Below are 135,529 nucleotides of genomic sequence, written 5' to 3' on the forward strand. Positions count from 1 at the left end.
CCTCAAAGCACCATGATACACAGTATCCAACATATGAAGACAGTGAGCTGAGGCATTCATGTACAACACATCACCATAATCAAGAACAGGCAGAAATGTTGCTTCTACCAATCTCTGTCTGACATGAAGTGAAAAACACGATTTGTTCCTAAAATAAAAACCTAACTTTAATTTAAATTTTTTCATCATATGCTGTATATGATGCTTAAAAGAAAGGTGGTCATCAATTAAAAAACCTAGATATTTGTAGGTGGAGACTGCCTCAATTTGTTGACCTTGAATAGTAGCAATACTCAGATTTGACTATCTTCTTAGGCCATGTCCACACGGAGACGAGTTTAGGTGTATCCGCTAAAGTTTTTTGTCATATAGACGTTTCGTCCAGATGGAACCGCGTTCTGGGACTATACGTTCTGGGAGTATACGCTAATTTTTCAAAACGGGTCCCAGAGTGATTAAATCTGAAGACGCCACCCTTGCATTTCCGTGTTTACAACCCATACGCATCTTTCCTGAAACGATGACGCCATAGCCCCACCTCTCTCCACCAGCAACAATAACAATCATGGCAGTAGCGTTCGTGCTACAGCAGTGGGGATCTTGCAGCAAAATATAATGCTCCTCTATTACCACCGTCAGCAACAAGTGGACACGGAGAACAGCGTGTAGCCTACAACATCCTCAGGGCTCCACACAGCTGACTCTTCCCATCCACCCCTCCCCTCCCTTCATCGGATATTTCCCAGAAGGCTTAGCGGCGGCTACATTTTTACAATAACACAAACAAAATCAGGCTTAACGTGTTAGATAGAAATTATATTTATTTTTAATACAACATGCAATTCTGGAATATTTTAATATTGGACAAAATTAAATGAAATGAAATGTAAACCCTGAGTGTAACTGTAACACACTTGGATAAAGTGATGTCCAGGCGTGGATATAGTTTGAACATTTATTTCTTTCAGCGGCGTTCTTTACAGACATTTATATTTCACTGCTTCTCTCTGCACATGCAGCACGGCCGCTCTCTCTAACTCAACTGCGCAGGTCCGTTTTCACATCTTCTCAGGACCTCTCCAAAAAGCCCCCGGGCTGCCCCGTGTGCCTGCATGCATTTTAACTGTTTTCCACAGACCTTCTAAGTGAGTATGATACCATTTCCTGCTGTTAGCCTACATATGGTATACAATTTACTAATCACTTATAGAAATACAAAAGTAAAATATCTTTGAACTATAACATTGAACTTGGTGGATGGGGGGTGTCCAAACTTATGCCTCAATATTACTATGAGCCCCACACTCTCCCCTCCAAAAATTAATGTCGTCCCGACATTACATATGTCCCAGTATGTCCCAGTGTCCGTCTCCAACAGGTGAGCTATGGCAGCAGGGATGGAAGTCAGTCTCTGTTTCCGGGTACTTTTCTGTTCATCAACAGTCTTTAACATGGCACGCATCTTCCCGCTTCATACCATGTCTGAGTAACAGGCATCACTGGCCAGGTGACATCTGAAGCTACAACTCCACTTTGCAGAGAATGCACCCCCGACTGAAAGGTTATGACCCTAATTCCTACCCCATGACCCACTATGCAGACCCCCCAACATATTAGTACTCCCTTTATCAGTACCCCTCTATGTGGCAATGGTCCAGCTTCTGGTTTTTCTACTTCTGGACATAAAGTCAGTATAACAAAAACATAAGTCTCCAGTACTCTTAACTTGTTGCCCAATAACACATGTTCATTACCCAATTTAGTCCCCTTAGCATTACTTGTGTCTATACGTAACTGATGGATGACCCAAAGTAGGATATGTGAGTGTCTTGGATGGGTTTCTGATTCTTAAAGGATATTTTCTCCCAGGGGGCGGTTGCAGCTCAGGGTCTCTTTCGTCTGCTTCATCAGATAATGGCACTCGCTCATCCACCGCATCAGATGACGCTGCTGGCTCATCTGCTTCATCAGATGATGATGCTTGCCCGTCTGCCTCATCAGATGACGATGCTGGCTTGTCTGCTGCCTCCCTGGCCTCCCTCCGTGGCTCCTCTGTGGCTGTCTCCTCACACCTCTGTTGTAGCTCCATCCTGCAGTCACCATCGTTCTCCCTTGGCCATTCTGCAATCTCTTTAGAGGCTAGTTGCTTGAGAGCTGACTGTGGCTGGAATTCTGCTGCTTCTGCCCTCAGGTGTCCTCTGGTACCGATAGGAGATTTATTTGAAGCTGTGATGAGTCTCCACTCGTTTTCATCTTCAGAACTACTTGCAGTCATCCTCTCATTTTGTTCTCGTTGTTTCCTCTTCCTTTTCATTTTCTTTTCAGTTTTCTTTTTCTCAGGTTTGATTTCCTCTTGCACCGGCAGAAAGTCACAGGGCAGCAACAGATTCCTATGGAGGACTCGCGTCTTTCCTGGGCCCTGCTCAGGCCGCACTGTATAGACTGGGCTGTCCTGATACTTTCTCTCAACCACCACATGAACCCGTCCCTCCCAATAGGACCGGAGCTTCCCTGGGCCGCCTCTCTCTGAAAGGTTGCGTACCAGCACTCTACTTCCGGGTTGTAGATCCACTCCATATATTTTCTTATCATAGTGTCTCTTTGTTCTGCCTTGCTCCTTCTGAGCCGTTTTTGATGCCAATTTGTAGGCCTCTTCCATCCGCCTTCTCCATTTGTCGGCATATTCACTGTGAGACCGACTCTCATCACTGGGTGTCAGGCTGAACATGATGTCAATAGGGAGGCGTGGGTTCCTACCATAGAGCAGATAGTAGGGGGCAAATCCGGTTGCTTCACTACGCGTACAGTTATACGCATGCACCACTTTAGCTAAGGAGCTCTTCCAATCCGACTTCGCCTCTTCTGTCAGATTTTTCATCATGGAAATTAATGTTCGGTTGAATCTTTCAACTTGGCCGTTGCCAGCTGGGTGATATGGTGTTGTATGTGACCCTTGGATGCCGCAATATTCTTCCAGCTTTGCAAAGAGTTTATTCTCAAACTCCCTGCCTTGGTCATGATGGAGCTTGGCTGGAAATCCAAATTTGAGCACAAAGTCATTAAAGATCTTTTCAGCAGCTGTCTTAGCCGATTTGTTGGTACATGCATATGCCTGTGCGAATCTTGTGAAGTGATCCATAATGACTAATATGTACTCGTATCCTCCTTTACAGCTCTCCAGATGCAAGAAATCTATGGACACCATTTCAAAGGGATATGTGGTTACCACATTGATCAGCGGTGCTCTTGTTGGTCTGTTAGGACGTTTCCGTTTCAGGCAGCTGCACACCTTTGTCACATAGTGATCCACATCATTCTGCATATGAGGCCAATAGAATCTATCACGGATCAGGTTGAGTGTCCGCTCCACTCCCAAATGTCCCATTTCCTCATGTAGCTCTTTATAGATCAGCTGATGGAATGTTTTAGGCAACACCAGTTGAGATCGTGTAGCTGTCTTTCTGTGTAGGATGCCATCTTTGTCGACATACAACCTATTCCTCTCGCCTATCAGGACTGTGAGATCATCACGGCGGTCTCTGTGTTTCAGCTGGGGCCACTGTTTGTTCAAGACATACTCTCTTACTTTTCCCAGTATGGGGTCTTTTTCCTGTGCTTTTCTCAAGTCTTCCCTGGATAGCTCTGCCACTGGTGATGTTACTCGCTCAGTCTCTACTTCAGCACAGGCAGTAGCGATAATGACAGGGCACATCCAGGGCTCATGCTTTTGAAATTCCAGATGAAGCGCTTGGGTTACAGTGGCTATCACTTCTGGCTCTACTTCCTCTGAGCATGTGCGCATGTACTGCTCCATGTCTAGGGGCATCCGTGATAAGCCATCAGCATCTCCATTAGCTTTCCCTGGCCGATACTTAATACAGAACTCAAAATCTGCAAGCTCTGCGACCCATCTGTGTGTTGTAGCGTTGAGCTTGGCTGTCGTCAAGACATAAGTCAAGGGATTGTTATCGGTATAAACAATAAATGATGGGGCATAATAAAGATATTCTCTAAACCTTTCACAGATTGCCCATTTCATGGCTAAAAATTCTAATTTGCCAGAATGGAGATGGTAATTCTTTTCTGGGGCTGTTAGTGTTCTGGATCCATAACCGATAACAACTAGCTTGCCTTTCTGTCTCTGATACAATACTGCACCAAGACCTTCTTGAGATGCATCACAATGCAGCACAAATGGCTTCTCAAAGTCTGGGTAGCCTAAGATTGGTGGATGCAGCAGGTACTCTATAAGCTGACACAGGACTTCCTGATGTTGCTCTGTCCAAGTGACGGCTTGACTTGATGGTAGCTGGTTTGTTTTGTTTTGTTTGCCCTTTACGTTCACCTTCCCTTTTACTTGGCTGCCAGTCCTTGGATTTCCTTCAGCTGATGTTAGGCGATATAATGGCTTGGCTATCCGTGAGAAGTTGGGTATGTATGGGCGGTAGTAGGATATAAATCCTAGCATTTTCCTCAAGTCTCCGACATTAGCTGGTTTGCGTTCTTTCAGTGCTTGTACTGGCGCTAACTCAGTCGGATCCATTGTGTAGCCCTCTTTGGATACAATCTTTCCCAGGAATTTGACTTTGTCTCTGAACACTTCACACTTCTTGGCTGTTAGCTTTACACCGTGTTTTTGGTAGCGGCGTAAAACCTCTCTCAAGTCACTCAGATGATCTTCAAATGTCTTACTATGCACGAGATTGTCATCCAAATATGGCTGGCATGTGTCATCCCTCAGCCCAGTAAGACACTCCTCCATACTACGCTGGAACTCTGCGGGGGCCGAGGACAGTCCAAAGGGGATCCTAATCCACTCATAAAGACCCCAAGGTGTTATGAAGGCCGTGAGCGATCTACTATTTTCATCTAGGAACCCCTGATGGTATGCCTTCCCCTGATCAAGAACAGAGAACCATGCGCTCCCATTCAGACTATTGAGCATGTCTTGTACGCGGGGTATGGGGTGGCGGTCGGGAATGGATTTCTGATTTAACTCGCGATAATCCACACACAGACGTAAAGTCCCATCTTTCTTTCGTACACAGACTATCGGTGAGGAATATGGTGAGCGCGATTTCTGTATCCATCCCCTGTTCAAGAGGTCCTCCAGATATTCCTTGACCTCTTTGTGTAGTGGTTTGGGTACCGAGGTGTAGGTGCGTCTCACTGGTGTTGAGTCTTTGAGTCTGATTTTCAGCTCCAATGAGGGGATGCATCCCACATCATACTCATCCTTAGAGAACGCACCACACTCGGCACGTAGCACCTCTCGCACCTTGATCTGCTGCTCTGGTGTCAGATGGTCAGTAGACACTGGAGGGTCCCACCATTCCTCATCTTTGTGCTGTTTGTCTGCTACATCGTTATTTTTGTCTTTGTCAGTTGGCTCAGTCTTTTCCTTAACTTTCACCTTCTCATTTGCTGTCTGGTCAGTAGTAACGGGTCTGGCATCTGCTGGATATATAGCCTTAACCTGCTGTACCTGACCTAGCATTGTGCGTGGGGTGAGAATTATGTTGTGGTTAGAGTCATTGGTAATAGGGATGGCGATTCTTGACCAACCTCCTCTCTGCAGGCAGACTACTGCTTCAGTAATATTTAGCCCCTCTGGCTGCATGGATATATCACCTGGTTCAAATAGAACCTCCTGCTTTGTGGCAAGGGGACCTATCCTTACACTGCATTTTACATCTTGTGTCTGACCTGCTGGGATCACTGTCTTTTGCCGCCCCACTCTCACCACTCCTTCCTCATCATCCTGGTCACTGCACCTCACCAACTGGATTAATACTTCTGCTTTTTTACAGTCAATGGAGAAAGCTGCACTTACCACACCTGACGTAGCATCAGGGTGCTGCTCCATTCCACTCATTATCAACTTCTCAATTACATTATAACCAATTATTGGTGGCTCGGCTACTCCTGGCTCATTTGAGATAAGGACGGGGACTAATAGTTCAGGTTGTGGGCCTTTGTTTGAGCTCAGCTTAAACTTCACTTCCACCCACCCGGCAAAGGGGATGGATGTTTGGTTTGCCGCTTTACCCACTAGTGACTCGTTTTCATCCAGGAGTTCCTCCAGGCAATGGACCTCCATGTGAGGAAGGTTGATTTCCCTCCAGTTCTCATTGATGATGGTTACCTGTGAACCTGTGTCCCATAACGCTTGTGTGGCGACTCCTTCAAAGGTGCAATCCACCATGCACTTCTTTCCAATCAGTGCCTGGAGCTTAGCTTGGCGACGCAGGTGGAGGTGACTAGCATATGTAACACTCGAGGTCTGCTGTGTTTTGCCCTTTTTCTCCAAATCCGCTTCCAGTTGCTTGATTCTTTCACATAAGAGTTCATGCACTTTGTCATTTGGTTCATGCTGGATTGAGGGTAGTGAGGACGGTGGTGCCACCTGGTGGACTTTAATATTTACGTCAGGTGTGCTGGACTGCTTCCCCAGCCCTCTGCATCCTCTTGAAAAATGTCCTGATTGTCCACACTTAAAACAATGTGCACACTGGTCGCCGATTCCATTGTCTTGGCAGGCTTTACATCCTCTCTTAGAATTCCATCTTTGGGTGGTGGAGGATCTTTGGTTGCTGCCCAAACTCCTTTTTAGTTCAGCCATTTCTTCTCGCAATAGTTGGACTGTTTCATACAGCTCAGTGTCTCTGGGAGCATCTACGGCGGGTGTTTTGCGATTCTTTGGCTTCACAACTTCCGCTGGCTGTCCCTGGGCCCCTCCCATCGCATCTGACACGCCCCTATTTTGAGTCAGGAGATGGGTCTCTGCCTGCAGTTCATTAACTTTTGTAATTTTACTGCCTATGTTTTTCCGTTGTTTTGACTGCCGTTCTGACTCCACACTAGCTGCTTCATTCATCTGGTCTATGAGTGTCTCATCTGACACAGTCTGATCCTCAAGGTAAGATTTTAATTGGAACTTGATATGATCACTTGTCAGTCCTGTACTGACTGACCTCAAAAACTTTCTCTGTATTATCCCTGGGCTGTACTGTTCACCAGACCCTGCTTCTCTCGAAGCCAGTAACAACCTTTCCTTTATCTCTATCGCTCTAAACAGGAAGTTTTGAGGCGACTCACGACTGTCTTGAGTTATATTCACTAGCCTGTGATATAAGTCAATAGAACTGTCTTCCTTGAAATGTCCCTTTAATATGGTCTTTAATTGGGAGAGGGTTAGGTCACTTTTAATCTCCAGCATATCACGTAAATTCAGACCTGGACTGATCGCTTTGACTACAGCTTCCACTACTTCATCTTCACTGTGTCCTTTACTCAGCCCTCTGTCAATCTGATGCATGAGGTTTGTGAATGAGAGTTTATCTTTTTGGCCCCTCTCTCCAATCTGACCACTGATCCTGAATTCTCTTCTGATTGTCACTTCTGGAAGTCTGTTTCCTTGCAAAACATTTTGTTGGGCTGATGCTTGACTTGAAGCAGTTCGACTCATTTTCTCATTCAGCCTTCTCACTTCATCTTGCAGAGCTTGGTTATTTATTTGGAGCTCTGAGAACTTTTGTTGCAAATTTTCCTCTTCAGGTTCATTTTGACTGGTCTGTATATCATGACCATTCTCCTCCTCAACAGACACAACTTTCTCCCCTTCACTTGACTGCTGAGCTAGTTTTAGCAATGTCTGAAGATAATGCAGGGCGACTTCCTCACCTTCATCATTCATGGCGCTGTCCATTGAATCCGTTATTAACTTGATTAACACTCGCCTTGTGTTGACATTTCCAAACGGGATTTTTGCATGTCCACACACCTCCTTCAGCTGATCCAGTTGCAGAAGCCATAGTCCCTCTGACACTTTCTCTGCCAACTCCTCTTGATCCATTGCTTCCGTGTGCAGCTGTGCCTCGCGTATTTCCGCGTCAATTAACTCCCTCGTCTGGCGATATCACAAGCTCCGTCCGTCCATCGCGTGTCAATCAATCAATTGACTCCCGTCTGGCGATGTCACGAGCTCCGTTGTTGCGGTGTCAATCATCTGCAGCGGTGCCTCCAATTTTGTAACACACTTGGATAAAGTGATGTCCAGGCGTGGATATAGTTTGAACATTTATTTCTTTCAGCGGCGTTCTTTACAGACATTTATATTTCACTGCTTCTCTCTGCACATGCAGCACGGCCGCTCTCTCTAACTCAACTGCGCAGGTCCGTTTTCACATCTTCTCAGGACCTCTCCAAAAAGCCCCCGGGCTGCCCCGTGTGCCTGCATGCATTTTAACTGTTTTCCACAGACCTTCTAAGTGAGTATGATACCATTTCCTGCTGTTAGCCTACATATGGTATACAATTTACTAATCACTTATAGAAATACAAAAGTAAAATATCTTTGAACTATAACATTGAACTTGGTGGATGGGGGGTGTCCAAACTTATGCCTCAATATTACTATGAGCCCCACATAACCAACATACTCTCTTGCCCTATATATAGCCCTCGTAAATACAACGTGAATAGGGAAGTGAGAGGTTTGAGGAACACACAGGTTGCACTGTGATGTCTGTGATATCCGCTCGTGTCCACTCCAACAAGACTTTAGCTTACTTGACGCGACTTTTTCCAATAAAAACACATTTGCCATGAGTTTATATAATGTATATTTATGTTGCATCATTTAGCCTGTGCTGTGATGTGCAGGAGCGGCCAATACGCTGGGATGTGTTTGCAACATGTCTAAAGATCATGGAAGTGGATGATATCAGGAACGTCACCGATAGTTAACGTTCTATATTGTAGGCTACAGGGAGACCATCAGCCCTGCTGAACAGCTCTGCATTTGCCTGTATACTGTAGGTTTCATCATTTTATTCATGACATGGCAAACCTCCCCGCAAAGCCAAGGGTTTAAGCTGCTGCTACAGTGAGATACACATTATAGACTGTGCGCCCCCTAGAGGTTGTATGCCATTATTGACGAGATTGTCTTTCTCTGTTATTCTACAGCGGTTTCAGTGGTTTCATGTGGATACACACATTTCTTGAAACGTTTCCATGTATATGGAAAACTTTTCTGAAACGAAAAAAAAAAAGATAGCTTCCGTCTCCGTGTGGACATGGCCTTAGAGTTAGAAAATCAATCAATCAATCAATTTTTATTTAAAGTGCAAAATCACCATGAAGCATGGTCCCAGTACACTTTACACTTAAAAAAGAGCATAGGACAAGGTATAACAAACAATGCTCTAAAAATTTATGTTAAAAGGATGTTTACAAACAAAACAAACACAAGTGAGGGCCACATTAAAAAACAACAGGTTAAAATGGGTGTTCGAATACAAATAAAATAAATAAATGAATAAAACACATTAAAAAACATCCCAAATAAAAGGGGTGTTTTAAAATGTGACAAACTCAACCGTAGTTCTAGGGAAGGCCGTAGTGCAGAGAAAAAAGGTGTGTTTTCAGTTGATTTAAAAATGTCAACTGAACTAGATTCCCTAACATATAGTGGAAGTTTGTTCCACAGATAGGGGGCGCGGTAAGCAAAAGCTCTCGAACCAACCGTTTTCTTAACCACGGGAATGGCTAGAAGACCAGCATGGAGAGAGCGAAGGGGGCGTGCCGGTACATAAGGTGTAAGGAGTTCTAATAGATACGGTGGTGCAAAGCCATGCAAGGCCTTATATGTTAAAAGAAGAACCTTAAAATCAGCTCTAGCATATACTGGTAACCAGTGAAGCGAGGCCAGAATGGGAGTGATATGATTAAATTTTCTAGTCTTAGTCAATATTCTAGCTGCAGTATTTTGTACCAGCTGAAGACTTCTCGTAGCACAACTAGGGAGGCCAGAGAGAAGGACATTACAGTAATCAAGTCTAGAGGAAACTAATGCATGAATTACAGTTTCGGCGTCGCGCAGAGATAAAATAGATCGGATTTTGGTGAAGATGAAAAAATGATGTCTTGGTAATACCTGCTATATGAGACTGGAACGATAACTTAGAATCAAAAATCACTCTGAGGTTTTTAACAAGGACCACAATGGAAACAAGCCCTTGGGCTTTATTGTGTTTTATTCCTTTTGATCATATATTTTTTTGTTGTATTGTCTTGTACAATTCTGCTATTATTGTATCAATAAAGTTATCAATCAATCAATCAATCAATCAATAACAGAAGGACTTTCAGGGACAATACAGCCATCAATATTTACACACAAATTCTGGAACAATTTCTCATGTTTAGTAGATCTAATAATTAATAACTCTGTTTTAGAAGCATTTAATAACAAAAAATGTGAACCCATCCAGTTTTTTATATCTAACAAACATGCTTCTAAATTTCTGAGTTGGGAGAGATCATCAAAAGACCATCAATTTGTTTTTTTCAGCATTCAAGACCAGCTTCAATTCACTTTGTTGTATTACCCTTTATAGAATTACGTGAGAACTAAGTTGTGCAATAAGCTCATTTGTTGTGACATATTTCTGATGATATGTTTGAAAAGCATGACTAATGAATCCTTTTATTTTGAAGTCTAACTGAGATATTGCATACTGAAATTTGTTGTTTGTGATGTAATTTGAGAGTGAATTGTAGATGTCCACATGTATTCAATGTTTTCAGCTCAAGATTTTCAAGATTTCTACCTTTGTACCTTTTGTTTGGCGGACAGTGTATCCCAGGTGGAAAGGTTTGTCCTATCTGGCTGCTCCCCTCCCCTCTCTCTCTCCTGTCTCTACGATGTCTCCATCTCTGCTATCAGTTAATGAAGCCCAGTCAGTCTGCAGCGGCGAGCAGCACTGAACCCACGAGGACACAAATGAGGAGTGGAGGGGATTTGTGGCCAAGGAACAAACACTCATCCAGCTAGCTTGGAGGCATCAGCATCCTTCTCAAAGTAGGGTCCGCGGACCCCCGGGGTCTTTGATGGGGTTCCAGGCAGTCCCCAGCAAAAGGGGGAATACTTTATTTTCACTATAATTCCATCCAATAGTAACAAAATGACATAATGTATGATCATGTTGGTCGTGGGTTTCATACACTTTCTCTAATAAAACATCTAAAAGCAAAAATCTTGGGGGCCCCTGGGACAAGATCTTATCAAATGGGGGTCCGTGGTCTAATTTGTGTCAGTTTAGTGGTCCATGATGTGAAAAAGTTTGAGAACCACTGCTCTAAATGAAACAAGTGAGAAAATAACATTGAAGATGGGCGGGGGGCGGGGGCAGTATTATTCCCCTGAGGTGCCTTCGCCCGCGCCAATAAGGAAGAGGCCGAGCCCTGTGGGTTGAAGGTGCAGTCACGTTCATTGAATTTCACACAGGCAGCCTGTCGGTGGGCAAGATGACTCCTCCAGAGAGAGAGACTGGATCCCCCGTGCTCGCTCCACGGTCTGCGGGCGGCTAGGCTCTTTTTCTCTCTGGGGGTAAATTGTAGCGCAGTATTATAGCGAGACATCAATTCTTACTGACATGTCGTGAAAATGGGAACATTTAAAGGCCTTTGTTTGTCATCATTTTTCCTCTTGAGACATCCAAGCTGGCCTTGAGACATCTGAGTTGGAATTATTGTATATCTTTTTCACGCTGGGTGAAAAAGGGGGCTTGGCTTGGCTATCACTGGTAAATGGCTGGACTTCAGTAGCCTAAATACACATGTATTTGTATGAATTGTGTCAAAAAGAGAAGGTACTTAATGCATATTTTACGAATGTCCCACCTATTAAACTTGTTGACAGCTATTTTGCACTGCATTGTTATGCACATAGAATATGACACAGCACTCGGTGTTCCTGATAATTATGTTGCTTAGTTAGCACAGGACAAATCGGTATATTGTCCATAAAGGTGGGAAGAACTTTTCACATGCAAAATTGGCGAACATTGACAAATATCATTAAGTGCAAATATCGCTTAGTGCAAATTACTCATACCACAAGAATCTATTACTGTACATAACTAATTAACAGCCCCGACAGCATTGGCTGGTATTGTCTTCACATTGTGTGTGTGTGTGTGTGTGTGTGTGTGTGTGTGTGTGTGTGTGTGTGTGTGTGTGTGTGTGTGTGTGTGTGTGTGTGTGTGTGTGTGTGTGTGTGTGAGCGCACGTGTGTGTGCGCTCGCGCCGCACGTCTGTGGTCCTGGAAACACCTATCATAGCAGGAACTACAACAGAAGCGGTTTTGAGTACTTTTCCAGGTGTTTATGTCTGTCTATGTGCAATTCCAATTTGCCTATAGCATCTTAACTTAGCTGCCTTGACATGATAAGCGATCTTCTCTTCTCTCACCGCAAGGTAGGCTAGAGCGGAGAAAGCTCAGCGGTAAGTAGGTCAAAGTTGAAACAATTTGAACTTTGACCTCAGCGCATGGTGACAAATTCGAGCGCTGCGCGCCACCAAGGGAAACACTTCCACATAGTTGGGAGGCAGCGCTCTCCCCATAGGAAAACAACGGCACAGCGGGCACAGAGCTGGTTTACCACGGATCATGTGTGGAGGGATTAACAGAAGGCAACGGAGTTGGGATTGAATACACGGTGTAGGCTAATTATCTTCCGTGTCAATTTGACTTGGTTTCTCAAACATCGTGCATGAGTAATTTACTCCATCTGTCTGAACTGATCTCATCACCATCCCATCTAATCCTCCTCCTTACACATCAGACTATTCTCCTCCTCCAAGTGAAATGACATTCTGGCTCTCAGCAGGGGAATCAAACCTCGCAGTGCCTTGAACAGCTCGCTTCCAAGGTGACATTTTCAGCTGAATCCTCACCTCGCACTGGATTTCTCTCCCCCGCCACTATCCTGATTCCTGCTTTGTTAACAGCAGCTGTGCACAAATCCAGCCTCATGAGATGCAATCTATTCCTGACGCGTGCACACATGTGCGAGCAGACACGTACACAAAGGTGCATGCATACACACACTGTAAATATTATGCAGGCAGAAATATGGAAACATACTGTACAGGCACACCGCTTAATTAACACTGAGAGAAACGCACGCGTGTGCACATACACACACACACACACACACACACACACACACACACACACACACACACACATGCACACGCACGCACACACACACACACACACACACACACACACACACACACACACACACACACACACACACACACACACACACACACACACACACACACAACCCTGTATAGCTATCTTAGTGAGGACATTCTTAGAGCACTGCAGGAATGAGTCCGGAAGTAGCATGCTGGAGCTTACGGGGAAAAGTCAATGGGGTTTTAGAATGGGGATTTCACTTAAATGCATAAGGTCTGTGGTTAACAAAAGTTTATGGGAGTGGTAATTTGTGTTCAGCAGGATAATCTTCACAAATGTGAATCACTTTTATGACTTTTGAAACATAAATGTGTGTGTGTTTTTAAATGCGATTTTCAGAAAATGCTTTAAAAAAAACCAATTTCTAAAACCCCATTCACTTTTCCCCTGAAGCTCCAACATGTCCGGGACTTCCACCTTCCGCCTACAAAAATACGTCATCCCTGCGGCACTCTATTGACATAATGCATTTCTCCCATTCCTCCTAATTGTACTTGTACTAATTCCCCCTGCATTGCTCCACCCCTTCTGCCGATATGGGGAGAGGCGTAGACTAGCACGCTTCCTCTGATACATGTGCAGTCAGTCACCAGCCGCTTCTTTTCACCTGATAGCCTAGAGTTTCACCGGCAGGATGTAATGCATTAGAGGATCACGCTATCCCCCTCCCAGTTCCCCTCCCCCAGAACAGGTGCCCCAACAGCCCAGAGGAGGCATTAGTGCAGCAACCAGGACTCATAACCCACCGGCTTCCCACCTGCAGACACGGCCAATTGTGTCTGTAGGAACGTCTGACCCAGCCAGGCGAGTGCTTTTCTCTACACTACCCAGATGCCCCAACCCAATTCTAACCTCAACACCAAGTCTTAACCTTCATACAGCCCTTTGAAGGTGTGTGAGAAAGTGTCCTCACTTTCCTAAAATGTCCTCACTTCCCAGGTAATAAAACTCAAATTGGTTCTCACTAAGATATCTGTACAATACACACACACACACACACACACACACACACACACACACACACACACACACACACACACACACACACACACACTGTCTCTCTCTCTCTCTCTCTCTCTCTCTCTTTCTGTGTCCATACCCTCCGTAGAGAGCCAATAACTGTAAGGAGTAGAGGAGGCTCACAAGGGGAGTAATCTAGCACCAGGGAAAATGCCAAGTGTCTTATTAGTGGCTTAGTAGAGATGGCTGCGAATCGATGAGTGACCCCCCTGGTCACAACATAGCACTCCCAGAGACACACATCATGGCGCTCAGTCTGCACTATCCATCATAAAAACCACTTCCTCCTCAACTAAAGCAAGAAGCCTTCTCTCCTTCTTATCCCCCCTTCTGTTCTGTGCTTTGGGAGAGACGTGCGAGCGCTGCTAAGTGAAGGGACAGGCACATAAGGAAGTCCCTTATTCTCTGCTTTGGTCCTTGGAGATGGTCCCCGCCTCCATACTGCACACAAGTTTTCTGAAAAGAAGTTTTCTTTTTTATGTTGTTCTAGAAACACTTTTGATCAAGCAAAACTTTTAATGCCTTGAGAAAAGGTTGATCAAGGAAACTGTGTGCCCCGTCTATGTAGCCTACTGATGCGTATCCAATTAGTAATGTGGTGGAGCTCACAAGCTAGTGATGCTAGCAGTACAAAGTCGGTTAGAACTACAAAGTTAGCAATTAATGTTAGTTTAAAGTCTGTGTTGCAGTCTGTATTTTACAGCAGCGACAGCAAAAGAAATCTCAATCCATCAGGGTGTGACTTTGGCTGGATAGATAAAGGTAACATATCAGTGAATCAATCAATGTCTGGAGCAACATAGCTTTTGTGTAAACTTGGCTAAACTTAGCATCAGTTATTAGAACCCCTCATAAAAAAAGTCACATGTGAAAACCCACTTCAAAGCACGTGTTTTTTGGACATGTTCGTTTTCCCATGAGAATTTTTTTTCTCATGTTGTATTCTGACATCCATTATGTCTTTAGACTTTGATGTTGACTTTTTCCCTTCCTCCAACATTTCTTTTCACATTTTCACCTGTCATTATATGATGTGACAATATTTCACATGTGAAAACTACTGAATTTCACAGGCAAATAGACAGATACAAATGTCATTTTGATGAGGGAACTTTCACATTACCATATGAAAACGAGCCAGCCAGCCCCATCTCCACACTTTACATGTTCACAACACGTTTTAGCGCTGTGGCAGCAGTGGAGAACCCATAAATCATTCGGGGGCGGGGACGCTCTGTCTTGTTTGTATTTCTTTGAACCAATCATGCTTCAGTGAGAATCTTCTAAATAAAATCTGCAACACTAGAAGCTATTCACTGAAAGAACCAAGCGGGCCTGCCCTATTGCCATTTTCAGCATGTAGGTTGCTCGCTCGGAGGTTGTTGTTGTTGTTACTAGCGCCGGGGACTTTGAAAACTGTATTGTAGATAGTGAAAAGGGAGGCCCCTCTCAGTGGCGCCATCTGAAATGGACAGCGCCAATGGCAGGAGGCAGGCTTATACCCACAGCCTACTTCTGTTGGGTCAGACTATATGAAAACCAATGTGTGTCCTAAAAGAGTGTTTTGTTTTTGCTTTTTTGGCGCAGCTAGTAATCCCCAATTGTTTGAAAGGAAAGAAGGGAGCTTGGTGATACAAATGGTCGATGCTAGAATGGATCGGCAGGAGGGACATGAGTGATGATGATTGGTTGGGTTTATAGATCAACAACCCTATGAACCCCTCTGCAGATACATTCAGGTCATTTGGTGCTATGGGGCAGGATAGACCTACTGACTGCCTCTTAGAGTCAGCGAATGTGAGGGAATGGTCATGGAAACATCACCTAATCCCGCTGAGCTGCTCTGAGCCTCAATGAAAAAGGTGTGCTGAGCAAGGTTCTTCCTCATGATAGGTGTGCAGACAGCAGAGTACAGGAAGAGAAGAAGAACTGGACCGACAAACCCGTCTTTATTTGTCACACAACCACACACACACACACACACACACACACACACACACACACACACACACTTGACAGTGACTGGTGAAATTAAATCTCCACATTTCTCTCATCCTGGCTCGTCCAGGCCAGGAGCGGTGGGCAGCTTTTTCCTCTCAGCGCCCGGGGACCAACTTCTATTGAGCCATCACTGGTCAGGTGACAATCTTCTGCATGTTTTTCATGGGGGGTTCTTAGATGGGGAAAACCCAGGGAAGCATGGAGAGAACATACAAACTGCACACAGAAAGCCCCTTTCACAAGATAGCCCACCTGGGGAGTAGTCACTGAAGACACACCCTGAGCGCCTGCAACGTCCCAGGCAGGAATCGAACCCAGGACCTTCTTGCTGTGAGGCGACAGCGCTAGCACTGCACCACCGTGCCCCCTAGATGTAGAGCGTGAGAGGATCACGCTATCCCCTAGTTCCTCCCCGAACAGGCGCCCTGACCAACCAGAGGAGGCACTAGTGCAGTGACCAGGACAGGACACATAATCCTTAATCCGGCTTCCCACCCACAGACACAGCTAATTGTGCCTATGGACGCCCGACCAAGCCGGAGGTAATACGGGGGCTCAAACCCGCGACCCGCATGTTGGTAGGCAGGGAATCTACTGCTGCACTACACGGACGCCCCTATTTCCTTGATGAAACGTTGAAAGCTTGGTCAAGTTTTCCTAGAATCTCTTCCTGCCTATATCTACTTCCATACATTGATGGACAGATATCAGACAAGGTTAAACCTCATTGCTTTCTTTCATGACTGCTTCCAAGGCCTGTGTAAAGTGGACTGTGACCTTTCTGTGTGAAATGCAATGAAACGTTGCTTTGATTTGATGTTTGCTTTGATGTCTGCTGGGTTTCTGCGTGGTCACTACCACTGACAGCTAATCACTCCCTAGCATGCCTTTTTTTGTGTTGTTGGTAATATTCCTATGACATACCTTTATAATACAAGTCCATTATCCACTCATGACAAGTCAACTAGTTTTAGCGGCACACCCTCAGACATGCACTGATATCCAACATGGGCAGGACCACAGGCTTTCCTTTTGAGATGCTGTAAGACGCATTGGAAGATTACCAGAACACAGGAGTGAATTTGTGTAAGAAGAGGCCCTTTGCAGCATATTGATTAAACAGTGGAATTAAGTTGGATTTATGGCAGGATTTAGCTCTGCATCCATGCCTTGTACTGGCACACGCACTGCCCCCTAAGACCTGGGAAGCCTTGTACTGGCACACGCACTGCCCCCTAAGACCTGGGAAGCCTTGTACTGGCACACGCACTGCCCCCTAAGACCTGGGAAGCCTTGTACTGGCACACGCACTGCCCCCTAAGACCTGGGAAGCCTTGTACTGGCACACGCACTGCCCCTTAAGGCCTGGAAAGTGGCTTTGGCTGCTGGCAAACAAACATCCATGAGATGGAGGAGGAGATCGATGGTAACCCCAAGAGTGACCATAGGTCTGTGACTGGCCGCAGAAATGAAAGAAAATACTAGAACCCGAATGAATTGCCTCACAAAGTGCGTTGAGACACAAGCCCCCGCTCTTTGTTCAGCAAGAAGCTGCTATTCTCCTGTTGAGCGCATTTGCTCGCTCTCTGTCCAAGGATTAACTGTGACAGATGGATTCCTGATAGGAAATGGTATAAAGAATAGCACATTGTCAGCTTGGCAGGGCGAGTGCAGTGACACAATATTCTCATTACGGGACATATCGCTTACAGTCTAACAGAATGCATGGCACAGAGGAGGAAATTGATGGCTCTTTGTTAATCATTTCCTCAGGTGGTTCCTAAGCAAGGATCATGACTTGATGGAGGAGATGTAGAGCCCTGCAACGCTGCCATGCAGTGTTCCTAAAGCCCTATTCGCACAGGACTGCTGTTATGAGGGGAACTCGGCTAATTAATGAGTTACCCAGCAACCTCTGTGTTCCCTGAAATGCATTTGCACTGGATAATGAACTTAGCTGAAATCACCGGTGCCCTAGATAAATAAATATGAATTTTAAGATTTAATAATTTGTCATTTTCTGGCGTAGCAAAGCTTAATTTGAGGAGGAGGAGGAGGAGGAGGAAGAGGAAGAGGAAGAGGAAGAGGAGGAAGAAGAAGAAGAAGAAGAAGAAGAAGAAGAAGAAGAAGAAGAAGAAGAAGAAGAAGAAGAAGAAAAAGCGGGGGGTGTCCAGGTAAATAACTGTTTGTGGATTATCTTGAGTAACTGGGTCATTCTGGAAACAGACATTGCTGTTGAGTTTTGCATTATTTGGTGCTTTGAGCACCACAAGCTGAGTGCCATCCAGTTCCATTGTATTTGAGAGAAGGCAGACATATGGCCGATATCTCCAAAATTCTGCAACTCACACCAAAACAATAGCACCACAGGTAAGAGGGAAAATATGTATTTTTGATTTTGGGCTGAACTGTCCCTTTAAACCCCCCCCCCCCCCCCCAAAAAAAACAAAACAAACAAACATGGTAAATAATATTGTCATTAGGAGCAGATACAGACGTGATGTATGCATATACCACGGGAAGCAAAAATGTGGCACAAGGAAGCTCACCAGGCCAAAAGTGAATCAGAAAAGACAAAAAAGGAGCTTCTTGGATACTTAAAGACAGATTTTAATTTACGAAGTAAAGTATTTTTTTATTTGATTGAGGAGCCTTTATTTAAACAGGTAAATCACATTGAGACCGAGGTCTCATTCACAACTGCGACCTATAGAATAGACAGTGCCCCTGTCTATTCTTGAAGATTCTTGTTTGTTTAACTATTTGCAGTAGACATGTACTTCACTTCGTAATTAAAATCTGTCTCTAAGTATCCAAGAAGCTCCTTTTTTCTCTTTTCTGCATATACCACGGAGCAGAATGGCAGGTAGGAGGCCCGGCTTTGAGATGTTGCCGTGCCTTTCCTTTTCCTTCTTTTCTCTCCTGAAGGACACCATTGCCCATGGCTGGGTTTGATTGGCAGCGAGCAGGATACCAGAGAGGCCTTCCTCAGCAGTCTGCTATCACGGCTGCATCTTCCACTTCATGCGAATCCTTGACTCTTTCATACAATATGGCAGCACAATGCAGCCGATGCGAGTTATGACAGAAAAGATAAATCACTTTGGACATTACAATACAAACCGGAGCAGAAGGTTGCCCATTCTTTGATCAAAGTCCTGTGAGACCTGGACGGATGGCTCTTTTGCGGAGTTCATCCGATCTGAATAGCTATTGGATATCTTAGTTATGCATGGTCTGTCGTTACATAATTGTCGCCTAATTTTCCAGTCTGAATGCACGCGGTATGGAAATATCGTGCTTTCTTTCAGTCCACCCTTATACCTGAGGGAGATTGCTGCATACAGTAGGTGTGCAAAAGGCCACCCGGCAGCAAAGCACATGGAAAAAACGGGAAAGTCTGCTGATTAGCATGGAGATCGAAAGAGGCCAAAGCTCGGCTATTCCCACAGGCCCCGCCGGCTCGGTCACCACCTGAAATCGGTCACGTGGAGGGGGTGGATCAGAACAACACCAATTTAAGCATTTCATAAATATAAGCACATAAAATATGGATGATACACCTACTCTACATAACGTGTCTCTTCTCAAGGTCATTCATTGCTATAAACTCTGGAAGTAGCCTGCAGTGTAACTTTCTATCTGCGACAAATAACATCAGGAGAAGAGACACAATATCAGCTATTCAGAGGAAGTGTTTGACGGACAGGAGATGGCCAAGTTCAGTGTCAAAATTTCACAATATTACAAATTCATATTCAGCTTTGGGAACTAGAACTGAATCTGAAAACCATGCAGGAGGCACTTATGTACGACTACGGACGTCTTCTCGACTTCCATTCCGCTGCTCTATTTACACCGACTTTCAACGTCGGCCCTGGGCCATCATCAACATCTATTCAATGTCAAACTGTTTCCCACATAGAGACGAGTGACATTTGTCATTTGTGCTTTGGTGAAACGTTTGTCGTCTCCATGGCAGTGACCCAGCCCCTCGCGCCCCCTCCTCCCAGCTACAGTGACTCTTCCCACGGCACTCCGAGGAGCCGGTGTCCCCTGGCTGTTGGTTTCATTCATTTGTGCCTTCATCTGAGCCCCAACCACTATACAAACATCTAGCCTGAGTCCTAAAGGCAAAAGAATAACCACAGGGCCTTTATCTTTATCTCCCCACCACGGTTTTGACAGACCACGGCACTCTCCTCTTCTCTGAGACTCACTCCGCTCCTCCACTCCGCCTGCACCGAGCCCTGTTGCTTTTCCCAGCTGGGGGAGGTAGCTGCTGGCCAGGGCAGGCTGGCTGTCAGACACGCTACACTGACGGAACTCTCACATGTCACTACATACTTTTTTCCCTAGGTTTTTCTCCCCAATTGTACTTTGCCAATGCTGTTGGCTGCTGTCCCAGTCCCAGTCTACCCCCTCTGCCGATCTTGGGAGAGCCATAGAAGAACACATGCTCCCTCCGATACATGTGCACTTCGCCAGCCGCTTCTTTTCACCTGACAGCAAAGAGTTTCACCGGCAGGACGTAGCACGTGGGAGGATCACGCTATTCCCCCATTTCCCCTCTCCTCCGACCAGGCGCCTGACCGACAGAGGCACTAGCGCTGTGACCAGGACTCATACCCCACCGGCTTCCCACCCGCAGACACAGGCGATGGTGTCTGTAGGAACGTCTGAGCAAGCTGGAAGTACTGCTGCCGGGAATTGAACCCAGGTCTCCGCTGTGGTAAGTGTTATGGTCACATATGCATTGTGTGTAGTACAAAAAAGAAATCCAGATTTTCTCCCCAATTGTACTTGCCCCGGTCGTTGCACCACCCCCTCTGCTGATCTGGGGAGAGCCGTAGACACACACATGCTTCCTCCGATACAGCTGCTTCTTTTCACCTGTCCGTGGGGAGCCTCACCGGCAGGACGTAGCACATGGGAGGATCACACTATTCCCACCAGTTCCCTTCCACCCCGAACAGGTGCCCCGACCGACCAGAGGAGGCGCTAGTGCAGCGACCAGGACACATACCCTTATTCCGGCTTCCCACCCGCAGGCACAACCAATCGTGCCTGTATGACCAAACCGGAGGTGACAAGGGGGAGCAAACCTGCGACCCTCGTGTTGGTAGGCAGAGAATATACTACTATACTACCCGGACGCCCGTGTCTACTACTATTAATTTGGCAACACCGTCTAGGGGCTTGACACAGAGATGCTCCCAATCATTTTTGCAAGTCTAAGTCAAGTCTCAAGTACTTGAGGGGCAAGTACAAGTCAAGTCTCAAGTCTATGGATGAGCATTCTATCATCTGCTGCATGCCATCAGGTCTGCATAGAACACTGCATAGCTAAAACTAAGGAATTCAAAGCATGTGGGCTACTGTATTATCCTCAGTTCCTCACTCCTTATATTAGCATACAGTATCAGCATTGATTAGCTGACATTAGTAATGCACCCAAAAAACTTAAAAATAAAGATTGCTCACAAGTCCCAAACCTCAGGTCCAAGTCAAGTCTCAAGTCTTTGAGGACGAGTCTCAAGTCACTGTGTGTGCAACTTAAGTGTAACTCAAGTCTAAGTCCACACATCTCATGCGCCACCGCAACATTCAGTTGAAACACACACTTAGTTTGTGCTGAGCAATCAAAGTGACCTGGCTTAGAAATGAAGGCGATCATTACCTGGATGGCCCACTACGTTGTCAGCTTTCTTGGTTGTTGGCCAGCTCTGCCATTTGGCCTAGTATCCAGGTGTCAGGGGGTGTTGATCTGGAACTCAACATGAACAGGGGATGCTCGGATCCAAACAAACAAAACACAAACTACTCCTGACCTCCCGAAAAGGGGAGGACAGATCCTTTAGTCTTTGTATTCCAACAGATTCCATATGGAAATTCACCATGCCTATCTTCAAACAGTCCTCTCTCACCGACACACCTAGCATCAATGAGCTCCCTCTCATCTCAATCAGCTGCCACACCCCCAGGCTTCGGGGTGTGACCAGACGTCCCCGATTTCCGATGACAGTCCCCGTTTTTTGTGATCTGTCCCCGTCTGGAACTGTCCCCGATTTTCTACTCCTCATCCACGGCCGACATTACTGTCTTTCAGAGACTCTAGCTGACTCAGTTTTAAAGCGAATTGACTAATTTTTGTAGTGACGATACTTATATCATATGAAACTAGAAGACCTACGGCATCCATTGGTCCTAACCATGTCATGCTACAGATGTTACTCATTTAGTGCAATGATCTCCAAATGTCAAAAGTTTTTTATATCAAATCACAGCATGCATTTTTCTATGGTGTTCCTCAAGGTCTTGGTATCTTAATGTGGTATTTTGGAGGGATATCAGTCGGCCTGCACCATATTATTACAGTACAAAATACATGAAACCGGAATTGTCCCCCTTTTTTATTTCCTAGATAATGACACTGGATATTTTAATGATATGGCTGCAGAACTGCAATGTCCCCGATTTTCCTTTCAGAAATCTGGTCACCTTACCTAATGATGATTGACAGCTCGTCTGGGCCGCCTCCCAGGTCTCAGCCAATCACCGGTAAATCACAGCCCAAAACAGTCTTTCCATCCGTCTAACCTCGCGTCACCAGGCTCTCTCGAGACTCGAGCCTGGTATGCGTTACTACAGGCAGGAAGACAGAAGAAGACACGCCCCGTCTTCCGGTGGCCTGTGCTGCAGTGTTTTCGTTCCCCCACAGAAATGCAACAGTAGGCAGTCGCTACGAGTTAGAGAAAAAAAAGAAGCATGGACATACCAAACGAAGTGTTTGTTTTTAGCTAACAAACAAGTTACTCGCGTCGCCCCCGTGTTTTCTAAACGGAACGCGAGAATTGAGCGGAATTGAGCTGAATCTTTTTCCTGGAGCACAGCACTTTGATTCCGGGTCTTCCGCTCATAGCCGGAGGACTCGGGGCAGGTTTTTCCATCCAGGCTAACATCCGCCCACAAGCTTCCATCCAATCACTACTCGCAAACGTGGCAATTTGATTCAGGTCACTAACATGCGCAAAGGCTTCTCCAATCCCTCTAAATGGGAGGTGGGAGTTAGGATTCACTCTAAACCAATGACTAATGCTGCGTTCAATTGGGCTCGTGTTTAACATGAATACAACATAAATCCACTTGAACGGCCCCCTCATAGAGACTGTCGGCATGTGTGGGAAAGCCCACAAAATGTTATACGGCTGGCGCATGAGTGGGGTAAAAACGCTCATATATCTCAATAGGCTGACTCACCAAAGGAAGGTGCTGTGGCTCTAACTACAGTTTTGGGGATTCTAGAGCAGAACACAAGACGTCTATTAAGATGTGCGTGTACTGCGGTGGTTAAATCCCCGATCGTGTCTGCCTGGGCTGGGCTATCAGCTAAATTCTAACTTTGCTGACTGGATGGAACGGGGGATTTACCCCACCCTGACCACGCCCCCAGCCAGGCTGAGCCAGCTAACCCAGCATCTATGACGAGACATCGCCTCAACCTATGCGTGTTCACGACTTGGTATGTGGAATCTTTCTGAAAGCTTTGAGTTCACGACTTGTGACGTGCCTGTGACCTTTCACAAAATTGCGGCCGGCCGGACGCATTGAACAATTAAATATATTGACATTTTAGCTGTATAGAGATTTTCATAGTCATTTTATAATGTCTGAGGAACATGTTGATATTCTCAACAGTCTCATCTTGTTTTCTTCTGTCATTGTGCCTTTGCATTTCCTGCATTAACCTCACTAGCTAGTGGTTGCTACATTGTTAGCCTCAGTGGCTTCTAGTCAACTGCGCATGTTCACGACGTGACCACTTGAATGCCAAGCATATCGTGTACACATCTTCCGGTCTCGTATTCACGGTAAACACAAGCCCAATTGAATGAAGCATAAGCCTGAACGCCATCACAGCTGACACTTATTTACACTGGATAATTCCTAAATAAAGTGACATAGCAATGACCATCACAGTAGGAGTGACTTTACCTCTACACTACCCAGACGCCCCATGTCACTACATAGCCACTTATAGTGACTAGCCAATCACATTGTACCACAAAATATCACAGTGTCCGCAAAATAACAAAATTCTTGAAAGAAAAGTATCCAGAGACACTTTTTTCTGTCAAAAATACGTCATTTCTGCTGAGCGACAGGTATCAACAGTGTCAAGCGCACTACCATAAATCAACCTTTAACTCAATTCATTCCTTTTCATGGTGCATGCACAAACGACGAGTTCCTGATGCAATCATTGCACACGCCTCGTGCAGATCGCTGTACCCCGCTGCAAAATGACTCCTGCATTCAACCGACAGTTATGAAGATGCCCCAGTACGCACGCACACACGCGCGCACACACACCACCACCGTCATCACCGCATGCCACTGACGTCTTCTTATAAATAGCCGCTAATGAGTCGTAAGTACCGAGCCCACCCATTCACCTTTGACATGAGTTATGTGTTGTGTTGGTTATGAGAGCCTGCTGCCAATTATCATTAGCGGGGATAATTATTGCCTTAATTCTCTTAGCGATCACCACTCGGTTCAATCTGGCCCGGACATGGCCCTAAACACAGCACTGCTGAGGGTAGGCTACAGCACTGCTGAGCAGTGTTGGGGGTAACTCATTACAAAAGTAATGTATTACATGTAATATATTAGCCTACTTTTAGCAGTAACTCAGTAATAGGCCTATAACTTATTACTTATAGGATTTCAATAATATTATACCAGTTACTTTCTCAATTAACTCAAGTTACAAATTGAGTTAAACATTTTTAAATCAAAGCCGACATTTAAATAAAGATACAATCATTTCCTAATCAAACTGTGTTTTTATGCAAATAACCACCATAGATGACAATAACAAAGGAAAAGGATAACATTTAGAATTTTGGATTGTTTACACTGACTTAAGTCGGTTGACATTATTAAGTAATGAGTTACTCTACACAGACAGTAATATTGTAAAGTAACTTATTACTTTCAAATGAAAGTAACTAGTAATATGTAGTATATTACATTTTGAAAGTAACTTGCCCAACACAGCTGCTGAGGGTAGGCCTACGTAGTTTTTTTTGGAGCCGGACAAGTCTTCTCCTTCCCTCTGCCCATCACTTCATTGCTGTTTTGAGTAGTAGTAGGGTTCATCTGGTCATTCAAATGTCTCCTTTTGGGCCTCCCATTGCTTGATAAGATATTCATTATCACGACCTGCTTAAAGTGATGTACTTTGGGAGTATCTTGGGTTGTGTAGCTTCCTGGTCATGATAAAATGCAACAATTCTCTGTTATCTGTTGCTCCAGTAGAAGATATCGGAGAATGGCTTTTTCTCTCTCTCCATTCATTGTCATTGTATAGAGTAAGAGCCTGAAAATCACACTTCTAGCACATGAACAAATTAGAACAAAACAGATTCTGACAAAAAAAATAGCATGCTGCTGAACTGCAGCTAAGTGAATCGCTTTCTGTTTGTTAAAGCTTTGAATTGCAACAATAACACCAAAATACAGTCTTAGGAAACTTACAGTATGCTGACTGGACTGTTTTGCGGACTAAAAAACCACCCGTCGTTGGTGGCCATGATTGAAGGAAGGCCTGTTGGATCGGCATGGCACCCGTCGTTGGATCGGCATGGGGGTGAGTAGATAATGACTGAATTTTCATTTTTGGGTGAACTTATCTTTTAAGTTATTGTGTTCACATCGTCCTTGTAGCCTATTGTTCTTGTAATAGGCTATCTCGTTGAAATAGATTAAAAAGAAAACTCTTGATTTTGAATGTTGTTGTGCACAAAACAAGAGAAACAATAGACCATGGCATATGCATGCACTAACTCCTGTTCAAACTTAAAATCATGATGTCATTTTTTTCTGATGCCCCCCCCCCCCCTTTTTTTCTCCCCTCCCCAATAGAGAGCCAAAGTGAACGTCACTTCCTGCCTTTCTCTGTGTCCCAGCATCTGAAAAAATATGAATGGTGGTGAACGGAGACAGATGTTACTTTTTTTTATACCGTTTGAATTGTGCCATGGGGTACACATGTCAATTCTGTCAATTTAAAACTAAAATATAATGCATTTCAAGAAAATCGCTGTTTGTCCTGAAACGGAAGCGTAAGGTTTAGTTTTGTCAATCGACTAGTGCCACAGTTTTACCACAAATTGCGACTTTCTTGACTTGCAATGTTAGTTTTACATTGACAAACATGATAATGTGTACCCCGTGGCACAATTCAAACTGGATCACACACAAAAAAGTAACGTCTGTCTCTGTTCACCACCATTCATATTTTTCAGATGCTGCATGGTACACAGAGAAAGTGACATTCACTTTGGCTCTATTGTAGGCTACTTGGCCAATTCCACCTGTTCAGTTGACAGTAAATGTGCACTCGGCCGTTTGATTAAAACTAAATGGAAGGCCGATGATTGGTGTTACTGCCTTTGTTTGGCGGTGTCTATTCTTGTAAAAATGTTTCCCGGGAGGGACACGATTTCTCTTTTTATTGTTCATTGCTTTTGCTTGGTGTCATTTCATAATTTAAGTTGCTCTTGTTTAGAACTTGTATCGCTCGACTTGTCTGGCTGAACTGCTCTTATGTGAGGTTGGAATGAGGAGAATCAATTGCTTTTGTGTTCGTGCTGAAGGGTTTTATTGCAAAGCTCTCTTGATGTGCTATTCCTGATGCGGTGGCTCATAGCTGACTGGGCTCTGAATTGCAGTGTGAACGCCAGCTAATTGTTAAAGCTGACACATGATACTTGTTCAGTGCTTGACTTGTATAGATGGGTTTTCTTGTGTGTAATAATGTAGTCAGTGGCTCCTGCACTTCATTACTGGCTTTCCTTGGGAAGCTAAGCAGGTCTGGCCTAGGATACTCCTGGGATGGGGGACTGGTGCTGGAAGTGGTGTTGGAGGACCAGTAGGAGGTGCTCTTCCCCTCTCGTCCGAATGGTCTGATGAATAATCTGATCTGATGAATAATCTCCACAATGCTGCAGGGCAGAGACAACGACTCTGTCCTAGAGTGAGCACCATCCTTCGGATGAGACGTTAAACCAAGGTCCTGACTTTCTGGGGTCATTAAAGATCCCATCGGCACTCTTCCCAAGAGTAGGGGTGTAACCCCGGTGCCCTGGTTAAATTCCCAAACAGGCCTTCCTTCAATCATGGCCTCCCTCATTACTTAATTGGCACATTCAGTCATCAACTCTCCACTGTGATAGCTGATGTGTGGTGAGCTTTCTGGCGCAAACTGGCTGCTGCAACAAAACAGATTCTGACAAAAAAAACTAGCATGCTGCTGAACTGCAGCTAAGTGAATCGCTTTCTGTTTGTTAAAGCTTTGAATTGCAACAATAACACCAAAATACAGTCTTAGGAAACTTACAGTATGCTGACTGGACTGTTTTGCGGACTAAAAAACCACCCGTCGTTGGTGGCCATGATTGAAGGAAGGCCTGTTGGATCGGCATGGCACCCGTCGTTGGATCGGCATGGGGGTGAGTAGATAATGACTGAATTTTCATTTTTGGGTGAACTTATCTTTTAAGTTATTGTGTTCACATCGTCCTTGTAGCCTATTGTTCTTGTAATAGGCTATCTCGTTGAAATAGATTAAAAAGAAAACTCTTGATTTTGAATGTTGTTGTGCACAAAACAAGAGAAACAATAGACCATGGCATATGCATGCACTAACTCCTGTTCAAACTTAAAATCATGATGTCATTTTTTTCTGATGCCCCCCCCCCCCTTTTCTTTCCCCTCCCCAATAGAGAGCCAAAGTGAACGTCACTTCCTGCCTTTCTCTGTGTCCCAGCATCTGAAAAAATATGAATGGTGGTGAACGGAGACAGATGTTACTTTTTTTTATACCGTTTGAATTGTGCCATGGGGTACACATGTCAATTCTGTCAATTTAAAACTAAAATATAATGCATTTCAAGAAAATCGCTGTTTGTCCTGAAACGGAAGCGTAAGGTTTAGTTTTGTCAATCGACTAGTGCCACAGTTTTACCACAAATTGCGACTTTCTTGACTTGCAATGTTAGTTTTACATTGACAAACATGATAATGTGTACCCCGTGGCACAATTCAAACTGGATCACACACAAAAAAGTAACGTCTGTCTCTGTTCACCACCATTCATATTTTTCAGATGCTGCATGGTACACAGAGAAAGTGACATTCACTTTGGCTCTATTGTAGGCTACTTGGCCAATTCCACCTGTTCAGTTGACAGTAAATGTGCACTCGGCCGTTTGATTAAAACTAAATGGAAGGCCGATGATTGGTGTTACTGCCTTTGTTTGGCGGTGTCTATTCTTGTAAAAATGTTTCCCGGGAGGGACACGATTTCTCTTTTTATTGTTCATTGCTTTTGCTTGGTGTCATTTCATAATTTAAGTTGCTCTTGTTTAGAACTTGTATCGCTCGACTTGTCTGGCTGAACTGCTCTTATGTGAGGTTGGAATGAGGAGAATCAATTGCTTTTGTGTTCGTGCTGAAGGGTTTTATTGCAAAGCTCTCTTGATGTGCTATTCCTGATGCGGTGGCTCATAGCTGACTGGGCTCTGAATTGCAGTGTGAACGCCAGCTAATTGTTAAAGCTGACACATGATACTTGTTCAGTGCTTGACTTGTATAGATGGGTTTTCTTGTGTGTAATAATGTAGTCAGTGGCTCCTGCACTTCATTACTGGCTTTCCTTGGGAAGCTAAGCAGGTCTGGCCTAGGATACTCCTGGGATGGGGGACTGGTGCTGGAAGTGGTGTTGGAGGACCAGTAGGAGGTGCTCTTCCCCTCTCGTCCGAATGGTCTGATGAATAATCTGATCTGATGAATAATCTCCACAATGCTGCAGGGCAGAGACAACGACTCTGTCCTAGAGTGAGCACCATCCTTCGGATGAGACGTTAAACCAAGGTCCTGACTTTCTGGGGTCATTAAAGATCCCATCGGCACTCTTCCCAAGAGTAGGGGTGTAACCCCGGTGCCCTGGTTAAATTCCCAAACAGGCCTTCCTTCAATCATGGCCTCCCTCATTACTTAATTGGCACATTCAGTCATCAACTCTCCACTGTGATAGCTGATGTGTGGTGAGCTTTCTGGCGCAAACTGGCTGCTGCAACAAAACAGATTCTGACAAAAAAAACTAGCATGCTGCTGAACTGCAGCTAAGTGAATCGCTTTCTGTTTGTTAAAGCTTTGAATTGCAACAATAACACCAAAATACGGTCTTAGGAAACTTATGTCGACTGGACTGTTTTGTGGACTAAAAAACCATGGTGGCCATGATTGAAGGAAGGCCTGTTTGGGAATTTAGCCAAGGCACCGGAGTTACACCCCTACTCTTGCGAAGAGTGCTGATGGGATCTGACCACAGAGAGTCAACCGTAACTCGTAGAGACTCAGAGATGGCAGGATTGGATTCAGGGTGGAAAAATACATAGTCCTTTGTAGGCATCGCGATTGGACCTTCCGTTTCCAAGAAAATGTAAACTTTTCTCTGATTGGATAGTTTGAGGTCGGCACCAATTTTGATCAAATCAGAGAAAAGTTGACATTTTCTGAGAAAGGGAAGGTCCAATCGCTCCAATCTAGGATAATTTTCCTTTGCTATATATGGAACAACTTGCAGCAATTGTGTGATGTCTAAAGTCACATAATTTGTTCCAAGGCTTATTCCAAGTGCATCGATCTGCCCACTCTACACAGCAAGCGTTTTCTTCTGTGCCTCATGGATCTTTGTGCGCAACGGCCAAGGCAACTGTCCCCGACATGCTGTGAATCAATCAACACATGACATAGGGTGACCAGTTCTCTCACTTTGTGTGGGACTGCAGCATTTTCCCACCTCCCACATAATGACGATGTATCACCTTTTGATTTTCTCTAGATTTCAAATGTCAAACCACTGCAGGACACACAGAGCGATTGGTTCAACTATAAAAGTTTATAATTATTAATAACTTTAATATTATGGTGTTTTGAAGGCAGAATAATTTAAATTTGGACATAGGCCTAGCCTATCAAAATTTTAGAGTACCTCTCAGCCTTAGAGCTAAATCGATTCATCGAAAATTTGCCCTGGTTGTGGTGGCTATATTGTCAGGATTGTTTCAGGGAGAGCATCATGCAAGCCTGTTTCAGTAGGATGAATATTAGTTTTATTTGAAAGAAAATGTTACATAAATAACAGGCCCACGACCGAAGAGGAGGCGCTAGTGCAGCGACCAGAACTCATACCCCACCGGCTTCCCACCTGCAGACACAGCCAATTGTGTCTGTAGGAACGTCTGACCAAGCCAGAAGTACTGCTATCGATATTTGAACCCAGGCCTCTGCGGTGGTACTCGAGTGTTTTTACCTCTACACTACCCAGACACCCCGGCATCATTTCTTTGTCATGTAAATTCATGAAAAGTGAATATGGGACCTTTTTTGTTTTTCCAGAAGGTTGAGGTGTCTCATTAACCCTTGGCCTCAGTGTACAGTAAGTATGATTAGGTCTGCTGCAGATGCTGTGGGTTTAATTCAACAGCTGTAATGTTCATGTAATACATTAAATTATGCCCATTCACAGCCTTACCTTTAACATCCAAGCTGTGTTACTAGCCTACACGGTTGCTTTCTTTCATTTTAAACCACAATGGATAGTTACATTAGCTTTGATTTGTGTCTTTACTGTTGATGCTAATTTTAAGGATGTATATGAATTATTCCTATGCAGTGATTCTCATCATTTTTCACATCAAGGACCCTTAGATCATTTGATGAGATTTTGTCTCTCGGACTCAAATCTGAGAATATTCTTATTTATTGTTAGATATGATTTTGTTCAGAATTCCATGACTATCTAACATTAAGCTATGATCAAAATAATCATTATTCTTCATTCTCTAATTGTGTTAAATTCTTGTAAATTAAGTAATAGTGAAGTTTCATTATTCATTCATTCATGAGACATAAACCTGTGATGTAATCATGGTTTAAAGCCTGAAGACTACTGGAAAAGTAAGTGGGAATACAGATTTGTTTACTGCTTCAAATTTGATAATAGGCTAGGCCTATACTCCGAGCTGTGTAGTTGGTGAAAATACAATCTGTACAGTATACCCATAAAAGTGCTTGTTTATGGAGTATAGCTCCAGATTTGACATTTTGACAACATCACTGGCTCACATCTCACTTTTCTATTTCTGGCTTTGACACATCCACAAATATTGATTTAAGTGTCACCCGACCAGGAAGAGCCACCTATATATGAATCCTTATATTAAATAGTGTTTCTATTTTACCTATATCTGCTGAAAGAAATAGACCTACGCCATTTTAACATATTTGTAACAATTTCACAGGTAAAGTATTCCAGCTCTCCTGTCTCATTCAATGGACTGAATCACTCAATAGTAGCCTAGTAGAAGAAAACATGCTCAGAGCACTGCTGAGCCTGGGAGGCTGCAGGGGTAAGGGGGGGAAGGGCGGGGGGGGGGGGGACTGTAGGCTACAGAATGGCGTGACTGCCATCCCATGGCCGAGGTGCGAACATATTTCCCCCCTCCGAGACACACGCACAGCACGGCATGCAGACAGCAAGATGGGGCTCGCTAAAATAGGAGTTATTCTCTGTCCATTGCATTTATCTTATAGGTCGGGAGCAATTCCACCGAGTATGTTTCTCTTTCTGTATAATGAAGGACTGTGATGGTGCTTTATCACTTCAACATCCTCATCCCCAACATTAGCTCACATATAATGAGGGTTACTCAGAGGACGAGGCCCTCTCTGCCGAATGATGAAAGAGCGGGGAGTGCGCTGGTGACACCGCATCGGTCATTAGCTTGGCTCACTTTGCCCTTTCATATATTTCTAAATAAGTGCCTTGCTGCGGGCCTAACGGACCACCTAATCTGCCTACTTAGAGAGTGCAGAGCAAGTGAGGCAATCCTGGAGCTGCTGGGTGTCAGGCAGGTAGAGGTGTCTCTGGCTGCTAATCAGTGCAGTGACATCTCTGCTGGTAATGCTGCCACAGGCTATGATATTAGACCCAGAGTGTTGCAATAATATTCACCTAAAATGGGAGGGATTAAGCTGTTCACAGGTTTAAATTAGGGATGGACGATATATCGGCATCGGCCGATGTTAGTATTATTATTATTATTATTATTATTATTTAATATATATATAGCCTATATATATATATATAGGCTATATATATATATATATATCGGTATCGGTCCATGAGCATAATAACAGCGGTAATAATATAGGTTATCGGTATATTGGCCAAAATTTGCACAGGGCCTGGGCTCTTCCAAATGTTTTGGAAATAAATAATTCACTGTTTAAATGCGTTTTTCAGTACATACAAAATTTGTTTATCATGGAAACTTGCTTTTATACAGATCATATCGACATGTAAAGATTGGATGTTAATATCGGTATCTGCCAAAATGTTCATATTGGTGCAGTTTAACATCTGCACCCTCTATCTGTCCTCTATCTCTTTCAAAGTTGAACACGGCTGAATTAGAGAACTGTCTGAGTGTAGGCCGGGCGGGCTGATCAATATGTGTAAATGTACAATTCCCTCCAAAAGACAGATAGAGGAACAAGGCTCTAATCTGTGATGTCATCAAGGTGCTCAGCCCGGAAGGAGCTGCTCCACTGAAAACAAAATGGCCAACTGATTTGTAGACCCATGTGGTTGCTTAGTGCTGAAGGTGCTTAGTGCTAAAATAGTGTTATCTGTTCTGAACAAGATGCACCTTCCATTCCCTGAAGATCACCCTGCTCTATACAAATGTCACAGCAAATCCACAGTCCCTATAGAAGCATTATAGGAGATAAAAATACCATAAAGCAGAATAAGGTCACTATAAACTCACTATTGAGTACCACATACGCTATTTGTCCCCATAACATTATAGTGATGATACCATGGAAGATAAAAAAAAAGAAGCAGAATAAGGTCACTAAACTCTACTGAGTGCCACAGATACACTAGAAGTCCCTCAGGCTAACTCTACTGAGTGCCACAGATACACTAGAAGTCCCTCAGGCTAACTCTACTGAGTGCCACAGATACACTAGAAGTCCCTCAGGCTAACTCTATTGAGTGCCACAGATACACTAGAAGTCCCTCAGGCTAACTCTACTGAGTGCCACAGATACACTAGAAGTCCCTCAGGCTAACTCTACTGAGTGCCACAGATACACTAGAAGTCCCTCAGGCTAACTCTATTGAGTGCCACAGATACACTAGAAGTCCCTCAGGCTAACTCTACTGAGTGCCACAGATACACTAGAAGTCCCTCAGGCTAACTCTACTGAGTGCCACAGATACACTAGAAGTCCCTCAGGCTAACTCTACTGATGCCACAGATACACTAGAAGTCCCTCAGGCTAACTCTACTGATGCCACAGATACACTAGAAGTCCCTCAGGCTAACTCTACTGATGCCACAGATACACTAGAAGTCCCTCAGGCTAACTCTACTGAGTGCCACAGATACACTAGAAGTCCCTCAGGCTAACTCTACTGATGCCACAGATACACTAGAAGTCCCTCAGGCTAACTCTACTGATGCCACAGATACACTAGAAGTCCCTCAGGCTAACTCTACTGAGTGCCACAGATACACTAGAAGTCCTTCAGGCTAACTCTACTGATGCCACAGATACACTAGAAGTCCCTCAGGCTAACTCTACTGAGTGCCACAGATACACTAGAAGTCCCTCAGGCTAACTCTACTGATGCCACATATACACTAGAAGTCCCTCAGGCTAACTCTACTGATGCCACAGATACACTAGAAGTCCCTCAGGCTAACTCTACTGATGCCACAGATACACTAGAAGTCCCTCAGGCTAACTCTACTGAGTGCCACAGATACACTAGAAGTCCCTCAGGCTAACTCTACTGAGTGCCACAAAGACACTAGAAGTCCCTCAGGCTAACTCTACTGATGCCACAGATACACTAGAAGTCCCTCAGGCTAACTCTACTGAGTGCCACAGATACACTAGAAGTCCCTCAGGCTAACTCTACTGAGTGCCACAGATACACTAGAAGTCCCTCAGGCTAACTCTACTGAGTGCCACAGATACACTAGAAGTCCCTCAGGCTAACTCTACTGATGCCACAGATACACTAGAAGTCCCTCAGGCTAACTCTACTGATGCCACAGATACACTAGAAGTCCCTCAGGCTAACTCTACTGAGTGCCACAGATACACTAGAAGTCCCTCAGGCTAACTCTACTGAGTGCCACAGATACACTAGAAGTCCCTCAGGCTAACTCTACTGATGCCACAGATACACTAGAAGTCCCTCAGGCTAACTCTACTGATGCCACAGATACACTAGAAGTCCCTCAGGCTAACTCTACTGATGCCACAGATACACTAGAAGTCCCTCAGGCTTTCCCAACCCTGGGGTCGCGACCCCAAGTGGGGTCACATGGAATTCAAATGGGGTCACATTTCAGGTAATTGATTAATACAAATAATAATGATCATACAATTTAAAACAACGGAACATATTCTATGTTTTCACAAAAGCATCAGCTAAATGACAAAATGTAAATGTAGTAAATATACATAATTGTCATGGATAGAGCGACATGATACCCCACCTTATTTATAGAAAAGTCTTCAGTAGGGAGGTGGCCTATGCTGCAGGAACTGAGCTGTAGGCCTATGGGGTCTGTCTGTGTTAACCAGATATAGCCCATATTTGTAGCCCCCCCCCCCCCCCCCCCATTTTGATTATTTGATTTGAGTCATTGTTTGTTCAGCATATTTGCCAAATAAATACAAGCCCACCTGTACATATCCTGGGAAACGAAAATCTTCACATAGTGCATTAATCTGTGGCTCGACCTGGCTATTCTGCCTCTGGCTGCTGTCGACAATAGTATGCAGGAAATAGCTTAATTGGGGTCTAAAATGAACATTTACTTGTAACATGGTATTACAAACCATTACATGATCGAAAACAAATTGATTTGAGCAAAAAGAAGAAAAAAAGGAGTGTGTATTGAATATGTAGGGTCACTAGAGTTGTGTGACTTCAAAGCAGGGTCACAAGCCAAAAAGCGTTGGGAACCATAGGAATATTGTAACTTTTTGCTGGCCAACTGTCAGGGATTTTTATCTTTCCCATTTGAATCTCAAAGGATAGCCCAACATACCATTCTAAAAGTCGGTGGCATTACATAACACCAAGAGAAGTCATAGGGGTGAACTCCTCACCCCATACCCCAGCCCCATATCATATATCATATACTGTAGATAAGGATGTAGCCCGATAACTATAAAAAATATTGAAAGACACTTGTAGTATGTCTCTGTCAAATTAAAGAAAAAGGGCCGTTGGCACTTATAGCTGTTGGGTTAACTAAACTGGGCCACGAATGGTCTCAAAGGGTTAATAGTAGGCTACAATAGTTCATTACCAGCACCAGCCAGCAGAGGGCACTGTACATCATCTATGGGTAGGGCCAATTCACTTCCCATTTAATTTGTCAACCATTTATAGAGTACAGACCTAATGTAAATCATCTGTTGCTGTACAAAGGTTCTTAGATCAAATCATATAATAAATGTTCCATCATTAGGGAGTGAGCTGCTATTTCAGTTTACATTTTGAATTGATTGAATTTTAAGGATCAAGTTAATTAACTCCAACTGGTTTCTCAGATATAAATCAAGCCCGAACCCAATCTGGAGATTCAACATTTTTAAATTGCGGTGCTTGATGAGAAAGTGTTTAATGCGGGGTGAGATTTCATCAATTTGCAGCATCTGTTGTGGGAACAGGAACACGAGAGACAAATTATCCTCCAATCCTGACAAATGATTCAATCAAGTCCGGTATTTACAAAGAAAAAAACATTTATTTGGCAACATATTTTGAAGTCTTCTTTCAAATCGGATTTCCCCCCTCTCTCGCTGCAGAGAGAGAGAGCAAAGTAAATCCTACTCACAGTCGACTAGAAGTAAAAAGAAAGAGGGAGGAGACGTTAGATAGAGGATGATTTGGGCAGTGGTAACATCTCGTTCACTGTAGCATTTGATTAAACAACGGTTATTAAGAAGTTGGCGTCCTCGTCAAAGCTTCACTCATACAGACAGAAATAAAAAGAAAGACATTTTCAGGTCAATGCACATACACTCATGTTAACATACATATATCCACACAGAGAAACTAGTTTGACATGTTATTTGTGATTTTGTTGGCACGTACTGCTTTAAAAAATCTCCTTTGACAAGACCATCTTTAAGGTATTGGCAATGTAGTGCATGTTCTACAAAAGTTATAACAAAAGTGTAAAGATTCACAATAAGCTGTTAAGATGCGCGCTGTGTCCGATTATGACATCATGGACCAGAGACGGCCTCCTGGATTGTCATGACCCTTCTCACGGTGCAGAGTCAGCAAAACTACTTTTGTCATTCTGGAAGCAATGTGAGACCGAACAACCTTGACACAGCAGCCCGCCATCTAAATCAACCTATTCTCTGCCCTTAGTCACCTACATCAAACTACTACTCCCCACTTGACCCCTACAGCCTTTCCTGCAGCATCGCAATATCTACTAAATGCAGAGAATATCTGCTAAGGAGCTAATTTGCAGAAGAGACAATCGCTCTCTCCAGAATCACCAAAAAGACTTCACTCTGCAGCAGTCCTGAAAGAAATGGCAAGGCAACTCATGTTTGATTTGTGGTAAACAAATGCCAGCACTGTTGAGAACTGGATACTCTCCATGATTAGCGTCCGCTCCTCTGATCGGGACGGTTTGATTGCTGCCACTGCAATCAGAAAAATCACACCTTCCTGGATTAATCATGTTCCTTCCTGTCAGCACGGCAGCAGCGCTGTCACGACTGAAAAACAATTCAACGTCCCTTCCAATCGCGTGTGCTTTGCAGTCGCCAGGATGTGAGTTTTGACGAATGACTTTAAGTGTCATCATAAATGATCAGGAATATAAGGGACAGCAGCATTAAGTTTCCCTGTCAATTGAAATTGAACCTATAGGCTCACTGGATCTACACTAAAATAAACTCAGAATGATGCTAAAAGCCGTTCAAGACAAATAAAACCAATCAAAAGGACTGTTTGCTGGACTAAAACACAAACTGTAGTCCAAGGCAGTATACCCAGTGGAGAATGGCTCAAGCGAATCTAGGGTTAGTGTCAGTTTGGTCATCGGCTTATTATGAGCCATCAAGCACTGCAGTCCAAGTCACAGTCACAGAATAGTGGCAACATTATGTTAAAACAAGAATTCAGATTTAAATCTTTAGTTTGACATGGGAAAAGTGGTTGAGATTGATCTCTAGACATTAAATCATGGACAAAAAAAGAAATTAGACAAATTTCATTTGACATGACAATAGGGATTGCTCTGCTTTTGAACATGTTCCCATTGTAGCAATTGTGGTGTGGGTCGTTAAGGTCCATAAAGAGTTCAAAGTAAGCAGCATCTCTCTTTGAAGCTCTTCTTGTTCTTCTTGTTCTTGCCTTTTCCGTTTTTGTCTTTGTTTTCCGACATCTTCTTGCCTCGCACTTCGCGCATCAGGTCAAAGAATACCTTGAGAGAGAGAAAGAGAAATCGTTTCAGCTCCAAACGAACCAATGAACTTTGCTGACTGACGGCAGATGCCTTTGTGGCGCTACAGTTTCAGAATTTTCACATTATGCAAATAACATTCATTTAATCAGGAAGGGGGGAATCACTTTTTGAAAATACACCAATTTCAGGGGGCCCTTATGGTAGTAAGTTATTGCATTTTCAAAGTTTCAGACTAACTCCAGGAATTGCATCATAGCTAGATTTGGTCCTGATTGGCTTCCTCCTCATTAAATAGCGCCTTGGTACTGTTGTGCCAATAATGACAGTAAAGCACACCCTCTGGCGTCATATTGCCACGCAACAATGACTGAAATCCTTCCTATCAGAGGCCAGTTTGCATCATTTGAACTGGAAAGCATCCAATCAGCACGTTTATTTAATTTAAATTAGAGGAGCTGGTGTTGCTGGTCAATCAGGATCCAATATTGATATCCAATAAATACCCTTTTAACTAAACTACATTGACATGCAAAACATTCTGAAGAACATTATTCTTATGTACCTCTGTCCTTGTTTGTCTTAACCTGTGCATACCTGGCTGTTTTGTGTGAGTACATTGTGAGCAACGTAAACCAGAGTCAAATTCCTTGTATGTGTACATACTTGGCCAATGAAGCTGATTCTGATACAGGTACTTAAGTACGATGTGTGTGTGTGTGTGTGTGTGTGTGCGTGCGTGCGTGCGTGCGTGCGTGTGTGTGCGTGTGCGTGCGTGTGCGTGTACCTTGTCGACGTTGGCTCTGGTTTTGGCTGATGTCTCTACGTACTGGACGGCCCACTCCTCAGCTTTGCCCCGGGCCTCGTCCACAGACACCTGCCGGCGCTCCTCCAGGTCCGACTTGTTCCCGACCAGGAGCAGAGGGATCTTATCCTCCTCCGCCTTCACCCGCAAGATCTGCTCCCTGCCATGCACACACACATACACATAGTATGACTTTTTTTAAGCACATTTTTCCCACCCGTTTTTGTGTAGTTGGCCAATTCCCTGCTAGGGTGCCCCGGTTGTTGCTCCACCCCCTCTGCTGATCTGTGGAGAGTTGTAGACTAGCACATTATTCCTCCGATACATCGCCAGCTACTTCTCTTCACCTGACAGCGAGGAATTTCACCGGCAGGATGTAGCGTGCGGGAGGATCACGCTATTCCCCCCAGTTCTCATTCCCTCCAAACAGGCAGCCCGGCCGACTAGAGGAGGCACTAGTGCAGCCACCAGGAGACATACCCTTAATCCAGCTTCCCACCCGCAAACACGGCCAATTGTGCCTGTATGGCTGCTCGACCAACAGAGGTAACACGGGGGCTCGAACCTGCGACCCTCGTGTTGATGCGCACTGGGCAGGGAATCTACCATTGTACTACCCAGACCCCCTGACATCTTTTTTTTTAAGCTGCCTGTACCCATCCTCTTTAGCTCTTTTTGCCTACCGGTATTTTCAATTCAAGTATTCTGTGTTTGAAGTTGAGTGAGTTTAAATCACTTGAATAATGCACAGCAGAGATGATAAGCAGAGGCGTTTTCCCTCACGTATCAACTCTGCAGTGCTTTATTAAACAAGTGAGTTAAACTCACCCGTGAGTGCTGACAACTTCATCTGATTTTTATGCCTCTTTGGTCGGCACAAACTCTGAGACTGTGAGTTGAGCACACCAGTTATTTTGTTTAAGAGACTGGGCTGATATATCTTTTTAAGAAAAGCTCAATAAGGATAGCAGTCTATCCCCATGAATCTAGACATGATTTGAAACATGTAACATGTACTGGGCTGCAAGTAACGATTATTTCCATTGTCGATTCATCTGTCGATTCTTTTTGTGATTAATCAATTAGTTGTTTGGTCTATAAAATGTCAGAAAATGGTGAAAAGTTTCAATCAGTTTTTCCCAAAGCCCAAGATGACATCCACCAATGTGTTGTTTTGTCCACAGCCCAAATATATTCAGTTTACTGTCATAGAGGAGTAAAGCAGAAAAGAAAATATTCACATTTAAGAAGCTGGAATCAGATAATTTTGACAATTTTTTCTCAAAAAATTACTCAAACCGATTAATCAACTCTCAAAATAGTTAGCGATTAATTTAGTAGTTGACCAGTAATGGGTCTTGTACCTGAACTCGGCGGTGGCGGTGAAGGCCTCGTGCTCTGTGATGGAGAACACCAGCAGGAAGCCCTCTCCGCTCCTGAAGTAGTTGTCCCTGATGGCAGCGTAGTCCTCCTGACCCGCCGTGTCCAGGATGTCGATCTGCACTTCCTCCCCGTCCAGAACCACCTTCTTCCTGTAGCTGTCCGCCTTGGTGGGCTCGTAGTCCTCCACAAACTAGGGATGAGAAGGCAGGCTTTTAACACGTTCACTGCCATTGACGTATTAATACGTCAAAAATAATCCAACGGTTGACTGCCAATGACGTATTAATACGTCAAAAAAATGATTTTTTTTTTTTTGACCGTGGGATGTGCATCTAACCCTTTTACATCTCTTATATAATTATTGGAGCCACCGAACGTTTACAACCCATTCCACCGAGCCACTAAGTGGCGACAGTGCCCTCCTGACTAGAGGAAGGCAAGCAAAAAGCAGCCATTCTCATGAAAATGGATGGGGGAAAACGCTTTCGTTTTCGCGCTGATTGCTGGCGATGCGGGATTGCAAATTTGCATAATAGATTACAGGTGGAACACACTTTGAAACACGCAGCATAAATATGACCAGAATCGCAAAAGCTTCTCTCAACCAAAACTCCAAGAAGCGAGCGAGTCCATCCAGACTTCCTCAAACAGCGGCCGCGCAGACAGGCACAGGACAGCAGCAAAGCAGTGAGACTGGTGACAAGCTTGTGACGGCCGCTGCAGCCAAGAAGAACGCCCACGGAGGGAGGAGTTGGAAGCAACTCTCCCTCTCGCTCTCTCCCTCTCTCTCTCTCTCTCTCTCTCTCTCGCTCTCTCTCTCTCCCTCCCTCCCTCCCTCTCTCTCTCTCTCTCTCTCTCTCTCCCTCTCCCCCTCTCACTAGGATTAAACCTAGTGCGTCTCCGGGAGAGAGAGAGAGGGAGGGAGAGCGAGAGGGAGGGAGGGAGAGAGAGAGAGAGAGAGAGAGAGGGAGGGAGAGCGAGAGGGAGGGAGAGAGAGAGAGAGAGAGAGCGAGAGGGGGAGGGAGAGAGAGAGAGAGAGAGAGAGAGCCAAAAATGAATGGTTAAAGTGACTGTTCTATCGAATTTCACAAAAAGCCGTTTATCTCTGAATAATTTTTCTGACGCTGAAACCATGCTGTATTCAACTGCTAATGCTTACATAACTACTAACTCTACAAACTAACTCTTTTAGACAGAGAAAGCACACATTCTATTAGTTCTTTTGAGATATTGTGTGTTCACAAAATCTTAGCAGAAAAGAATCCTCGGGTCTTGAAAGATGAGCCAGAATCCTCAAAAAACCCCTCTGGCAGAAGCTAACTACAGTAAAAAAAAAACGTCTGGCAGTGAATGTGTTAAAGCTGCCGGGTGAAACTTTGTTCACATTAAAATAACAAATAATGATAGCTGTGACGGCAGCCGGGAACAGAATAGCCGGTTAGTCTCAAGGGGAAAAAGGGATATAAAGGAGGAGGAAATGAATTATGTTCGGCTTAAATGCATTTAAGCCTTATTTAAGCCTTACAGGGACTTCACCTAAACCAGCCAGCATAATAAATACAGTAGCTGTATTAGTGTCACATTATGGTCGAAGCATCCAGGACTCAATCTCACAACCTGTCGCCATAGGCAGATCATGACTTTGTTTAATGTTCCACATTACATTTTGGACAGTTGCTATAATGCCAACATCAGGAAGACTGGCCTCATATTACAGTATGCATGGTTTTGGACCAGACTCCAGACTGGTGTATCATGGGAAGGCAGTTTTTGGTCACAAGGAAGGAATTAAGTGGAGAACACAGCAGACTGGCATCTAAATCTTGTCAGTGGGCGAACATCTCAAAGCAAGGGAACAGAAAAAGGTAACAACTTTTACTTTCAGCAAAGTGAGGGGAAGCCTAATCTAGTTCTCTTCCCCTTTTTATTTCACTTTTTTTTTAAACTTCAGTTAATGTTCTATGATAGCGCATGAGCACAGCACATGACAGTACTTCCTCTTCTTATCGTCTGAGTGGGCAGCCTTTGGACAGACAGTTGCCAGTAGCCTGGTCCTCGGTCTTATTTTAGGACGCAATTGCTGGCTGATGATCTTCTTCAATCCTTGGTGACATACTGTACATGGGCTCAATAGGACCGCCTCATGGTGGATTTTTGTTATAAAGAGATAAGCCGAGTTACTGGGAGATGGAGGAAGTTTTAGAGTGACCTATTGTATTAAAAGCACATGACCATACAGATTCCACTTCTGAAAACTCTGAAAACATGCAAAAAGCAAAACTTGATGTGTGAGCCCTATTCATATACACAACCTTTGTTTTCGTATCTGATGAAGGTCCATTTGGACTGAAATAAACTTTTTTCTACTGAGGATGTTGCACTTTGTGAAAAAGTGCTACATGTAATGTTTGAATGGTGTCTCATAGGGATGTCAATTTTCGGTTAATTTCACTTTCGATTAACCAACGCTAATAATCGATTAACCTATCGGTTAATTCATAATTTTTTAATATAAAAAAAAAAAAAAAAAAAAATGTTTTTTTTTTTTGTCTATTTACTCAATGAACTCATGCCCAAACAAGGCGTGTCTATTTAGATGCTGAAATGTTAATGCTTTTTGTGTTAGAATTTCTAACACAAAAAGCATTAACAAGCATTAACAAAAAGCATCAACATTTCAACACAAATTCTTTTTGTGTTAGAATTTCTAACACAAAAAGCATTAACATTTCAGCATCTAAATAGACACGCCTTGTTTGGGCATGAGCTCATTGAGTAAATAGACCAAAAAAAAAAAAAAAACATTTTTTTTTTTTTTTTTTTTTTTTTTAATATTAACTGATAGACCGACAGCAATAACCGAACAACGACGTTAGCGACGGTTAATCGATTAACGGTTAACCGTTGACATCCCTAGTGTCTCATAGGGGTGGTCCGATCCGGCTAAGCCACGATCCGATCCGATTCCAATTCCTGGGGTCACGATCCGATTCCAGAATCGATTCTCGATTCCAACGATTCTCGATTCCAGAATCTAGAATCGATTCTCAATTATGTAGTTTTATATTGCAATAACACACAAAGGTATCTAAGACAAAAAATGACAAATGTATTAATGCTGAACTTCAAATTCAACTTCTGAAGTATTACAGTCGGGGCCTAAATTCATTTTGCAAACTAGGGGGGAATTCCCCCCTTATGTTCTTCAGATAAGATGGATTTATAGGCTGGGGGGGATCTGTAGACTTTGAGAAGGATTTATAGATTTTGGGGGGAATACATTAACCAGAGTTCGATCGGCATCAAATCAAATAGTAACGTAGAGTGCCAATGACATCGATCGGCGTCAAATGCGTTTTTTGACGGTGGGACGTGGATCAAAGCCTCATGCATCTCCTGTACAAATATTGGAGCTATTGAAGGTGTATAACCTATTTTACGGACCCATTAGGTGGCGACAGTGCTCTCCAGATTAGAGAAAGGTGAGGAAAAACAGCAGAAGAAGCCCCGTGATGAAACGGAAACCGATGCTGGAGCCAGAGCCGTATAGATTGCTCTGGCTGGAGCTAACGTTAGCTGCGAACAGCAGTAAATCCGCTCCCACAACTGAGCCGCTCTGTCTCTGCTGCATAGTTTCTCCACACGATTAGCCGCCAGAAAAGCAGCACCCGACGCCGAAGGGCCAAACCATTCTCAGCAGTCCGGTTTGGCTTTTCGGTGTCGCGCTGGGAGCCGGCGCACAAAAACGGAGCGCTCCGAAAATAGACGCTGGGTGCGTGTTAGGCTGTGTGTTAGTGTGGGGAGGAGTTTGCAGCTGAGGGGGGGGAGAGGGGGGTGGGGCACGCAGGGCACCACACAACTACACCACGTCACTACATCAGAAAATATTAGCTTCAGAGTCAGTGAATGTGCTTGAAATGCTTCATTTCACAAAAGGCTGATTATCTCAGCTTCTAATTTGAAACATCTGTTTTTGGTGAAAACAACCTATCTTCTCCGGCTGATAACTAAAGAACAGAAAATGGTATCAATAAACTTTTTTTTGCTGATGATACAATAGAGTCTCCTCGTTCTTTGTGCGTGTTCGGTGTTTACATAGTAATATCACACAATATTCTGTGGGCCTCGAGAAATCACTGAAAACGCACTGAAAGGGCTGGCATTGGGAGCATCCGTTTTTCTCAATGAGTTAAGTGCAAGAGGTGGTGGCACCGTGGCAGTACAGTACACAAATGACATGAACATTTGGACACTTATTCAGCCGGTATCTTGCATGTTGCTTTCAGGTGCATTGTGATTTTTTATTTTTTTTTACTATACGAAGAAGAATCGATTCTTGGGAGTTTGGAAGCGATCCAGGAATCGTGGCATTAAGAATCGCGATCCTTTCAAGAATCGTTTTTTTTGGAGCACCCCTAGTGTCTCAGCTATGTGTGAGCAGTGGTACTCAACCTTGCCCTACTCAGGAGGAGCCACACTGACTGACACACAAAAAAAAAGCTTTGCAAGAGCCGCAATCCCCCAAAAAAGTCCCTTTCCTTCCATTATTTTATTAGATTTCTATTTATTTATTTATTTTTTAGTAGGACTTAAAAGAGCCACAACTACCCATAAAGGAGCCGCATGTGGCTAGAGCCTCGGGTTGAGTATCACTGTGTGTGGGTATTTGTTACTATGATGCATTGGTTTTCACAGCGAATAGAGATGGACAATAACACTATTGGATATAGGAAAATATCTGGTTCAAATAGGATTTCAGCCTAGGGGTTTCCCTTGAGTTATCAAAGCACATTAATATTCAAGCCACATATGGCCTGACGACCTGATTTAGTCATGGGTCATGGCCCATTATACAGACAAGTAGAAAGAAAACTTTTCAAAATGGAGACTACATTTAGAGGACACCAATTAAAACATTTTTGGAGTAGATTTAGGAAAAGTCTAGAAAGAAGCCTCTGACGTTTATATTGGATATTTTAGAGACAATGCAGGGTTTTCTATGGATTTTTTGAGACAAAGGTGGCAAAGGTTGGAGAACGTGTGAGGCATGTGCAGCGTACACAGGTTCTGTGTGCCCCGTTAAAGAGTTTTTAACAATAAACATTTTCGACAAAGGTGGTGGCCAATAATACAAAGGTGAGGCACCTTTGAGTTAGATAGGCAGGGAAAACCCTGCTTCAATGTAGCTGTGCTGTAAATATCTTGACATGACATGTACATTTGGCCAGTTAGCCACAGAAATAAGACAAATACACAAGAAACAACAAAATGCACCCAGTGCTTTGTCTTTGCACTGACTTTCCCAGCTGGTCTGGGGAATCAAACAATAATGAGTCCTTCTGGTAGGACTGGAAAATAGTCATTCAGAACCGGTTCTGGTAACTTGATTTCGATACTGGTTCCAAATCAACAATTCTTTCAGTACTATTCATGAGCCAATCAACTTTATTGTAGGGACTAGTTTGCAAGTAAGCGCAGCTATGGTAATAATTGATCAAGAGCTTTTTTGGGGGAAAGTGAGCATCCCTAGTTCAGCTGCGTGTGGACTTACCTTATCATACTAGGGCTGTCAAAGAATATATGAAGCCTGCGTTAGTTCATTCAAGACATGATGTCATAGTCTACGCCCCAGCTGTACCAGCTGACAGCCTCTGTTTGGTTCACCGTTTAACCAATTCTCCAATCACAGTCATTCTCACAACAAGGCGGTCCGTTTAAATAGGGCAGCCTCTCACTCACTGATCTGTTCCCCACTTTGCTGGATCCTTGCTGGATCGTGCGGCTGCTGGCAACGCTTTGCTAATCTCACGCTGTTACTTTCATTGCTGCCGTGCCGAGTTTGGATGTCAAAACTAGCCAGGTATGAAGTTCAGTAGGATTCTTATTATTGTTCATTGCACTTACTGTTTCTGGAGGAAGGATCTCTCATGACGATGAAGGGACCGGAGCTCCTCCATTGATAAAACCGGGCAAGCATTAAGATCCTCAAAGCGTCTAGCCAATATCTCCGCATCCTGACTGGGGGCAGCCACGAAGAGCTGTTAAGTTGTGGAAACACTTTCCATCTCCACGCACAAGTTTTCAAGGAAGAACTGCACTTGCTCTGCTGTTTCTCTTCTGCTTTAAGCGGTTGGCTCCCCTGCTAAAGAGCAAGTCTCCCATCATAAACATTACGCCGGATGAAGTCCAGCTGTTCTTGCCGCGCCGATCGTCCAGTGAGAGGCATGTGCGCTCCAGGTTTTGGAAACTCCCGTCTCTTTTCCACAAAGAACAACTTCAGGCCATGGCTGCTGGCTATGCTACTGCTAGCAAGCTATCGCTAAAACACAACGGTAGCCGGAGTGTGCCCCTGAGTGATGTCACTTCATCGATAAGGACGCTGGGAAATGTAGTCCCATCGCTGCGTTTCTTCATTAAAAGCTGAGTATTCAGTTGTGTATGCTATCATAGGTTCAAGCATTCAGCATGTTGTGTACTGTTCCAGCTGCTGGCCAAGCGCCTATATTCTTGTAGTGGTTTAAGCTATTCTGTTGATGTCGTGTTTGTTCTGACTGTTACTCAAACAGCAAAGCCAGGGCTGTCGGCTTCTGCTGCTAGCGTTAGGCTAGCATCAACGTCAGGTACGGGTGCCCTCCTGAGTGACGTCACCTCACCGACAAGGACGCTGGGAAATGGAGTTGCATTGCTTTCATGGCTGCGTTCTAAAGTTGAGTATTCAATCAAGCATAATTTCATGTAGCCTGGTGGATAAGCTACTATGTTGGCATGTTGATCTATCTGTTTGCTAACAGATTGATTTCGGCAATATCAAACCGATGTTTACTGGCAGGTATTCATCAGCACAACGCTGGCATGATGTAATTCTTATTCTGCTATATTATCTTGTGCCGCTAGCTGAGCCCCGGTGCACTCTGGTGGCGTATTATTGTAACTGCATCAATGCAAATCACCTCACTGGATGGTTTTTCAGTGGTTGTAATTCAAGCGCAGCTCAATTTCAGGGATTAAGTTGGAAATGCTTCTTAACCATGTTCAGGAATATGCTTTATCAATATATTCATTGGAAGTGATTGATTTTCATAATAGGGTTTTTTCAAATGAAACTTGAATTCTGTCTATAAAACGATAGATGGATGGATTAAGTGCTTTGTTATGTAATCTGGAAATTAGTAAACATTAGATAATTCTGATCAAACCATTCAAAGTAATATGAAGCAGCTGGTAAAATATAAAGTAATGACTTACATCGTTGCTGCGGGTATAAGGGATATAAGCTTATTTTACATTGAATTTACAGTAACAATTAAGATGTGTCGATATAGTCTGAGTCCATAAAATTTGGTTGGTACTTTTTTATATTATAATAAAAAAATAATAAAAAAAATAATAATAATAATAATAAAAAAAAAAAAAAAAAAAAAAAAGCTGCATGAACCTTTGGTGAGACATAATTGTGAGGATTATGGAGTTCAATAATCACTCGTCTTCATCCAAGCTCTTGTAAGGATGATTGCTAAGCATATGTGCGGCTGAATTTCACGTGAAGCTCGATAAGCTTTACATCTTGGGCTATGGCAGTTAGTCCGATGCAAGGGCGCGTGTTGAGCACAAGAAGCTCAATACTCTAAGGTATAACTCATCAGTTTTATATTACAACACAAGTAAGGGGTGATTCATGTTTAAGCTCCAGAAGGATTTTGGGATAATTAATATTGCTGAGTATGGCAACAGCATTTTAGTACATTGATCTGTCTAAGCAAATAATATCAAGAATCGTAACAAAGTCAGTCTGCAGGTTTAGGTTAGCTGAAAGTGATTTTAGAGGTCGGTAAAATCAATTGTCTTTATCGTCACCTATTTTGCTGTAACAGTAAGATCAAATAAAGCTAAAAGACGATACTTTGCAATTCTAGACTAAAATCTCATCATGTTAAAAGTCCTAAATCCACTGTCATTTAGGAGTCTCCTCATATAGGAGGCATAACACCTGTAGGTGACCTGTATTTCTCCACGCGCCATCTTGGGACGGCCAGTCTGTTATAGAGTTCCTTGTCTGGTGAGTCCTCCTCCCTGAGGAGTATGAACAAGATATTCGACAACAAAGCTAGCGGCTAGTCCATTCTGCTGGAACACATTCATGTTGAGGATGGCTCCTCTGCTTGCTATTGTTTACTAGTTACATCATGGCATGCCGTCATGAAGGTCAAAGCTGGTAAAGTAACTTGGACATCTATAGGCCATTGTTTGGCCAGCATATGTTAAAGTTAGAAGGGATTCTGCTGGATAGGATAAAACAGTGGAACTTCTCAGAACCATCTTGGTTTAAGTTAATCATGACTCTGCCGCTGACCTCTATCCTTAGTTATTTTCTGTATGTTTAATCATTGAAGACAGCTGTCAATCAGGAGGAAGTCAAGTCAGTTTTCTCAGTATTATTATAGGTAATAGGGCTATCATCACAAACATTCAATTAGCAGTTGATATTCATGGTTCTCATCTGCGGTCATCGCTGTCAGTTGCAAGAAATAAGATATTTAAGAATCTCTTTTCAATTCAGGATGTTCCATGAGCCAGAGCGTGCATTGCGAAGTGCCAAAGACGGGATGCCGGCTGCCGCCTCAGTGAAAGCTAAGCTTGGTATTTCTGCACATGGAGTATAGTTAATTAATATCAAATATATTAAATGCAGCTCATTGTTTATAGTTTAGTTTCATTCAATATCTAATATGGAAATCGCAGCTCATTATGTTCTGCCATCGGAGAAAGTGTTCAGCTTATATCTGTGCCAGGCTTATCTCTTCATAGGTAAAGTCATTTAATGTGTTAAATATTTCTCTTGGATAAAGATGCTGTGTCTTTCCGATGTTCATTCAAGGGGTAGGTCATGCTCGCTTAGCTCTCACTTGAACAAGAAAGGCTCTCAGTACCCAATGAGAATAGCAGAATGCTTGTTGCTTCTCATAGGTAAGTGCATTTAGGGTATGCAACAGGCTAGGCTAGGCATACAGTATGGTTACTCTTGGGATGACCCTGCTGGTGCAGTACTGCTGCTGTTCCAGCAAGTAGCACCTGCTGGTGCAGTACTGCTGCTGATCCAGCAGGAAGCAAGTGTGTTTTGGGGGATTGATTTCATTTGACATTATAAAATATTCCATTGCTGTCCCAACCAGTGACAAAATACTAATTTTCTTATTCACTTTATTTTTAAACAGACAGGGATGCTAAAGGCTCATCTGTTATCTCTCAAACTAATACTTGATCTGTCTATCCTCTAAGATTCATACCGCATGAGATCCTGATGTGGGGCAGGATTAACTCTGTTCCTGACTTGAGTTCGAAGGGAAGGCGACCTCCCGTTGCCGTCTCCTCTGCAAATGACGAGGAGTCCCTCGTCAGCTGCTCTCTTCACTCCTGCACTGGCACGTCTACCTCTGCAGCTGAGATGTCTCAGCATCTATTCTCAAAGCAATGGGACATTGGTTTTCTGCACCATTCAAACGTCATATTCGGTCAATGACATCTCGGCTCAACAGGCATGAGCTCTAAACACCTGAGGAGACGGCCATTATGTTAATTGCTGCATTGGACAGTGGTTGGCTGGGTTCATTGTACTGACGTAGGTATTATGACCTCAGGGGTTGCAGTTGCTTCTCTCCCAAGCGGGACGCAGCTGAGGTCGCAGCAGGCGTGCTGCTTCACTTTCAGTAAATACTGCTGTTCACATATTGGTAGAATGACCTCTTGGATGCAAGTTTACATCCACGTTATGTAGTGTGAGGTCGGCAGCGGCATACTGCCACACATAGGTAGTTCATATAATCGTAGTATGGGACTCTTTTGAGTTACTCGGTTGTATCTCTTTTCAAGGTGATCCGAGGTCCGCAGCATGCTGCTGCTACACATGGGTAGTTCATTTAATCGTACTGTAGTATGGCCTCTCAAGATACATGCATGTATCCTTTTCAAGGTGACCCGAGGTCTGCAGCAAGCTGCTGCTACACATCGCTTCTATAGTCTGGCTGATGCATTCGCACAAAGAACATTGCACTCATAGCTCAGGGTCTCTTCCCACTATCTCATTGCACTCATGGCTCAAGGTCGCAGGCTTGCTTCCTCCTATCTCATTGCACTCATGGCTCAGGGTCGCAAGGCTTGCTTCCCCCTATCTGCAGCATCCATGCTGCTTCTCTTAAAATGGTTCACTAATACTAGAATTACCTTTGGTTGTAAGCTTACATCCTATTTAATTGAAAGGTCGGCAGCGGCATACTGCCTCACATAGGTAATTCACTTAATCATAGTATGGGCCTCTTTTGAGTTACTCGGTGTATCTCTTTTCAAGGTGACCCGAGGTCCGCAGCATGCTGCTGCTACACATAGCTTCTATAGTCTGGCTGATGCATTTGCATGGGCGTTTCATGCTTGGCGTTGTCGAGTTCCGTTGTTTGGGGGATTCTGCTTGCTCTCCCTGCTCGGCGTAGCATGCTGCTGAGCCGAGTTCAGGGAGAATAGAATTAATTAAATATTAAATTAAATATTAAATTAATTCTAAGAGCGGAGCCTTCAACGCCAAACATAATTGTATGCATTATATTCATTTATGCAATAAATGGTTAATTCTATGACTTGAGTGTTCTTGAATGAAATGAAGCCTGCGTTAGTTCATTCAAGACATGATGTCATAGTCTACGCCCCAGCTGTACCAGCTGACAGCCTCTGTTTGGTTCACCGTTTAACCAATTCTCCAATCACAGTCATTCTCACAACAAGGCGGTCCGTTTAAATAGGGCAGCCTCTCACTCACTGATCTGTTCCCCACTTTGCTGGATCCTTGCTGGATCGTGCGGCTGCTGGCAACGCTTTGCCACCTCCACCCCAACCTCCACCTTTTTAGATCAAATGCAAATGCTATCATGTATTGTAGCTCTGGAGTCTGCATGGCTCAAAAAATGAACATGTTTCCATGTCTTGCTTTTAGGCTCCCTCTTTCTATGGTTTAAATGTATCTGGAATATTTTATTCCCATGGGGGATTCTGCTTGCTCTCCCTGCTCGGCGTAGCATGCTGCTGAGCCGAGTTCAGGGAGAATAGAATTAATTAAATATTAAATTAAATATTAAATTAATTCTAAGAGCGGAGCCTTCAACGCCAAACATAATTGTATGCATTATATTCATTTATGCAATAAATGGTTAATTCTATGACTTGAGTGTTCTTGAATGAATCTATATTCTAATATATATGCGAATATAAAAATTTAAATTATATTCGAATACGAAAATGTATATTCAAATGTATTTCTTTTTTACATTTAACCAGGTAAAAAACCCGGCCAAGAGGGCAACATAAAAACACATCGTTTTCCTGGTTATTTAAAAACATTACAAAAGTGTAGGCTACTACTGTATTAGTGCTGACTGAATAAATATGAGAAAAAAACAATGTTTATGTTGAAATAATAAAAATATTTATGTTCAAATAAATATACAAAGTAGTTATATAAGCTCTCTGGTTGTATTGGTTTGCCTAGCCACGCACACCCGCACGCACGCACGCCCCCCCCCCCCCCCCCCCCCCCGCCAAAATAATAATAATAATCAAATATATTTTGTTTAGAGGGAATATTCCCTCTATTATGATTTTGGGCCAATTTTGACAGCCCTACATCATACATGAACTGCGTGTGGACTTACCTCATCATACATGAACTGCAAGGTGAGTGCCGACTTGCCCACGCCTCCGCTGCCCACCATAATCACCTTGTGCAGCGCCAGAGAGCTCTGGTTTTTACTCTTACCGGTAGCCATCACTGGATTCCTTTCTCGCTCTCACACACACACACTCGCACACATGCACACACACACACACACACACACACACACACACACACACACACACACACACACGCACACACGCTACTCCCCTGCACCCAAAAACTCACTGGCACAACCTGTGAATGACAAAAGAGCAAACATATAAATGGTGGGACCTCATAGAACAAGAATGAAGTCTAAACTTTAGACTTTCGATTCGATTCTGATTCCTGGGGTCACGATTAGATTCAAAATTTATTCTCGATTTGAAGTGATTCCCAGTTCAAAATCTTCAATCAACTGATTGCAATCATGTAAACACACACACTAAGACGAAAGGTAACATGTATTCATGTTAAGCTTGCACAAATAAAAACTTTGCAGTATTCTCAGTGACTTAAAAAAAAATAAGTCAAAGTAATAATAAAAAAAAAAGCTCTTACATTAAAAAAAAGATTTTTGGAAGTTGAGAATTGATTATTCAGCATATATGCATTCAAGAATCACGATTCTGACATGAATCCATTTTTTTCTGACCCTCCTATCCTATCACCTGACTGTGTTCAGTAAATAACCCTCATGATAAGTACAGACCTATGGTACAGAGTACAGACACATGGACACTGTGTGGACGCCGTAACAAGATGGGACAGATGGTGATTGTTACTTTATTGGAGTTTCAAGATGGCAGTAACTGAGTGTGCCAAGCCACTAGGCTTCCGTCCAACAAGTCCCAAATCCCACCCCTAGCATTCAAGTGGCAAATTGCCTACTCATGAATCTTAGAACTTTATAAAGTTGGCCATCAAAAGGTCATTGCTGCTGAAGAGCATTAATGAAGCTATCATAGCCCCGCTGCAAGACGCCATTTAGGAATGCATTAAGAGGGGGCACCAAGTGCTAACCTCGTTCAAATGGAGGGAGACATCATTGGCCATCTATCTGCTCTCTATGGGCCTTCTCCCTCAGAGGGTGAAAGCTCCAGAGTCGATTGCTTTCAGCTGACTTCTACATGTTTTATCTCCGTCAGACCAACTTCCAACAGAGTTCAAATTGGCCACGTTGTAAATGTCTGCCGGCCGACTCTTAACTTGCACGGCCTTTGGACCAGCAAGGAACACATTTGTGTCAGGAGCAACAAATGTGCACAGGGATCATCCAAAGACAGGACTGGACACTGACTTCCAACCATGTGGAGAGACATGTCATGTGCAGGGTATCTTTCCAACCAAAGGCAAGAACAGCTAATTAGTACACCTTCAACCAGAGAGGAGGAACTGATCAGTAGAGCTGCAACGATTAGTCGATCGACAGAAAATTGATCGCCAACAATTTTTTATAATGGGATCACTTTTAAAAGTTCTAAAGTTCACTCGTTCCAGCTTCTTAAATGTGAATATTTTCAGGTGTGTGTTTTCTTTAGTCTTCTATGACAGTAAACTCTTTGGGTTGAGGACTGTAGATCAGGACAAAAGAAGACATTTGAGGACAACATCATCTTGGGCTTGGGGGAAAAGTGATTGACATTTTTTTACCATTTTGTGACATTTAGATTAAACCAAACAACTAATTGATTAGTCGAGAAAACTGGACTACTACAGCCCTACTGATCAGTGAAACCAACTGCTGTAGTGTTTGGTTAGAATGGTGCTTGAAGACCAGTGGACTACAGAATGACTTCAACATGATTCACACCTTCAGAGACTGTGGCTCTGACAGATAAGCCAAACACTAAATATCCTGTGTTGTTGAGGCCCAGCCCAGTGCTTCCTGTGGACTGGAGTAGCCTACTGACACACTTTCCTGTCCATTTGAACTCCCTTCCTCTCTGAAGCCTATAACCCTCACACCCGGGTTTTAGTAATCACATTGGTTCCGGGCTCCTCCCTTGGCAATCCTGCTGCCGGATAGATATGTAAACTGTAACTGAGCAACTGCCGTAACCAAATACCTCACTACAACCTGTTTGCAGGCAGTTCAAAACTACAGTTGGACCTTCCCCAAACAAAACAAAACCAAGTGTCAGCACAAACACAACCTAATGTCACCTTGACTGATGAGCTGAGAAGTGATAACATGGACAGAGTCTGAAACGCTGTCTGTCTGTCTGTCTGTCTGTCTGTCTGTCTGTCTGTCTGTCTGTCTGCCTGTCTGCCTGTCTGTCTGTCTGTCTGTCTGTCTGTCTGTCTGTCTGCCTGTCTGTCTGTCTGTCTGTCTGTCTGTCTGCCTGTCTGTCTGCCTGTCTGTCTGCCTGTCTGTCTGTCAGACCAGACGACACTGGGCTCTTGTCATAGAGCTATAACTCTCCTTGGCCCTTCTCTTCTATGTCCCCCTCTCTTCATATCTCTAGAGGTCTCATCCCTCCTCTGTCCCCCTCTCTTCATATCTCTAGAGGTCTCATCCCTCCTCTGTCCCCCTCTCTTTGTATCTCTAGGGCTCATCCCTCCTCTGTCCCCCTCTCTTCATATCTCTAGAGGTCTCATCCCTCCTCTGTCCCCCTCTCTTCATATCTCTAGAGGTCTCATCCCTCCTCTGTCCCCCTCTCTTTGTATCTCTAGAGGTCTCATCCCTCCTCTGTCTCCCTCTCTTCATATCTCTAGAGGTCTCATCCCTCCTCTGTCCCCCTCTCTTCATATCTCTAGAGGTCTCATCCCTCCTCTGTCCCCCTCTCTTCATATCTCTAGAGGTCTCATCCCTCCTCTGTCCCCCTCTCTTCATATCTCTAGAGGTCTCATCCCTCCTCTGTCCCCCTCTCTTTGTATCTCTAGAGGTCTCATCCCTCCTCTGTCCCCCTCTCTTCATATCTCTAGAGGTCTCATCCCTCCTCTGTCCCCCTCTCTTTGTATCTCTAGAGGTCTCATCCCTCCTCTGTCCCCCTCTCTTCATATCTCTAGAGGTCTCATCCCTCCTCTGTCCCCCTCTCTTCATATCTCTAGAGGTCTCATCCCTCCTCTGTCCCCCTCTCTTCATATCTCTAGAGGTCTCATCCCTCCTCTGTCCCCCTCTCTTTGTATCTCTAGAGGTCTCATCCCTCCTCTGTCCCCCTCTCTTCATATCTCTAGAGGTCTCATCCCTCCTCTGTCCCCCTCTCTTTGTATCTCTAGAGGTCTCATCCCTCCTCTGTCCCCCTCTCTTTGTATCTCTAGGGCTCATCCCTCCTCTGTCCCCCTCTCTTTGTATCTCTAGGGCTCATCCCTCCTCTGTCCCCCTCTCTTCATATCTCTAGAGGTCTCATCCCTCCTCTGTCCCCCTCTCTTTGTATCTCTAGGGCTCATCCCTCCTCTGTCCCCCTCTCTTTGTATATCTAGGGCTCATCCCTCCTCTGTCCCCCTCTCTTCATATCTCTAGAGGTCTCATCCCTCCTCTGTCCCCCTCTCTTTGTATCTCTAGGGCTCATCCCTCCTCTGTCCCCCTCTCTTCATATCTCTAGAGGTCTCATCCCTCCTCTGTCCCCCTCTCTTCATATCTCTAGAGGTCTCATCCCTCCTCTGTCCCCCTCTCTTCATATCTCTAGAGGTCTCATCCCTCCTCTGTCCCCCTCTCTTTGTATCTCTAGAGGTCTCATCCCTCCTCTGTCCCCCTCTCTTCATATCTCTAGAGGTCTCATCCCTCCTCTGTCCCCCTCTCTTTGTATCTCTAGAGGTCTCATCCCTCCTCTGTCCCCCTCTCTTCATATCTCTAGAGGTCTCATCCCTCCTCTGTCCCCCTCTCTTCATATCTCTAGAGGTCTCATCCCTCCTCTGTCCCCCTCTCTTTGTATCTCTAGAGGTCTCATCCCTCCTCTGTCCCCCTCTCTTCATATCTCTAGAGGTCTCATCCCTCCTCTGTCCCCCTCTCTTCATATCTCTAGAGGTCTCATCCCTCCTCTGTCCCCCTCTCTTCATATCTCTAGAGGTCTCATCCCTCCTCTGTCCCCCTCTCTTTGTATCTAGAGGTCTCATCCCTCCTCTGTCCCCCTCTCTTCATATCTCTAGAGGTCTCATCCCTCCTCTGTCCCCCTCTCTTTGTATCTCTAGGGCTCATCCCTCCTCTGTCCCCCTCTCTTCATATCTCTAGAGGTCTCATCCCTCCTCTGTCCCCCTCTCTTTGTATCTCTAGAGGTCTCATCCCTCCTCTGTCCCCCTCTCTTCATATCTCTAGAGGTCTCATCCCTCCTCTGTCCCCCTCTCTTCGTATCTCTAGAGGTCTCATCCCTCCTCTGTCCCCCTCTCTTTGTATCTCTAGAGGTCTCATCCCTCCTCTGTCCCCCTCTCTTCATATCTCTAGAGGTCTCATCCCTCCTCTGTCCCCCTCTCTTTGTATCTCTAGAGGTCTCATCCCTCCTCTGTCCCCCTCTCTTCATATCTCTAGAGGTCTCATCCCTCCTCTGTCCCCCTCTCTTCATATCTCTAGGGCTCATCCCTCCTCTGTCTCCCTCTCTTCATATCTCTAGAGGTCTCATCCCTCCTCTGTCCCCCTCTCTTTGTATCTCTAGAGGTCTCATCCCTCCTCTGTCCCCCTCTCTTCATATCTCTAGAGGTCTCATCCCTCCTCTGTCCCCCTCTCTTCATATCTCTAGAGGTCTCATCCCTCCTCTGTCCCCCTCTCTTCATATCTAGAGGTCTCATCCCTCCTCTGTCCCCCTCTCTTTGTATCTCTAGAGGTCTCATCCCTCCTCTGTCTCCCTCTCTTCATATCTCTAGAGGTCTCATCCCTCCTCTGTCCCCCTCTCTTCATATCTCTAGAGGTCTCATCCCTCCTCTGTCCCCCTCTCTTTGTATCTCTAGAGGTCTCATCCCTCCTCTGTCCCCCTCTCTTCATATCTCTAGAGGTCTCATCCCTCCTCTGTCCCCCTCTCTTCATATCTCTAGAGGTCTCATCCCTCCTCTGTCCCCCTCTCTTTGTATCTCTAGAGGTCTCATCCCTCCTCTGTCCCCCTCTCTTCGTATCTCTAGAGGTCTCATCCCTCCTCTGTCCCCCTCTCTTCATATCTCTAGAGGTCTCATCCCTCCTCTGTCCCCCTCTCTTCATATCTCTAGAGGTCTCATCCCTCCTCTGTCCCCCTCTCTTTGTATCTCTAGAGGTCTCATCCCTCCTCTGTCCCCCTCTCTTTGTATCTCTAGAGGTCTCATCCCTCCTCTGTCCCCCTCTCTTCATATCTCTAGAGGTCTCATCCCTCCTCTGTCCCCCTCTCTTTGTATCTCTAGAGGTCTCATCCCTCCTCTGTCCCCCTCTCTTTGTATCTCTAGAGGTCTCATCCCTCCTCTGTCCCCCTCTCTTCATATCTCTAGAGGTCTCATCCCTCCTCTGTCCCCCTCTCTTTGTATCTCTAGAGGTCTCATCCCTCCTCTGTCCCCCTCTCTTCATATCTCTAGAGGTCTCATCCCTCCTCTGTCCCCCTCTCTTCATATCTCTAGAGGTCTCATCCCTCCTCTGTCCCCCTCTCTTCATATCTCTAGAGGTCTCATCCCTCCTCTGTCCCCCTCTCTTTGTATCTCTAGAGGTCTCATCCCTCCTCTGTCCCCCTCTCTTTGTATCTCTAGAGGTCTCATCCCTCCTCTGTCCCCCTCTCTTCATATCTCTAGAGGTCTCATCCCTCCTCTGTCCCCCTCTCTTTGTATCTCTAGAGGTCTCATCCCTCCTCTGTCCCCCTCTCTTTGTATCTCTAGAGGTCTCATCCCTCCTCTGTCCCCCTCTCTTCATATCTCTAGAGGTCTCATCCCTCCTCTGTCCCCCTCTCTTTGTATCTCTAGAGGTCTCATCCCTCCTCTTTCCCCCTCTCTTCTTATCTCTAGGGCTCATCCCTCCTCTGTCCCCCTCTCTTCATATCTCTAGAGGTCTCATCCCTCCTCTGTCCCCCTCTCTTTGTATCTCTAGGGCTCATCCCTCATCGGGGGAGTTCAGACTAATGGGAACACTGAGCTGATTCACAGGCATTATTCAGAATCTGCTCCTCCCAAACAGTAAACATGTCACTTCAGCAGATACACTGAGACATGACTGCACACATGACTGCACGCAGTGCACATATAAGGATGAGGAAGGCAAATACCCTGCTGCTGATGGCAACAATTTCATAAACATAATAATAATAATAATTATTATTATTATAATAATAATAATAATAATAATAATAATAATAATAGAGACCTTTCAAAACACCCAAGGTTGCTGTACAAAAAAGACAATATTCTAAAAAATATTCAGATAATAAATAGAGTAAATAAAATATCTGGAGAGAATTTCATGAGCACACGACTTGGCAAAGTCAGAATGTGTGTGCACTGTGCCAGGGCCCACTCTGCATCAGATACTGTTACACTGAGTGTAAACTGGATGAATGAGTATAAAGACACCACAAGGCCCAATATTAGGACAGATTATGGGCACACGGGCCCAGAGTGCCCAAAAAAGCTATATTGCACAGGGAAAATAGTCAAGTTTTCCATGAAGCTGTGAAAGATGTCCGCAAGCACTAGGGTGAGAGTGACTTCAAAATAGGATATACGTTTTGGAAGATTTTGACTAATGTGTGCGTTTTGACTAAAAACAAAAACTAGACGAGTTATTAAAAACGTCCGGTGTGGAAATAAAGATGAAAAATTCCCAGTTTCCCCCTCAAACTACAACTAATATACACAAAATGTGACATTTACCAAATGCAGAGGGCAACTCCTGGGTTGCATCAAGTTGTTAGCTTTGCTGTGTCTGCATGCTGAGGAAATGACACGATGACTCCTCTCTCCCTGAGCACGAGTCACGTCTCTGCTCTTCCTGTCTTTGTTTTCAGTTACCATAGTAACACAAGGTCTCATAGGAAGGATACACACACACACACCCCTTCTGCACCAACTGGTTAGCAAAGCTCAGCACTTTTGCACAGGGGTCACTATTTAAAATTGTCATGCGCCCCACCTACACCTACACCTACAAATCACTGAAAAAAAGAGCCTAGATATGTGTCCCAGCTGCAGTTCACCTGAAGTGGAAGGTTAAAATGGAAGGCGAGAAGAAAAAGAGGAATTAATGCTTAGGCCTGAGCCACCTGACCTAGATTTGGGCCTGGCGGGTGTGGGGGTATGGTGGTGGGGGGGGGGGGGGTAGCTAGGGGGCTCGGCTGCTGAAATATGCATGACACTAGTGCCACACAGGCTGCAGGAATTCATTAAGATTAAGGGCCCCAGTGGTTCCTGCTGGTCCACCTGCCCTGGCTGGCCCCAGTGGTCCCTGCTTGTCTACCCCCCCCCCCCCCACACACACACACACACACACACACACACACACACACACACACACACACACACACCTCATTGGCAGGAGAAAGGATGAATCACATCTACAGTGGATAGAGTGTAGATAACCAGGAGGGAGGGGCAGGAAACTCTTTCTGTGAGATATTAATGAAAGGAAAACTGACCGCTTCATTGTGATGACATCAGTGTGTTAGCGTTAGGGATGGGCATTTCTAGCAAAAACACTATTCGAAATTCGCTGGCCAAATTCGAATTTAATTCGAAATTCGAAAATAAAAATAAAAATGTAAAAAAAATAAAAAATGTATTTTTTTTTTTTTTTTTTTGTGAGTGAAATGTTGCATTGTCCCCTGATTCTAAGTCTAAGGCTTTATTAATTCATATAAAAAGCTTCTGCTGTGGATTTTTAGCTCAAACAAGCATTGCACCACTGAAGTAAAGAACATGTTACATGACATTGACATTTTCGAAAATAAAAAACAGTTTTGACAATCATGAGTGGTTCATTAAATATTTAGTAGGCTCAGGTCTGAGTGCCAAAGGGGTGCCAAAGTCACCCCCTCTCCCTCTTCATGGGATTTCATCCGCCATTCATTTTTCCATAAACCTTGCTTAAAATGCTTATAAAAATTGTTTTACTTGCTCAAACCAAGCGATTTGACTATACTTAGAATCAGGGGAGACAATGCAACATTTCACTAATTTTTTTTTTTTTTTTTTTTTTTCTTCCCGAATTTCGAATTTCAATAATAAAAGTCGACCTTGATAATAACAACGATTATTCGAAAATTCGAAATTCGATGCCCATCCCTAGTTAGTGTAGTAATGGTCAACTTTAACATCATCCCCACTAATGTGCTCCGAATGCTGGCTAGATTCCAGTTGTGTGTGTGTGTGTGTGTGTGTGTGTGTGTATGTATGTGCATTTTTGAGACCAAGAGAAGGCCTCCAAGAGGTCTGAGCCACTGTTACAGGGAACATAATCCCCCCCCCCCCCCCCTTCCCGGTCCATCCCAGAGGCCACTGGTGGGGGATTTCCTCTCTACCAGTTTTTTTTTTGGGGGGGGGGTGGGGCGTTTCCCTCTCACAGGCTGTAACTTCACTTACATCTCAAAGCCTGTGTGTGTGTGTGGTCGGCTGACTCAACTCAACACTGAGGGGGGCCTCGTGTGTGTTTGGTTTGAATGAAACACTGCGCTGGCATTGGAAAATTCCAGAGTGAGTTGGCAAATGCTATGGTGATTTCCCCAAACACCACACCAGCACAGGACATCATTTGAGGGGGCAGTCACAGACCTATGATGACATACTCTTCAAAAAATATTGTGAAATTCATCCTGAATTTTTTTTTGCACTGTTCCCCCCCTAAAGTACTATGATCTCCCTAAAGCACTATGATCTCCCTAAAGCACTATGATCTCCCTAAAGTACTATGATCTCCCTAAAGTACTATGATCTCCCTAAAGCACTATGATCTCCCTAAAGTACTATGATCTCCCTAAAGCACTATGATCTCCCTAAAGTACTGTGATCTCCCTAAAGTACTATGATCTCCCTAAAGCACTATGATCTCCCTAAAGTACTATGATCTCCCTAAAGCACTATGATCTCCCTTCTTATATTTAAAGAGTAAGTTGGCATAGGGGGGCACGGTGATGCAGTGGTAGCGCTGTCGCCTCACAGCAAGAACGTCCTGGGTTCAATTCCCGCCTGCATGCTGAGGGTGTGTCCCCCTTCCCAGGTCCTGAGTGCCTACTGCCCAGGTGGGTTTAGGGCCTTTCTGTGGAGTTTGCATGTTCTGCCCGTGCTCCCCTGGGGTTTCCTCCAGATAAGACCCCCCCACTAAAGAAATGGAGTAAGTTGGCACCAAATCACATGACAGAGAGCTGCTGTTGCACTGCTCTCTATGGGTGCAACCTTCAAGCGTGATGTCAAAATGACAAAACTCACTGTGCCCTTAACGCTATGGCCTGGATGTGTCACGTAGAGCTGCAATGACTAGTCGATTCATCGATTAGTCGATCGACAGAAAGTTAATCACCAACTATTTTTGGGTACTTTTTGGGTCTCAGTTTTCAATATAAAACTTAGCGAAATAATCAGTACTTTTTGAACATTTTAACAATACCGTGCTAATACTTACTGATAACCGTTACCGTGATAATTTTGGTCACTATAATCGTGATGTGAAATCTTCATATCGTTTCATCTCTACGACAGATTAATCGATAATGAACATAATTGTTAGTTGCAGCCCGATAGCTTCACCTCATTCAGTCATGTGACAGGTGCCTCTGAACCAAGAAGGGGTCTTGTAATAGGCACAGCTGCTGGGACTCGCTGGGAGAAAACTCACAGGCTTGTTTCTCATGGACGAAGCAATGAATCATTTAACAGTGAAACACAGTGGACTGGACATTGGGGAGACGTGTTTAGTCAAGATGTATAGATTATGTGCAAGTTAAAGTGTTCGCTGTTGGTAGAGATCATTATGCTTCGGCTAGCAGCTTGGGAAAAATGTTGAACCCATGATGCATACTAACCAGTAAGCACCCTTGGCCAGGGAGAGGCACAGAGGAGCCTTTGACAAAACTGGGCAGTGGGGTGGTAATCTTCCCCGCGGTACAATCCTGCCTGCCTCAGCAGCACCAAGTAGGCCCACTATTAAAACATCCTCTTTTTCATGTGGAGATCATCTCAGAGGAGCAAATGTAGCACAATCTTCACAGATCTGGTTCCATGTCTGTGAGGAAGACGAAGGAGTGTGAAACAATACACTGCAGAGCAAATGCACCCAATGATATCGGTGTGCAAAAAGCTTTTCAGTTGGTCGATGGTCAGTAACAGAAAGCCCAACTGATATCCTCATTCCCAAAACAATCCATCTGGATATGATTGTGCAGTTGGAATTAGGGCTGCACAATATATCGTTTCAGCATCGTCATCGCAATGTGCACATGCGCAATAGTCACATCGCAGAGCGTGCAATGTCAAGTAAGGCAAATTAACTCATAACATACAGTAATGCACGCCCTCTCTGTGACGTTCTAAGCTCTTTTCCTACTAACTATAGTACCTTTACTCACTTAGGATCCTGCAACTCACCCTGGCTGCGGCTAAAAACACACTCACTTCCTACTACGTCAACCGTGCACGTTACCCACTAGGCCATCTTCTTAAACAGGCAAGGCTTGATAGACCTATTTAAGACTTTTGGTGAAAATTCCTGTTTTTTTCATATCGCAATATATATCGCAGAATAAAAAAATATTGCAATGTCAGTTTTTTCCAATATCGTGCAGCCCTAGTTGGAATAACATGGGGGGAACCTCCCTTCAGCTGACCCCAACAATCTTCTCCAAACACTCATCTCTCTCCTGTTACTTATGCATTCCACACAGTTGATTCAGGACAGAAAGCAGCATGAGTTAAGCTCACAGTCACAACATGCATTCATTGACAAATCTATCACCGCCTCTTGAAAAAAAATCATACTGCCGACTTCTTATCTGCATCTCGCTAAGAATTCCCAGTCTTTGAGTTCGCTTAACTAACGGGAAACAATGCAGGCCCAGTCACGTCAACTCCACCACCCTCTAGGCCCCTACTCTGTATATGTGCTAATGGATTAGCACAGGATGGTAGTAAAAAAAACAAAAAAAAAACACGATTTCACGATTTCAGACGGCAGCCCGTCTTTATTGTCACACGAACACACTACAACACATGCATGCGGCCACAACACACACTCATGCTGACGGTGGCCGGTGAAATATGTCCTCTGCATTTGACCCATCCAGGCTTGTCCTTTCCTCCAGGGGGCAGGCCAGGAGCAGTGGTCGCTATTTCTTTCCAGCGCCCGGGGACCATCATTGGACCAAGTTCAGATGTTGCGTCACTGGTCGGATGACGATCTTCTGCATGTTTTTAGTGGGGGGTTATGTACGGAGGAACCCCTGGGGGGTACGGGGAGAACATGCAAACTCCACACAGAAAGGCCCTTTCGACGAGATAGCCCACCTGGGCAGTAGGCACTGAAGATATGGGGGGTAGATATGTTAGTAGTGCTAACAGAGGGGTCAAGTCTCTGCTGGACGGATGCTTTTAATTGACAAATGTTTGCCGAGTAAGCAATTATTTAACTTTCAGAATTCAAACTCTGCAGTTTCTAGATTGGCCACTAACACCAAACAGCCCCTGTAAGCAGTGAGCAGACCCTACTTATCTCCAATGTGGTTATTATCACACGGCCACAGTCGTCAGCATTTAGCTTACACTGATCCATTACCATGATAGAGCCGAGCGGTGTCTCAAAACACCCGGAGGCGTGCGCCACACATCTGCTGGAATGTAGCATGGTCAATTCCAAAGAGGCCTCCGTTCCCTCAGGATACAGTAGGGATATTATCCCCACTGAGATAAGAGTATAGCCAGGGCTCCCAAACCTTTTTAGGGTGAGATCTACTTAAGCCTTTGGGATAGTCTTTGCGCCCAGCCAAGCGCATAGGGCGCGCGGCGATTTTGACATCATCGCACGGGGCGTGTCGGGGGGCGAGGCCTGAGCGCCGCGCAGCGCGTCCATGGAGATTTTTCTATCAGCCCGTCGGGTTTTGGCACATTGTCAACATGGACGCTTTTGAGGGAAGACTGTCAGAGCAAGTCCGCCTCTACCCGCATCTCTATGACACAACACGGAGAGACCACAAGGACCAGCAGAAGTCCACCAATTCCTGGCGAGAAATCGCCAGCACACCCGGAGCTGAGGAAGCAGTGTGCAGGAAGAAATGGAAGAATTGCAGGGATCGCTTTGTTAAAGCAAAGAAGGCGCGTGTGTCACTATACGGTTGTACTCCCCATCGTGACGTCTATCAGCATGGAGCAGACGGACATTCCATCTCCTGTTGCGTCGCATTGGTTGGTTAAATAATAATTGGCACAATAGCATTAATTCTTCCTCTCTCATGCCTGCGACGAGCCCGCGGCGGTGTGCTCTGGAGGTCGCCATGTTGGATAATGACGTTCTTTCCGGGAGACTTTGTTCGTACCGCCCCCTGGCGTTTCGGAGCGAGCTGCGCACTGACTATGTTCTGTTTTGGCCCGCGCAGAGTGCGCGCGCCCTCCGCGGAGCCCCGCCTCCAGCGCGTGCGCGAAGAGTATGCCAGACGCTTTACATCAAATAAAACTACTGTAGTTGCGAGCTACTTCTTTTTCCCATGTCCCCCCCAAGCAGTGGTGGGGGTAACTCATTACAAAAGCAACATATTACATGTAATGTATTACTTTTAGCAGTAACTCAGTAATGTAACTTATTACCAATAGGATTTCAGTAATATTATACCAGTTACTTTGTCAAGTAACACAAGTTACAAATTGAGGTAAACATTTTTTTTTTAATCAAAGCACATATTTAAATAAAGATACACAATCATTTCCTAATCAAATTTTTTTGTTTTTATGCAAATAACCACTATAGATGACAATAACAAAGGAAAAGGATAACATTTAGAATTTTGGACGGTTTACACTGAGGGTTGAAAGTATTTTTCGGGATGGTTCCGGGGTGGCGATGTCATTCTGCTACTGCTGTTATTTTGGTGAAAGTAATACAAAAGTAGTGTAATAATAAGTAACGAGTTACTGTACACAGACAGTAATATTGTAAAAGTAACGTATTACTTTCAAATGAAAGTAACTAGTAATATGTAGTATATTACATTTTGAAAGTAACCTCCCCAACATTGCCCATATTTAGTACATATTTAGCACAGTTTAACAGTATAATATTTATTTAACATTATTTTAATGTAAAATACTGTAGATATTGAGTTAGCTGTAGTGGGATATAATTTATGCATTCAAAATAAATTAAATTAATATTATAGTATTTCTTTGGCGAGCTACTCATTGATGGCCCGAGGCGAGATCTACCGGTAGATCACAATCTACATACTGGGCACCCCTGGCGGCATACAGTATAGCCACTTAGCCAGGGCTTAGACCCAGAGGGAGGTTTAAAGACAGCAGCACAAGGTTGTAGGATTACAAATCATCCCTGGATGTAAAGAAGAACCCTATGAAATAAACAAAAGAAAGCAACTTTTAGAGTAGACCTTTACCTTAAACAGGATACAGGGCAGCTGAGTGGTTGCAACATCTACCTAAGTCTACGAGTCAATTTGTTCTTTTGTTTCACTGTTGCTGTTCAAACCATGTCATCACATCACAAAAATGTCACGCATACATAGAATGTCTGCAGCAGAGCATGTGAGCGGAGAGGCCATGAGCTAACCTGAGTCTGCAGCAGAGCATGTGAGTGGAGCGGCCATGAGCTAACCTGAGTCTGCAGCAGAGCATGTGAGAGGAGAGGCCATGAGCTAACCTGAGTCTGCAGCAGAGCATGTGAGAGGAGAGGCCATGAGCTAACCTGAGTCTGCAGCAGAGCATGTGAGAGGAGAGGCCATGAGCTAACCTGAGTCTGCAGCAGAGCATGTGAGAGGAGAGGCCATGAGCTAACCTGAGTCTGCAGCAGAGCATGTGAGAGGAGAGGCCATGAGCTAACCTGAGTCTGCAGCAGAGCATGTGAGCGGAGAGGCCATGAGCTAACCTGAGTGTGGAGCAGAGCATGTGAGCGGAGCCATGAGCTAACCTGAGTGTGGAGCAGAGCATGTGAGCGGAGAGGCCATGAGCTAACCTGAGTCTGCAGCAGAGCATGTGAGCGGAGAGGCCATGAGCTAACCTGAGTCTGCAGCAGAGCATGTGAGAGGAGAGGCCATGAGCTAACCTGAGTCTGCAGCAGAGCATGTGAGAGGAGAGGCCATGAGCTAACCTGAGTCTGCAGCAGAGCATGTGAGCGGAGCGGCCATGAGCTAACCTGAGTGTGGAGCAGAGCATGTGAGAGGAGAGGCCATGAGCTAACCTGAGTCTGCAGCAGAGCATGTGAGCGGAGCCATGAGCTAACCTGAGTGTGGAGCAGAGCATGTGAGCGGAGAGGCCATGAGCTAACCTGAGTGTGGAGCAGAGCATGTGAGCGGAGCCATGAGCTAACCTGAGTGTGGAGCAGAGCATGTGAGCGGAGAGGCCATGAGCTAACCTGAGTCTGCAGCAGAGCATGTGAGCGGAGAGGCCATGAGCTAACCTGAGTGTGCAGCAGAGCATGTGAGCGGAGCGGCCATGAGCTAACCTGAGTCTGCAGCAGAGCATGTGAGCGGAGAGGCCATGAGCTAACCTGAGTGTGGAGCAGAGCATGTGAGCGGAGAGGCCATGAGCTAACCTGAGTGTGGAGGAGAGCATGTGAGCGGAGCGGTCATGAGCTAACCTGAGTCTGCAGCAGAGCATGTGAGCGGAGAGGCCATGAGCTAACCTGAGTGTGGAGCAGAGCATGTGAGCGGAGCCATGAGCTAACCTGAGTCTGCAGCAGAGCATGTGAGCGGAGAGGCCATGAGCTAACCTGAGTGTGGAGCACATCGTGCAAAACAATCAAAAATGGCAAACAGGCGCAGGTGTTTGTCAATGGGCCAGCTGACTGGGGGCACAGCGGTGTGAGCAACGAGCAGAATTTCAAGTAGCTCAACTGGGCTTACGTGCTCTGGATGCAATGCCTGGCATGTATGATGATGCAAAAGACTCTGCGGCTTCTTTGGAACTTGTTCCTGTAGTGGCAGAGCTATGGCTGAATTTCCTGTTATTTTACTGGTTCAGGAGGGCTCATCTGCACCACAGCGGACATGCTGGGACATGTGGTGGAAATAACTAGCATTGCACAGCATGAGACAAAGAGGCAGCAAAGAGAGAGAGAGCAGTTGGACAGCAAGAAATTGGGACAGAAAATGAGCGACAAGTAGGGCTGCAACTAATGATTATTTTCATCATCAATTAATTTGTTGAGTATTTTCTCGACTAATCGATTAGTCGTTATAATGGTCTATGGTCTATAATGTCACAAAAAATGGTGAAAAATGTCAATCACTTTTTCCTCAAAGCCCAAGATGACATCCTCAAATGTCTTCTTTTGTCCTGACCAACAGTCCACAACCCAAAGAGAATCAGTTTACTGTCAGAGAAGACTGAAGAAACCAGAAACTATTCACAAGAATTCAGAACAAGTTAGAATGGGTGTTTTTTCCCCTGGAAAGATTTGTTGATTAATCATTTATAAAAATTGTTTATTAATTTTCTGTTGATCGACAAGCTCAAACAAACAGACAAAGGAAGTAAAACAGGTAAACACTTGAGTGTGTGAACCTAAGGAAAGGAGATATGTATGCCAGAAGTGGGATGAGGGGAAATGCATGCTTCAAAAATACATTTTTCATTTGGAGGGGATAGCGCGTCTACTGCTTCAGATCAATAAGTTGTTTTCATGGTGTGTGTGCTGCATACAAACATTTCTGTATCATAATCTTGTTCCACTTCCTTGTTGGAAACAACGCCCATTGATTTTGGTTATTGACCCATCACACAAAATATTCACATCTACTGTATCAGTGTAGGAAAAATGCCCCTAAGAAATCTCAGAATGCCCCTAAAATTAAAATCCAAGATTTTGATTATTTTCTTTTCATTCAATTCATTTAATTTCCATGTCCATCTCTAACACACACTCAGCAGCACCTCAGCAGAAGAAGAAGAAGAACACCACACACACAAACAGTGGTGTTGTTCACACTAGGCCAGAACAACACACACACAAACAGTGCTGTTGTTCACACTAGGCCAGAACACCACACACACAAACAGTGGTGTTGTTCACACTAGGCCAGAACAACACACACACAAACAGTGCTGTTGTTCACACTAGGCCAGAACAACACACACACAAACAGTGCTGTTGTTCACACTAGGCCAGAACAACACACACACAAACAGTGCTGTTGTTCACACTAGGCCAGAACAACACACACACAAACAGTGCTGTTGTTCACACTAGGCCAGAACACCACACACACAAACAGTGCTGTTGTTCACACTAGGCCAGAACAACACACACACAAACAGTGCTGTTGTTCACACTAGGCCAGAACAACACACACACAAACAGTGCTGTTGTTCACACTAGGCCAGAACACCACACACACAAACAGTGGTGTTGTTCACACTAGGCCAGAACACCACACACACAAACAGTGCTGTTGTTCACACTAGGCCAGAACACCACACACACAAACAGTGGTGTTGTTCACACTAGGCCAGAACACCACACATACAAACAGTGGTGTTGTTCACACTAGGCCAGTGCTTCCCAACCTTTTTTGGCTTGTGAGCCCACTTTGACGTTCCGAAAATCTAGGGTTCCCCCCCAGATGTTCACATTTGGGTACAACATTGGTAATATCATCATCAGTGACCTCATCACATCAGTGACATTATCCGTGAGCGCAGCGTTGGACTGGGACAACAAATCTGCATTTTGACTCCTCTATAATTTGTAGAGCTGACTTTTATAATAAAAGTATATTCTAATCTATACCATACTTTGGACAAGTTATCTGAAGTCTCTCCTGAAACATTTTATTGAGTGTTTGAAGATCCAATCATCACTAAAGCATATGTCACGTCAGAGAACCAATAAAAACAGGTGCAATGGTCAAAGTTGTCACATTGATACTTAACACATTCAGTGCCAAGGACGTCTGTGGACGTCCTAAAAAAAAGTAACGAGGAGTGCCAAGGACGTCTGTGGACGTCCTAAAATCATAATTCATATTATTCCATAATTCTGCTGTTTAAGGTCGTACCTAGCCAGTGAGCATGAATCCCTTCAAGGGATCACACGGCGCCACCTTAAACATCGTCACAGGAGCTGCTCCACCCACCTCAGATCCTTTACTTTGTACAGGAGACAGCGGAGAAAGTGGAAACCGATGCATGCTTTCTGCCAGAGCCGTATATATTGCTCTGTCTACAGCGGACAGTGGGCTCGGCTGCATCCGCGCTCACAACTGAGCTCTTATGCTTCTATCTATCTCCACACGATTTCCTAGAAAGCCAGCATCCGAAGCCGAACGGCCAAGCCTTTTCGTTCAGTCGCGTTTGCCAGCGCGCATCATTTCCTTCTTGATGGGCGCTGGGATCTGTCCGGGGCAAAAACGAGAAAACAAACTCTGTGCGTGTGGGAGGAGCCCGCAGCTCAGAGGTGGAGAGGGGAGAGGGGGGAGGGGGGGGGGGGGGGGAGAGGGGTGTGTGGCACACAGGCTTCACAGAAACCACACCACACGCCACCACATCAGAAAACACCAGCCAGAGTCAGTGAATGTGCTCGAAATTACAGTGCAAAAGGTATTCATAAAAGGGCCTATATCTTGGAAAGTAAAAAAAAACGACAGAAAACCCTTGAAAGTGCACTTTTTTGAGAGGCTGTAATTTCATAATGGAACTGTCTAGAAACAAAATTTCTTCTTTGGAAGAAGCAGGAGTGTTCAATGTTTCATTAAAGTCCAGCCCCGTTAATATAGCCATAATAGAAAAAATTCTATAGCTGTTTTCAACTGAATGGAAGTGAATCTGGCACAGGCTCCAGACAATTTTACTGAAGCGCTGTGGCACTGAATGTGTTAAGGTGTTGATTGAGTCACTGTTGGGGACAGTTGCCTTGCCGATGGGCACAGAGATCCACACAGAAAAAAACGCTGTTGGCTGGGCAGATCCATGTGCTTGGAATACGTCTTGTAACAATTGTGTGATGTCCAAAGTCACACAATTGTTGCAAGGCTTATTCCAAGTGCATCGATCTGCCCAGCCAGGCAGACAGCAGACACCCCTTCTCCTTATCACAAGTTCTACTCTCCCTCCACTCTCACCTTCATCTCTCTCCCTCTTCATCCTCCTCACTGTGAGTGTGCACATGGGTGCTAACTTCACTTAGAGAAGGTGCTGCAGCAAACATACCAGTAGGTTTTGCACATCTGGCAGCATCTGCCTGAAGGGCTTGACTCTTTTCGGCCTGCAATTTCTCCATGCCTGCATTTTGTCATATCCATTTTGGCGCTCTGCGGGGAGGGGTTTAAACATGTGATTGGGCCAGACTTTAAGGGGGGAAGGGACGGGGGACAATGGACCTATACCTGTTTTATGGGCTAGTCAGGCAAAAAATAATAATTGCCTTGCCTTGCCATAATTGGGCATGTCGGCCCAACCGGGAAAATGCCCGGTATGCCAGATGGCCAGTCCAGTCCTGCATGAGCGTGACAGCCGTGTTTTTTCCTCAGAATTCTGACTTTTTTTAATTCTCAGAATGCTGACTTAAACTCAGGGTGCACCTGATCTACTATGAATCACCTCATTCAATGGAAAGGAATTGCTTCAAAATGTCCCCATTCTCTGGGGTGGAGTTCTCTACAACCCAGTTTCCCTGGGGTTGTAGATATTACTTGCAAAACCCCATTTAATTGTCCAGCTTGCACAGGTTACCTTAAAAACCCCATTCAATGGACAGCTTGCACAGTTTACCAGAAAAAGCCCATTTAATGGATAAACCTGGGGTCTCTGAGGCCTGGGTGGGCCCCAGGAACCTGTGGAGGTCTTAGGGTCGGTCGGAGGACCCCTTTGGGGGGCCTGAAATAAAGAATTTGCATGTGGCCCTAATCCTCTTTGGTAGTTTTAAATTGTGTGTGGTGTTAAGAAATAAATAAAATAAAATAAAATAAAAAAGAGGTCTGCTCATTCCTCAATAATTTCCCAATTCACACATCTTGGCGAGTAGCCTTGAATTGACCACTTTTCTTTTCTTTTCAGAATCTTGAATCTTGAATCTTGAATCTTGAACAGCGCTGCCATGTTTTTCCTTTGCCGGATGGCTTTGCTGGGAACTACACTGTTATGGGTAGCCTCAGCCTGGCTGGGAACTACACTGTTATGGGTAGCCTCAGCCTGGCTGGGAACTACACTGTTATGGGTAGCCTCAGCCTGGCTGGGAACTACACTGTTATGGGTAGCCTCAGCCTGGTTGGCCTTCTATGCTGGATGAGAGAGGGGGAAATGGTTGTATCTCCGCCTTTTTTTTTTACCATTATTTATACAGGGGGAGTCTCACTGAGAGCAATGCTCTCTTTTTCAGGAGCGCCCTGTTCACTAAAATTCACACACACATTCACACCTGGAAGCTGCCCAGTACAACCACAGTCTCATCTGCTGGCCACTGAGCAGCTCCACTGGAGCAGTTGGGGTTAAGGGCCTTGCTCAAGGGCACTTCAGTGGTGGTAATGAGGCAGGGGCAGGCTGCCTTTTCACTTTCCCCAGCCAGATTTATCCTGCCGGTCCCGGGGATTGAACCGACGACCTTCCGGTCACAAGCTCGCCTAAAGTGTTTTCACAGGACCCTGGTCGATGGCAGTGCCCTGCCCACTCTCCAATGACCACGAGGGCAAAGATGATCTCATTGCTCTCGCATGGGTCCTGGATAGGAGCCGACTGCCCCGCATAATATATAGCCTAGGCCTCCCTTCCCTCCCTACTGACAGAAAGCAGACGATTGATGGGGGCTTGGTATGCACTTCTCTACATCCCTATCTCCTGCCCGTAATCACTGTTGAAGAAACTCTTTCCATCCTGTCAAACAAATCCATAGGTTTAAGGTTGATCTTGCTAGTTACTACCTTGACCCTCCACTTCCACTGCCAACATCGTTAGCAGATGGCTTTCTGACTCCAGTACCATTACATGCTGATCTTCTAAATGACACGGCCAGAGAGAAGAATCTGGGTCACTTGGGATTTTACCAGGCTACATGAAATGTAGCCTGGTAAACCAGCCGGTCACGTGAACTCACATTTCATTTCATGAAATGAGTACGCAAACATAAATTCTTAATTAGTAGAATTTGCATATCAATATCAACTTCTTAATTTACTGGTGCCACCAAGACTCATCAAAATTAATTCAAATGCTTAGTTAGTAAATAGTAAATGAAGATACCCTTATAACAGCTTAAATCTTGCATTGTGTCAGTTAGCCTAGTTCTTGAGAGTTCCATTGATCAACCAGAATAAAAAAAAGCTAGATAATATGTTGTGTTTTACTACAGGCCTTATAAGTGAATTATAAGCACTCTTATTTAAATGTTATTTTATTTTTTGAAGTGAGTGTTGCCAGTGATGAGGATCACTGAGGGTGTGAATTGAGGATTTGATACAGCCGTCTTCCAGAAGGGAATGTCACATCCACAACACAAACTCTGAAACTCTTCTTACTGAGTGCATCAGCTACATGTCTGCCCATATACTGAGGCAATATGTGGCTTATTGGCCAGTCATGATGATTTGATAGATGTTCCTCCCTGTTCACAGTCAGTAAAACCTGCAATGAAGTTTGACTTTCTTTCCACATTTTATTTACTTATTTAATTGTTCAATAATGTTTTATGTAAGTTAATATTTAATTCAAAGGCAATGAGTTTTGCCTACCATTCAATGGGAGTGTGGGCTCACCCTGTCTTAAAGAGCGGTTAATCCTAAAAGAAGTTCATCAAGTGCTGTTTCAACCCTCCCCCCGAATAGAATAACATTCTGAGAGAAACACTGGATACTTGGAATCTTTTGGAATTTAAAAGAGAAGTCAATCTTGAGTGCGAAACATCAGCCACATCTTTGTATAAGAGCAAACAAGCCCTGACGTGGCCTCAAAACAAGTTCCTATTCTGTTTCTGTTGGAGTCAGCAGTGTGCTCAGAAGTGGGGGTGGTCATTACAGAGATATAATTGTCAGAAATAATGACACTGGTTGGTTGACTTAAGTATTGTCAAAAATGTGAACTCCTGCACACTGCCTCCACTTGCAACTAAAAGTTTATTAAACGAAACATTATTCTTTCGTTTAATAAACTTTTAATTGCAAGTGAGTGGAGACAGTGTGCGGGAGTTCTAATTTTTGAATTTAGTTGGATTTGCCCTTCTCCAATGCACCTGTCAAGTTCAGGTGTGCAAATGTTTCGCTCCTTTGACTTCAGTATTGTAAATCAAAGGTTTAACTCTTTGGCAAACTTAGATCGTTGGGATGTTAATGTTAATGTGTTTGTTTGTGTTTTACAAATTACGTGTCTTTTTCTAACTTTCTTTTTCAACCTTTTATTAGAAATATTGAAAATGTGTTTGGCTGTGAAGAAAAATAAAATAACATACAGCTCCTTGTGCCATAATTACAAAAGCAATGAATGACTGTAGAAATTACTGTATTGATGCCTAGGCTCAGAGATGGGCGAAAATACATCATGAAGTATTTTGATACAAATTACAAATACTTGCTCAAAAAATGTATCACAATACAAATACAAAATACTGGTCTGAAAAATGTATTTGAGATACAAATACGTATTTTGAAAATACATAAAAATACATTTTATAAAAACTGATAAAGAGCTGCAACAATTAGTCAATCCATCAATTCATTGCCAAATATTACATTAATTGCCTATTTTGATCATCTATTCATCATTTTGAGCCATTTCTGTAAGGAAAATGTCCTAATTCTCTGATTCCAGGTTCTCAAATGTGAAATGTTCTGGTTTCCTAGATGGTAAATCGTCTCTTTAGCCCTCTGTGACAGTATTCTCCTTTGTGTACCCTCTAACACACTACAGTTCTTTCAGTTTTAGCTGTTTTTCAGCACAGCTAATTTCTCCCTCACTTGCAGCTGTTATTCACCTTCTGTGTGGGCTTTTGACTTACAGGCAGCATTTCTACATGTTAACCTCAAGTTTTGGAACTTTGACCATGTTAGCCCTAGATATCTGACATCATAACAGTATCCCTGGAGATGATGTGCCATGGCTGCAGTTATGGAAATCGCCGGCTCCATGGCCTCCCAAAATCATGACTGACTGACTGACAGACTTGGAATACGTCTTGTAACAATTGTGTGATGTCCAAAGTCACACAATTGTTGCAAGGCTTATTCCAAGTGCATCGATCTGCCCAGCCAGGCAGATGTAATTTGATACAAATTACATCTTATTTTTCTCGGTCCAGCCAAATACAAATTACAAAATACACAAATGTATTTGAAATACGTATTTTAAATACATGTATTTCAAATACTGCCCATCTCTAGGCTAGGCTGTAACACATGGCAATCAGATAAAAGCAAACAAATACTGAATAATAAATTATTCTTCCGCTGCAATAATTGAATAACTGACTACAGAGAATGTGGAGTGGTGCATAAATCTTATTATATTGCTGAACCACAAAGGCCAATACTCATACAGGAACAGGATACAAGACGATGGTGGAAAGATGAAAAATGGCAAGGGATCTTCCATGTCTTTTTTGAGGTCGTTTGAAACTAGGCCTTGTTCACCCCTGAGGCACATTAAGCTGGATGATGAATATATTTCTCACTCTCCCCTGATAGCAAAGAAGAGTCTCTACTATGGTGGAGATGAGATGGAAGGTGTGTGTGTGTGTGTGTGTGTGTGTGTGTGTGTGTGTGTGTGTGTGTTAGGGATTGGATATCGGTATCGGGATATCGGTATCGGGTGCCGATATGACGTAATTCACATATCGGATATCGGACTGATGTCACTGATCCACATTCCGATCCAGACTCCATTCATAGCTATCATAGCCTGCACTGGACCATAAACCCACTGTAACATAACATGAAACAGTGCTAGTAGTAAGTAGTAGTAGAAGTGAGGTAGTAACAGTAGCGGTTAGCTAACTCAACATGTCCTTCTTAGTTTTGGAGATATTTTAGTGAGTCGCAGGTAGGCATGGGTCGATTTCCGGTTTTACCGGTTCGGTTAACCTAAAAAACCTAAAAAAAATTTTTTTTTTTTTTTTTTAGTTTTTTTTTTAGTTTTTTTTTTGCCAGTCCATTCTGATTGCACTATTGTTCGTATTAGCCTCTTCTCAAGTTGCACTAGTAGGCAAAAGTCTTATTTTGTTTATTATGTTGATGTTTGAAGAAAAGTTAAGCTGAATAGTTATGAGAAATAAAAACAGTGTGTTGTTAACTTGTTACAGTTAAAAGGTTCTGCTTATTTGTATTCAGTGTTCGTGCTGGTTGGCAGCATACCAGCTTAGAGGTGCATTATCACCACCAACTGCAGCCGCTTTGATACGTTTTTTGGGGGAATATCGAACCGGTTTCAAAATGTTCAAACCGACCCATGCCTAGGCCCTATATTGTGTGAATTTGTGAGTTTTGAAGTTTATAAGGCAGCTCAGCTGTAAGCCAATCCATTCTGATTGCACTGCTTGTGTTTTTATTAGCCTTTTTCTCAAGTTGCACTATAGGCAGAAGTCTTATTTCATTTATTATTTTGATGTTTAGAAGAAAAGTTGAGCTGAATAGTTATGAGAAATAAATACAGGGTGTGTTTGTTACACAGGTGTCCTGCTTCTTTTTATTCAGTATCATTGCTGGTTGACAATACCAGCTTAGAGGTGTATTATCGCTATCAGGTGGACTGAAGTTGCACTACAGACAGTTATGGGCCACACTCGGGAGCCCTGCTTGAATTTTTTTTTTTTTTTTTTTTTTTTTTTTTTTAATTACAAAAAAAATCGGTATACCGGTTCGATCCGGTTTAGACGGCAATATCGAACCGGTTTTAAAATTTTCAAACCGACCCAGCCCTAGTCGCAGGGGTGTTTAATTGTCGCTTATTTGTTGAAATGTTAAATTAATAATTTTGAGTGGACCAATTGTTTTCTAAATATCTAATGATCTTTATTAATTGTTTAACTGAATATTGTGGAATATTATTAGCCAGGTAACTAATGCTATGAGATAATTGATACCAAACCAAAGACTAACTGACACAGTAGGAGCCAGCTACTATGGAGGCTGCAGCTCCTTGGGAGAGTTGCCAAGAGCTCTGGTATCAGAATCAGTATCGGTATCGGCAGATATCCAAATTCAGGTATCGGAATTGGATCGGCACTGAAACAATGTGGATCGGTGCTGGGTGCATCTCTAGTGTGTGTGTGTGTGTGTGTGTGTGTGTTGCTTACCCCATTCTATCCTCCATCCCTCCATCTGTCTGCCCACACAAAATACAGGCCCCGATAACAGCATAAAATAAAGATAAGTCATCAAGGGCCAGACCGATTAATTGGTAGTATGCCGATATTATCAGCCAATGCTGCCATTTCAAAGATATGTTGGATCGTTACGCCGATGAGGCACCAATAAAAGTCTTCAAAACAATAGTGGGATGAAGCGAGAAAACACCTCTGCAAGCTACTAGGCCTACTGGAGTACTCGCCATCAAATACTACTTGTGGAGTTGTCAAGGTTATTTACTTGATCCAAGGTGTGTCAATTGTGCCATGACCTCTCCTGTACAATACACTGTGTGTGTTGCTAAGCTGTCTGAAATGCTGCAAGTTTGTACAATAAAAGGCTGGAAAGTAAAGACATGACTGACCTTTTGATTAAATTCCCCCTATAAACAAATGCCCACGCCAGGAATGTCCCTCTTCTGATTAAACATGGTTTCAGTCACTGGTCGCATATAACCACTTGTTGTAATTAGGTAGCCACACTGGCTAGCAAGCGGATGCTTATAGTTGTTGCTCAGTAGCAACATCACCAGTGGCAAAGAATATTGAGCTTGAGCCTGAGACTCATGCAACATAAATGATGTCTTGGACTATTTTCAATAATGAAGACTACTTAACAGCTAACGCCCAGTTCACGTCATATCACAGTGCACGCCCCCTTTCTTTGAGGTTGTATAACCCATTCATTGTTGGGCTCGCCCCCTTTCTCTGATGCGGTCTCCTCACCCATTCACAGTTTGCCACACATGTGTGGCAATAACCAATCAGCCCAAACCATTCCTCTCCAGCTGATCCCAATCACCTAATCAGCATAGTATATCAGGGTCCATGTTTTGTACTCTGTTTGCTATGTGCTGTGTATGTGCCATATGTCATTCTCAGTTGCTGATCATCATCCTGAATCAGTTTTTGCCCCACCTCCTCCCCTGACCACCACCATCGTCATGACTCCTGATTGAAGAATTCCCTATGGGGGATTTCCTATCCTATTCTTCACTGACTTCCTCATCATCTCAGGAGAGCGTCATCATATCATGGAGTCATACGCCAAAATTAATTTGTTGTATCATTAAAGTCTTGTTAAACTTTCTACTAGTCTCTCATTATTGAAATGCAGTCATGCCATGGGATCAATGTAGAAAAAAACAAGCATCACAGCTGCATACAATTACAGAGAAACGGAGATATGTTTTTATCATTATTGCATCTCAGCTCTCCAGAAAATATGCACTTTAGTTATCATTTTAGCCATGCTTGACTCTGAAGAAAATGATTTAAATCTGTTATTGGAAATTTAATTATCTGTATCGGACGGACACACAAACCTCATCATATCGGTTAGGACAGACACAAGCTACACACGACACATCTGTTGTTGTTCAGCTGGCAGCAGCTTTAGGATGGGCTAGGCCCAATATATCACAAGAACAACAAAGGCTAACACGCACTGCACATTTACTATTATTCTACTACATTTACTTATTATACTTTGTATAGACTCAAATGCATCTGCCTTGAATTACAGTGACTGTACCTATTTGAGCTTTTTCTTTGGGACAGTGACCCATTTTCTCAGTGGCAGTGTCCAAGTCCCCTGAGAACCAGCCAACGGTTCCCAATGACGGGTTCAACTTCAGAGACCACTAGAGGTGCCTGAGGGGGGGTTCAGCAGCCACCCAGAGAAAATTTGATAGTATAACAATTTGTATTATATCATTATGTAGGTAAGAAAGTAAAAAACATGAATGTAATCAGAGGCTTACTTCCCCCACGTATAGACTTGACTATAGTAGACAGTTGTCCAGTTCAATAATGAAGCCATGTGCAACAACAACAAAAAAGTATGTTCTCAGACAGGGGGTCCTTCAGATTACCCCCCCCCCCCCGCCCCCATTTGTGTGTGTGTGTGTGTGTGTGTGTGTGTGTGTGTGTGTGTGTGTGTGTGTGTGTGTGTGTGTGTGTGTGTGTGTGTGTGTGTGTGTTGAATAGGAGTAGGAATATTATGCAGCATGTTAAAAAGCTGGCTAGGAAAACAAGACATGGAAACAGGCCGTTTTGCTGACAGGTATGGATTGCACTGAAAAGCACCACGAGCCAGCATGGGTGTGGCATCTCCTGGAGAGGGGGGTGGGGTGGGGGGGCTAACGCTAGGCTAGCCAATTAGGATAGGATATCCAAATTAACTCAAACTCCAGCCTGCAGTATGAAAACACATACTACCTAGGCTAAAGTTACAGTTGTGAAACAAACATAGCATAGCATTAAAATACCAAAACCTGAGCACAGTCTTGTTTGGCAGTTGACCATCAACAGAAAACGTCAAAAAGGCGCACTTTACTAACGTTACTACATCGTTATTACAACATCACAGGCAAACATATACTATAGCCGCCCGAGACACCACACGCTGCACCAAAACCCATGTAAAGCCGTGTTGAAACGAGCCTGACCACCAGACCCACAATACACACTGTCCAGTATCCACAGTCCACACTGTCTGAAAGGCTATGTGTATGTTAACGCATGCATACACAACCTATCAACAAGCTTTCAGTCGACAGACAAGTACATATCGATATTACCGCGAACAGAAATAACCCCAAATTGGCTGAAATAATCTAGGGCTAGGCGGTCACCCCAGTAACATTAGTGGGTATTTAGGTGGTTCGCCCTTACCGGTGTGGTAGCCTATTTCTACCAGTGTTTAGAAACACGCAGCTATTCCATGCCATTGAGATATATGTGAAGCCTTACCTTAGCAGCTTTTGTATTTCTCCCCTCGCTTGATGTTATCTTGATGACTGCATTAATGGAGCATACAGAGGCATAAAGACAAGATACAGAGCGCTGCTCGCTGGCTGCAACAAAAACCCCACCTTCACGGAAGTACAAACTACAGAAGAGGAAGAACGGCCGGATGTGATGTCAAAAGGCTCGAAACGGAATGGAGTCCCAGCGCAGATTGTGTATTCTTTCATCTCCTCCACCAGGTGGAGCCACATCACAGTTTTGCAAGCTGCTTAATACCCTCATTGACAACTTTTAGTACGGTAGGTACCATGAGAAAATATCTATCTATCTGGGTTGGAATCTCAAAGTTATCTTTCCTTTTAAATGCACAATAGCTACTATTTACTGTAGGCTATGTGGTATACAGTATCTTTCCAATAACTCAGAGGGTTAGTAGATATCTTATTATAACTGCAATTTGACACATAATGTACATTCTACTTATTATACTTTACTCTACTTACTCTACTTTATTTTTGCTTACTTTATTGCATTTTACTACTGTTTTATGCTATGTGTGTTCTGAGTGCGAGCTGCTGTAACCTGTCCCAATTTCCCCCCGGGGATCATTAGTCTTTCTGATTCTGATTTCTTTTAAGTTATCAGCTGTGTGCATTTCCTTTCATTCTATGCATATTTGATATTGTTTTGAGATGAGTTGTTGTTGTTGCCATTGTATCGGTTGTTGCCTGTCTGTCTTGTTGCTACTAAGAGGACCACAGTGAAAATAAGTCTTTTGTTTTTATCCTCTTATGGAATGCCATACTGCGATTTTTTCCTGTGTCTGTGGGAAGGGGGGACTATTTGTATGCATTTTAACTTTCAAATAGACCAAACCAAATCAAAGCAAATTCCAATGTGTTGCTCAGAGGGGCTGGTTGTACTGGACTCTGCCATGCTGTGAGGTATGAGTTGATTACTCCCGACAAATACATACATCCAATGAAAAGGAGGTAGAACATCTCATAGACCCCCACCAATTTGCTTATAATAGAGGTAAAGGCACTGATGACGCTCTAAATTCTACAACTCACCTGATCTTAAAGCACCTTGAGGATCCCTCAGCGTATGCTAGATTATTGTTTATGGATTTTAGCTCAGCATTTAATACTATTCTCCCTCAGACCCTGTTAAACAGGCTGAAACAGATGGATGTCAACCCCTACATAATTAGATGGTACAGTGCTTTTCTCATAGAAAGGCAACAGCAGGTAAAAGTTAACTCCACACTCTCTGACATACAGGTCATAAGTACGGGAGCCCCTCAAGGCTGTGTAAGCTCTCCTTTTCTTTTTATAGCGTATACAAATTATCTGCAGAATCAGTATTTTAACAATTATATAATTAAGTTTTCAGATGACATAGCCATTCTCAGTCTATTGGAAAAATCTTCAAATGTTGAATTATACAAACAAGAGCTAGTAGAGGTTGCGAGGTGGTGTGAGGAGCAGAACCTCATTCTAAATGTAAACAAAACAAAGGAAATTGTTTTTGATCCAAGGTCTGTGGGAGATCACAGTCCGATCCTGATCCACGGGGAGTAGAGCAGGTGACATCGTATAAGTGCTTAGGCATTTACTTTGATTCTCAGTTAAACTGGGCTCACCAAGTTGATTTTGTATGTTCTCGTATTAACCAGCGCTTGCATTTTGTGAGAAGGCTCAGGGTCCATGGAGTGGCAAAAAACATCATGCTGCTGTTCTACAGGGCAGCCATTGAATCCATCATCCGTTATGGCATCACTACATGGTTTGGTAACCTGTCCGTTAAACTCAAATCACAACTTCAAAACCTAATTAAGAGGGCTGGTAAAATTATCGGCATGCAGCCCCCATCTCCTCTCCAAGAGATTTTCGAGGAGATGGCGAGGAAGCAGGGACTCAAAATTACCTGAGACCCAAATCACATCCTCCATAAAGAGTACGAGATGCTGCCGTCAGGCAGAAGGTACAGGTTACCAAACTGTAAATTGAACAGATACAAATGTTCCTTTGTCCCACTGTCCATTAAAGCTCTCAATAGTAAGAGATGATGCGCTGCAGAGCATCCTGGTACAGTTAAATGCTTTACTCTCAGGGAAGTTGTGCAATATTTAATGCTCTTTTTCATTTCATTTCAACCTACTGGGGGGATGGGTAATATTTATTTTGTGAAGGGCGGGTGCAATATTGTATCACTTCGTATGACTGATGTATATGTATATGTACACTGTAGGTATTTAATGTTAATCGTCGTCTGATTTGTCTGATTGTATGTGTCAATGTGCTATGTCTCTTGATGCCTAAGAAAAATGTCTCCCGAGGGAGACAATAAAGGCGAATTCAATTACATTCAAAACAAAAGACAAAAAGTAATCATAACAAAGGCTTTTATTCTGAAAAAATACATCTGAACAAGAACGCCAGGATTCGGTTTTCTGCCTCTTCCCCACACTGACAAACAACCTGCACAACGCAAAGCCTCATAGCAAAAAAAAACAAAAACTCAAATGATCATTCTATACAAACTCTATACAAAGAGGAATATTTTCTTTGATATTCAAGAAATACTGTTTGAGAAATGTAAATTTGACCATAGACTCCTTGCTACTAGATGCTGAGAATTGAAGTTTATTCTATTGTTGCACTCCTAAGTCTTTCTGATAAGAGCTTTCCTTCATTTCATTAAATACATGTTTAGGTAATTTGTGGACTTGGGAATAGAGCTGCAATGAACAGTCGATTGACTATTTCTATAATCGATTACTTGTTTAGACTTTTTTTTCTTCTTCTTTTTTTTAGAAAAAATACTCCAATTATCCCATTCTAGCTTCTTAAATGTGAATATTTTCTTGTTTATTTCGTCTTCTATGACAGTAAACTGATTATCTTTGGGTTGTGGACTGTGGTCAGGACAAAGGAAGACATTTGAGGATGTCATCTTGGGCTTTGGGGAAAAGTAATTGACATTCACTATTTTGCGACATGTTATTCACCTTATGTTCCAACACAGGGGTCAGCCAGTTACTTCCTATTGTGTTTACACTTCCTGTGACAGTACAGTACTAGTGAGCAGGTAAAGCAGACGGTGTTTTGAACAGGAAGTCATAACACAACTGGGTCAAGTGGGCGGGGCTACATAAGGTGAATAGACCAAACGACTAATTGCTTGGTCAAAAAAATAATCAATAATGAAAATAATCGTTAGTTGCAGCCCTACTTGGGAATGAGGTTGATGATGCTCGGATGTTGATGATGATGTTCAGATGTTGAGAGGCCAGTCTGTTGTCTACAGTTGGACAGCAACATTAAAATAAACACTAAGAGAAAAGCAGAACAACAGGAAGGTTGAATGGCAGTGAAGAGGACTGATGTGACCCAGGTGAGAGCAGAGTGCTGCTGGCAGGTCAGGTGTTCAGGCGTTCAGGTACTTGGCATGGTGCTTGATGTGGTCGTTGATGAAGGAGTAGATGAAGAAGTAGCTGTGGTCGTAACCCTGTGGGACACGACACAGCAACAGTGTTTTCAACCACGGGGTTAAGACTTTTTACGATCATTATGAATTAGACCTATTTCACGTCCATAAAACGTACAAAGGATATGAAGGAAAATCTGACTTTGATGCTCCCGATGTGAAACAATATTGGATGATGCGGCTGGCTTTTTATGGCGGCTTTATGTTTTTCAGACTTTCCATGTGACTCTGATGCCTTTATACCCAGCATTTTCTTGCACAAGGTGCAGCCGGCTTCAGATTAGTTATTTTCAACCCGCTTCAACCAACCGCCTAAATTCGCTGTTCTCGAGCCAGATCTCGTTGAACTTGGACTTACCCATTTTAGATGAAAGTAACGTTAATAAAATAAAATTAAATGACATAACTGTTTATAACTGTTGTAATTATCGGGGCAATATATACCAGGCAAAACTGTACAGCTGAATCTTTTCTCCTTTTTTTGGACACACACACACGCACGCACACACACCCCCCCCCCTCTCCTCAAAGCGTGAACTGACCGGCTGCAGTCTGAAGACGACAGGGATCTTCTTCAGAGAGCAGGCAGCAATCAGGTTGTCAGGCAGCAGCTGGCTGGCCGACAGGAACTGGTCGTCCTGCCCCTGATCGATCAGGATGTCCAGCTGGGGGCCGGAATATGCTGCCGCCAGGACCGTGGCGTCGTATGCCTGAGGGAAGGAGAGAGGGGAGGGAGAGGGAGTTTAGTTTAGTTCAACTGAAAGCCTTATGTAGACTATGCATTCAACGCGTGGATCTCTGAGGAGGGCCACTGCAGCCGAAACATGGTTTTTGATCTTGTCTTTAAAAAGGGACAGCTCACCCTAAAATCCAAAATACATATTGTTCCTCTCACCCGCAGTGCTATATATCCATCTATATGGTTTTGTGTTACTTGCCTGAGTTTTGGAGATATCAGCCGTAGAGATGGCTGCCTTCTCTCTAATACAATGGAACAATGGATGGCACTCTGCTTGTAGTGCTCGAAGCACCCAAAAAAAATATTTGAAAAACTCATTAGCGTTGTCTCTTTCCAGAAATCATGACCCGGTTACTCAAGATAATACACAGACTTTGTTGTGAGCAGTTTCATGTAGGAACTATTTTCTTTCGACCAAAACACTCCCACTACCTGCTGCTGCCCTAGCTAGCGGGTGTAGTTCAGTCAAAAAGAAAATAGTTCCTACATGAAACTGCTCATAACAAGGTCTCGCTAAGGCACGCTGCGACCAGCAGCAGGGAGTAGACGGTCTTTTGGAATCTGTACATATTGCAACAAATGTACCGTATATGTGACCTGCTCTGACAAAATCAGTCACATTGACCCCAAACGACATTTTGAGTTGTATACACCGTTGGAAAGAGGAGACTCTCAGCTTTCTGGGGATATCAAAATTATCTTTGTAGTCCAACAATTGAGGGAGATACACCCCTTTATGTCCCGACTGTTTCCAAACTGTGTTTTTGAGAAAAACGGCCTCAAAGTTTGACGTTAATTCTGAGACATAAACATCTTTTCTTGAAGTTGTCTGCATGTGCATGCCCACACACCAGGTGGGATTGGGCTGAAATTTTGTATGGCACTGTGTTATGATCCTGGGGAGGTAATGGCAATGTCATGGAAACCACCTGGAAAGTCCTTTAAACCACCTGGAAAGTCCTGGAAACTACCTGGAAAGCACTGGAAAGTCTTGGAAACCACCTCCCCAGGTTGGATTTGGCTGTAAATTTGTATGGCAGTGTGTCATGATCCGTGGAAGGTCATGAGCAGGTCATGGAAACCACCTTGAAAGTCCTGGAGAGTCCTGGAAACTACTTGGAAAGTCCTGGAAACCACTTCCCCAAGTTAAATTTGGCTGTAAATTTGTATGGCAGCGTGTTATGATGCAGGTAAGGTCATGGAAACCACCTTGAAAGTCCTGGAAACCACCTGGAAAGTCCTGGAAACTACTTGTAAAGTCTGGAAACCACCTCCGGTTGGAGTGGGCTGTACATTTGCATGGTGGTGTGTTATGATCTGGGGTAGGTCATGGTAAGGTCCTGGAAACCACTTGGAAAATCCTGGAAACTGGACTTTCTGAATTTAAGACCTCAAATTAAGTTTATCTATTTCATTCATTGATTTCATTTACAGCATTTCAAATGAGCCATCATATCAAATCTGGTAAAGGTATTTTCTAATATTAGATTAGAAAATAAATTTGCCAGATTTGATGAGACTTTCCCTATAAACCACGACCACTTCTGGGGCCAAATGTATAAAACTGTGCATGTACTGTATGTGTAGAAATCTGTGTAAGCCCAAAAAAGCTCTACGCCCAAATTAACACTACATTTGGCCCCTGGTCTTCTATTCGAATATACAGATAGATAGATACTGTTGTTGGTTGAACAGGTACACATGACATCTCAGTACACCTCAGTGGATATCATGACAAAGTAGCCTATGTAAAGGCAACTAATAGACCAGCTAGAACAGCCTGGTAAATTCAGAAAATGGCATCACTTTACTGTAATGCAGCCTTTAACCCCAGGGAAATATTCATGTATAAGCATATTTGAGTAGGCTACATAGAAAAGCGGTATATAAGTCCTATCAATTATTATTATTATTATTATTATTATTATCATCAATACAAACTGTTCTGTAACACCCAACTGACAGAAGATCCTCTGACGCCCCACCCACATTATTTTTTGTAATTAGGGCTACATTCATGCAGGATAATAATTGTACATTAACACATTGACTGCCAGCCGCTTTTTTTTTGCTGTAGGTAGCTTCTGCCAGGCCGTTTTTTGAGGATTCTGGCTCATTTTAAAAGAGCCGAGGATTCTTTTCTGCTTGGAGTTTGTGAACACAAAGTTCAGAAAAGTACTAATAGAATGTGTGCTTTCTCTGTCTAAAAGAGTTAGTTTGTAGAGTTAGTAGTTATGTAGATATTAGCCGTTGAGTACAGCATGGTTTGAGCGTCTGAGACAGGAAGCTGAGATAATCGCAGTTTTGTGAAATTCAATCAAACAGGCAGAACAGTCACTTTAACCATTTATTTTTGGCATCAGTGAGAGATCAGACATCCAAACAATATAGTTCCGAACGCCCTCTCCTTCAACTCCTCCCTCCGTGGGCGTGTCTAGTGGCTTTCAGCCTGCGTTTGTCACAAGCGAGTGGTCTGCTGCTGCTGCTGCTGCAGCAGCGAGTTCGAGCAGCCTCCCTCCCTGGCAGCGAGTTTGAGCAGCCTCCCTCCCTGGCAGCGAGTGTGGATAGGTCTCACTCGTCTCTTGGGTTTGAGAGCCCCGATGAAGCCCCGTGCGACTCTAGGCTTATGCAAATTTGCAATCCCCCGTGTGCTGCTGCTGGCGCGGCCCGAGAGCGGCGAGTCTGGTGACTGATGACTGTAAAATCGGCAAGCCATTTCCTTGAGAATGGAGGAAGCAGCCGCGGGAGGCGGCTGCTTTTGGTTGACTTTCTCTCTGTCGGGAGGGCACCGTCGCCACCTAGCTGGTCGGTAAAATAGATTATACACATTCAATACTTCCAATATCTCCATAGGAGACGCGGGGGGCATTGATCCACGTAGCACCGTCAAAAAAAAATTTTTGATTTTTTTTGACGTATTAATACGTCAATGGCAGTGAACCGCTGGATTTTTTTTGACGTATATATACGTCAGTGGCAGTCAACGTGTTAATAGTAATAATTGTAATTGTTGTAATAATTATTACAAATAACAGCAACAAAGAATCTATAGCGGACCCGTTTCTGCTCTGGAGTAGAGACAGAGAGACAGACAGCTGAAAGTAGGCTATGAGGCAAATAATCTGAAATTAGCTCAGTCTAATGCCATCTGTGAATTGAATTTAAAAGTAAAGCAACATTATCACGCAGATTACTGACTAGTATTAGTCTATCAATCTGACAGACAGACAGGCAGACAGACAGACTTTCACTGGATGCAGAAATTACGCAGCTGCTCTCCCCCTCTCTCTCTCTCCCCTTGCAACGGGGAGAGAGAGAGAGCAAGGGGAGAGAGAGAGAGAGCGAGAGAGAGACTGCAGACGGGTTGCCATGTTCGTTATCATAACCCCCGAAGAGGCAGATTTTTAAGAGGTTAAAACTTTACATAAACAGCCTAAACTAGTCTAAAATAACAAACCAATAACAGAACTCCACAATACAACCCTGACAAACTTTAGAAACAGCGTTTTAAATCCTAGAGTAGTCTATAATATAGCCTACCATTTGCAAGTACTGACACACCCGTTTAACTGGCAACGTGAGGCTGCACGCGCAGCAGAGAGCAGCAGGCTCAAAGAGCAGCGCAGTTTACTTTCAGTTTTGTCACTACCTTCAAGAGCTTCAAAAGTATATTTAGCGGTCGAATTTCACAATAATCTTTACAGAGAATGAAAGCCAAGGCTTTATTTTACTATAATCTGATGAAACCCCAAAACAGCAGAAATAAATATTTTCTGATAAAATCGCGTTTTCTAGACAAACAGCCAGCGCGACAAGCGACTGATTTGGTCAGAGCAGGTCACATATGTATTGTATAATATTGAAGTGTGCCTTTATTACTTTCAAACTAGTATTCTACAACAGCATGAGTGAATACTGGATTCTGATTGGCTAGCAACAGTGGTAAATAGGCCAACAATCTACAGTTCGGCTCCAACCGCAGTATCACTCCGCTCCCTGATGAATGAAGAACACCTGTGCTGACTCCGCCCACTGTTAGCCTGTCAGTCTACAAATCTCTAACAAGGAAATGTCCGATTTCGTAGTAACGTCACCAAAACGGGCTGCTTTAGATAACTGTTTAAATAACTGTACTTTTACAGGCAATGTATCAATAACTGTGAATCCCGTTAAGGAATAGGTTAGTTGTTTATTGGCTCAAAGGCAACTAAATGTTTAGTGCAATCATTGATCTTGTGTATGGAACTATATTCTGTGGCGGAAGGATAAATGTATTCTGAAACCAGTAATGATTGTACCGTAAATAAATGAATTGAATGTTACAATTGTGTATTTTTTATATTATGTGGTAGCTATTGTAGAAAAGAAATTTACCACTCGAGGAAGGGGGTTGTGGCCACATTTACCACTGGTACAGGGTTTATGGCACTCGGCTTCGCCTCGTGCCACAACCCTGTACCAGTGGTAAATGTGGCCACAACCCCCTTCCTCTCGTGGTAAATTTCTTAAATAATGTTCTGAGTGTATCTTTTAAAACCACTACTGCCTGCTGTAAACCAAATTGCCCTTCTGGGACATGAATAAAGTTGATTGATTGATTGATTGATTGTCTCTGGATTATCTTGAATAACGGGGTCATGATTTCTGGAAAGAGACAATTGGTGTTGAGTTTTTCAAATGTATTTATTTGGCACTTTGAGCACCACAAGCCAAGTGCCATCCAGTTCCATTGTATTGGAGAGAAGGCAGAAACTCTGCGACCGATATCTCCAAAACTCAGGCAACTAACACAAAATGATATAGATGGAAGGAGGTGGGCAGGGGAGAGGGAAAATATGTATTTTGGATTTTAGGGTGAGCTGTCCCTTTAATCTCTGGTGGTTATAATGAGGCATTTTATTCTGATTATTGGTGTAATAAAAGATAGTGACTCCTCTGCAGCCGCCACAAGAGCTTGATTTCAACAGAAATGTGTGTGCTGACTGTCTCTTTATTCCCACAAATCCATTGTAGCCCGACATTATGTCGACAATTCAAATAGGCCACAATTCCAAAATCTTGCATAGAAGTCTTTTATTGGTTTTGAAATGCTCAAAAATATGTTCCTATGACTGCTGCATTTGACTATGTTAATGTGGTCGAAGTCATCACTGAAGCTCATGCCAATGGATTTTCTGATTGCCAGATAGTCTATTCCAGTAGTTCTCAAATGGGGGTCCGCGGACCCCCAGGGGTCCGTGGCATTTTGCCAGGGGGTCCGCGAAAAGTAAAGTAATTTTTTTTTTTTTTTTTTTTTAATAAAATGCTACATGTTACTTATTCCTTCTCAAACTACTTCCTACATGGTGCTAGTCTATCAAAATATCTTGGCTGTCATTGATTGTGTTGCATAGTGGTTTTCTGTACTGTTCACAAATTGTGATATTGTAAGTCGCTTTGGATAAAACAAAAGTGTCTGCTAAATGACGTAATGTAAATGTAATGTAATAAAAAAAAAAAAAATTTTTTTTTTTTGCTAAATCTTCATAGTTCAACGAAAATAGTTTATGCTTTAAATCTAAAATGGTTCATGGATTACATTCTAATAACAAACCTATCAAATTAAAAGTCAAGCACGTTACCGTGGAAACAATTAAGCTTAGCCCAAAATCACAAATCAGAATGAGGGGGTCCCCGGTATATTTTCTATCTTGTAAGGGGTCCTTGGCTGAAAAACATTTGAGAACCTCTGGTCTATTCACCTTATGTTCAGACCTTACAGTGGGCCAAATTCTTCCGGGTCCTTTTAACACTTCCGGCGGTCACTGCGCAAAATAAGAGAGTTGTTTTTGGAGCGGACAGTGAAGGGGTAAAATAAAGAACGTAGCCTACTACTTTGAGCTCGGTACACAGCAAGCAAGCGAGTATCCACTGTTAGCCAGGTCAGATAACGTTATCGTCGACAATGAGGAGCACTTTCTTGTAAAACATACCTGGACTCCAACAAAGAAAGCTTCAGTTGTCTCTCCTCTGAGGCAGCGCGAGCCACTAACGTCAATAAGACCCGCAGACGTTAACGTAATTCCCTGGAATGCGAGACTTAACGAGCCAGTTACATGGCGTTGCATTCTTAGACATTGCCGTTTGCTTTTATTTGGTATGTTACATACAATTGGCCAAATTATTAGTTAATTCAGAGTTAGATGATATTGGAGCAGCGCAGCCATTTTTTATTTTATTTTATTATTATTTTTAGCCGGAAGTTTTGATACGGCCACACAACCGGGTCAAATGGGCGTGGCTACATAAGGTGAATATGAAAAGAAAAAAAAGGAAGAAAAAAAGAGAGGAATGAATAGTTGAAATCTTCATATTGAACAGCCAAATCTGATTCGACTGACAAAATTCTGAGTCGGGTACAGCCCTAGAAATGACACGGACCTAGTTACTTAGTGACCATAGTGATCACTTTGGGATGTGACAAATTGATCACTGACCTTATTCGATTGACATCACTCACGTACGGGCACGCCCACCGCCGCCATGTTGTCGACATAGCACTGCAGCTCTCAAGTGACAGCCTATGTAAGAGCAGCGTTTATAGGAAGCTAGCCGCCCGTTGGCGTTACCTGTATCGTTCCTGTTGTGTTCAGATGGTGACCTACGTTAAACATGGCTGTAGTAATGACAGCAAATGTCAATGTGGTTTGTTTCTATCTCTACCGTCCACACACATGAAGGGAGCGAGACTGAGGATACGTCAGCACACAGGAGATGTGTGGAGTTAGGAGACAGGTGAAACTTTCTGACAGCTCCTCACAGCAAAGTCTTTTCACCTCGTTTTTTCTTTTGTTTATTATTACAGGCATTAACGGCAGCATACAAAAAACAACTCTGGGGTTTTTATTGCGGTCATCACTATCACTATTTTGTAATGGAACAGACAGAAACGACAATAACGCTGTTACTAGTTGTCAGCTGCACGCTGTGTGCGTGCAGGATGGTATGTCAACAATATGGCGCCGTCCAGGGTTAGCGAATAAGGTCTTTAAGCGGATGATTATAAATTAACAGATTTTTGTCTTTTTCTCTATTTCTCATGGGATTACCATAATTGACATTTGTATATTTATCACTTGAATATACAGTACATATAAAGTAATGAAATGGACAGCTTCGCTATTTACTGAATGTTATTGACTTTAATAATCCATACAGTAAACAACTGTTTCAAACACAGCGGTCGCATAGACAGAGATGCCGCGGTCTCTCCATATACAGACAGACATGCACCAAGTATTGCTGCTCATTTTTGGCAGTTTCTAAGTAAAATAATAAAATTACAATAGTTTAAAAGAAATCCATTGTTCTCAGGTGTGACAAGGCCCAAAATGATTAATGTAAGCGGAGTATTGATCACTATAAGCTAATTATTTAAACAGCAAGTGTATAGGAATGATTTGGGACCAAGCTTTTTGATCACTATAAGAGGTTGATCACTATAACTGTGTTCACTATAAGCGGATTCCACTGTATTAGAAGGATCTGAGCCGTCGCCCTGAACGCCTACCTCCCACGTTGACTTGTCGGGGCCCAGGTAGCCGGAGAAGGCTTTCTGCCCCCAGGCACACTGCACCGGGTTACAGATGGGAGCGAACGCAGAGACAGCCTGCAGGAGAAAGACACAGAGGAGGTGGTGAGGGAGAGGGGACAGGGAGGGAGAGCTGCACCAAAACATGCAGGATTGACTGGAAGAAATTGAAATTTGCAAGACTGTTAACATGGTATAAAAATAACAGAAGGTGAGTTTACAGAAGTATTCGCTGTCTTTGTTTCACTTTGTTTGGAATAACGTTTTTTATCAGATGCATCAGATTTTTATCACATATTTTGATTGATTTTTTCAGATATTTCTTCTTCTTTTTATTATTATTACGATGCAGTCCTGAGCAATGTTTTGCTTTACTTTTTCCTTTTTCTTTGTTGCTGACACAGCTGAGCGCTTCACTAGATGTTAATGAGACTCAGGCTGGACTCTCCATCACAGTGTGGGATATAAGGCTCATTTATGGATGAATACTTTAGCAAGGCTCTTTGCACAATAAATTCTGCGTCACATGACTTCAGCTTCCACCGTCTCGCCAACTGACTCAGCACCTTGTATTTCCCAGGGTTCTTCAGGGCGCAGATGAGCGCTCCGTGTCCGCCCATAGAGTGACCACTGACAGACATCCTGTCCGGGTCCGTGGGGAAGTTAGCGTTGATCAGTTTGGGGAGCTGGAGGAGAGAGGGAGAGAGAGAGAGAAGGGGGGAAGAGAGGGAGATAAAACAAGAGAAAAAACAACTGGCAAGTGGCAAATTGCCAGTTGCTACTAGCAAAAATCTAAATAATATTAATAATATTAATAATATTAACTGGGAGTTCCTACTCGCAAACTTGGGTATGATTTTTCAACCCCCAGTTGCTACCAGCGTGTCATTTCAACATGGCGCCCACGATTGTAAGAATTTAAAACACATTTTTGACACACTTTTCTTTTCTTTTCAACAATAGTAAACTTTCAGAATAGTTGGTTAAACCCATACAACTAAACTTTAATGTTATTAGCTGTTATCTTAGACAGCTAACGGCTATTAGCATCCATGGTTTTGCGACTTGAAGTCTGAAGCTCGAACGCACATAGGTCAGAGAGATGACACGTTTTCCACTTGCCAGCTCCTACCATAAACAAATGCAGCATTACCTCCTCGGTGACGTAGGCTTACATGTGGTAGTTGGTCTTACCTCCACACTGACGTAGGCGTACATTAGGTAGTTGGTCTTACCTCCACACTGACGTAGGCGTACATTAGGTAGTTGGTCTTACCTCCTCAGTGACGTAAGCGTACATTAGGTAGTTGGTCTTACCTCCTCAGTGACGTAGGCGTACATTAGGTAGTTGGTCTTACCTCCTCAGTGACGTAGGCGTACATTAGGTAGTTGGTCTTACCTCCTCAGTGACGTAGGCGTACATTAGGTAGTTGGTCTTACCTCCACACTGACGTAGGCGTACATTAGGTAGTTGGTCTTACCTCCTCAGTGACGTAGGCGTACATTAGGTAGTTGGTCTTACCTCCTCAGTGACGTAGGCGACTAGGCGTACATTAGGTAGTTGGTCTTACCTCCTCAGTGACGTAGGCGTACATTAGGTAGTTGGTCTTACCTCCTCAGTGACGTAGGCGTACATTAGGTAGTTGGTCTTACCTCCTCAGTGACGTAGGCGTACATTAGGTAGTTGGTCTTACCTCCTCAGTGACGTAGGCGACTAGGCGTACATTAGGTAGTTGGTCTTACCTCCTCAGTGACGTAGGCGTACATTAGGTAGTTGGTCTTACCTCCTCAGTGACGTAGGCGTACATTAGGTAGTTGGTCTTACCTCCTCAGTGACGTAGGCAGACATTAGGTAGTTGGTCTTACCTCCTCAGTGACGTAGGCAGACATTAGGTAGTTGGTCTTACCTCCTCAGTGACGTAGGCGTACATTAGGTAGTTGGTCTTACCTCCTCAGTGACGTAGGCAGACATTAGGTAGTTGGTCTTACCTCCTCAGTGACGTAGGCGTACATTAGGTAGTTGGTCTTACCTCCTCAGTGACGTAGGCAGACATTAGGTAGTTGGTCTTACCTCCTCAGTGGCGTAGGCGTACATTAGGTAGTTGGTCTTACCTCCTTGGTGATGTAGGCGTACATTAGGTAGTTGGTCTTACCTCCTCAGTGACGTAGGCGTACATTAGGTAGTTGGTCTTACCTCCACAGTGACGTAGGCGTACATTAGGTAGTTGGTCTTACCTCCTCAGTGACGTAGGCAGACATTAGGTAGTTGGTCTTACCTCCTCAGTGACGTAGGCGTACAGTACATTAGGTAGTTGGTCTTACCTCCTCAGTGACGTAGGCGTACATTAGGTAGTTGGTCTTACCTCCTCAGTGACGTAGGCGTACATGCGGTAGTTGGTCTTCCAGGGCTCCTGGGTGGCGTCCACGTAGAAACCGGCTCCAGTGCCAAAATCCCAACTCTCATCCTCACCTTCGATGCCGCAGCCACCTGAGGAAGTGGAATCAGCAGGTTAAGAGATATTTTTTATGCGTGTATAAATGTGTGTAAATCACAGGTTTCATCACAATACGATATTATATAGATTCTTTGGACAATACAATATTTGCTGAAATCACAAAGTCTGCCACGATACGATTTTCATTAAATCCAGGGGTCTGCGATTAATATGAGACAATATATGGCCATTTAACACAATCAGCTACAAAATGTAATACCTCATCAAAGGGCGATTAGAGGTGACCAGACGTCCCAGTTTGACCGGGACGGGCCCGATTTCAGGAAGAACGTTCCAAGTCCCGACAGATATCTCTCTGGACACTGAAACGTCCCCGGTTTTCAACACTCACTCTCAAATTGTCCCGGTTTCCACCCCCCCCCCCCCCCCCCAAAAATTGTATTATAGTTGTTTTTCAGTGCTTACATAGATGTTCATCATGTTCTGTCATGTGGAATGAACTTGAATGAATCTCCATATGAAAAAAGTGTGCTGTGAGAAGCAGACAGCACCCAGGACCTGCAGCGCTACCAGAGATACTGGAATCAAAGCTGCATAGATCAGAGGTTTTCAAAGTGGGAGGCGGGCCTCCCCAGGGGGGCTCCAAACAGGCTCAGTGAATGGAAGTGAAAAATATTAGATTCGTTTTTAAAAGGAGATCTCATAGAATAGCCTAAATGTGTGTGAATTGGTTCAAGAGATAGTTCAGAGATACAGTAGTTTTGGGGAATTTGACAGTTTTTAACACTTTCCCAGAGTTGGAACAAATAAATACCTTCAGACAGACACTTGTATGTATTTGGTGTAGTCTGAAGTATGTCAAACAGCAATATCAGGCTACCTTGGCTCAATTCTTGAGTGTCTGGGATCAAATAACATACACATGATCCCATAGGCATCTAGGAATTGAGCAAGGGGGGCTCCTGTTTCCATGCTTTGTCTGGGCGGAGGCCCACAGTCTCAGACTTTGAAAACCCCCATACATCAAGAAAAGAGGACAGAGGTATCACTCTGGCCCTAAAATATATATATATTTTTTCATTAAGTGTCCTGTTCTGCAAATCATTCCACTGAAGTTTTGGCCCACAAAGGAAGATTGTGGGCTAAAGCATGTATTAGAGCTGTGCATCTTCACTGATCTCACGATTCGATACGATTCGATTATACAAGTCTACGATTCGATTCGATTATACGATGCATCTTAAATCGATGCATCACTTTTTCCGCAATACATGATTTATTTTTTCTCACTTTGTTTTTTCCTCACTGTGTGGCTACTTTTAAAATAAAAGTGCATTTGGAATTGCATTGTATTATGATCCATAATTAAAATAAACAACTGCATGTACTTACATTCTATTTTATTTGATTATAATTTTTTTTTTTTTTTTTTTTACACATTCACTGCCAGCCGTTTTTTTTTACTGTAGGTAGGTTCTGCCAGAGGTTTTTTTTGAGGATTCTGGCTCATCTTTCAAGACCCGAGGATTCTTTTCTGCTAAGATTTTGTGAACACACAATATCTCAAAAGAACTAATAGAATGTGTGCTTTCTCTGTCTAAAAGAGTTAGTTTGTAGAGTTAGTAGTTATGTAAGCATTAGCAGTTGAATACAGCATGGTTTCAGCGTCTGGAAATTTATTCTGAGATAAACGGCTTTTTGTGAAATTCGATAGAACAGTCACTTTAACCATTCATTTTTGGCATCAGTAAGACGTCAGACATCTAAACAATAGTTTTGAACAGTAATTTCCTCCATAACAGCAGGAAACCCCCCTCTGCTTCCAACTCCTCCCTCCGTGGGCGTTCTCCTCCGCCCTCCTTGGCTCTGCAGCGGGTCTGTGACAAACGAGTTGCTGCTGCCTGGCAGTCTGGATGGGGCTCGCTGGATGGGTTTCGCTCGTTTCTTGGCGGTCCGGTTGAGAGCTCTGATGAAGCTCTTGCGATTCTGGGCTTATTTATGGTGCGTGTTTCAAAGTGTGCATCCAGTCTATTCTTGGAACCCCCCACCGTTGCCACCGCTGTGCGTCAGCGCGAAAGTGAAAGCGTTTTCGCCATCCATTTTACTGTATGAGAACGGCTTCCTCGCGCTTTTCCCTCCAGTTTTGGCTCGCCTCTTTCTACTGTGGAGAGACATGTCGCCACTCAGTGGGTCGGTAAAATAGATTATACACATTCAATACCTCCAATATTGGTATAGGAGACGTAAAAGGGTTAGATCAACGTCCCACCGTCAAAAAAAAAAAAACGATTTTTTTTTAACGTAAAAACACGTCATTGGCAGTCAACCGTTGGATTTAGTTTGACGTAAAAACACGTCATTGGCAGTGAACGTGTTAATAATCGATTTTTGACATTTGTTAATCGATTCAGAATCGTCCTATTAAGCATCGCGATGCATCTCTGAATCGATTATTTTCGGCAGCTCTAGCATGTATTGGCTTACATTCTGATGCAGGACTTTGTGGGCAAAACGACAATGGAACGATATTAACTGTGTAGAAAAAAATAAATGTATATTGTGAGCAGAGTGATGCATCTCTACCCTTTTTATCTGATGAAGAAGGTCTCAGCGGTGCAGGACGTTAAAACTGTCAATCATAGTAAAGAAATCCTGTCAAAAGTAACACCAGGTTCAACTCAATCATGTGGCGCCATTGGCGAAAGAGCCTCTATGTATTGTGACTGTAATCTTGATATCAAGGTTTGTTGTTTTTATATTTTTTCTATGTTTTGTATTGTAGTGTAGTGTGTTATGTTCTCATATGGACCTTCCTAAGTGTCTGGAATAAAGTTGAATTGAATTGAATTGAAATGCATGCTAATGGCAAGATCCAGCATCCCCCACGTAAATGTCCCGGTTTGCGGTTTTGATAATGTGGTGATTGTGGTCACCCTAGAGCAGACCTGGGAAACTGGCGGCCCGCGGGCCGAGCGCCACCTGTGTGGCCCGCCCTGGAATTGCAACATGCAAGATAGCCGCTGAATAAGTGTCCAAATGTTCATGTTATTCTGGCCAATACTCCACTTCCGTTATAACATTTCAGTCTGGAATATGGAATATCTTTCAATAATCTTTATGACTAAAAGGCTAAAAGTAATCTCATGTGTAAGAAATTACTGTTCTACATTGGAGTAAAAATGTAAATAATTAACTTGTTGGTTTTGGATTCTTTTTAGCTTCAAGAGTGCATTTTTGTTCATATGACCCTCAACAGGCTTTGAGAATCCCGGGCCACTTACTGATACTTATGCTTAAATTAACCAACTAATATTCTGGTTTATTTCAAGAAAAACATTTTGGAAATTCTAATTGGCTGGTAACTTTAAAATCTAGCAGCCATATTGGCAGGTGGTCAAAAAGGTTAATTTCAAGCCATGCAGGGAGAGCAGGTGGTGATATAGGAGTGAGTGAGAAAAGGATCAAATATTTGTGTTTAAGACTGAATAATGACATCACAACTGTTAATTTAAAATGAGTTATTCCTCTAAACCTGAATTCAAATTACCCAAATTGTTTCGCCCCCAGCCCTCAGCAGAATCTGGCCCTCTGGTAGCGAGGACATTTTTTTGTGGTCCTCTCTATCATCAAAGTTCCTGGGTTACGGCATGACAATATTTGTTCGGCCCCCGGCAACAATCTGGGTTTTTCATGTGGCCCCCCATGAAAAATAATTGCCCACCCCTGCGTAAGACTTTTTAATACTTGTAAAGGGCCTTAATTTTCACTACATTGATTTATCAACTTTTAATACTTTTCAATACCCTGCAGATACCCTGGTGTGTGTGTGTGTGTGTGTGTGTGTGTGTGTGTGTGTGTGTGCGTGCGTCCATACGTGGGCTGGTGTCTGGAGCGACGATGATGACGCCATGTTCAGCGGCAGCCTGCTGACTTCCTGCTTTGGTGATGAAGTTCTGCTCGGTGCAGGTCAGACCTGCAGAGACACACCCACACCTCATGACAATCCAAGCCCCAACCTTCGCTTCTGAAAAAATGAGGCCACCCCGGGAGTGCTGAAAGCTGCAGTTCCTCGAATGGCCACTTGAGGCTTGCTCCAAAAGGGGAGTCATTCCCCATTTACCCCCATGTTAAAATACCGGACTTTACAGTAGAAATAAACATGTTTACACCCTGTTACGAAAAACGGTTTAGGTCTTTATACTGTAGCTAATTTCAACGCTCATGACAACTGTACTGGGGGTGAATTTTTATATAACTCGTCTGTTGAGGGCTGAGACTCACCTGACAGCCAGTACATGACGGGACACTTGTCACTCTCGGCCTTGGGAGGAAGGTAAACCGCAAACTTCATCTTACACTTCAGCTCACAGCTGCAGAGGAAACACACAGCAAACACACACTATGAAGCACATCCCGTGCACCGGGCTGGTGCAATATCAGATCTTGGTCTGTATGTTTTTTTTTATGTATATGGATAGTAGTATTGAATGTTAAAAGTAGTCTGATTGAACACGTGTGTGTGTGTGTGTGTGTGTGTGTATGAGTGTGTGTGTGTGTGTGTTATGATGATGCCACCTACTGTTTGTTCTCTTAAAATGCCACAAGGGGGGATATGTTCTGAGTGAATATGTTAGTGTATGTGTGTATGTATAGGTTTTTTGTAGATGTTGGTGGATTTTATGTTTTTCTTTCTTTCTTTTTTATGTTGAATATTTTAAATAAAAAAATAAAAAAGATTTATCGGCTATAATAATGCCGATACATACAACCAACTGTACACATTTTGTGCATATTGTACATACAACCCCTACATATACACACTCTCCCTTTCCCACTCTGTCCACTTCACCCCTACATAACAGTATGTATAGCATCTTTAATATAATACATTTACTGTATATAATAATCTATGTTGCTCTCCACTGTCAATAACACTGTACATATGGTAAGATATAGCATCACTAGGCTGTAGTACTTAATTATCTGTAAAAAATACAATATGTTTGCACCTCTGGTTAGATGCCAACTGCATATCATTGTACTATTTGTACCTGTAATCTGCACAATAACAATAAATTGAATCTAATCAATAGCCAATAAATCTAAATTTTCCATTATTGGACGGTAATTTATCAGCACCATTGTGCTCTTAATACTCTTAATTTATGTACACACACACATGCAGGCACGCACGCACTCACGTTCTTGGATTGAAACTCATTATTGACAGACATGAATTGAGTTGATTGACACAAGAGGAATTTCAAACAGACTCCCTCACTAAGTTAATTTGAACCTAAGTAGCTGCCAAAATAATGAAAGGGATGCATAATATTATTGAAGGCAGGCCAAATTGGTCCCCCTCACTGTGACTGTTTCTCCCTTGACATACAGTAATGGGTTTTGAAAATTGACTGTTTTATTTCAGTGCCCAGCTCGATCTGCTCTGTGCTGCATGACCCAACTCCAAGCAGGAAGCGAAAATACACAGGGCGCGGATTTGAGCGGAGCACAGCGGAGAGCCACTTCGGGGAGGCTTCAGGACCATGCCGCGCTGCGTCTGGTGGACAGTGACACAGGTGTTCACTAGACAGGCTGCGACCGCCTCGCGGTCCTAACGCAAAGCTTCCTGGTTGAATCTGCCTGTAGAAGTGGGTATACGCAAAGCCGGCTGAAAAATAAGTGGGTATGCAACTATGCGCCTGCACTACACCACTGTCCCTAATAATTTATGAAGCCCCATACACTTCTGCATCTCCAGGTTCAAGTTCAAGTCTTTATGGTTCCTGATGGCTTGCCTAAAGTCCAACAACACAATACATGATATTGCCAGAGAGAGGAGGGCAAAGGTGTGTGGATATATTCTATGAATGTAAATATATGTGTGAGTTCTCAGGTGTTTGGCTACAATATTACCTTGATAAGTATAGAGATCAGATCTTACCTGTCATGTTCAAAAACCTTCTGGTAGCCACCAGCACACTTGTTGGAGGAGACTTGTGTGAGAGCCATCACGGTCTGTAGAGACCAGGTAGAGACCAGAGCAAAGAGTTACAATGTTACATAACAGATACAACCTTTACACTTTACCTGCTACACTTCTCATTAAAGCCACTCAACTGACATTACACAACTGTAGGCTATACAAACTGCTTTCACTGCGAAGCTACAGGTCTAAATCTTTCTCATGTCGGACCACAAACTGTATTAAAAGATTTTGTCCCATTCAAGATTTTTCTTTCTTTCTCACTTTTGTTGTTAGACTTCAGAATTACAATTATAAGTTAACGCTAGATTTATAAAACAATTATGTAGCTTTTAGTTGGGGAATGAAACCGATTAATGAAACGTAAAATAGTCCTTATAGCTTACATGTAACTAGCTAAATAAACTGGCAGACTGATTTTGCTGCCAACCCAACAAGCCTGCCTCTTCCAAACTCCACTTTGTTGAACCGCTAGTTTACAGTAACGTTACCACCACGCACCGCATGTGGACAGCTTGCTGCGTGTAAAAATAGAGTTCAAGTGAATTTAGCGAGAGATTTGACCAGTATGGCGGACCAGACCAGTCCTGCAGACCACTCCTGCAAGTCCTCAAATGAACAAAGTTAGCCCTTAGGCTAACCTGCGAAACCACTGACAGATTATCGAGTAACCTTCATGTCTGCAGTAATTTATCACATACCGTCTGCTCACAAGTAGAAATTGCACGCATACACTGTTGTTTGGTATTCATCCTTATTAGGCTACCGTATTATTAGGCATGTCTGGGAAGACGGCACGTTCTGGTCACAATTCGGACCGTTCTGACATGACGGAGGGGTAGTCACGCCAAAATCCGTTCAATAATCTGTGAGTTTAATGTGGTTTTGTTACTGGCAAGAGCACATGCTTCATAAAATATATGTCAAGACCTTCGCTGGATCATTAGCAGCTACTATTCCATTCGGCATAACATTCCAAACAGAAAGCACTACGGTACTTGTATAAAGTGATACTTTTAAAATAGCCTCGCCTGGCTGTCATCTTCCACCGATAACGCTACTCGTGCGTTTGTCAAGATTATACGGTCAGGTTTTGAAGAGTACAATTAAAATGATCATTAGCAGCAAATTAAACATGCCTGCCTGAGGTTGACGCACTTTCTGCCATGTGACAAGTTAAATTAAGCACAAATAAACGCATAATTCCCCATGACATACCGTATTAGGGTTCAGAATTGTGTTGTGAATATTGTCCTTGCCGTTTGCTACGCCACCCCGCCTCGCGCTGGCTGCATTGGCTGGCTGCCTGGATCTGTTCTTCTTCGGTGGTGTTTTACGGCAGTTTAAGTTGCATTACTGCCTCCTTCTGGATTTATCCCTCCACTGTTTCCCTAATCGATTACAGTCTACTTACTCCAGTTTCTCTCAAGAAACGGAACGACAGTTTGTTCCCCTACACTGATCCCTCACATCCCATTAAATATTTCACCCTGGCCTCCACTCGTCCCAGCCTCTGCAGTCCAGTCTGGCAGTCATCATAGCATAGACCTTCTCTTCTCTCATACCTCCTCCATGAAATCAGGGCATGCTCCACTGTCTCCTTTTCCTGACACTGATTACAATGGCCAGTTGGATGCTTTCCTATTAAAATATTTCCTTTGCCAGAATGTGAATACCAGCTGATCACAAAACCAGCTGGTGTGTTTTGAGTTCGTTAAATCATTGTCCTGCAGAGGGCAGTAATACGCCTAGTAGCGTCTACCCTGCCCTGAGAACTTGAAAGAAGTAGAGAAGCAAGAAATTATAGCAGAAACTTTGTTGCGCATGAAACTCTCAGAATGAATGGAACAGCATATACCAATTTTGACAATCAAGAACATGTCTTGAAATTAGGGGAGACGTTTGAGAAACACCCCAAAAGCGCATACCATACGGTGCGATGTAAGTGGAACTTTGAATCCAAATTGTCCGGCTTGTCGCTTGTGTAGTAGTAGCCTAGTGTAGTATGGTAGTACTGCTAACAGTAGCATGCTAGTTAGCTTGTTTAGCCATGTTGTCACCTCGTCGGTCCACTTGTTGCTGCTTGCTTCTAGCAATATTTAGAACGATGAAAATTGCCTATTTACCTCGATCGTTCGTTAGTTAGATAACACAGTTATTTTGACAATTTTCTTAACCATTGTTGCTCCACCTGTCAAAATGTTAGCTAGCGTTAGCTCAGCTGTGCGTCAGTGCAGTGCAGACCCTATCGCCATCTACTGGGTAAACACTGCAACAACAGTCCACACTGAGGGCCTGGCTGACTGTCATCGTCTTTTTGCCAATGAGTCAACGACTCACTACATTCTTGTACTTTTCCTGACAGATGACTTCAAACCTGCCTCCATTGACACAGCATGTGAAGGAGAGCTTGAAGTGGGCAAAGGAGAGCAAGTCACTGTAACTCTACCCAATTTAGAGGTGAGTCTCATAGCCTGGAAGCTCCCAAGTCTCACCCCACTGGAATATCTGTTTGTTTGGCTCTTAATACATGTTTTATTGACCATTCAAAAGACAGATTTATTCAATTTCCTCCCCATTGATTGTTTTTTAAGGGTTCAACTGCCCCAGTAACAGTCTTCAAGGGATCCAAGAGGCCTTACATGAAGGAGTGCATCCTGATTGTGAACCATGACACAGGAGAGTACCGCCTGGAAAAACTCAACAGCAACATAGCTGTCAAAAAGACAAGGTGGGTGGGCTTGCAATAGAAAAGGTGATGATCTATTTCCTATTATTGCCATGAAAATTATCTAGGAAAAAAGACATGCGACCACTGTCGTGTTAACCATTCCATATTATCATTCAATAAATTTGACTAGCTGTGACTCCAAGGTGTGTGTGTGTGTGTGTGTGTGTGTGTGTGTGTGTGTGTGTGTGTGTGTGTGTGTGTGTGTCCACTTGTTGTAACGGTGCATTTCCAGGGCTGAGGGCAGCAGTAAGGTACAGTCTCGCCTGGAGCAGCAGACTAGCCGGCTGAGCCAGCAGATGAAGACTGGCAGCAGTGGCAGCAGCAACAAGACCCCAAGTGGCTCCAAGAGTTCCCCTCCCAAAGAGAAGATGTCCCCTGCCACACCCATGGATGACATCGAGAGAGGTAGCATGCTGACATCACAGAGACTTAAAATTGTTTTGTCTCATGCTACCAGCAATCGTAGCGGTGTTTTAGCTTTTATTTATCCAGGCAAAGCTGTAAGCACACATTCTCTTTTCCGGCGGTGTGGTTAAGTGGCTTCTGTTCCCCGGAATGCATTCTTCACACTAACCAATCAAACAAACCAGACTTTTGGGGTGTGTTCGGGCCCAGGTTCCTGATATGTAAGCAACCTGTTTGTTTCTATATCTTATGTACCGGTATGTGTATGCCTGTGTCTGTCTACACAGAGTTGATGGCGGAGGCGCGTGTCATGGACCAAATGAGCAGCGGTGACAGCTCCTCTGACTCCCACAGCTCCTCGTCCTCCAGTGGCGACAGCTCCAGCAGCGACTCAGAAGATGGACGGAGGTCCCCTCCTCCCTCGGCCCTGGCCAATCAGAGCATGCCCACTCTCACCACGCCCTCAACCCCGGCAAATCAGAGCATGCCCATTCTCACCAGCGCCACCGCTCTCTCCACCAGCCTCCCAGAGGAGCGTGGAGGAGGACACCTCATGAACACACTCAGTGAGTAGCCCTTTGAGTACATGATGTGATGTTTTTTATTAAGTCGAGCTGAATTGAAAAATGCCTTTTTAACTCTTTTGGATCACATCCCCGGTTATATATGTGCACCTAGTTAACAATATGGCAAAAAACAAGCAATTTCTTTGGATTTTTATATCAAAATTCAAGAATGTTTCCTTCCTGTAAAACAAAATATGCAGTGTGCTTTCGTTAGCTTGTACTAACCAATTCAACCAATAATATCATGACATCCACACGTCAATCAATCTTCAAGGCTAGAAGAAAATTCCAAGAATGCTTGGCTACAGGGCTAACATTGCTAGCCCATAAATATTAATATAACTTCGCAAATAAGCAGGCAAAGAAAAAAGAAAAGGTGGAATATCTTAGTTTAATGTAGATGCAATATGTAATTAGCTTGTTATAACTCGAATTCCAGGAATATTGCAGTGGCAGTGGCGGCTCCGCTAGGCCGGAGCGGGGGGTCCAGTGGAGCCGCAGGGTTTCCTACTGAGTGGCCGGGCTGCTGCAGTCTCTTCTCCCTGTAGCGTCCTCCGCGCAGTGCCGGCATGTAAACAACAACAAAGACATATCCATTCTCCTAGCTGATGGTCTCATCCATTCATGTAGGTCATATAGAGGCACCAGTATTTCATAACCAGTTAAAAAAAATGTCGGGAATAAGGATTTAATTTTAACGTTATATGTTATAACCTACTTCCATGGTCGCTGTGACTACTGACTGAGCACCAAAGTCATGCCGGCTAAAGTCACGTCCTTTCCTGCATTCAACATACAACCAAGGGATTTCATCTGCCATTCATTTTCCATCTACAGTTTGTTAAAAGTCAGTGTGTTAATTTTAACGTTATACAAATGGAGGGCAGAGGGCAGATATGCGGTCGCTATGGGTGGAGGGCAGATATGCAGTCGCTATGATGACCAGTTGTGGGCGGAGGCAAGTAAACTTGCGGCGGTCAGACAAGTAAGGCCAAGTAAGAGTAAAGCAGTACTGTGCTGTTATGTGTTGTGGAAATGAGCCAACAATAGCTGTGTAGAATGGAAAAATACAGAAAACCGTCAACTACACCAAAGATGGATCTATCCCAACAGATAATCTTACAAACAGCACTTTTTTTTATTATTTATTATATTATATTTTTGGGGGGCATTTTTGCCTTTATTGGATAGGACAGTAGGCAGACAGGAAAGGTGGGGAGAGAGAGAGAGGGGATCACATGCGGCAAAGGACCAGGTGAAGCCTTTGTGGTACGCGTGCTACCAGGTGAGCCACTGGGACCCCCAAAACAGCGCATATAATGAGGGGAGAGACAGAGCACATAGAGAAGTCCCACAGAAGCTGAATTTGAGTTTTTTTTGCAACAGAATTCATAACGTTGTTTTAAAGACCCATGAGGCCTGTTTTATACAGTTAAAAATAGCATGGAATGGCACCTTTTAAAGCATGTGGAATTATGTTTAATCAGTCTTTATATCTCACAGTTTATTTCACCACCTATATCTGTTGCAGAGAACGACCTCCAACTAAGTGAATCAGGCAGTGAAAGTGATGATGACTGAATAACATCAGGAGGCGTCACTCTGCCTGCGGACATCTGGAAGCCTGTTAAGGGAGGAGGAGGAGGTCCACTCCTCATGCAGACAGATAGGCAACAGATCTGTCATTGTGTTGCTTGATTCCTTGTACAGTATAGGGAGTAGTCTCCTCAGTACTAATTAAATATCAGCAATGTTTTAGGGCAGGTATTACATTAACGTTCATTTGGCAAAAATAATTTGTTGCTTATAATTTGTTGCTTGCTTATATAATGGTAATGTTACACTTATTGCTTCATGATCAGTCTTATGCAAAAAAAAACATGATGAAAGGAAATTGATGAGAGAGACATGATTTGGTTGGTAAGAGAAGCACATTATAGGAAACTAGCGACAGTGTTTTATCTCACTGAATGCAGAGTTGTGGTTGAACTGACCAAGGACATCAGGCTGATCAGGGGCAGAATGAGAGAGGAGTTCATATCATACAGATGGACATCTCTGCTCACCATATCCTGTCATCTGCAAGCCACCTCTGGAGAATTAATATCGTTCCTACATTTCATCTAATCCGCTCTGTTCTGAACTTGTGTAGTGCCTTAGGTCAGATATGGGCTAAAAGCTATGATTAGTTCTTAGATATATCTTTAAAAAAAAGTGTCTCAACTGGATTAATTCCTGCAGTTTAATTTGGCGCTTTGCTCTTGTCATTAGTTTGTAATAGCAAAAGTGAAAGCTACTTTTTATGGCCACATTCGATCAGGGACCTCTGTTTTCCCTTTTAGCATCAGTGTTATGCTAGTTGTAGGAGTCTTTTCCTTTACTGTGACACAATTATAGGATAAGCCAATCATTTGAGTTGGTTTCCATATTAAGAATTTTCTAAAAACAAACAAAGAAAAGGTAGCGAGTGTTTATTGTGTGATATTTCATGATAGCTGTGGGTCTTTTTGGCAAGCTAGTGCACTAGAACTTGGTAGACATTGGGAAGTTCAAGAATTTTCTCAGCGATATGCGTTGCCTACTTTGTTTTGTAGCTTTACACCTGCAATACTTGAATCTGATGAATTATTTATATTTCTCAATATACTCTGACCAACAGAAAATTGCTTAATATATTTTATATATTTTTAGTAGGCAAGCAGCGCAATGGGAAGTGAAAGTTAGTACGTACTGTATTGCATACAAAACTAGAAGCGTTGATATCAGCCCTCAAGTGTGTCTTACAGTACTTCATGTGCCTTTGTTATTTGCCTTGGCCAGCTATTCTTTGTGTGACGACAAGCCTCATATCTCGCCTAAAGGAAGCAACTGTTTGTGTTAGCACATTTCTTAGGCATCCCATGGGGAAGGGAGGAGTCAAATGGAGAAAAACATTTGTGGCTGTCTGGGAAATTGTAAAGTAAAATCTATAATTATGGTTAGCATAAGAATGGCAGATTCAATGGATCATGAGTAAATCATTTGAAATGTATTTCTTTGTAGATAAATAAAGATTTTAATTGTTTACTTGCTTTGTTTTATTTCATCACATTGGATATCTTAACTAACGGGAATGCCACTGAGTTGGAAAACTATTATTTGTTTGAAGCAGCTCGACAGACTACAGCAGTTATATCCCCGGGAGGTGTTCTCTTTTCATATTTTTGTATCGTTTCTTAATTGTAGTTTGGCATCACAAAATGAGACAGGCCGGGTGAACACAGAAAATCTGAAAATATAGCCTATAGGCTAATAGGAAAATGAAATTTGGGTAACTATATTAAGATACACATATTCACCATTAACTAGTTGCTTATTAGCATGCATATTAGTCGCATAATGGATGTTTATTAGTCATTATAAAGCACTTAAGATACTGAACCCCAAATTGCTCCCGATGGTGTGTCAGCACCCGGGGTGGTAGCCTGCCGCCATCGGTGTATGAATGGGTGAATGTACCTACTGATTGTAAAGCGCTTTGGATAAAAGCGCTATATAAATGCAGGCCATTTACCATTTACCATATTCTGCTACAGTCAACCACTCTGCCATTAACCTCCTAATTAGCCTATGCATATTGATAGTAAGTAGGCCTATAAGGAAGTGGGCATAACAATTGTGCATTTTGCAATAAAAGCATATAAACACTTAAAGCCAAAATAAAAAATGGGGGCACCATGAATTTAGAGAGAAAAAAATTGCCAATTTGTTCTGGCCACAGACTAGCAGACTGGAAATTTTTACTGCAATAAAGTTGTGTAGACTAATCTGATATGGATACCTTGGTGTCAAATCATAGATTTCTTATGGTGAGGAATTCAAAGTTGGAACTTTAGAATTTCTCAGAAGCTCCCTTCTATCTGACAATTCAAGATTCAATAATTCAATATAGCCTAAACCTAAATCATTGATTTGTGGGTGTATAGACCTAGCCTACTTTTGGAGGCAAGACTTGGCTACAATAATCGAATGTCAAAGTCCACTCCACAGAGCTGCGCCTGCACTGTCAGCGCCCAGAATGAGCAGAGCCAGAGGCAGTCACAGACCTCACCTCACTGGGCGGGTGGAGAGACGAGCAGCAGGCGCTAAACATGCTCCGCAGACCACTAACACACAGCGGAATACGCGCTTATCGTCAACAACACGTGAATGGCTTTCAACCAGCGACCACGGCGTTTAAGTGTGTACGGTTTAATGGGGGAATCCACCGCCACGCATCCACCACCACTGTTATGGGTGGCAGCAGTAAACAGAAAACTATGGACGACCTGGATGGACCTTCTTTCATGACGTCATTATACTGGCTTTTCGGTAAAGGCTATTTCCAATCAGGACATCAAATGCAAGTAAGTAAGCTTCACAGGCTAGGCTACATTAGGTAGGCCGGTAACACTTTACAATAACGTACACAAATCCTATAGTAGTTACTGATAAACGAACCATTAACTAATCGCCAGTTAATCATTCGCTAATGAAAAATTTGGCATTAGTTTATCACTAGTTAATCATAGTTAATGAGTAGGTAGTCATTAGTTAATGATTAGTATCTAATTTCCTGAGTAGAGTAGTTAATCAGTACCTAATGATTACTAAATTTCAGCTTGTGAATAGAGTAGTTAATCATTACTTAATGATTCCAAAATGTCAGTGCGTGAATGTATTAGTTAATCTTTTTGTGTACCCTATTGTAAAGTGGTGCATCATACTCAGTAGTTTATGAATACTGAATCATTACCTGTCCATTAGTTACTCTTTTCGCACCCTAATATAAAGTGAAAGATATCCTTATCAAATAAACACTCCCTCCAGGTGAGATTCGAACTCTGAACCCCAAGATTGTTAAATTGTAAGTCTGGTTCTCTACCATCTGAGCTAACCAGCCTGTTACTTGGTAGAGCCATACTATAGGTCTGTAGAGTCAGAGACTAAGTATTATGTCCTATCCACATACTACTTTCTGTTCAAGTACTTATAGTTTTTAAGATATATTCCACCCAAATACTACCTTCTCTCCAAATACTTATAGTTTTAAAGGTATATTCCATCCAAATACTACTTCATGTCCAAGTACTTAGGTATGTTTCAGCCAAATACTACTTATGTCTAAGTACTTGTAAGCAGTGTTGGGAAAGTTACTGAAAATTGGTAATTAGTTACAGTTACTAGTTACTTCTCTCAAAAGGTAATTTAATTACTTTAAAGTTACCAGTTACTTCAAAGTAATTAGTTACTAGGGAAAGTAACTTTTGCGTTACTTTTAAAAGTCCGCTTCGATTGTTATTAATGCACACATTATGTTAGTGTTGCTGTGCCACAGTGTGGCATTGAACATTCGCTTATTGGGGAGGCTTATAGCCTATCAAGGTCCTTAGCCTCTGGGGCTCTGGCTGCAGCTCTTTCCCCGGACTAGGTCTGAGGATCAGAAACTGGGTAATCCTCTGAAGTTGTCCGTTATTTTCATGTCCTAAAGTAACTAGTAACTAGTCCAGTTACTATTTTAGTAACTGTAACTGAGTTACTGAATTTGAAAAAGTAATTAGTTAGATTACTAGTTACTGAAAAAGGTAGTTAAGTTACAGTAACTAGTTACTTAGTAACTAGTTACTCCCAACACTGCTTGTAAGTACTTGGACAGAAAGTAGTATTTGGGTGGAATATACCTTTAAACTATAATACTTGGTCTCAGGCTCTACATTCAATAGTATGGCTCGAACAAGCAACAGGCTGGTTAGCTCAGATGGTAGAGAACCAGACTTACAATTTAACAATCTTGGGGTTCAGGGTTCGAATCTCACCTGGAGGGAGTGTTTATTTGATAAGGATATCTTTCACTTTATATTAGGGTGCGAAAAGAGTAACTAATGGACAGGTAATGATTCAGTATTCATAAACTACTGAGTATGATGCACCACTTTACAATAGGGTACACAAAAAGATTAACTAATGATTAACTAATGATTAACTAATACATTCACGCACTGACATTTTGGAATCATTAAGTAATGATTAACTACTCTATTCACGAGCTGAAATTTAGTAATCATTAGGTACTGATTAACTACTCTACTCAGGAAATTAGATACTAATCATTAACTAATGACTACCTACTCATTAACTATGATTAACTAGTGATAAACTAATGCCAAATTTTTCATTAGCGAATGATTAACTGGCGATTAGTTAATGGTTAGTTTATCAGTAACTACTATAGGATTTGTGTACGTTATTGTAAAGTGTTACCGGTAGGCCTACTACATTATCTACACAATGTGCATTCCTTTCTGCTGGCTACACGTTTTTTGTTTTGTTTTTCTTTTCTGTGCCAGTCACCCATCTGAGTCAGAAATCTCCACTTCAAGCACTAGCCATCCACCAAACTTTATTCTGAAGGTTTTTACAGAGGGGTTTGTTAGCCTATCATTCAGAGCCTGATTAGGCTATACCGTAGGCTATTTGTTTTAATACATGTTTTGATTAATAACATTTTTATTCATGAAAACATGTAGGCTATTTTAAAAACTTGTTATTGTAGGCTACTGTTGATGTAGCCTATTTTCTGATTTATGGAGTAGCTAATAAGATATATCCAAAATTCCCTCGGTAAAAACCTTTGGCTGTAATATGTCAACAAAAATAAACAAGAATTTTGAACCTGGCTTTATCCAATGTCAGATTTCTGTTCTGGAAATGTATGCAAATTATCACATATTTAATTAGATAATGCCTCCTTTGCATACAAAATTGCAGGAAATGTGTAAAAAAATTGTCTTAATATAAGTAATCAACTTGGGAATTTTTGTGGTGATATATTAGTTGTTGCTATTGGCCTATTATTATTATTATTATTATTATTATTATTATTATTATTATTATTATTATTATTATTATTATTATTATTATTATTAGCATTATTATTATTATTGACCCTATTCACCTGGGGTGTCTCACCTTAAAATCCTCAATATATTGACTATAAATCCTAGATCACAAATGAGGTTATTCTAGCCTGCATTTAATCCTATCTGTAGGCTGCAACGGTTTAGCTTTATAAATTATATTGTGATTTGGACTCAAGTAGCCTACTGGCCATTCTGTTTTTGGTTCTGTAAAATGTCCTTGTTTATCCCTTCTACAGCACATTCCTATAGCAACACTCAACCAATAACTAACCAATTACCAGAGGTGGAAAGTAACTAATGACATACGTAGCTCTAGTTACTGTAGGCTAATTGAGTCACTTTTTTGTGTATTTGTACTTTTTTGAGTAGTTTTGAAAATCAGTAATTTTACTTTTACTTAAAGCAGGACTAAACCCCAAAACACTTTTTTCAGCTTTTAACCAATATATATGACTTTGGGGGTGGTGTGTGAAGAATTCTGGTCAGTATTTCCACATTTGAGACCAGAATATTACCATTGTACCATTTGTATCATTTTCAGCCGCATAAGTGCCCTCTATGGGTTCAACCCTGCTTTTTTTTGCCCTCAAAACTGCACAAAATGTGGTACAACCTGACGTCACGATGAACCAAAGACTATGGGATTTCAAGATAGTAACTCCCCTACTCCCCCTGTACCCTTTCCCGGCTCCTCACGACTCCAAGCCTATTCCCATGATGTCACAAGCATTTTCCTACCAATATGGCGCTACAATACACACAGCTCATTGGCTGTTTGTGTCACCTGACCTGTTAATCACCTGTTAATTGATTACAATCGCCTGTTAGTAGCCCTAATTTAGTTCACATTGGGGCCATGGACCCCCAATATGATGAGATTTGGTTTCTCAGATGCAAATCAGATTTTATTTTTATTTTTATGTAGCCTAGATATATGATTTTGTCCAGAATTCCATATCTATTAGGTTGAGAGACAATACAACAGAAAATCTTGGAATCTTCTCAATGACCACTGGTGGTCCCCTGACCCCACATTGAGAACCACTCATGCACGTTGGCTGGCGTACATCGGCGATGTTTGGTTGTTGAATGAATTCGTTCATCATACAGTAGCCTAGGCTACACTAACCTATGAAAATATTAATTTGTCTTTTTTCAAATCAAGCAGTTCTGCCAGAAATCTGAGGGTCCTGCTTTAAGTAAATTTTGTTCGAAGTAACACACTTTGTTACATTTTAAATAGCTTCAGAGTACAGAGTAAAATACATCCAAAGTTTCCCCAAGTTTTCTAGAACTGTTGACCCTTGCTAACTGCCAGTGTTGCCAGAAGTCGCAATCATCACAATGCACGGAGGGGGGCTATGCTGTGTGTGGGAAGCACTGTGATCACCAGACCTCTCTGGAAGTACCATGCAACACTTCACCACAAGTTGAATGACTAATGAGAATGAGAATACATTGGCACTTAATCACAATTAAAGGAGATGAAAACGGATGAGTTAATTAGAAAACACCTCTGCAGATGTAAATCCAACTAAAACCCCATCGGATTTGACTGAAGTTGATGAACTTGAAGAAAATGAGGGGAAAAAACCTAGTTTGAGCTATATACAGTATGCAGTACACAGTATACAGTATATTTTGTACTTTCTATTGCATAGGAGAGATAATATGCCCCCCCCCCCCCAGTACAACAGTACTTCTACTTGAGTCGATTTTTTTGGTACTCTTTCCACCCCTGCCAATTACCCTGCACTGTCTGCTCCCAGATTGAACACAGCAAGATCTACGGTCCTCTGTGGAAGTCCTCGTATGGTCCTCTGGTGGTGGTGAATGTGGCCAGTGCTGAGCTAATAGAGCAGGTGCTGAGGCAGGAGGGGAGACACCCGGTCCGGACAGACATGCCACACTGGAGGGGCTACAGAGAGCTGAGGAACCAGGCGTACGGACCCCTGACAGAGTGAGTCAACCCCCATGCTCCTAACCTGGCTCTGCTTTCACCTCACAGGCCATATGATGAATCAGAGGACAGGTAAAAGTCCAATTCTAGATTTAGTGTACTTTAAAATATGGTAGCCTACAAAATTGTGGTAGTTACTAAGGAACGAGTGAGGAGTGAGTCAGGAGTGCCCCGGTAATTACCGTAATTAATCGTTCGAGTAGTTCCATAATAACTCTGAATCGAGGACTAGTAGATAGATGATGAGTCAACAGACTGGGAGATACTATATTAATGAATCATTAGGTAATGATTGGTTCATAAATATCTGTGATACTGACCACTTTCTTCATGAGAGTAGTTTTATGTTTATAGTTATATATAGTTAGTTGTTTTTCCCCCACACATAGCTGCATCTAGACTGTTTTTTGTAAAGCAGCTGGCACGCGCACATGAAAAGCCCCTAAATCGAACATAAGACTTGTGACATTCTCTCGGATCATTACCTCCGTACGCCGAGCGTCTGTTATTCGCCTGAGACCAGTCTGGTGCCGGGTTATATGAGCTGAGATGGTCCGTCGGCTGTGCGGTCTCTGGTTCTCCAAAATTATACTTCCAAATAGGCGTTATTTTGAAAAACCGATTGCATATTGGGGGTCTACTAGTTTCAGTACTAGTTACGTTTGACTACTGAAACTATTAAAAAGTCTTCATAAAATGCCATATTAACCATAGATAGAGAGCAGAAACTAAATAGTTGCCTTGGGGGGAAAATGGTGGAAATTCCGATTTTTCTCCTGCTAGCTGCAGTGCCGAAATGCATTCTGGGCAGTGTTATCATACCAGTAGACTCAGCCCTCAGTCTTAATCCGTTTCACTCCTGTAAGACTGAGAATATTACTATTTAAATCTTTGCATAACGTTAGGTGGCGCTGTTGGAAGCCTTGCATCGGAGAACCAATCATGAGTGTTGTGGGCGGGCCTGCTTTCTGGGGGCAGTTCTCATGCAGAACCGGTGTCTCGCACCACTTCCGGGTAGGAAAAATTATTGTAAAATAAACCACAGCTATAAATTTTGTTTGGAGCATATCAGCTTCATGCTCTGTGTTAGGACTATGATAAATGGCATTGCCGCTACCAAATAAAATTCTAATAATAAATGTAGGCGTGTCTGCTGCCGGCGGTTCTCGCCGGGCTCGGAGACACAGTTTCTGACAGTGAAATTCCCAGACGTTTGGTGGCGCAGCTCACCAAACGTCTGGGAGCCGAGACTATCATACCAGAGGGTCATTTTGGAGGTAAATTATCGTACAAATACGATAATTATCGTACGTCTGGCAACGCTGTTTCGGGGTGTTTTGGAAGGTTTTCTGCTGTACACATTGACTGTATATTATTATAATTACAGTAAGTACAGTAGCCCGCCCGAGTGACGTCACAGGTGTTATCTGCCCAGATGGCATTTTTTTTTCTTCACACATGCATTATTATAGGTTGAGGTGATGTCTCGTCATAGACGCTGGGATAGTTGGCTCAGCCTGGCTGGGGGCGTGGTCAGGGTGGGGTAAATCCCCCGTTCTATCCATTCAGCAAAGTTAGAATTTAGCTGCTAGCCCAGCCCAGGCAGACACGATCGGGGATTTGACCACCGCAGTAAACGCACATCTGAACAGACTTCTTGTGTTCTGCCCTAGAATCCCCAAACCTGTAGTGTAGAGCCGCAGCACCTTCCTTTGGTGAGTCAGCCCATTGAGATATATGGGCGGTTTTACCCCACTCGCGCGTAGAGCTGCCGAAAATAATCGATTCAGAGATGCATCGCGATGCTTAATAGGACGATTCTGAATCGATTAACAAATATCAAAAATATATATATATATTTTTTTTTTAAATAATCAAATAAAATAGAATGTAAGTACATGCAGTTGTTTATTTTAATTATGGATCATAATACAATGCAATTCCAAATGCACTTTTATTTTAAAAGTAGCCACACAGTGAGAAAAAAGAAAGTGAGAAAAAAAAAATCATGTATTGCGGAAAAAGTGATGCATCGATTTAAGATGCATCGCGATGCATCGAGATGCATCGTATAATCGGATCGAATCGAATCGTAGACTTGTATAATCGAATCGTATCGAATCGTGAGATCAGTGAAGATGCACAGCTCTACTCGCGCGCCAGCCGTATAAGATCTTCTGGGCGTTCCCACACATGCCAACTGTCTCTATGCCACCTTTCTATCCATATTTCTGGCCTGGGGGCATGTTTGTTAGGATGATGTCATCATTCCTACTATGATGTCATAGATCTCTGATGATGTCGCAGACGGTGATGATGTCATGATTCATAAGTGTCTTAAATCATGTCTCGGATGGTCTCACTGATGATGTCATAATAACACAAGGTGATGTCATATTCGGGACCTATAAAGGGTTGCTCTGCAAGTCCTCTGCAGTTGTTCATAGACTAAACTAATCTCGCGACAACACTCTGCAACCGTTCCCAACTTCGAACCTTGCAGACCCAGCTATCAAGTTCCACAGCGTTCCTACTTATCGAGACTTCAGTTACCAAGTTTGTCTTGGCCATCAACTATCCGTGACTAAATCCACATTTCTCACAGCATGCCTGACAGTATGAACAACTCAGAAATGGGTTTAGCGGATAAGGTTCCACCGATCAAGGAGGAGGACCATGAGGCGCCAGTTTCCCCGCCGGCCGCTTCAGCTGACCCACCAGGCGGTCAGCTGAAGTGGCCAACACAGAAGACCCTGAGGTGCCAGTTTCCCCGCCGGCCGCTGGTCAACACAGAAGACCCTGAGGTGCCAGTTTCCCCGCCGGCCGCTTCAGCTGACCCACCAGGCGGTCATTCTTATTTTCATAAGAATCTTGAGCACTAACTGTAAATTCAAAACAAAACAAAACCCTGTAGAAAATGCAATCAATTATCATTATCTACTAGTCCTGGATTCAGAGTTGTACGGGAACTACTTGTTAACGATTCATTAATTATCGGGTCACTCCTGATTCATTCCTCACTCATTCCTTAGTAACGACCACAGTTTTGTGTACCCGATTTAGTCCCTGATATTTCACAGGTTTTGAGTCACAACCTGCAGACTGTGCAGGATTCCATTGACTGACTCTTGGACCAGCTCTACCAATGTTTCTGAGGTTGTGCAATCGCAGCATCTTTCCCTTGCTGCTCACTCAGTCCTGTCAGACATGTTCTGGCAGCACTCATCCACATTTTTTCCCCACTGCCATCAGGTTTCTGAACTCCACTCACCTCTGAAATCTCACTGCATACCTCTCCAGCAATGTATATGTTGAATGTTCTGTATTTATGTTGCCATATGTCTGTCTATGTACTGTAATGTCTCATGCTGACACGATATTCATGTGCTTAACAATTGCTGTACCGAAAGCAAATTCTGCCGACTTGTTGTGCAGTCCTTAATAAATGAATCTGAATCTGAATCACAGCAGACAGAGTGGCAAGCCTGCAGCCTGACATCAAACACATTACAAACGCGGGAATCTGGTATATGCCTGTACAATGAAAAAAGGGGCTCGCAACACAAGTTTTAGATAGCTCCCGTGGCGGACATTTATTAAGACAAACAGTTTCGGCCCAATTCGGGCCTTCGTCAGTGTCAAGTGAAAAGTACATTTACAGAGGAAGTGCTTAAATAGCATTTTCATGGGTCTTTGTCTCCGCCTAGTGGTGTGGAGGCAGACCCAGGTACAATCTTCAAAACAGTTTCACAAAACATAAATCACATTCTAAGGGAAAGGAAAATGGTAGCAGAACCTATCTGAATGAATATACAATAGCTCTACACAGCAATCACTGCACACTAATATGCACAACATATTTTAGAATATATTTTTTGAACATATTCAACATATTTTTTAGACATATTTTTAGACATTTCTTATAGAAATGGATGCTGTCAATCAGCTCGGCCCTCTAAGTATCTCACAGAGAACATTCATCCATACAGTCTTGTATCAAAAGGAAATAAAAGGCAAAAAACAACTGGAAAATGAGTACAGCACAGAGGTCTCACAAGTAAGGTCTGACATCAAAGTCCTCATTGAGTCCAATAGGTGCCATGGTGCCCAAAAAGTCAATCCACCATAATTCTCTCTTTAGAAGGAGATTGTCCATGTTCCCCCCGCGCCTAGGGGCCGTAACATGTTCAATGCCCACGTATCTGAGTTGGGAGACATTGTGGTGTGCTTGCGTGAAATTAATGGCTACTGAACTTTTTACATCACAGTTTCTGATTGTACTGCGGTGCTCTGCTATCCGTGTCTTAAGTGCTCTTGACCCTTTTTATTTATCTCAATGCTCTGGACGTCTTGCCCACGTAGGATTTCCCACAGGGACAAGTGAGCATATAAATAACATTGGTAGTTGTGCAAGATATCTTTCCTCTGATTTTGATCTTTTTTCCTGTTGTTGGATGGTTAAAAATGTTGCATTTTGTTGTAAAGTGGCACTGTGTACAAGCTCCACAATGTCTGTTGCCATCAGGTAGATCATCTAAGAAGGTGTGGGGTTTCTTAGGGGTTAAGTCAGAATGCACAATTTGATCTCCAATGTTTGGTGGTCTCTTATATACCAAGTCTCTGGATGCTTATATGCCTGACCTGTACAACCACATTTCCCAAATTAGAGAATGAGTAGCAGGTATGGAATGTTCTAAACACTGCAGCATTGCTTCTTGTTAGAAAGTGACTGTTGGGACATGTCTTCTAAGAGAAACAGTGTTGTAGTCTTCCAGAAAACAACAGGGACTGGACTCGAGCACAGTGATAGATTGACAGCCTTGAATTATGCAAACAAACTAAGGTTTCAACACTCCTGTGTTTTCATCAGAGTCAAAGTGTACAAAGACATGAGGCAACAACAGTTGCAGTCTGTCTTTGGGAGTTGCTGTCTTCACTGAGAGAGAATTTTCTTCATATTATTGAGACTTTTTGACAAGCATCCCTATCATAAGAAAAACAGTTTTGGTACAGGATATTCTAGTTTTGAACTGTTTGAGGTGGAGATACATCAAACTCTTATTCTTTGCTATATTTTATGACCTTTATTTCAATATGCTGATGACACTGTACTAGGGATGTCACAATATATCGTGATATCAAAACGTGACAATATGTATCGATACATGACGTTAGACACAGAGGATGAAAATGGTGAAATTACTCAAATTAGCGTGGAGGATGCCCCCTCAACTTACAAATCGATCGCAAAAAAAATATCGTATCGTTATCGTGAACCCAATATCGTGTATCGTATCGTGAACTGAGTGTATCGTGACACCCCTACACTGTACTCATTACCCAAGCTTCAGTAAAAAATATGTATGGGGGAAAGAAAGTGCGCAGCAAAATGAGTATAGTAGTAGTAATACTTTTATAGTAAACTCCAAAAACAAAAGCAATGTTGACTGATAAATGCAACACAAACTGATTCCATTCAAATGTAATTTTGCAAGATTGTGTCATATATCTGAACACTTCCTTATTTAAAATCCTGTCCGCTGAACAAATTAAGTTGTGTATGAACCAGTATTTGGTGTTATGAGTTTGTCACTCATCTCACTCCGTCTATGTGGAAGTCTGTTTCCTAATGTTAAACCGGTTTGTATGTGTTGGCAGGATGGGAGTAAAGTGGCTGCGTATCCGTAGCATCCTGAACCCTCGGATGCTGAAGCCCAAGCATGTCTCCGCCTACAGCGACGCCATCAATGACGTGGTGACGGATTTCATCCATAAGGTGGCCTGGTTAAGGGACACCAAGGGCCAAGGAGTGATGGTCAATGACCTGGCCGGAGAACTCTACAAGTTCGCCTTTGAAGGTCAGCACAGCACATTTTCATTAGTTAGGATATGTACAGTATGTATGTATATATGTATGCATTTTATGATTGTGACATCATGGGAATACTATGAATAGACACTTTGTATAGAACCATGAAGGGAAATGGAATCAGCCTTGCTGCACTTGTGCTTGACTCTTTCACCTTCAAAAGCACATGCCCTTCCTTATCTACATCATTGCTCTACTCTCTATGCTGTGTAGAACTTGACATGGATATCTTACAGCTGTCCTTATTCTGTCACAGACACTGTTGAAACTGAAGATCACAATATGAATTCTTAGATTAGTATAATAACTTCAACAAAGAGATGATCTTTGGTATCATTTATTTCTGAGAATGGGGTGGAGTACTGTCACACCTATGAATAGGTGAGGGGAATGTGCCACCTCAGCACTGGACCAAAAACCCAGTAATGATGGCAGGCAGACACAGCTGGACAAGGTGCAGGGTGATTTTTATTATCCCAACATCAAAAGTGACAGTTCACAGACAGCATTTTGCCTGCGAACAAGACGACAAAACATAATTATTCACCCAAACAAACAATGAAAACAACCAATTCAAATGACAAGAAAGTGCAATTAAACCTAACAATATAACAATCAATTTTAACCATGGTTAGAAAAAACATTGTACGTCACCTTTAAAGGTCAGGATGATAGGTATGCCTCAGCACCTCAACAGCAGGTCAGCATGGACTGGGGGATTTTTAGTAAATCCCACATGGCTCCACCCATCACCCCTCCCACATTGCACAATCCAAAATTCACATATACAGTATATTTATCAATATTTAGCTGCATTTTCTCTCTTCTAGTTTTCACTTAATTTAACCCAGGCCCGCTGCACCCCATTACGCAGAGTACGCAGACTGCGTAGGGCATCATGTGACTGAGGGCACCAAATTTTTTTTTTTTTTTTTGGTGCCCTCAGTCAGGCCACTCACTGAACAGCAGGCCAGGCGCCGCCTACTGGTTTACTAGTGGTTTTATTACTTTATTCAGGGTTAAAGTGGGTGCATCTCATTGTAAAATTGGACTCGGCCCAAATTGGGCTTCAAACGGCCCAAATTGGGCTTCAACCGGCCCAAATCTGGCTTCAACTGGCCCAAATCTGGCTTCAAACGACCCAAATCGGGCTTCAGACGGTCCAAATCTGGCTTCAAACAGCCCAAATCTGGCTTCAAACGGCCCAAATTGGGCTTCAAACGGCCCAAATTGGGCTTCAAACAGCCCAAATTTTTCGCCGCCGCCCTTCGGACGCCGGCACGCACGTCGGCCTGTATCGGCCTGGCCTACTTGGTATCTAATGCCCGGCCTGAATTATGATCCCAGTCCGCCCCTGCTTGCATGTACAGTTTAACAATCACTTGTTTGCTGACATGTACAGTAATTCTAACAATTGTTTGTTTCCCACATGTAATGAAATGTGAGATACACTAGTATCGTTCATAATTAATGATTTTGCAGTCTTTCGTTTGACAGTTATTGAAAGTTTTACGGGGGGGGGGGGGGGGGGGCACCACAAAACAATTACGCTTAGGGCACCCAAATGGCCAGCAGCGGCCCTGATTTAACCTTATGTCCCAACAAATCTATACGATATAATTACAGTATGGAAAATGTCCTTCGTGACTTGATGGGCAGTTAACCAACTTCCCTGTTGGTATAGTCCTCTCTCACCTTCAGGTGGAGTCACTTGAATAATCAAGTCAATTAGGCCATGGAGCCTGATGAGCAGTGGAGGGAATTTCACTGGCTGGATCTGGTGGTAATGTAAACAAAGTTGATGGGGAAACTCAGCACTGGCATGGGTGTGCACCCCCAATGAAACAGCACCAAGTCACCTTTTATTCCTTTGGCTTACATCTTCTTGTTTTCAGGGACCATGTGTGTGCACATGGTCACAAGTACAGAATAGACTTGCCACATCACTCCCATATTAGCACACCTACATTGGCTTCCCATCAAATTTAGGATCCAATTTAAAGTTCTTGTTTTTACATAATGGAGCCCTGCATGGTCAGGCTCCTGCCTATCAGCAGTCTAATTCACCCTTACACCACCAGCAGGTCACTGAGGTCTTCGGACCAGGGCCTACTGGCCATTCCTCACTCTAGGCTTAAAACTAAAGCTGATGGATCATTTCAATGTGGAATGCCCTTCCTCTGGCCTTACTATCTGCTGCCTCTGTTGTCATTTTCAAAAAGCAGCTAAAGACTCATCTGTACAGTCTGGCCTTTGTTTAGTCTCTTGTGTATCTCTGTGTCTTGTTTGTGTTTTTTATTCTTCATTGTACTTGTTTTAACTGTCTTGTTTTAACTGTATTATGTTGACTATGTGAAGCACGTTGTGACTTTGCTCTGTGAAAGGTGCTATATAAATAAACTTACTTACTTACTACTTGGAGAGGGCGTAGAGCAACATATCAATGTCTAGTCTAGTGTCATTCAGACTGTTGACCTACATGTAAGCAACTGCTCAGGGAGCCATTGGCCTTGCCTGCTGATTAGATAATGTGAGGTGTTTTGTGGGTCTGATAGTTCCTCATGTGGTCTCACAGGTAGGTTCACACAGACTACACTTCAGGCATTGATCACAATCAGTTCCTAAACTGTTACCACATCTTTATGTATTTTTCTACATTTATGTGTGCAAAGCAAATATTTTTAGAGCAGTTTTTACCAACCAAGTGGGGTCGCCTGGAATTCAAATGGTGTCACCTGAAAATGTTTCATTTGTTTATTTATTTTACACTACACACAATTTAAAACTACCGAAGAGGATTAGGGCCACATGTGAAAAAAATATTTTAGTTCTGAGAATAAAGTCATAATTCTGAATTCTGAAAATGTCAATTTTTTTGTCAATGTCAGAATTCTGAGGGGGAAAATCAGCATACAACACATTTGACATCATTGATGATGTCACAGATGATGATATTAGTGACGTACCAAAATTTGAATATCTGGGGTCCCTAGATTTGTGTGATGTCACAAGCAAAAAAACTTTGGAAACCCCTGCTTTAGAGCTTAATTAAACTGTCGGTTCAATTCTAACTGATTCATAGGTCAAGGGACAGGGCCGGCGCCAGGATGAAATGACTGAGGGGGCTGTTATAACTGGCGAGGGGGCTGATTTTTTTTTTTTTTCGTTTTTTTTTTTTTCGTTTTTTTTTTTTTTTAATATGATATTTTTATATCGTAAAACATAGGTTATATACCCGCTATGCCTATTTCTGGACTTTTTAACCATAATAACCTCTGAAAAGTGCAATAACACAAGAAAGACTACTATTCAAAATCAAATAAAACATTTATTTCACAGCAGCAGATTAAGGCATTAATAGAGGTTCAAGGGTTCATAGGTTCAAATTTAATAAATAGCTACATCTCTGACACCTTGTGACAACCAAAGCACAGCAAATAGCGCTTCCCTGCCAATTCTGAAACAACAGAGCTATGTTTACAGGGGGTAGCCTACATCAACTTAAACTGATCAAATTTGATGAAGACTGCAGAAACAGCAGCCTAAACATGTCAGGTACAAACATTGCCTAACTGGCCTTTATAGATTAACTGTTCTTTAAAAAAAAAAAAAAAAAAAAAAAATGTTTTTTTTTTTTTTTTTTTTTTTTCAAGTGAGGGGGCCGAAAATTGAACTGAGGGGGCTAAGCCCCCTGAGGCCCCCTCGTGGCGCCGGGCCTGTCAAGGGAAGGTGTGAAGCGGCTGTATTCGCAAATGTCTCGATCAAGCTTGCAGATACATCGTATATGGTGACAGAGAATCTACTGAACATCACTATTCTCTCAATATCGTACAAGCCCAAGCTCAGCAATTCATGACTGATGACTCAAATGTTCCCCTCCGTATCCCTGAGTATATATTCTATTGTGTATTCTCTTGTGTTTGTGAGTGCAGGGATCTGCTCGGTGTTGTTTGAGACTCGTATGGGCTGTCTGAATGAGACGGTGCCCGAGGAAACCCAGAAGTTCATCGTCTCAGTGGGGGAAATGTTCCGCCTCTCCCAAGTCGTCATCATTTTCCCCAAGTCCACCTGGCCCTACCTGCCTTTCTGGAAGCACTTCGTAGCCACCTGGGACCACCTCTTTAAAGTTGGTGAGCCAGATTTATTTCAACAGTGGATCTAAACGAAGTGTATCTTTAAGCTGTATCTTGGTGTGTTGATTGAAAGGACACTCTAATTCAGGGGTGTCAAACATACGGCCCGGGGCCAGAACCAGCCCCCAGAAGGGTTCAATCCGGCCCACAGGATGACTTTGCAAAGTGTGAAAATTGCACTCAATCAATCCAATGTAATGCACTTGTGAAAGCTAAGAGGTATCAGGTTTCAGGAGCAAGTTAAAGGGGGACTAACCCCCCAGATATGTAACAAAACGGTGGTTTGAAAAAACATATGGGAAAAACCAAGAAATGACGTATCCTCTTGTCTATACTATACTCGAGTCTTTGGCTGTGCTCAGCTCAGGAATTTTTTCCGGAAATCGACGCCATTACAGTTTGCCCACCGCCTCGAAAATAATTTATATGAGAGCTGCAATATCTTTATAAATATCAACAACTAGCCAACGCTGGTGGCCTGTATGGAAACAGCGTTGCTCAAAATGGTTGAAAGTTATATCAATTTGGCCATTCAGTGGCGAACTAGAAATTTTATTATTTTTCTCCCATATATGTGTGTGGCGGCTTGTGTAACTTACGTTCAAGTCAAGTCAAGTCAAGTCAAATTTTATTTATATAGCACCTTTCATACACAAAGGCAATTCAAGGTGCTTTACAAAAAAATAATCGAAAAAACAAGCAGCAAAGCAATGCACATATAAAAAACACATAAAAAACACAGCCGACAGTTTTAGTTAAAATATATACTCAAATTAACAAACATGAAACATTATTTCTGTTTTAAATAAGTTACAAGGCACTCTTCAGTATTATTATTACATGTACAGTCCATTTGTTGGAAATGTACAGGAAAAATCTTTTTAAAATTACAGGCCGAGAGAGGCAGTAGTTTAGTAGCAGTTAAAAGCAAGAGTAAACATAAAGGTCTTTAGCTTGGATTTAAAAATAGGCAGAGTAGGGGCAGATCTAATGTGTTCAGGGAGTTTGTTCCAGTTATGAGAGGCATAGTGGGAGAACGCGGCTTCACCATGTTTAGATTTGGTCCTTGGGACAATTAGTAGACCAGTGCCTGAAGATCTCAGGGATCTGGATGGTTCATAGTGTAGAAGCATTTCAGAGATGTAGTGTGGGCCTGACCCGTTGAGAGATTTGTAAACTATTAGCAGAATTTTAAAGTCTATTCTAAGATTTACTGGCAGCCAATGCAGGGATTTGAGAACTGGTGTAATGTGTTCAGCTTTCTTGGTTCTTGTTAGAACTCTAGCAGCCGCATTCTGAATGAGCTGAAGTTGTTTAACAGCTTTTTTGGGAAGACCATTGAAAAGACTGTTGCAGTAGTCTAGCCTGCTAGAAATGAAAGCATGAATTAGTTTTTCAAGATCTTGTTTGGACATATAGCCTCTAATCCTTGCTATATTTTTTAGATGATAGAAGGCAGATTTTCTTATAAGCTTGATGTGGGAGTTGAAATTTAGATCAGAGTCAATAATAATGCCAAGATTTTTTACCTGGTCCTTTGGCTTCAGAGATAGGGATTCGAGGTGAGCAGTAACTTTGAGCCTATCTTCTTTTTTGCCGAAGACAATTATCTCTGTTTTGTCTTTATTAAGTTGGAGAAAATTCTGGCACATCCAATCATTAATTTGCGCAAGGCACTGACACAGTGACTCTATGGGGGCATAGTCATCCGATGAGAGGGCTATGTAGAGTTGGGTGTCATCTGCATAGCTATGATAAGCTATTTTGTTTTTTTGCATAATTAGGCCCAGAGAGAGCATATAAAGGTTAAACAGGACAGGACCTAAAATTGATCCTTGGGGTACCCCACATGTCATTTTGGTTTGGTCAGATGTGTAGTTGCCAATGGAGACAAAGTAGTTCCTGTCTTGCAGATAAGATCTGAACCACTCTAGGACCGTGCCGGAAAGCCCGACCCAGTTTTCCAGTCTGTCCAATAGAATTTCGTGGTCAACCGTATCAAAGGCAGCGCTGAGGTCTAGTAACACTAAGATTGAGATTTTACCTGAATCAGTGTTCATTCGGATGTCATTTATAACTCTGATAAGCGCAGTTTCGGTGCTATGATGGGGTCGGAAGCCTGATTGGAAAGGATCTAGGAGGTCATTGGAGGATAGAAAGGTATTGAGTTGTTGGTAGACAGTTTTTTCGAGTATTTTGCTAATAAAGGGAAGATTTGATATTGGTCTGTAATTGCTGATTATAGAGGGGTCGAGGCTACGCTTCTTTAGCAAGGGCTTAACAACTGCAGTTTTTAGAGATTTTGGGAAAATGCCTGTAAGAAGAGAGGTATTAATTATCTTCAGTATGTCGGTCGCCAGGCAACTGTAGACATTTTTTAGAAAGCTTGTTGGCAGGGTGTCTAGGCAACACGATGAGGATTTAAGGCCTCGTATCGTTTCTTCTAGTTTCTTGTGGTCAATGACATTGAACTGAGTCATGTTAATTAACGTTAAAAGAGACTAGTGACGCGAGAGCACAGCACAATAATGAGGACAAACGCCCCGCTCTCACGCTCATGTAATCACAATGCGAGATTTGTCCACGTCATTCCCTCGTCCAACTTGCCATATACCGCGCCATGAAATCCGTTTTTAATTTTCTTTTGGGGGCTTTTCGTGATTCTTGTTCAAAATTACTGCACCTCTGATTTTTCCTCTCAGGGCGCAGCGCAGGGCAGAGCTGCAGAGCTCTCTCCCCAGCTGCTGCGCGTGCTCCTGCAGCCTCTCTCTCTCTCTCTCTCTCGCTCTCTCTCTGTCTGCTGCTGTAGCCTACACACACGGACGCACACACGGCTTGTTTCTCTCTCTCTCTCTCTCTCTCTCTGTTCGGGAGCTGTCTGCGCTGTACACCGACGGACACGCGGCACACACAGCTTGTTTCTCTCTCTCTCTCTCTCTCTCTGTTCGGGAGCTGTCTGCGCTGTACACCGACGGACACGCGGCACACACGGCTTGTTTTGTTGTTTTTTACATACTGACAGCACGCTGTCTGTCGCTGACTGAGCAGAAAGCTACATGTCATGACATGAGTCCTGGCAGACTAACGTCAGGTGAGGGTCTGTGTGTGACTGTGTGGCTGGGGAGCCTCAGAGCTGCAGCTGCAAACACACAATAACCCCTCCCTCCCTCCAATAGGCTTGAGTTGTGAGGAGCCGGGAAAGGGTACAGGGGGAGTAGGGGAGTAACTATCTTGAAATCCCATAGTCTTTGGGGACAACGTGACGTCAGGTTGTACCAAATCTCCCATTCATTTGAGGGCAAAAAAAAGCAGTGTTCCACACATAGAGGGCACTTATGCTGCTGAAAAATGATACAACCCACATGGAAAGAATCTATATGAACATATATGCAACTATATGCAACCTATATGCAGCATATATGAGCATATAGGCCATATATATGCCGCATATAGGTTGCATATAGGCCAGATTTAGGTGCATATATGCGCATATAGGAGCATATAGGCCATATATATGCCGCATATATGTTGCATATAGGCCAGATTTAGGTGCATATATGCGCATATAGGAGCATATAGGCCATATATATGCCGCATATAGGTTGCATATAGGCCAGATTTAGGTGCATATATGCGCATATAGGAGCATATAGGCCATATATATGCCGCATATAGGTTGCATATAGGCCAGATTTAGGTGCATATATGCGCATATAGGCCACATTTATGCCGCATATAGGTTGCATATAGGCCAGATTCAGGTGCATATAAGTGCATATACCGGGCATATAGGTCTCCTATAGCTTCTTTATATCCACATATAGGTACTATATGTGCACATACAGGGCATATATGTCTCCTATATAGCTTCTTTATATACACATAAAGGCCCTATATGTTCATAATACAGGTCATATAGGTCTCACTTCTTTATATCCACATATAGGCCATATATGTACACAATACAAGGTATATGCCTCCTATATAGGTCATTTACAAATCTGTTTGTATACACTGTGTCATGATCCATATATACCCAGCGAGCACAAAACGTTTTTTCAACGTTGATTTTTAGTTTAAATCTGGGTGATATTGGGTTTGAACGTCTAAGACCTAATTTCACCCTCTTTTCAACCGGCTAAAATGCGGTTACAACGTAAACGTGTAAAAAAACACAATTTGGTTCATCATATTGTTAAAACATTTGTTGTAGTTTGGAATAGAGACAATATTGATAGTGTGTGAATTGGCATTTTATTGTCTTTTATTGTGTAACTGAGAGTTGAAATCTGATCTACACGAAAACTACATTTCAACGCATTTTATGTCACATGAAATATCATAAATATGGGACTATAGGCTATGTGGTGCCAGCAAAAAGCTTCCAGGACACAACTATGGTTAATAGTTTAGCGCAATACTATAAAATAATGAATTCAATTCCTGCAGCAACGAGCATGCGCAAGTACTTACTAGCTGTGACTGACTAGACCAAGTCTGCACCGGTCTGCACCAAGTGCGGAACGAGGTGCTCTGGGCACACTATGTTATTGTAACAGACTATACGAGGCTCTGTGTAGGCCTACCTCCTGAGTCTCTGGTGTTAAATGAAGTTAACCTCTGAAGCCGTACAGCCTACAGACTATAGATGCACACACACACACAACATCATTTTAGTCTGTTACGATCGTACGCATCACATAAAATAACTTCCCGATCGCTGACAATTGTGGTCTACGTTGTGTGCGAGAGAGTATATAATGTGCCCGGCTCTCTGGTTAGTATAAGAAAATGTATAGCTCAGCACGGCTTGAACCTTGGAGAACGGGGTTCGAATCCCGTGTGCGCTGCTATTTTTTTTTTTTTTAAATCCTACATATAGGTACATATATGTACATATAGGTTTCCCATATATGGTGCATACATAAAATTGGCCGATTTCCTATATTATATGTACATATAGGTACATATATGTACCTATATACATTTACCAAACTTTACACAGGGAGGATACATTTACAAAACTTTACACAGGGAGGATACATTTACCAAACTTTACACAGGGAGGATACATTTACCAAACTTTACACAGGGAGGATACATTTACAAAACTTTACACAGGGAGGATACATTTACCAAACTTTACACAGGGAGGATACATTTACAAAAAAGGTGTAAGGTCAAAGTCCTCATTGATTCCTGGAGGTACAATAGCCTTTAATTTGAAAATCCATTCCGCCTCTTTTTGATTGAGGCGTTTCTGTCTATCCCCTCTTCCATCCGACTCAGGGATATGGTCAATACCCATAGCCAACAAAGAGGAGGGGTCATTGCCATGATGTTCATTAAAATGTTTAGCCATAGGATAGTCCTTGTTACCTATCCTGATAGCATACTTATGTTCTGCAAGTCTATCTTGTATTACACCTGCTAATTACTTGAAATGACACTCCACCCACTGCCCCGCCCCTCCACGCACACACATACAACGTGCTTTTAGATTTTAATTCAAACCGCCAAAGACTTCCATAAGTGCTATAGGTGTGGCTGTCCTCAATGGAGATCAGACCAATACCCCTGGGAGTGTTAGTGCCATGCTCCACCCACTGAGCTACACAGGATCACAAGCCAAAACAGGTTACTAGAGTCCATATCTATTTTCAGTTTGTGTTATCAAATCAGTTTCAAGGCCTCTACCTGAACACAAAGTCCACACAAAAACAGGTCTTTGTGCTGTCTGTAACAATTTGCCAGTTTTTTGTACCTCTTGCACCATCTACTGGCCATTATGTATTGAGGTCAAATTTAAAGGAGAACTTCACCGAAAAACAATGTTGATTTATTTTGCACATGATCTCACACATATCATTCATTTGGTTTGACAGTTATTGAGAGTTGATTTGTGATCAGTTGTGGAGCAGTGATGTCATTCATGCACAAAATGACATCACTGCTCCACAACTTAACACAAATCAACTTTCAATAACTGTCAAACTAAATGAATACCATACCTGCAAAACTGTTTTTCGATGTGTGAGATCATGTGCAAAATAAATCAGCATTGTTTTCCGGTGAAGTTCTCCCTTAAGTTTGTTTCCTCCTGACATGAGAAAAGCTTGTGAATTACCATGCAGAACGTGTGGGTTGTTTGGCAGCTTATTGATTGATTGATTGATTGATTGATTGATTGATTGATTGATTGACTGACTGATTGGTTGATTTCTTTCTTTCTTTCTTTTTTGCAAGGCAATATTTATCAATGTCAGTCTTCATGTGATTGTCACCTCTTGCCTCCTCTAGCTGAGGTGTTAGTGAAGCAGAAAATGGAGGAGCTGCAGCAGCAGGTGCGCCTGGGGGAGCCTGTGGAGGGAGCCTACCTCACACACCTGCTGCTCAGCGAGCAGATGACCGTCTCTGAGATCCTGGGCAGCATCACTGAACTGCTGCTGGCCGGAGTTGACACGGTGAGGGGGGCTTCCCACGACCAATCATCTAGCAATGTGCACACTCTGTGGAAGGGATGTGTATATTTATTAGTGTATATACGTTATGTGGGAACATGCTAAATATGTACAGTTACTGACATTCAAGGACTGTTAAACGTGTGCCACTGTGACTCATGTTTTCCATCCATGTACAGTACCTGTACTAGGATTTGACCTCATCATAGAGCTGACACGTGTCTACATTAAATGCATATTGTATGAGTATTTCCCATATTTAGCATAGTATACACATGATTGAGAAAAAGGCCACAACCAGATTCCAGTGAAAGGACTGTTGGACTTAATGCCTCGCTTCCTGAGAGCACATGAGGTCTTTGATCAAACATGATCATATAACAATCTGTGGGCGGCTCTGTTGCAGACGTCCAACACCATCTCATGGTCTTTGTACCACATGGCGAGGGAGCCAGAGATCCAGGAGAAGTTATACCAGGAGGTGATAAGCATCTGCCCTGGAGACAAGGTGCCAAACAGCGATGACATTGCAAAGATGCCATATCTGAAGGCCGTCGTCAGGGAGACGCTACGGTTAGATTATTTCACTGGACCTTTATCAGGGTATCTCAGGATAAGACATGCAGACATGGCTTCTAGATGTAAAACCCTTAATGACAAAACACTATTTCAGGCAGAAGGTTGAATTTACTGCTGCCGTGTTTCGCGCTATTCACCTGAACAAATTAACAGTCAGTCGGCAAATTAATCTGAGCTGTTTTAGTGTTGAAGTGCAAGATGGGTGAGGGTTGGCCCTGCTTTTGCATTAAATGGGTGGTCAGGTTGGCAGGGGGAAATGGTTAAAGGGATAACAGTGAGCTTAGAGGAGTCAGCCTACCTTCCCAGCAGTGCACAGCAGTCTCAAGTTCTTTCTGTTCATTTGAAGGCATGCTGTAGTCCAGTGCTTCTCAAAGTGGGGTCCTTGATGGGGTCCAGGAGGTCCCCAGCAAAAAGGGGAGGAATGTATTGTCACTATATTCCATCCATAAATAACACAATGACAGAATGTATGACTGTTTTGGTCATGGGTTTCATACACCTTTTGTAATACAACATCTAAGGGAGACCCTGGGACAAAATCTTATCAAATGGTGGTCCGTGGTCTAATTTGTGATAGTTTAGGGGTCCTTGATGTGAGAAGGTTTGAGAACCACTGCACTCTTATCTGTGGATTGCATAGGCACATTGGTGATGAAATTATGAAGGTAGTGACCACATTCTGTGTGCTGCTTTGCGACCAGGTAAACCACACAGTCAACCAGGAAACATCACTCAATTTGCTCGCTGAACTATGCTCAATGTCACAAAGAGTCACAGCGGCTATAGCTGCAATTGTCAAATAATCACATGAAACAAAGCTATTATTTTTGCTTAATAATAATGAATTGCCTTTTGACTGACTGCTTGTGCTCTATGGCCACCAGGATGTGTCCAGTGGTACCAGGGAATGCCCGTACCACTGTGGAAAAGGAGATTGTAGTGGGAGAGCATCTCTTCCCCAAAAAGGTGAGACTACATGTCACGTATACAGTTTGAAAATGATCCATTTGTTTATGTGAAATTTGGGCATCCAGCCTTTGAGTTACACGCAGATTTATTTTCAACAGGGACTTGACCTTTGACTTTGGAGGCTCATTTCATTTCAGCAACTTGTTAATCTAATAGTCAGGACTCACTGTTTAACTCCGACAAGTTGTTAATCACAAGGACTTCTAACCCAGACACCGAAATCTGTACCTCACACATGAATCCTGTGTAGTAAGAAAGAGGCCATTTACACCTGGCACTAACATGCGTTTGCTGTGATCAGATTGCAATCGGATAGTGCTTGACCACTTGAAGTACAGGTGTAAACGCCCCCAAGACACATTGAGGATGGATTGCGATCTGATCGGCCAAACCACCTCCAGAGGTCACATTGTGTTCAATGTGACCACATTGAACACAAGTGTAAATGCAATGCGTCCTCTTAATCCACATACAACAGTCACCTCTGTTTTTCTCCTGCTCTACGCTATGGAGCTTGCCTGATCCAATCGCAACAGATCTCAATGTGGACACTGGAGACACATATTAATACCAGGTGTGTAATGACGCATTACGTAATAACTGTACATTATGTAATAAAATCGCAAAATGTAATAAAACCTCACTTTCAATATGTAATAACGACGCATTGTGTAATAATATGCGCAATATGTAATACATCGCCTGAAATCAGGTTAATGTGGTCAAGCACTATCCGATTGCAATCTGATCACAGAACACGCATGTTAGTGCCAGGTGTAAATGGCCTCAAAGTCTTTTCACATGAATGAATGAATTAATGAAAGCTTTATTTCGGACTTTAAAAAAAAGAAACTGTAATATATATATACACAAGTAGTATCAATGTTACAAAATATATATATAAGTGAAAAAAAGAAGAAAAGAAAACGAAATAGATAAATAAATAAACAATAATAATCAGAATACGTGACAGCAACGAGGTCCGAAAAGGAGTAGGATGAAGTACACTGTACTTATTTAGTCCTACCCCCAGTCCACAGTTCACATTCTTAATCAATTGACTTCCACTTTTATACTATTTACATTCTCAATAAACCATATATATTCATACACACATATATACAAATATATATATATATACAAATACATTCATACCTTGCATAATAAATATAATTTATAGTTCGAGTGAATAAATTATTAATTATTAATAATATGTTAAATATAATATACCATTAATAATATGTATATCAATTTGCGTATTTACAGAGTAATATTATGTACAATACAATGAACTAATAGTGCATATTATAATATATATACAATATAAATAATCATACCATGCTATTAATCGCTTCATATACACAACTTGTACCTTTTAAATAAATGTTCCTTATTTATTTTTTTGAAATGGTTCACGCTTAAACATTGTTTGAGCTCAGCATCCATACTGTTCCAGAGCTTCACCCCACAGATTGAAAAACAAAAGGAAATGCAACTCACTGAATGAAAAGCACATTGCTTGGGAATCTTCCACCCACAGACCCTGTTCCATCTGTGCCACTATGCCGTGTCCTACGATGAGCGGATCTTCCCCGAGCCCCATGCCTTTCTGCCGCAGCGCTGGCTGCGAGGAGGGGACGACCGCTACAAGCAGCACCCGTTCGGCTCAGTGCCCTTCGGCTTTGGGATCCGGGCCTGTCTGGGCCGCAGGGTGGCTGAGCTGGAGATGTATCTCATCCTGTCCCGGGTAAAGCTCTTCTGAATATCATGAACCAAACGGCTGTTGCACTAGTCAATCATAGATTAGCATTCTCAATAGTAACACTGTATGCCTTTTATTAGTTATTATTACCATAGACTGTATAAAAATATGTACGTAGCCACCGTGACGTCTCCCATTGGTTTCTGGAGTCTGGATTTGAAGCCTCGAGTTTCACATTGTGACCGTCGCCATCTTGGTTTTCTTAGAGCCATAAGTGACCATATTTGAATGAGAAGAGCTGCAGCGCCACCTGATATTGTTCCGTGATCAGCGATAGTGTACTTGATCACCTATTTCCCTCTAAATGGGACCATAATTCACTAAATGAACACCACACTGTATTGAAGAAGACTTGAAACTAGCGATTGAGACCATAAACTCACTAGGAAAGTGTTTACTGAGGTCATAAATCAAGTGAGAAGTAGGGTCATCTTCCCATTGACTTCTATACAAGCAGACTTCTTTTCCAGCGATAGACTGTATAAATGGGCATTAAAAATTACCCCCGTACATTTGTTATGATTATGAATGGTGAAATTAGCTAGAGAGACCAAAACTGTTTTTTGAACCAAAAGTAACCAAATGCTGTAAAGTCAGACATTTTACAATGATGCTCTATGGGGAATGACTCCCTTTTGCAGCCAGCCTCAAGTGGCCATTCAACGAACTGCAGTTTCTTTGCAATGCAGTTCCTTCTTTCTTTCTTTTTTTTTTACCAAAGGTTGGGACTTGGTTATTACACTGCACTCAGAAAGCATTAATCTAATATTGATCTATAATAGCTATTTGAACTAGGCGCTGCCTGTCTCGCAGTGTTAGTTTTGGCTTCAGTAAGAATAACACCACAAGTCAGACTTTGAACTGATTCAACACGAAGCAAAACCATGGTAACAATTCAGGTGAGGAATTGGTAATGATTAAACTGGAATGTGGACTAGCTGCACTCTCAGATCTCAATTTAAGTTCCTACTGGAAAATTACCATTTCATCTATCATATTGTTTTGTTGTGAAACATTGACTACAGTCAGGACTTTTCAACTACTGATGTGGAATCTATCTGTCTCTCTTTCTCCCTCTCTTTCAAAAGTTGATCAAACATTACGAGGTGAGGCAGGATCCTGTGGGGACCACAGTCAAGCCAATCACCAGAACCCTTCTGGCTCCGGCGACGCCAATCAACCTGCAGTTTGTGGACAGGCCCGTGCAGCAGGAGTCTGCAGTTTGTGGACAGGCCCGTGCAGCAGGAGTCAGCTAAAACAACAGGCCCGTGCAGCAGGAGTCAGCTAAAACAACGGCAGGAGGTTTCTCTATGAACTCTTTTAGTATTCGCACCATGTTGCCTTTTCCTGTCACGTGTTGTGGATCGCCTCAAATGCACCCATCCCATGACATAAAACACCAGCTGGTTGAAGATGTATGTTGGAAGTTTATGTAAATAGAAATACTTCATCATGCAAAAGCAGTATTTTGCTCTGGGGTGCTATTGGTTGTCAGACAAATGTCTACAAATCCCATGTAATTTTTACATTTCGCTACTGTCATGTGAAAACTATGTATCTCCAATTTATATGCATCCCGCCCCCCTCTCCGTTTGAAATTAACATTTTACTGGTTAACTGAATGCCACTATGAAACTGAAAAGAGCAGGATTTCAATTGGAGTTGCTATTTGGGGATGCAAGGTTTCTATCCTACAGCAGTTATCCATATTTTAGAACGTTTTATTGTACATACAAGATGAGATGTATTTTTAGATTTTTGTAGTGATCGTTTGCAATCAAGAGTTTTGATGATTTTAACATTCATTCAGAAATTCATTGTAGTGTGGACTTGTCTAAATTGTGTTAGGCATATTTACTGTTAAAATGCACTTTTACACATTTACACATTTACATTTTTTTAACTCCAGTGTTGTGTTGTGCCTGTACAGTAGTAGAACAATATTGACCTCTTGTGGACACATGATGGTACTACACCAATTTTCAACTTCCAATTTAGCTGATGCTGTTTAGATTAGAAAGACCAACTGGGGGTTCAGTGTCTTGCTCAATGACACTCAGGCAGGACAGCAGTTGATGTGAAATATTTAACCGTCAGACCCTTAATCATTCACTTAAATACATACAGATATATACTTTCATATTATGCACATCTCTCAACATTCACAGACTTTTCAACTCTACACCATTTGATCTCACATCTCCAGCCACAGGGATCCTAATCTATCACGGACTGTCCTGATGTCCTGATGTCCTGCCATGTCAGCAATTAAACTATCTCATCACATGTAATATCTGTACCACAGCTTACTGTACTGTACAATGCCTCTGTATCAGCGCAAACATATCTATTAATGATGTCAGCTCACTGTGCGTCATTGCACCAGATAAAAGACAATCTCTTCTTCTTTGAAGAATTGTATCCATGCACCATTTATGCTTGTTACAACTCTTCCTCTCATGAGACCCTAAATCATATTAAATATTTTCAAGTAAGCCAAACCTCTGACTCAAGAACTTTTACTTTAATTATTTACATCAGGAGTCATGGCTGAGTTGTAATAATAGCTGTGTGGGAGCTACTGAGCTTTTACAACCCCCTATGATACTGACACAACAGTCACACATTTTGCTTTCTATAATAATGCAACCCTGAATTACTTGAATGCTTCCATTATTTTAGCAGCTACTTGGGTTCAAATTAACTTAGTGAGTTGGTTTGAATTTTTTGTATCAATGAACTTAATTCAGTAATGTTCAGGTTATGGTAGCCTAATTGTTTTCATTGTTACATTGTAGCCTATAATTCAATCAAAATGTTGTTTTTGTAGACACCGACTGCCCAGCAAAAGTAGTTTAAACTAGTAAGTATAGTACTGGACACTCTCATCCCAAAGTTGTGACCAGTGACTACATCACATCCACAGCAAAGTGACTGATGCCCAACAGTGGAACACAAGGCGGCATGACACCAAGGAATCATTTGGTCACTATAGGCTACATGTCACAGAATCATGACCCGTTTCTGACTGTTTTGTGATCCCTTACATTTATTTCCTGTTATTTAGATTAGACACGTATGATTACAAAATAATAAAATGCATGTATGGTATGGATGATAGGTTATCTAAAGCTTTATGGCAGTGGTTCTCAAACTTCTTTTTTAAACAAATGTAGGCTACCCCCACCCATTTCACTGGCACAAAACATTGGGGGGCGGTCATAAATAATGTATTTGCATGTTGTTTGGCAGAGTAAGCATGATCATTAAATGGGTTGGTCACTTGTAATTCACAATTTAGTGAGAAACATGGGCTTGTGCTTAATTTAGGATTTTTGTCATTCTGACAAGATCAGGCTCTTTTCTTTTGTTTGTTTTGATCTGGATCATTTCAGAAAATCATGTTTCACACAAATAAGTGGATACAATCAATCTTCAAAGCTTTCTCTTCTGGCTCATGGGTCCTTTATTCAGATATAGCGTAACCTATATGCCTATCCCCATTTGAGAAACACTGCTTTATGCCATAATGTTTATAGCATGGTCCAGAAGTGATAGGATGTGAATGTGAATCTTTGTAGCTAGCTCTATAGTTTGGGGGACAGGACCTAGCATACAGTATATAGGCTACACTGAATGTACAAAATATTCCTGATATTGAGTTGCAGCTCTCTTGCACAAACCACAGCACAATTGACTTAGCTTAAAAATAATTACAACTCCTCTACTTATCTGGGCCTATTTGTGATTGTATAGATGATCATTTAATAATAGAAAATAAAGAGTAATGGCCTCTACCAATTTATTCACCTCATCACATGTAGCTACTGCCAATATCTTTCACAAGAAAATGACTATTTTCAGAGGTGACATAGCAGGCAGCAGGCTATAGGGTCAAACTCAAACCACAATGATCATCATCATCACATCGCTCTTAAAGGGAATTTGCCGTCACCCGCCCAATGAAAAGCGGCAGCTCGGTGTCCACCCTGACCATTCATCACACTCAGCTCTGCTCGCCTCGGCGGCCGGCCTCCCGACAAACAACAAGGCGATTGTGTATCCCGAGTCTGTTTCCCAGCTCTCAGACCATCAGAGTAGTCTGTCTGTCACAGTTCTCCAGACCATCAGTCTGTCTGTTTCCCAGCTCTCAGACAACAGCGCCACCAGTTGAACCGAACGGATCTACAGCAACACAGTAAGAGCCAACACAATTTCACAATTTAAATTTGACAAAAGTACGCATTTTTCTT

General features: G+C 42.9%; 4 protein-coding genes across 5 annotated transcripts; 2 read left to right on the plus strand and 2 right to left on the minus strand.

The window, feature by feature from the left end:
* Nucleotides 1-35,974: 35,974 nt before the first annotated feature.
* Nucleotides 35,975-78,802, minus strand: ralba (v-ral simian leukemia viral oncogene homolog Ba (ras related)). Its single transcript, XM_083638625.1, has 5 exons — nucleotides 78,664-78,802; nucleotides 51,559-51,815; nucleotides 39,847-40,055; nucleotides 38,465-38,642; nucleotides 35,975-37,698 (listed from the first exon to the last, which is right to left on the minus strand). Exons 2-5 carry the CDS (start codon nucleotides 51,670-51,672, stop codon nucleotides 37,576-37,578), a joined length of 624 nt encoding a protein of 207 aa, XP_083494751.1. The 5' UTR covers nucleotides 51,673-51,815; nucleotides 78,664-78,802; the 3' UTR covers nucleotides 35,975-37,575.
* Nucleotides 78,803-81,053: 2,251 nt separating this feature from the next.
* esd (esterase D/formylglutathione hydrolase) lies at nucleotides 81,054-101,123 on the minus strand. 2 transcript variants are annotated; one of them, XM_083638560.1, is made up of 9 exons: nucleotides 101,095-101,123; nucleotides 98,862-98,935; nucleotides 97,199-97,287; nucleotides 96,792-96,890; nucleotides 92,825-92,949; nucleotides 91,028-91,147; nucleotides 90,441-90,539; nucleotides 82,695-82,862; nucleotides 81,054-82,173 (listed from the first exon to the last, which is right to left on the minus strand). In XM_083638560.1, the coding sequence occupies exons 2-9, from the start codon at nucleotides 98,927-98,929 to the stop codon at nucleotides 82,093-82,095; spliced, it is 849 nt and encodes a 282-aa protein (XP_083494686.1). In that variant the 5' UTR covers nucleotides 98,930-98,935; nucleotides 101,095-101,123; the 3' UTR covers nucleotides 81,054-82,092. The 2 variants fall into 2 exon arrangements, with proteins under 2 accessions (XP_083494686.1, XP_083494685.1); XM_083638559.1 differs by lacking the exon at nucleotides 101,095-101,123 and adding an exon at nucleotides 100,122-100,184.
* eaf2 (ELL associated factor 2) lies at nucleotides 100,729-105,669 on the plus strand. Its single transcript, XM_083638561.1, has 6 exons — nucleotides 100,729-100,844; nucleotides 101,269-101,363; nucleotides 101,498-101,634; nucleotides 101,867-102,039; nucleotides 102,327-102,605; nucleotides 104,137-105,669. Exons 1-6 carry the CDS (start codon nucleotides 100,742-100,744, stop codon nucleotides 104,184-104,186), a joined length of 837 nt encoding a protein of 278 aa, XP_083494687.1. The 5' UTR covers nucleotides 100,729-100,741; the 3' UTR covers nucleotides 104,187-105,669.
* Nucleotides 105,670-106,702: 1,033 nt separating this feature from the next.
* On the plus strand, nucleotides 106,703-133,740 carry cyp27a3 (cytochrome P450 family 27 subfamily A member 3). Its single transcript, XM_083638515.1, has 9 exons — nucleotides 106,703-106,990; nucleotides 111,313-111,503; nucleotides 117,162-117,361; nucleotides 121,305-121,502; nucleotides 127,806-127,969; nucleotides 128,373-128,539; nucleotides 129,430-129,511; nucleotides 131,055-131,261; nucleotides 132,365-133,740. Exons 1-9 carry the CDS (start codon nucleotides 106,736-106,738, stop codon nucleotides 132,530-132,532), a joined length of 1,632 nt encoding a protein of 543 aa, XP_083494641.1. The 5' UTR covers nucleotides 106,703-106,735; the 3' UTR covers nucleotides 132,533-133,740.
* Nucleotides 133,741-135,529: the final 1,789 nt, after the last annotated feature.

This window comes from Poromitra crassiceps, assembly GCF_964638095.1.
Source record: "Poromitra crassiceps genome assembly, chromosome: 6".
NCBI lineage: Eukaryota > Metazoa > Chordata > Actinopteri > Beryciformes > Melamphaidae > Poromitra > Poromitra crassiceps.

What these genes read in the sequence shown, in the direction of transcription:
- ralba (XM_083638625.1), bottom strand. Translation starts at nt 51,672, where the DNA reads ATGGCTACCGGTAAGAGTAAAAACCAGAGCTCTCTGGCGCTGCACAAG. An exon ending in ACCGCCACCGCCGAGTTCAG is followed by an intron (nt 38,643 to 39,846) that starts GTACAAGACCCA and finishes TGTGCATGGCAG; the next exon opens with GGAGCAGATCTTGCGGGTGA. An exon ending in CCAGAGCCAACGTCGACAAG is followed by an intron (nt 37,699 to 38,464) that starts GTACACGCACAC and finishes CTCTCTCTCAAG; the next exon opens with GTATTCTTTGACCTGATGCG.
- eaf2 (XM_083638561.1), top strand. Translation starts at nt 100,742, where the DNA reads ATGAATGGAACAGCATATACCAATTTTGACAATCAAGAACATGTCTTG. An exon ending in ATAGCTGTCAAAAAGACAAG is followed by an intron (nt 101,635 to 101,866) that starts GTGGGTGGGCTT and finishes GTGCATTTCCAG; the next exon opens with GGCTGAGGGCAGCAGTAAGG. An exon ending in CATGGATGACATCGAGAGAG is followed by an intron (nt 102,040 to 102,326) that starts GTAGCATGCTGA and finishes CTGTCTACACAG; the next exon opens with AGTTGATGGCGGAGGCGCGT.
- esd (XM_083638560.1), bottom strand. Translation starts at nt 98,929, where the DNA reads ATGGCTCTCACACAAGTCTCCTCCAACAAGTGTGCTGGTGGCTACCAG. An exon ending in AAGGTTTTTGAACATGACAG is followed by an intron (nt 97,288 to 98,861) that starts GTAAGATCTGAT and finishes TTTCCTCTGCAG; the next exon opens with CTGTGAGCTGAAGTGTAAGA. An exon ending in CGCTCCAGACACCAGCCCAC is followed by an intron (nt 92,950 to 96,791) that starts GTATGGACGCAC and finishes CCACTTCCTCAG; the next exon opens with GTGGCTGCGGCATCGAAGGT.
- cyp27a3 (XM_083638515.1), top strand. Translation starts at nt 106,736, where the DNA reads ATGCTCCGCAGACCACTAACACACAGCGGAATACGCGCTTATCGTCAA. An exon ending in AATCAGGACATCAAATGCAA is followed by an intron (nt 106,991 to 111,312) that starts GTAAGTAAGCTT and finishes GTCTGCTCCCAG; the next exon opens with ATTGAACACAGCAAGATCTA. An exon ending in TGCTGGCCGGAGTTGACACG is followed by an intron (nt 127,970 to 128,372) that starts GTGAGGGGGGCT and finishes GCTCTGTTGCAG; the next exon opens with ACGTCCAACACCATCTCATG.